The 144,179-nt window shown below is 46.2% G+C and overlaps 1 protein-coding gene and 2 long non-coding RNA genes across 3 annotated transcripts; 1 reads left to right on the plus strand and 2 right to left on the minus strand.

Annotated features, from left to right (window-relative positions):
* Nucleotides 1-34,864: 34,864 nt before the first annotated feature.
* LOC116969030 (gastrula zinc finger protein XlCGF8.2DB-like) lies at nucleotides 34,865-35,744 on the minus strand. Its single transcript, XM_033016002.1, has one exon. It carries the CDS (start codon nucleotides 35,714-35,716, stop codon nucleotides 34,865-34,867), a length of 852 nt encoding a protein of 283 aa, XP_032871893.1. The 5' UTR covers nucleotides 35,717-35,744.
* Nucleotides 35,745-54,370: 18,626 nt separating this feature from the next.
* LOC116969043 lies at nucleotides 54,371-79,299 on the minus strand. The gene is made up of 2 exons (XR_004410597.1): nucleotides 79,172-79,299; nucleotides 54,371-54,505 (listed from the first exon to the last, which is right to left on the minus strand). It is a non-coding gene; the product is annotated as an uncharacterized LOC116969043 (long non-coding RNA).
* A 235-nt stretch (nucleotides 79,300-79,534) lies between these two features.
* On the plus strand, nucleotides 79,535-87,842 carry LOC116969050. The gene is made up of 3 exons (XR_004410604.1): nucleotides 79,535-79,571; nucleotides 87,304-87,389; nucleotides 87,794-87,842. It is a non-coding gene; the product is annotated as an uncharacterized LOC116969050 (long non-coding RNA).
* Nucleotides 87,843-144,179: the final 56,337 nt, after the last annotated feature.

Below are 144,179 nucleotides of genomic sequence, written 5' to 3' on the forward strand. Positions count from 1 at the left end.
TTTGGTTTTGTGGGGACCAATGTGCAGAATTTGTAATCTGCTGTGCGGGCAGTAATGTCAGCTAGGGCTTTCCCCGGGAGACTTTGTTGTGGCCACTTGTATGGGCATTGCACTTAATAATGGCCAGTTAGACTGGGAGGGCTAAGGCGTGCAATAGCTGGTGCAGTAGCCAGCACTGTTTTTAAGTTGCGAAAGTCTTCTTGTTGGGGTGAGAGAGAATTGCTGTGGTGCCTTGGCAGAGACACCAGCAACAGTAGTTTAATGTATCCTTCGTTTCATAGATGCTGCCTCACCCGCTGAGTTTCTCCAGCATTTTTGTCTACCTTCCTTATTTACTGAGGTAAATCTCCACAAAAACTACACGTCTGCGGGTAAAACTGGTAAATAATGTTATAAACATCTCTCAGTGTCTGTCCCACCCCCCCCCCCCTCCTCTCTGTACATAATCAATACATTTCCACAAACTACAGGTCTGGGAGGAAAAACTGAGGTAAATAATGTTATAAACCTCTGAGTGGATATGAGGTAAATAATCAATAAACTCCCCTCTCCCCATCTCTATCTCCATCTCCATCCCACTCTTCCCCCTTCACGGCGTAGGGCGTGGGAACTTCATGGGGCAGGGCCGCCCCCTTACTTCCTCTCCCCACCCCCCTTCCTTCTCACCCTCTCTTCCACCACGCTCTCCCCTCACTCTCCTCCCTTCACCCCTTCCCCTCACTTCCACTGTTCTCATCCCCCTTGCCTCCTCACCACCTCTCCAGTGGGTCCCTCCTTCTGCTCACCCCCCTCTTCTCCATCCCCACCTCCCTGCCTCTCACCCCCTTGCCCTTCCCCCACTGCCCCTTCAAACACAAGTAATGTCCATGCATTAGTAATGTCGTGTTTGCCAGCTTGTTGACCCTCTGTGTTCCCCTCCTGCACGGTTTAGGAGCCTTTGCTGTGGGTGGAGAGACGGTGACGTGAGCGGCCATTGAGGCGGCCAGGGTGCCGGTGAGCTCCTCCATCTGATCGGTGTGTGGGCTGAGCTTCGAGGGGCTGAGCGTCGATGGAGGACCACATGGCGGGGCACAACAAGGAGAAGCGTTTTGAGTGCGACGTGTGTGGCAAGGCCTGCCAGAGCCCGAGCCACCTGGAGATCCACCGGCGGGTTCACACGGGCGAGAGGCCCTATGGCTGCTCCACCTGTGGCAAGAGCTTTGCCCAGTCGTCGGGGCTGTGGGCACACCAGCCGGCGCACAGCAGTGAGCGGCCCTTCACCTGCTCCGACTGCGGCAAAGGCTTCAAGTCATCCAAGCACCTGAAGAACCACAGGCACCTGCACACCGGGGAGCGGCCCTACACCTGCAGCGACTGCGGCAAGAGCTTCATCCGCTCCGTCAGCTTGCTGGAGCACCAGCACACCCACACTGGCGAGCACCCCTACACCTGTGTCCAGTGCGGCAAGGGCTTCACCCACTCCAGCAGCCTGGTGGTGCACCAGCGCACCCACACTGGCGAGTGTCCCTACACCTGTGTCCAGTGCGGCAAGGGCTTCACCCACTCCAGCAGCCTGGTGGTGCACCAGCGCATCCACACCGGTGAGCGTCCCTACACCTGTGTCCAGTGCGGCAAGGGCTTCACCCACTCCAGCAGCCTGCTGAGACACCAGCGCACCCACACCGGTGAGCGCCCCTACACCTGCTCCCAGTGCGGCAAGGGCTTCACCAGCTCCAGCAGCCTGCTGAAGCACCAGCGCACCCACACCAACAAGCGCCCCTACACCTGCGATCAGTGCGGCAAAGGCTTCACCAGCTCCAGCAGCCTGCTTGTGCACCAGCGCACCCACACCGGCGAGCGCCCCTACACCTGCGCCCAGTGCGATAAGGGCTTCACCAGCTCCAGCAACCTGCTGAAGCACCAGCGCACCCACACCGGTGAGCGTCCCTACACCTGCCCCCAGTGTGGCAAGTGCTTTACCCACTCAACCGGCCTGCTGAAACACCAGCGCACCCACACCGGCGTGCGCCCCTACACCTGCGCCCAGTGCGGCAAGTGCTTTAACCGCTCAACCGGCCTGCTGGAGCACCAGAGCACCCACACCGGCGTGTGCCCCTACACCTGCTCCCAGTGCGGCAAGGGCTTCACCCGCTCCAGCAACCTGCTGACGCACCAGCTCACCCACACCATCGAGCGTCCCTACAACCTGCCCCCAGTGCGGCAAGGGCTTCACCCGTTCATCCAGGCTGCTGTCCCACCAGCGATTGCACGCCGGCGACCGTCCCGTCCCCAGCCCGGTGTGTGGACAGCGCTTTGCCATGGCCTCGCAAGACCGGTCTCATCAGCACGTGCACACCAGTAGCCAACCCTAGGACTGCCCGTACTGTGGTGAGGCGTTTGACAGCTCGCGGGAGTTGCAGCAGCACCGGCGGACCCACAAGCAGCTGCTCCCACTGTGACAAGAGAGCATGGGGGCTGCGGGAGCACCAGCGGATACACACCAGAGAGAGACCCTTTGTGTGCGCTGAGTGTGGCAAGGGTTTCACCCGCATGTCGAGCCTGTGGCAGCACCGACGAGTCCACACCGGCCAGCGCCCCTTCACCTGCCCGCTCTGTGGCAAGGCCTTTGCCCGCTCCTCCAGTCTGAAGAAGGGGTTTGGCCTGAAACTTTGCCTATTTCCTTCGCTCCATAAATGCTGCTGCACCCGCTGAGTTTTTCCAGCATTTTTGTCTACCTTCGATTTTCCAGCATCTGCAGTTCCTTCTTAAATACCTTTCTATAACTGTTGGGATAGTCCCAGCCTCAATTTAGCAATGTTACAAAATTTTGAGATTTAAAAATTCAAGTCTGCAATTTATCCCATCAGATAAAGCATAAAAAGAAGTTTAATTTGACACTTTCATATCTTCAGTATTAAAAACGTTAAGGCCATTTTCATACTGTGAAATTAGGATCTTGTTCCCTATTGCTTTTCCATTGACTTAACTCAAAAGCTGTGATCGAGGACAGTCAAAAGCCCATAACTTCCTTTAAAATTAAGAGAACTGAATGACATTTTCAGTTAATATAGATTGAAGCATTCTGAAACATATATGAAACAATCTAACTTGGATGGTCTGAAATTAAAGCATAATTAGTGAGTTACCAAATTGTAGCTAATTATAAAATTCATAGATAGTATATTATTAGTTAATATTCTAGCCGTGGGTTTGTTATATAATAATTTTATCCATGCGATGAAGTTATCTCCCATTTGAAATTTTTGCAATACTTTAATCATATAATCCCATACTACTTGATCAAACGCTTTTTCTGCATCCAATGAAATGATAGATAACTCTTGTTCTTGAGGTTTGTGAGAGTGCATTATGTTAAGCAGACGTCTCAGGTTGTTAAATGAATGTCTCTTAGGTATAAATCCCGTTTGATCCTCATTTATTAATGTACTAACATATTGACTTAGTCTTCTAGCTAGTGTTTTCACTAATATTTATTGATCCGTATTTAACAAAGCAATAGGGAACAAGATATGAGCCTGGTTCTTCTATATCTTTATCTTTTTTAAGTATTAATATGATCGTTGATTCTGCTAGTGTTTCAGGTAAGATTTGTTCTTTAAAAGCGTATGTATACATTTTCTGTAGACGTGGTGTAACTATGTCGTAAAAACATTTATAAAATTCATTACTGAATCCGTCTGGTCCTAGTGTTTTTCCATTCTTAAGTGTGTTTATTGTGTCTTCTATTTCCTTAGATGTAATTTGTGCTCCCAGTTCCTTTTGTTCCTTCAGTTCTAGTTTTGGAAGGTTACAATTGTCCAAAAATTCTGAAACTTTATTATTGTCTATTAGCGTTTTGATGTGTATAAATTCTTGTAAAATTGAGCAAATCTTTTATTGAAGGTACACAAAATTGCTGGGGAAACTCAGCGGGTGCAGCAGCATCTATGGAGCGAAGGAAATAGGACACAAATTTTATTGATATCATTAGGTAGTGTTAATAATTCCCCTCTATCTGATTTAATCTTTGAAATTGCATGATCTTTTTCCCGTTTTTTCAGTTGGCGTGCCGAAAGTTTATGGGGTTGATCCCCAAATTCGAAATGTTCTTGTTTTGTAATTTGGAATAATCTTATAACCTCTGATAATAATTTATTTAGCTTAAATTTCAGTATTAAAATTTTATTATGTTTATCCATAGTTGGATCTTTAGCATTATCTATATCTAGTTGTCTGATTTGTTCTTCTAATTGTCTTTGTTCATTCTTATTCTTTTGTTTTGAAAAGCTTGATACGAGATAATGACCTCTAATAAATGCTTTGAAGGATTCCCATAATAAAGTGGGCGATATATCTGGTGTATCGTTTGTCTCAAAAAATAGGTCCATCTGTTTTTTTAGATATATATTCCCTTGTGGGTCTTTCAAAATTTGCAAGTTAAACCTCCAGAACGATTTGTTCGTAGACATTCCTTCTAATTTTAGAACGAAAGTTAGCAGGGAGTGATCTGAAATCGTATTGGTGTGATATTTAGGGTTCATAGTATAAGGGATTAGTTTTGTATCCACTGGGAAGTAGTCTATACGTGAGTATGTTCTGTGTACCATTGAATAAAACGAGTATTCCCTTCCAGTCGGATTCGCGATCCTCCAGACGTCTGCTATATTTGTACGAAATTCCAATTAACAAGGGGCAACAGACAAGGATGTTCATTATCACCGCTGTTATTCGCTCTGGTAATTGAACCTTTAGCTGAAAAAATTAGAACACACCCGGGTATTTACGGTTATAATACAAAATATTCAAATAACAAAATATCCTTATATGCAGACGATGTATTACTGTATATCACAAAACCCCAAATCAGTATACCAAACATATTAAATTTAATTGAGGACTTTGGATCTTTCTCAGGATACAGAATAAACTGGAACAAAAGTGAAATTATGTCGATAAAACCGAAAGACTCAACACATCTCTTGAAATTCCCCTTTAAAATAGCCACAGAAAAATTAAATATTTAGGAATTGAAATCACTAGAAACTATCACGCTATGTTTAACGCCAATTATAGCCCCTTACTTAAGAAACTAAATAATCTAATCAAATTCTGGAAAACGCTCCCGATGTCTTTAATAGGTCGAATAAATGCTATAAAAATGATCTTTTTACCACAAATCCTATATTTATTTCAATCAATTCCAATATATCTTCCAAAAAAGTTTTTCAAAAAACTAGACAGACATTACAAATTTTATATGGGATTATAAATCCCACAGAATACAAAGAGCACACCTTAGTAAACCAAAAGAGATGGGTGGTCTAGCGCTCCCTAACTTTATGTACTATAATTGGGCAGTAAATATTAAAAATATGATTCACCTGCTGGACAACTCTGCCCAGCAGGTGGACTGGATTGTAATGGAGAGAGAGGACTGCTATCCGGGTAATACAGGAGCGACTCCTCTCACCAATGAATCTGAATAACAAAAATTAAAATAAAAATCCAATGATACATAGCACAATTAGAACTTGGAAACAAATAAAACAGAATCTAAAATTAAGAAATCTATCTCTTTTAATGCCAATAGTTAATAACCCGTCGTTTAAACCTTCAATTATAGATAAATCATTTACACAATAGGAAAGAATGGGAATCAAAACGCTCGGAGACTTGTATGAATTAGGAAAATTATTATCATTTCAACAATTACAACTGAAATATAATTTGAAAAATAATCAATATTTTAAATATCTTCAAATCCGTGACTATCTGAAAAAATACACAAAAGACTATCATAACATGTCCCCAGACTTATTGGATGAAGCCATGAAGACAAAGGCTGAATCAGCAAATCTAATATCATACTTATACAACATTATTTTAAATATAGAAATACCTACAACCGATGGTATTAGAAGAGACTGGGAACAAGAACTAGCTATAAAAATTTCAAAAGAGAGCTGGGATAAACACTTACTATATGTGCATAAATGCTCGATCAACATACGACATACTCTAATTCAATACAAAACATTACATAGACTATTATTCAAAAACTAAAATAAATAAACTTTTCCCCAATGTCTCACCCATTTGTGATAAATGTCAGTCACAAGAAGCTACCATAGCGCACTCTTGTTTTTTGTATAAAAATACAAAAATTCTGGAACAAAATATTTGAAATCTTCACAAAATTATTTAAAATAAAACTTGTACCAAAAGCAGAATGGATCATTTTTGGAATATCGGAAGGTAACCCCGAATTAAACGTGTTTCAAAAGAATTTACTTAATTACGGGCTAATAATGGGAAAAAAGCTTATACTCAAATTTTGGAAAAATGCTCCAATACCAACAATAAAAATGTGGATTTCAAACATGTTCAAAACACTACACTTGGAAGAGATGAGACTCCTCCTAGCAGGCAAAGCAGACCACATCCAAAAGACGTGGTCTGCATTTATGGAACTATTACAAGTATAAGGTGCAATAGTAATTTAAAATATAAATGGTACCAGGATCTTGTAACGGGGGGTATAAAATAATATTTTTTTAAAAATAAATAAATAATACGGTTGGTATATCCTTTTTTGCGGAGTTTTGTTTTACAATAGAGCGATTTTTTTTCCTTTTTTTCTCTTACTTTCTAGGGTCTAATTTCCTTTCTTTACTTCCTTCTCTAACTTCTTCCCTAAGGGGCTTTCTTCTCCCAACACTTTCCTGCACCTTCACGATTCTTGCTCACTTTCCTTACTTCTTTTATTTCTATCTTTTTTAAAGCTCGAAAAACGAAGTGGTACAACAAATGTATTAAGATATATGTGATGTGTATTATTGTAATTTACTGTACTTCTAATAAAAATAAAATAAATAAAATAAAAAAAAAAAAATTATAAAATTCTATTACTAGATCTAAACACATATCCATTTCTTAAGAAAAGGATAACACTTTTAAAAAGCTTGTGTCCAAATAACATTCACAAAATAATTCACAATATAACATGATTTTTAAATCTCATTGTCATTAATTTATAGGCCAAATGGAAGGAATTTAATGTTTAATTCCCGTAAATTAAAGGGAATTTTAATCATCTTACGAGTGGGTTTTTGTGGAACGCGATCGATTGGAACGTTGCGGTTGCCGTGAATTTGAACCACATATCGGCAGGAAAAACACTGCCGGTTCGTCTGGGGCCAAAATCACATTATAGCAAAGGAAATTATGATTAACGTCATCCTAAGAAACAAGTTTATATGTAAAATACACGACTTGCCCCGTGTTTTGTCCTCTAGTTGAGATCCGTCCCGTTGTAGGCGTTGACGGCATTAGAAGTAGCTTTTTATTTTACCCCAGGGATTAAATTGTCCCGCTATTTTTATAAAAAACGGAGAACGGAAGTCGGATCGATTATTCTTCAGCATCTTAACAGCCTGAGGAAGTTCGACTCCAACAGGTAGGAGAAAATGGCATTTTAATCCGCCCCCCCCCCTCAAAGGCGCCAAAGTCGTGCACACGGCCAGTGGCAGAACTGCAGCGCCGCTGAAGGTAAATATTGTAACATCGCTACTCAATTCCCCCACTCTAGATTCTGTGCATCTAACTAAATTGTGCTCCATGCAAGATTCCAGCATCTGCAGTATCTTGTGCCTCCCTCACCTATATCCAACTATCACTTCAGAAGAAGGGTCTCAACCTGAAACATCACCCATTCCTTCTCTAGAGTTGCTGCCTATCCCGCTGAGTTACTCCAGCATTTTGTGTCCACCTATCACTTGCCAGGCTTTGTCCACCCCATCTTTATTTACCAGCTTCCTCCCCCCACCCTCTCCAATCAGTCTGAAGAAGGGTCCTGACTCAATACGTCGTCTGTCCATTCCCTCGAAAGCAATGGAGGAACGCAATGGGTCAGGTCGTATCTGTAGAGGGAAGGCCATCTATGGCGACCACTCCCACCTCTCCCTTCCAACTTTCTCCATCCCCCACACCAAGCAGTCTGAAGAAGGGTCCTGACCTAGAATGTTGCCTGTCCATGCTCTCCAGAGGTGCAAGTTACTCCAGGAGATTGTGTCTCTTTTTGTAAACCAGCATCTGCTGTTCCTTGTATCTAGACTAGGCGTGCATTTCACCCCACACTTGTGCTCGGTCTGCCAAGGCCTGCTGGATCTCCCGGTTGCCAACCATTTTAACTCCCCTTCCCACTCCCACACTGATCTTTCTGTCCTGGGCCTCCTCCATTGCCAGAGTGAGGTGACACGCAAACTGGAGGGACAGCACCTCATAACTTACAGCCCAATGACATGAACATTGAATTCTCCAAATTAAGGAGACATCCCCCATCGTGGGCCATCTCTTCATCATTCCTCTGTCTTCTTCTCGCTGGCGAAAGGCATCAGGATTAATCGGAGTCACCGCTTCCCATCCCCCGGCCCTCAACTCCGAACGTTCGAGTCTCGCTCTCCGCCCTTGGATGTCGGCAAGACTCCAGCTGCTGTAAACAAGGACTTTTGCTCGTCAACCCGCTGGAGCCAAGTTGTATTCCAATGAAATAAATGCCTCTTTTTGTGGAAGACAAAAAGCCTTGAGTACCTGAGCCTCGTGACTGAGTGACCTTCAAGATAAATAGCAGTCATTGCAGATTTAACATATCTTACTCGGTGGCGGATGTGTTTTACAGGACCTTACCTGGTCTCAAACATTACAATGGGAGAGGGATCTAGGAGGGGGGTGTGGGGGAGAGGGGATGGGAGGATGTCGGGGGTGCAGGGATGTCGGGGGAGTGGGTGAAGGGAGGGTGTGGGTGAGGATTGTGTGGAGGAGGGATGTGTGGGAGAATGATTAGTACGTCAGACGGATGGTTAATACAAGTTCATACAGTTTGAAGTTTGATCTTTATTTTATGAGGAGTTACGTTGAGGGACTACGTGAAGAGACCCCGTCCAGGCGCACACGCGTCAATCTTCAAAGCAGCGGTGTGAAATCACAGATGATAATTACCGAAGCATAATAGTAAGCTACGTGAGACAAACTTAAGTTACAGTTGATCTTTATGAGGGTGGGAGCGGAGGGCACGTAGTCCATCAACGTAACTCCTCATAAAATAAAGATCAAACTTCAAACTGGTAAGTTCTCGTTTAATCTTACTATTTTACTTCGGAGTCACGTGAGTGACTACGTGAAGATTTTAAAGCCTGTGATTTCATGCCATAGATTCAACCCAGGTGTCTCACTGCATTTGATTAACTCCAAATGAGTGAAAACAGTCAATAACATACAACCATAACATTAATGTAATCAGTTACTGGTTTTTATAAATCATAAAACATTTTTAGTCCCCTATTTTATCAATGGGGAACATTTAATACTGAATCCAAAACAGCACCACCAAATACACCAGGGTCTGTAATCGCTTTATGGTAATACTTGTGAAACATCCGTTCACTTGCCCATCCTGCGGCCGCGAGGATATGGTCTATTGGAACGTCCAAATTCTTGGCCGCCGATGTTGCTGCCGCCCTGGTGGAATGAGGTTTAAATTTGTCAGTATTAATCCCTGCATCCAACAGTACCTGCTTCAGCCACCTGGAAATAGTCTGTACTGACACTTTCTTATGTGTTTTTTTTCATGGCTGATAAACAATGCTGATTCTGCACCTCTTAAGTCCTTGGTGGCCTCAATGTAACATTTTAAGTGTGCCACTACACATAGTCTTGGATCCGTAGGATATGCTGCAAAGACCAATTTGCACCCCGTGACTCCTGGACTGCTCTGTTTGAGTAATTCATAGACATAGAATGTAATTACCTTTGTTGTCATTCCCATTCTGTCTGTACGCAATTTATGTAATGTCTGTACTCTTTGTGCTGAAACTAATGCCATTAGCATGACTACCTTCATGGTAATTTTGTCTAATGACAAATTTGAAATGGGACTCCATTCCCGAACTAACATGAGCACATCCCTCACATTCAAGATTTCTGTATATCTGGGTCTGGGAGGTTTGGCATTGAAGATTCCCTTCATGTACCTACAGACCAAGGGGTGTGATCCTAGAACCTGTTGTTCTGATGCTCTCCATTAATATGCAGAGAGGGCACTGCTTGCAGTATTGATCACACTATAACTTAAATTTACATCAAAATGTAGTGTTGACAAAAATTCTAAAACATCTGAGATGTCTGCAGTGTGGTATGAAATATTTTGTCTTGAGCAAAACGCCTCCCATTTCTTAATGTAAGAAATGCACTGCTTCTGGGTACTATCCCTCCAGGCTCCTGCAATTACATCCATAGTGCGACCTGATAGTCCTCTTCCGAGATATGGCCTTTATAGAATCTACAAATCAACAATTCAATACGATCATGTAAAGGATGAAAATCACCAGTTACAGGGTGCACAAGTAGGTTTTCTTGTCTTGGAACATGCATAAGAGGTTCTGTGACCATTTTTAGCACTAGTGTGTACCATGGTTGTGTAGGCCAATCTGGGACCAACAACAATCCTGAAGCATCATCCTGCTTGATCTTTTGCAGACACCTACTAATAAGACAAAAGGGAGGAAATGCATATAAAAACATTCCACCCCAATTTAGCGAGAATGCATCCACCGCTGTTGCACCTGGATCTGGTTACCATGAAACATATTGAGGCAATTGGTGGTTCAGTCTAGATGCAAACAAGTCAATTTCTGGCCTTCCAAATTTTTCAACAATGTTATAAAAAATGTCACGATTTAACATCCATTGTGTATTATCATAAATTTTCGTGACCTGGTGTCTGAAACTATATTGAATTTACCTGGTAGGTAAATTGCTGAAAGCCAAATGTTTCGAATAATACACCAATGCCAGATAACGTTTGCCAATCTGTCACAAGCTTCTGACTTGATTCCACCCAAATGATTGACATATCCTACTGCCGTAGTGTTGTTAATCTGAACCTGCACGTGCAGATTTTGCACATTAGAGCAATAAGCTTTAAGCCCATGAAATGTACGTAATAATTCTAGATAGTTAATTCCATGTGCTTCGAGCAAAGGTTCCTCTTCCACATTCCATCTACCTCCACAGCTGGTGATGGTATCAGTAGCGCCCCAACCTAGCGCACTTGCATCAGTCTGGAGAATACAACCAGAATTTTCCTGGAAGAATAGGAAATACTCTTAATCCACCATTGTATACCAGCAATTGCTGTTACCGATAGTTGCATGGGCCTATCAAAATGCCCCGAATGTCTTTTTAATGCTTATACCTTTGCTCGCTGCAGTTGCTGATAATGCAGTGGACCGAACTGCACAGCTGGAAATGAAGCAATATGTTTGCCAAGTAAGCTTGCCACTTGCCTAATTGATGGTTGATGCTCTGTAATGAGTTTGTTACAACCCTCAATTAACTGCATCTTTTTGTCCTTGGGTAAAATCACTGTCATGTGTTCTGAATTAATGGTGAACCCCAAGTAATCAATTGTTTTATTTGGAGACAGTCTAGATTTATCTGGATGTATTAAAAACCCCAACCTTTGAAATGTGAGCTTGACTTCTGATACTGATGCTTTTGTTGTAGCTTCAGTGTCACCCACAATTAAAATATCATCCAAATAAGCCATTACCAAATGGCCCTGGGCTCTTAACAATGCTAAGACTGGGTTTTAACAATTTTGTAAACAAAGGGGCTGAGGTTAACTCATTAGACAATGCTTTGAATTGCCATAATTGATTCATCCAGTTAAATTTCAAATATCTACGATCATTGTCATGCACAGCCACAGAGAAATATGCATCTTGCAGATCAATGCTGGCCATATAGGATTCTCTCGAAATTAGCTGCCTAGCATTAGTAAATGTCTCCATTTTGAAATATTTATACTGTTCAAAAGGGTTAAGACTTGTTAGATCAAGGGTAATTCTACAACCTCCATCCTTTTTTGCTCTAGAAAAAGTACTAGATATAAATTGGTCAAGGTCAAAGTTCAAAAACTTTATTTGCCATTTGTGCTGACACACATAGGAACTCTTGTGCGGTTGTTCAGAGAGTCAAGTCAAGTCAAATTAAAAAAGACACACAGAAAGACACATAATCTATAAAAACATATGCTTCTCTAGAAATAAAAAAAGAGAAAGTGCCTAAAACCCTATATAAAGGGGAAAGTGAGAGCATTGTAACTTGCACAAACCCTATATAAAAGTGTCGATTGCATTGTAAATTGCACAGGCCCAGGAGACAATATAATACAATACAATACAATACAATACCTTTTATTTGTCATTTGAACCTCACATGAGGTTCAAACGAAATTTGGTTTCTGCAGCCATACAAGAAAAGAACCAAGACACACACCAACACAATTTACACAAACATCCATCACAGTGAGTCTCCTCCTCACTGTGATGGAAGGCAAAGACTTGTCTCTCCCCTGCTCTCCATTCCTCTCCCGAAGTCGAGGTCAAAGCCCCCGGCGGGCGCTAGCAAGTCCGCGGCCACTCAAAGCCACGCTGGGCGATGTAGGGCCCAGCCCCGGGTCTTGATGTTGGAGCCCCCGGCGGGCGCTAGCAAGTCCGCGGCAATTTACAGCCGCGCCGGGCATTGTAAGGCCCCCCTCCAGGTCACTCTCAACCCCGCAATTCGGGCGGGAGAAGTCGCCGTTGCCGGTGCCCCGCAAAGCAGTCTCCCACCGGGGACCCGCGAGCTCCCGGTGTCACCATCCACCGGAGTCGAGTCGCAGCAGCTCGCCCCCGCAGCTCTCCACGCTCCGAAGCTGGCCAGCTCCACGGAGGTAGGTCCGTAGGTCCACAGCTCCACAGCTCCACAGAGGTAGGTCCACAGCTCCACAGGCTTCACAGCTCCACAGGCTCCACAGATGTAGGTCCACAGCTCCACAGGCTCCACAGCTCCACAGGCTCCACAGCTCCACAGAGGTAGGTCCACAGCTCCACAGCTCCTCAGGCTCCGTGACTTGAGCCCCCAGGTCGCTCCGGTTGGAGGCCGCTCCACGGCGCTAGGCCCCAACGGCAACGGAGACCCGACAGGGAAAAGGTCGGGTCTCCATGCAGGGAAGAGATTTAAAAGTTTCCCCCCCCCACCCCCCACACATACACATTTAAAACCCCATTACAAACTAAACCCTCAACAGGACAAAAAAATAAAAAATACACAGACAGACTGCAGAGGCCGCTGCGACGTCGGTCGCGCCGCCCACCCACTGTGATGCACCCACATAATATGATATAATATGATATACTATGAGGTAGGTCAGGACATCAGTTCATTTTGTTTTGGCCAAGAGTCTAACTGTGGCAGGGAAGAAGCTCTTAAAAAAGCGTGTTCTTTTTGTGGCGATTCTGTCCGCTCATCTGTGCCTGAGGTTGTATGTGCAGTTTTTGTGTTTGAGCAGGGAGTGAGCTGGATGTAGTGTGTCTCTGATGATTCTCTCTGCTCTTTTTTGACAGCGTTGTGTGTAGATTGTCTCCATGGAGGGGAGTTCCGTTCTGATAATCCTCTCTGCATTCTTTATGACTCTTTGCAGAGCCTTCCTCTCTGTCTGTGTGGTGTTTCCATACCACACCGTGATGCCTGTGGTGAGGATGCTCTCTATCAGTCCTTTGTAGACCTGGGTGAGAGGGCGACAGTGCAGACCAGCTTTTCTGAGCAGCCTGATGAAGTACAGTCTCTGCTGGGCTTTTTTCACTGTGGCTGCAGTGTTCAAAGTCCAGTTCAGATCTGATGTTACTTGTAACCCAGGTATCTGTAACTGTCAGCCCTCTCCACCGCAGTCCCCTTGATGATGAGGGGCTGCAGGGGGGGTGGATTTTTTCTGAAGTCCATTATTATTTCTCTTGTCTTGTCTGTGTTGAGGCTTAGGTCGTTCACCTCACCATAGGCAAGAATGTCGTTCACCAAACTCCTGTAGCCCGACTCGTCCCCCCCCCCCCCCTTGATGAGGCCCAGGATGGTGGTATCATCCGCATACTTAATAATGATGGTATTTTCCTGGGTGGAGACACAGTCGTGTGTGTACAGGGTGAAAATTTTGGGGCTGAGACAGCAGCCTTGTGGTGATCCTGTGCTGACGGTGAGCTCTGCAGACACCCTCCTTCCCATCCTCACCACCTGTGGTCTTTCAGTCAGGAAATCCAAGATCCAGTTGCAGGTGGGAGTCGGGACGCCGAGGTCTGTCAGCTTCTCAGTCAGCCTGCCCGGGCGAATGGTGTTAAAAGCCGAGCTGTAATCCAGGAATAGCGTTCTGACGTATGTTCCTCTGCTGTCCAGGTGTTGCAGGATGTGGTGTAGAGCAATGGCCACTGCGTCGTCCACTGAGCGGTTGGGGCGGTAGGCGAACTGGAGGGGGTCGATCGTGCCCGGGACCATGTGATTGATGTGTGTGAGAACCAGTTTTTCTAGACACTTCATGGCAACTGGCGTGAGTGGCACTGGCCTGAAGTCATTCAGGGTGGATGGGTTTGTTTTTTTTGGAACTGGTACAATGGTGGAAAATTTAAAAATACGGGGGAACACTGCTTGGTTTAAAGACAGATTGAAGATGTCTACATACACTCCAGTGAGTTGTTCTGCACAGGCCTTCAGAACTTTAGGAGGGACGCCATCTGGTCCCACAGCCTTGTGGGAGTTCACCTGCCTCAGAGCTTTCAGGACCTGTGTGGGTGTCACCTGAAAAACAGTGTCCGTGGGGTTGCAGGGGGCTTTTGAGGGGGTGTCTGTGTTCAGTCTGTCAAACCTGGTGTAGAAGGTATTAAGGCTGTCTGGGAGGGTGACATCCTGGGGGTCTATGGTTGGTACTGTTTTCTTGTAGTTTGTGACTGCTTGGATTCCCTGCCACATACTGCGTGTGTTGTTACTTAGGTAAAAGCTTTCAATTTTTTGGGAATAAGCCCTCTTTGCAGCTCTGATGGACTTCTGTAGCTCGTACCGGGCTTTCTTGTACTGCCTTTGATCTCCTGACTTAAAAGCTCAGTTTTTGTCTTTTCAATAACTCCTTTCCTACTTAATATGTCAAGTACTATTTGAATGTTTCTATTCTCTTCTTTAGAGAAAACATGCATTCGCTTTGGAACATGTTGAGTAGGAGGATTCAAATGTGGATAGAATTCAATTCTGAACCCCATAATACTGCACAGTATAAATGCATCAGATGTTATTTTTTTTGCCATTCTTTTAGGAAGAATTGTAACCTTCCCCCAATTTGCGAATGTGAAACATCTAATATGTTTCTTTCAGAACCAGACCCACTTACCTCACGGTTTGCTGGTGTCACATGTTGTACCTTGCCTCTTGTGGGAATGCCATGCCCTCCACGTCCTGGAGCAGTGTGCCAATAACGCGTATATGGGTACGAGCGACTTGTTCCTTCATCAGCTCCAGCCACCCTTCGGTATGGATATTGCCTTCGAACTGATCTGCCAAACATTGGTGGTTTAATCATCCCCACGGTTTTTGCTTCTTCGTTCAGGACTTTCACCCTTTTGGCTAGATCTTCTCCAAAGAGTGAGTTCGGCAATTGAATGTTTGATGGTTTACAGAGCCCTACAAACTTAGGATGTATGTTAGGTCTTGTAGCACTTTTACGAATGCAGTTTATTTCGAAGTGTGCATTACACATTAGTCCCAAAACATCCCGTTGTGACGGTGTCACATGTCCTTCCTCCAGGTCTCTGGCAAACGCCGTAATATTTGACCCCATTAATCTCAGCACCCGCTGTAACCTCATTTCTTGTGCACGTACTGCGGTGCCCAAATAGCCCCATATTACACTGTTTACTGCTGGGACTGCTAGCAGTGCGCAATTCTGCAGGATTTCATATTTATTGATAGTCTCATTCATCATTAGTTCTTCTAAGTGATGGGAAAGCAGGTAATTTATAGATGCTGCTATTTCTTCTGCCAATGGTTGTCCCTTCAGTCTGGGACTTGAGGATTTTGGGGCCAGATCTGGTACTTTGAGCTCTATTATTAGGCTCTGATCCTCATATTATTCATTATCAGAATCTTCTGGAAATTCCTCCTGATAGTGGGGTTCACCTGGTATTTCTTCTTCTTCAGGCGTTTCTTGCGCTGGCTCTCTTATAGGCCTACGCTTAGTAAACCCTTTTTTGGTTATCACAGGCTCTTCCATAGAACCATACTCTGGCAGCCCTTTACTGGTTGCTGCTAACGCTGGGTCTCCTGTAGACCAACACCTGTATTGTCTTTCTTCAGACATTTCTGGTGCTGGCTCTCTTGTAGGCCAACGTTTCCTAGCACCGCTCCTGGGTGTTCCATACGCTTGCTCTCCTGTAGGCCCGCGGTAAGTGTACTCCTTCTGGAGTGTGCCTTTGTAAATCATTTTCCCCATGTGGAATTCCAATTGTGAGACCCGATCTGACATGACCTCCGGGTCCGACTCATCCGAGTCTACTGGCCTGTTTGTTTTCTTTTTGGCCTTACACCCTTTAGGTGTTTCAACGGTACTTTTTTCTACCATTTTTGAAGTTGCTTGTTTTTCTACTGCAGACTTTTTAAGTTCAAGTTCAAGTTCAAGTTCAAGTGAGTTTATTGTCATGTGTCCCTGTATAGGACAATGAAATTCTTGCTTTGCTTAAGCACACAGAAAATAGTAGGCATTTACTACAAAACAGATAAATGTGTCCATATACCATGATATAAATATATACACACATGAATAAATAAACTGATAGTGCAAATAACAGAAAGTGGTTGGTAATAATCAGAGTTTTGTCCGAGCCAGGTTTAATAGCCTGATGGCTGAGGGGAAGTAACTATTCCTGAACCTGGTTGTTGCAGTCTTCAGGCTCCTGTACCTTCTACCTGAAGGTAGCAGGGAGATGAGTGTGTGGCCAGGATGGTGTGGGTCTTTCATGATACTGCCAGCCTTTTTGAGGCAGCGACTGCGATAGATCCCCTCGATGGAAGGAAGGTCAGAGCCGATGATGGACTGGGCAGTGTTTACTACTTTTTGTAGTCTTTTCCTTTCCAGGGCGCTCAAATTGCCGAACCAAGCCACGATGCAACCGGTCAGCATGCTCTCGACTGTGCACCTGTAGAAGTTAGAGAGAGTCTTCCTTGACAATCCGACTCTACGTAATCTTCTCAGGAAGTAGAGGCGCTGATGTGCTTTTTTGATGATTGCATTAGTGTTCTCGGACCAGGAAAGATCTTCAGAGATGTGCACGCCCAGGAATTTGAAGCTCTTGACCCTTTCAACCATCGACCCGTTGATATAAATGGGGCTGTGGGTCCCCCTCCTACTCCTTCCAAAGTCCACAATCAGTTCCTTGGTTTTGCTGGTGTTGAGGGCCAGGTTATTGCGCTGGCACCATATGGACAGTTGCTCGATCTCTCTTCTGTACTCTGACTCATCCCCATCAGTGATACGCCCCACAATAGTGGTGTCGTCAGCGAACTTGATGATGGAGTTCGCACTGTGGTTCGCTACGCAGTCATGGGCGCCCGCTACTCTCAGACAATCTGTCCTCTTGAGTTTTAGCTGTGGTGCGCTTCCCTTTACTTTTCCCACTTGTCTCCATGTTTTAGACTTGCCTGTTTTCCCAGCACAGAGTCTACACGGAAGAAAAATGGCCTGAAATGAAAGTAAAAGTACACACCTTCAGATTGTCTTTCACTCACCGCTTGGAGGGCTCTGCTCCTTCCAACGCGGTCGCAGTCGCTATGCGTCTAACGATATGACGCGTGTGCGCCTGGACGGGATCTTCTTCACGTAGTCACTCATGTAACTCCGAAGTAAAATTCTCTATTTTTCCATAACTGCCCAAAGTCATGTACAATCCCAAACGCATAGCAAGAATCGCTGTAGATATTAGCCCTTGTATCTTTTGCCAAAATGCAGGCACGAGTCAGGGCATCCAGCTCAGCTGCCTGAGTGGACGTTCTGGATGGTAAAGTGTACACCTCCAGCACTTGGTGTGGTGTGACCATTGCATATCCTGCCAATAATCTGTCATCGCTAGGTCAGTGTGAAGAGCCATCTGTAAATAGGACCAGATCAGGATTATCAATCGGATGACTGTAAGTCCAGCCGGGGAATGGCAGCGGCTTCTACAAGTAACAGACAATCATGGTCGCATTCTTCTTCTGGCAGTGGTACAAAGGTAGCTGGGTTTATAGCAGGTGATGGCTGATAAGTACAGTTCGGATGTGATAGGCATGAGATTTCTCCGTGGATTTTGAAATTCATATGTACGGATGCCAGCACGACCTTCAGCTGATTGAGGATGGTGGAGGAGAGTGGCGAGGTGATTTGCCAGTCCGCTGCCGTCCTTGCCGAGGGGCCGCGGGGTTGCCAGGGACTGCCAACTCCACCCACGCCTTCACCGGAGAGAAGTACCAGCCTATCACCTCCCACACAAAGGCTGCCGTCCAGCGGGCCGGATCTGGGTGCCATGGCCAGTGCCAAGCTGGTGGCCTTTGTGGGGGATTTGATAGACTCGGACCCCTGGCCACGGGCATCGTGGTGATTGCGGGCGCAGACCGGCTGCACCCTGACCTGCCTGTGCATCAACAGGTCCGACGACGACGAAGCCTTTGCCGCAGCCGGAGCAGATGAAGGGCCACTCACTGCTGTGCACCCCCGCCCCCACAACCAGGTAAAACTCTTGCCACAGGTGGAGCAGCCGAAGAGCTTCTCTCCCGTGTGTACTCGCCACTGCATCTTCAGCTCTTGCGTCGTCTTGAAGCTCTTGCCGCAGTCGGAGCAGCCAAAGGGCCTCTCGCCGGAGTGCTCACGGTTGTGCCGCAGCAGTCTATCGTAGCGGGTGAAGCTCTTGCCACATTCCAAGCAGTTGAAGGGGCGTTCTCCCGTGTGCACCCACCGGTGGATCTCCAGCTGGCTCGCCACACATGCCAGGCCTTGCCACACATGTCACACTCATCACACTTCTCCTTGGTGTGCCCCATCATGTGGTCCTCCACCGAAGCTCAGCCCCTCGAAGCTCAGCCCGCACACAGAGCCTGGTGGAGATAGTGAAGCCCTTGCCGCACTAGGTACAGGTGTAGGGGCGCTCGCCGATGTGGGTGCGCTGGTGCTGGTGAAGCGCTTGTCGCAGTCGCTGCAGGTGTAAGGTCGCTCCCCTGTGTGCAAGCGCCTGTGCACCTTCAGTTCCGATGACGACTTGAAGCCATTGCCGCAATCAGAGCAGGTGAAGGGCCTCCACGGAAGTTCAGCTCCTCAAAGCTCAGCCCGCACACTGAGCAGATGGGGGCTCACCGGCACTCTGGCCGCCCTCACGTCCCCGTCTCTCCGTCCACAGCAACGGCTCCTAAACTCTGCAGGAGGGGAACACAGAGGGTGAACAAGCTGGCAAACATGACATTACTAATGCGTGAACACTATTAGTGCTTCAAGGGGGGGGGGGGTGAGAGGGGAGCGGGGGGAGTGAGATGAAGGTGTGAGGGGGGGGGGGAAGGCAGGAAGTAGTGGAGAAGAGGTGAGGAGGCAAGTGGGGAAGGGGTATGAGGACGGTGGAAGAGAAGGGAGGGGGATGAGGGTGGGAAGGAGGGCAGGGGAGAAGTGGGGGTTCCGCACCGACCTGGGGGTGCAGAGCATCCGGGCACCACGTCGACCCGCCCGTCCATCAGCCAGCACGATGATCTTTGCTGTTCATGGCAGCTTATGTAAATGAGATCCAATTGTGACGTCATAGGAGCAAACTGCTAGAATCTGCCACAGCATATTGTTCTCAAAGTGGGGTTTTGTCATGTTTTAAATACCAATAACTTGTGAAACACAGGATTTGCAAGTGTGTTCATGGATACGTTAGTCTATGTGCCTTATTTGGTAGTGTAATAAAATACCTTGCTATACAGTTGCCTGAATCTGGTGGTTTATCGAACACAACACAAAGGAAATGTGATCTCAAATCATACCTTAGCTCTCTAGTCTATTCTCACATGGCTGATGTAAACCAACTTCACAAACTCCCACAAATTTGCTCAATATCTTAATAACCTTTTCCCCTGGGGAGAAATTTCAAAGTCTAGAACAGTGCTTCTTAACTATTTCAGTGTCATTCACCCACGAGTCTTTATCACTAAATTTCACTCACCCTCAACTAAATGTTCTTATGTTTTTGGTAGTTTTCGTCTAATTCTCCCTTGTGTATAAATATCTGAATAAATTAAGTCATTCACCCCTCTAGTTTCATTTACCCCAAAATAATTTAATTCACCAGTTTAAGAAGCACTAGTCCAGAGGGTATAGTTTGCAGGTGAGATGAGCAATGTTTGAAGATGTATATTCCTGCACCAACATTTCTTATGATCTTCTCAAGTATATCTTATCATGTATCTGTACACGGCAAATGACTTGATATATTGCGTTTTCGCTGACTGGTTAGCCCGCAACAAAAGCTTTATGCTGTAGTCGGTTCGAATCCCGCTTGGAGTGCATACTGTCGTTGTGTCCTTGGACAAGACACTTCACCCACCTTTGCCTGTGTGTGAATGTGTGTGAGTGATTGGTGGTGGTCGGAGGGGCCGTAGGCGCAGATTGGCAGCCACGCTTCCGTCAGTCTGCCACAGGGCAGCTGTGGCTACAGAAGTAGCTTACCACCACTGAGTGTGACTGAGGAGTGAATGAATAATGCGATGTAAAGCGCCTTGAGTATTAGAAAGGCGCTATATAAATCCCATCCATTATTATTATTATTATTACTTTGGTAAACGAGACAAAGTAAATGAAACTAAACTGACCCGCTCAGTTAGTCAAATGCTGGAGGAAACTCCGCGGGTGAGGCAGCAAATATTTCCTTTGCTCCATAGATGCTGCCTCACCTGCTGAGTTTCTCCAGCATTTTTGTCTACCTTCATATTTCCTTCGCTCCATAGATGCTGCCTCACCCACTGAGTTTCTCCAGCATTCTTGTCTACCTTCGATTTTCCAGCATCTGCAGCTCCTTCTTAAAAGCTGGGTTACTCCACCAGTTTGTAAATGAGATCCAATTTCCAGCATCTGAGCTCTTTCTTAAAAGCTGGGTTACTCCACCAGTTTGTAAATGAGATCCAATCCAATGAGATCCAATTTTTTGTGTGTATCAGCACCTGTCGTTCATTTTTTCTACACTCTAACCTGACATCCTGTCGGCACAGACATCGCGGGCCGAAGGGTCTACTACTGTCCTCTGAGGCAGAACAAAATTGTTCGTGGAATCAATGGCCACCTCCTTACCCACAATCCCAGCGCGCCAGAAACAGCTCTACCCTCCCACAGTGAGTGGCGCGCATGCGTCGTGCCCCGGGCCGGGGCGGGGCGGTGGCTCCAGGCGAGGCCCGGGATGGAGAGCGCGGACACGGAGCGCTGGGGGCGGACAGAGAGGGTGGGCATGTGGTTGTCCTAACGATTCCGGAGCTCCTACCCTTTCTCTTCCCGATATAAGGTGCGCTGCTTCCTTGGACTCAGGGTGCATTAACCTCCAGTCCCAGCGCTCTCCTACCTGCTGTCAGGCTGCTCGAAGATTCTGTGCCGAGGGGTGGGTGGTGCGCATCAAAGATATAAGATCTTTGGTGCGCATATTCGTGGCATCATTTCCGGTGTCTGGTACAGGAAGTAATCCCCCCCGGGCAGCTGAATGGAGAGTGGGGAGTAAAATAGATGCAAGTTCCTGCATCGACACAAAATGCTGGAGTAACTTAAAGGGACAGGCAGCTTTCACTGGATAGAAGGAATGGGTGAGGTTTCGGGTCAAGACCTTTCTTCAGACTGAATGCTCATTGAGCTATCATCATCAGGAACAAGAGTTTCTTCCACAGCTGGTTCCTGCATGTTTAGAGAGTGGTGAATCTCTGGAATTCTCTGCCACAGAAGGTAGTTGAGGCCAGTTCATTGGCTATATTTAAGAGGGAGTTAGATGTGGCCCTTGTGGCTAAAGGGATCAGGGAGTATGGAGATTAGGCAGGTACGGGATACTGAGTTGGATGATCAGCCATGATCATATTGAATGGCGGTGCAGGCTCGAAGGGCCGAATGGCCTACTCCTGCACCTAATTGCTATGTTTCTATGTTCTTCAAGGCATCACTTGCCCCACAACCGAATGGGAATGTGCCCAAATGCTGTCCCCACTTCAAAAGACACAAAGTGTTGGAGTAACTTAGCGGGTCAGGCAGCATCTCCGGAGAAATAAGATGTTGGTTTTACAATGAAAGATACAAAGTGCTGGAGTGATTTAACTGGTCAGGCATAATCTCTTCCACAAACGATTCCAGCATCTGCAGTTCCTTGTGTCTCTAATTAGTTTCTTGCTTATGTTGGACTGGTCATGTTTTTGTATATTAAGCACCAGACTCCTAAAACAGACACAGCTGAGCAATCAGTGACTGCTATGGGTGAGTGGTGGAATATTGCATTCAGGGACCAGCCCTCCCATGTGATGCCGCATGCCTCCACGCGTTGGGGGTCCCACTCGGTCCAATAAGTATATAAAATTATGAGAACCATAGATAGGGTATTCAGTCAGAATTTTTTCCCAGGGTGGAAATGTCCCAAACTAGAGGACATAGATATAAGCTGAAAGGGGTAAGTTTAATGGAATACTGCAGGGCACGTTATTTTACAACCACAGAACCAGCCAATTTACATCTACCAATACCCTCCTCCTGCTAGCAGAGCTGGTCCTTACCCTCAACAACTTCTCCTTTGACTCCTCCCACTTCCTCCAAATCCAAGGCGTAGCTATGGGCACTCGCATGGGCCCTAGCTATGCCTGGCTCTTTGTAAGGTCTGTTCAACAATCCCTGTTCCAGGCATACACTGGCCCTAACCCCCGAACTCTACCTCTGCTGTTCCAGACCCTGCTCCGTCCACTCGCTTTCTCACATGCTCTCTGGATCAACATCTGACCTGCTCCCGCCCCCTCGCATCTCGATTGGTTGGAGGACCGATCGGTCCTGCAGAGTAGCTGGGATCCAAGGCAGCTGGGATTTAAATCAAACCAATGGCGGGACAAAATCTGGTTGAACATTTTAAAGAGGAATAACCTGGTTCAGGATAAGTTTTAATTCGCGAGCTTCTTTCTCATCCGAGCGCACCATCGCTTTGCGTCTCCGTCTCCGTGCTTGAGTCTAAGGTTTTAAAGGTCACACACCTGCACCGTGCGTATGCGCACTGACCTAGTGTCGGGCGGGGTAACTGCTCTGCCATTTACCATAGATTTAGCCCGATGGGCAGCGTCGTGTGGAGATGCGATAGGTTTAGGTTCATGGCCGTCATGTAAACCGTGGTACACTGAAAAGCTTTGTTTTTTATACTATCCAGTCAATTAAATTATACAACGTAACACAGATAGACACAACATGCAGGATGAAGGGTTTGAGGTGAAGAGGGGTCCCCACCTTGCCGGACACCTGTGTATTTTCCCCAGAGATACAGCCTGTCTCGCTGAGTTACTCTAGCATTTTTTGTTAGGGGATGCAGGTGTAGAGTGACTGGACATTCATAGTAAAGATGAGGGAGTGGGGGCCTGGAAAACGAAAGTCATTGCGGAGACGAAGAGCATGTGAGGTGTCTTGGACATCGGTGGGCAGGGATTGGACTAGGGGGGATAGGATGAAGTCGACGTATGTGGAAATTAATTAGGTGGGACATGAACAAGCAGAATTTTACCAGCATCTGCAGTTCTTTCTTACTGGAACAGCAGATGCTGGTTTACTGAACAAAGGCACAACATATTTTAATCAATGGTACTTTATTTATCACATGCACCGAGGTACAATGCAATTCATTTTTGAATACAGTTCAGTGCAGGTATCACTATACTCTCCATAAGCACAGGTACACCTTAGATAACTTGGAGAGTGACATTTAGGGTGGGAATCCTTCTGATCATGTGTTCCAGAGATGCTGCCTGACCCACTGAGTACTTTTTACTCCAGTACTTTTATGTCTTTCCAGGGGTGTGGAGTCGGGTGACGTGTGCACTTTTCCCAAAGGAATGTTTAAATTATGTTGTTTTATTCTTAAATCACTTAAGGGTCTAAAAGGCACTGGGATTTGTACTGATAACATTTAACATTGGTTGAACTTTGATTGATTTAAAAATGCAGCACAGACACAGACTCTTCAGCCCACTCAGTCCAAATTGACCCGTTGACACTAATTCTGTTTTATTAGATGAGATTCCTGACCCGAAACATCACCTATCCATGTTCCCCTGGGATGCAGGACAGACACCAATCAGATCTAGTTCCTATCCTTCAGTTTTTGGTAAACGTGGCGGACAATTCAGAACAAAAAAACGTTTGACCCAGAAGATGGAAACAATGTGAAGTTGTCAAAGTGAACAGAAATGTGCAACTTTATATGTAGACACCAGATTTACAACTTATTTAAATATAAATGGATACTGATATCTTTAGTCACAAGTACCTTGGCTCTCACCTTTTCATATAGAATCTGCTTCTCTGTTGCCTGATTGCTTGTCAAATTTTTATATTTATTCGTTTTTCAGGATCGGCGCATTTATTGGGCCAGCATTTATTGCTCATCTCAACCCACTGCTGCCAAAATAGCTTTAGCCTTTAGAGAGACAGAGTTAGTTATTTCTTCAAATTTTACTAAACACTGTGCCAATGTGCCAGTGACAGACCCATGCCTACCAGCACAGTCCTCTCATACGAGATAGTAACGGATCTTGCCCTTGGGTACTGTATCCCCAGCGTTGTAATACAAACATTCCACAAGTATTGTAACCCATTGTTGGGAGTCATATAGTACAAGAACAGACTATTGGCCAACCGAACAGATTATTGGCCAACCGTGTCCAAGGCCACCAAGGCAACTCTCTGTGCTAATCCCTTTCCGTAGCCTTGCGAGCCATAACAATTCAAGTGCTTATCTGGATACTTCTTAAATGTAACTTAGCAGGTCAGGCAGCGCCTCTGGAGGACATGAATAGGAGACTGTTTGGATCAGGACATAGTATGACCTATCCATGTCCTCCAGAGATGCTGCCTGCCCCGTTGAGTCATTCCACCACTTTGTCTCTTGGTCAAATTTTTTTGAAAACCATTCTTGCCAGTAATATCTAGATACTTATTTTTGGTCGTGCAGGAATGAACTGCAGAAGCTGGTTTGAAGCAAAAGTAGACACAAAATGCTGGAGTATCTCAGCGGGAAAGGTAGCATCTCCGGAGAGAAGGAATGGACGGTGTTTCGGGTTGAGACCCTTCTTCACACTGATGTTTATTCAAAGGCAGACAGCCAGAAGTAATGAAATCAGAAATGGTGTGTGATATTAAGGCCCGGTGTTTGTCTGTGGGATCATGGGCAAGGATAAGTGGGAGGAAGTGTCTGAGTCATCACCAAGCCTCAGCCCAGTAGAGGTCAGCATGCCAGACTACCTTGTTGACAGGCTTGATTTTCAAGTTCGGGATTTCTGTAGAGTGAAAGGAGGGCTGTACGTTCGGGGGGGGGGGGGGGGGGGGGGGGAGACGTTAGAGTAGAGGGTAAATGAGAGTAATGGTTAAAGTCCAGGAGGAGGGGGACCGGTGGAGACGGGAGAAGGTGTCATCACTTGGTGGCAAGGACTCCTTCGTGTAGATAAAGGCACGGAGGCAGCGGAGACGCAACTCTGAAGGCAGAACAAGGGTAGGGGTTGGGGTCGGAGGAGTGCAGGTGAATATACAGAGGCCGAGGCGATGACAGGTGGGGGTGGGGTGGGTGTTCAGAGAGGAGAAGGACATGAGGACTGTTGTTTTGATGGAGAGTATCTGGTGTTAAAAGGGTAAGGGGAAGACCCAGAGATACAGAGAGTGGTGAGTCTGTGGAATTCTCTGCCTCAGAGGGCGGTGGAGACAGGTTCTCTGGATGCTTTCAAAAGAGAGCTAGATAGGGCTCTTGAAAATAGCGGTCAGGGGATATGGGGAAACGGCAGGAACGGGGTACTGATTGGGGATGATCAGCCACCATCACATTGAATGGCGGTGCTGGCTCGAAGGCCAAATGGCCTATAATAATAATAATAATAATAATAATAATAATAATAATAATAATAATAATATCTTTTATTGTCATTGCATGTCAGTGCAACGAGATTTAGTATGCAGCTCCAACCGATGAAAAAGTAAAGTAAAATAAATAAATAAGCTGTGTGTCGTGACCATCCGAGGGAGACAGTCCAGGGGGGGTGGGGGGCATTCAGCAGGACCGGTTCAGAGCCGCTATAGCTCTTGGAATAAAGCTGTTTCTGAGTCTGGAGGTACGGGCGTAGAAGGTCTTGTAACGTCTGCCGGAGGGAAGTAGTTCAAACAGTCCGTTACAGGGGTGTGATGAGTCTTTATGGATGCTGACGGCCTTCCTGAGGCACCGTGTGTGGTAGATGCCCTCCAAGGCTGGTAGCTCTGTCCCAATGATCCTCTGCGCTCTGTGGACGACGCGCTGAAGAGCTCTCCTCTCCGCCTCCGTGCAGCTGAGATACCACACAGAGATGCCATACGTTAATATGCTCTCTGTGGTGCAGCGGTAGAACGTTGTCAGCAGCTGTTGGGGCAGACCAGTCTTTTTTAATGTCCTCAGGAAGAACAGTCGTTGCTGTGCCTTCTTGAGCAGCGCAGCGGTGTTGGTGGACCATAAAGCTGGACACTCTCTCCACACTTACCCCGTAAATGGAGATTGGGGCGTATTCTCCATTATGGGACCTCCTGAAGTCAATAATCAGCTCCTTGGTCTTGGAGGTGTTTAGTGACAAGTTGTTACATGTGCACCAGTCCGCCAGGTTCTGCACCTCCGCCCTGTATTTTGTTTCATCACCGTTGGTGATCAGCCCAATCACTGTTGTGTCGTCTGCAAACTTCACGATGGTGTTGGTGTCGAATGCAGGAACACAGTCGTGAGTGAAGAGGGAGTAGAGCATGGGGCTTAGTACACAGCCCTGTGGTGTGCCGGTGCTCAGGGTGATAGTGGAGGACAGGTGCGGGCCCAGTCTCACTGCCTGCGGTCGCTCCGTCAGAAAGTTCAGGATCCAATCGCATATTGGTGAGCTGAGGCCTAGCTGGCGGAGTGTGGTGGTGAGCTTGGTGGGGATGACCTATTGAATGCAGAGCTATAGTCAACGAAGAGCACCCTCACGTACGTGCCCTGTCTGTCCAGGTGAGTCAGGACAGTGTGAAGAGCCAGAGAGATGGCTCCCTCTGTTGATCTATTTGCCCTGTATACAAATTGATGAGAGTCCAGTGAGGCAGGGATGCTGGATTTGATATGGGAGAGGACCAGCCTTTTTGAAGCACTTCATTGGGATTGGAGTTAGGGCAACCGGGCGGTAGTCGTTCAGGTTGGTGACTTTGGACTTTTTCGGCACCGGCACTATGGTGGCTGTTTTCAGGCACCTGGGGACCGTTGCCAGAGATAGAGTCATTTAGTACCCTTCCCTGGACTCCATCCGGGCCTGCAGCCTTGCATGGATTGATCCTACGCAGAGCGCACTGTACCTCCTGAGTGCTCAGTGTTAAGGCCTGTCCCTCCGCCATGGCCGGGGTTATTCCACTCCTGGTGGTGTTGCCAGTTTCGAACCGGGCAAAGAAGGTGTTCAGTTATGATTTTGCTGATGTGTTATCAGGGTAGTGGATTGCTTGATCTGTTTCCCGCAGTTAGAATACTGAAACGGTTCCATTTGCAGTAAGGGATAGGGGTTTTGAGCAGAAGAATAAAAAAGTGCACCACTTCTTTGATACTAAGCAAGTTTCTCCTCAATGTGATGCAACATATTTCTGCTGGGATAGCAAATTATTATTTTGCAAACGTCAACAACCTGTACTAATTTATCTCTTTGATTGGGGAAATGTTTGCAATTTCTTTAACTGCCAGCTCTGTAGTTTTTCTGATCAACTCATACCTGTAGCATACGAATCTCACTACCATGCTTATTGTGCTGATGTTTGAAATATTTTCCCAGCGGCAAAACAGGCAAACGTTTTCTCTTTCGACTGATGAACGGTGTGACTTTGTGAGAACTTGATGTGACGCTTGATTTGAAGTTTCCGTCTGGAACTCTTTTTCTTCTAATACCCTGTAAAAGTTGTTCACGCAAGTTATCACCAAGAACTTCAGAACAGATCAGTCTAGTAATTTCACTCACCTTTACGTTCATTCAGCTTTCCTTTAAACATATGGCGCAATTCTGCTGCTATGTCTTATGCTCTTATGAAGACATGTAACATCCTAAGTGGATTTAAGAGGGTGGATGGTATGAACTGATTCCTCTGGATGAGGCCCTGAACCGGAGACATTAAAGGCAATATAGGGAGAATAGATGTGGTATGATGGTCAGCTTGCCAAGAATATAAAGGATAGTAAAATCCTCTTTAGGTATGGGAAGAGGAAAAAATTAGTTAAGATCAAAGTTGAAGACTGAAAAGTGTGAATTTATTATGGGGAGCAAGGATATGGCAGATGAGTTGAACGGGCACTTTGGGTCCATCTTCATTAAGGAGGACACAAACAAGCTTCCTGATGTACTAGTGGCCAGAGGATCTGGGGTTATGGAGGAACTGAAGAAAATCCACATTAGACAGGAAATGGTGTTGGGTAGACTGATGGGACTGAAGGCTGATAAATCCCCAGGGCCTGATGGTCTGCATCCCAGGGTACTGAAGGAAGTGGCTCTGGAAATTGTGGACGCATCGGTGATCATTTTCCAATGTTCTATAGATTCAGGTTCAGTTCCTGTGGATTGGATGTTATCCCACTTGTTAAGAAAGGCGGGAGAGAGAAAACAGGGAGTTATAGACCAGTTGACAAGGAAGTATAGACCAAATTGTGGAAGTCGGGGTAAGTGTGAGAGACATGTACCCAACTTTAGAATTCCAAACGTGAAGCGAAATGAAATAAAAGAGAAGCGAGAGCTGAAGGGACAACAGCAGCTAAAGTGCTTGGTAAACATTGGCTGTGCAGATATCGGAATTGAAAATATCGGAATTATCACGTTTGCTCACTGCATTTCATCAACAGTAAGGCATTATTTGTGTTATCTAAAAAAGTCTCAGAAGTGATCAATCTGGCTGTAAAAATTTCTTCAGATGCGTTTTCATTTTGTATGTAAAAACCCACTTGAGAACCATGGGCGATTTAAAAAAAATTACAGCCAGATTTATCACTTCTGAAACTTTTTAGATGCCAAAGAAATCATGAAAAAACACAAATAATGCCTTAGTTGATGAAATGCAGTGAGCAAACGGCCAAATGTTCGCTAAACACTCTGTTGTTGTCCATTCAGTTCTCACTTCTATCCACCGTCATTTCTCATCACTTTTGGAATTCTGAAATAGGCTAAATGTCTCACACGGTTATCCCGATTTCCATAATTATTTACAGCGCAAAAATTGACAATTTCAGGGGGTTTTAACGGACCCGCTACGCTGGAAACAATGGTAAGTGCCTACCTGCAGGTCTATGCGTGTACTCCAGTTGGAGTAGCGTAGCAACAGTACGGGTCATGGGTCGAGACCCGACTGCCGTGAAACCTCCCTATAAAGTAAATTAAACTAAACGGACCCGCTGAGTTACTCCACCTTTTGTGTGTGTTCATTTTTTCTACAGTCTAACCTGACATCCTGTTCGGCACAGACATTGCGGGCCGAAGGGTCTACTACTGTCATATGATGCAGAACAAAGTTGTAAATGGAATCAATGGCCACCTCATTACCCACAATCCCAGCGCGCCAGAAACCGCTCTACAGTGACTTTGGCGCGCATGCGTCGTGCCCCGGGCCGGGGCGGGGCGGTGGCTCCAGGCGAGGCCCGGGATGGAGAGCGCGGACACGGAGCGCTGGGGGCGGAGAGAGAGGGTGGGCATGTGGTTGTCCTAACGATTCCGGAGCTCCTACCCTTTCTCTTCCCGAGATATCCATCTAGAGGTGTGCTGCTTCCTTGGACTCAGCGTGCACTAACCTCCAGCCCCAGCACTCTCTTACCTGCTGTCAGACTTCTCGAAGATTCTGTGCCGAGCGGTGGGGAGAAAAGATCCTCTAGCGGAGCTTTGCTGCAGGAACTTTGGTGTGTATCAAAGGTACTAGACGAGCTTTGGAGCGCATCTTTGTGGCATCATTTCCGGTGTGTGGTACAGGAAATAATCGGTCGTCCCCCCCCCCCCCCCGGCAGCTGATAGAGAGCGGGCAGTGAAATGAATGCCAGTTCCTGCATCGACACATTGATCAAATCCACTCTAGTGATTTCCCTACAATCCCTTTGAGGATGTGTGGGATAAAAATCCAACTTCAAAATGTGCCGAGGGATATTTTAAGATAGCACCTCATTTTGGAGGTACACAAAATTGCTGGAGAAACTCAGCGGGTGCAGCAGCATCTATGGAGCGAAGGAAATAGGCGACGTTTCGGGCCGAAACCCTTCTTCAGACGAGCTTTGGTGGTTCATTTTGGAGGCTTTTTCCGAGAGTGGTCCAATCCCTCAGTACTGTACTGGTGGATCAGAGTAGATTTGTGTGCTCAAATCTTTGGAATTGGATTTAAACACCTCACCTTTTGATTGAAAGGCAAGATTGCTCCAGATTAAGTACCAGAGATGTTAAAGTTTGTCTGGTATATGTTTCTTGCCTACTGCAGATTTTATAAACTCCTTTTACTGTTCTTTCAAAGTGGAGATTGGCGTACAGATGATCTTAAAGCCAACCACGTCAACTCACATGAATATGATTGCCGTTTGACCTTGGAAGGAGAAATGATTGACTCTTGCTTTCTGGGGAAAGTTCAAATCCCCTTTGTAACTGACAAGTGGACACACAAACACACACAGGATAGAGAGTATCCCAGAGCACTTACTGTGAAAAGAGCATTATCCATTTGAACAGGTGTCCCATTAGTCAGAGCTTGCAGAAATCAAACAGTGTGAGGTTTGGATCAACCGATCTGTGGACATATCATGTAAAATGTCTTCAATTCTCAGATATTTATGATAGGTTGAGATGTCAGTGCAGATGGTCGATAATCACTAAAACAATGAATTCTCTTGGGTATAAACGTGTGTTACAATAGGCAGCAATTTCACTTTCTGCATTTGAAAACCAATGCTTTAAAAATGTCTTAATATTTACCAGCAGTGGGATGAAACTCAGTGATCTGGAGATTCATTTAATAGTTCAACCAGTCTGCAGAGTTACTAAAGACTTCATTTGTGACTGCTGCGGTTGCAATTTATGGTTAATTTAGAGGGACATGGGGCAAACAGGACTGGCTCAATTGCGGCATCTTGATCAACATGGACAAGTTGGACCGAAAGGCCTGTTTCCATGCTGTATGATGCTGCATCCAAGATTGGATGAGGTTTGGTTCTTCAAATAATGATCCTAATGTCAGAGCTAGTGTGTAACATTCCGTCTGTCCACCGAATAAATCGATTTGCATTAAACATCCAGGTTGTTGATTGTTTGCAGTTTCTTTCAATATATGAAACGCAGGTGAAGTCAATGTGAGGCCATCACTTTCATGCTGTTTGTAGAACAATTCTATCAGTCTGACCTGCAATTTTTCCTGCAATTCAGCCAAATGTTCTTTTTTGAAAACCCAATCTTAATGTTTCTACCTCAAGACAATGAGTTCTAGTTCATAAACCGCTTTTTACATTAAAAAGGTTTTGTTCACTGTGCCTTTTGCCCGTGGAATGATCTCATGGTGCAACCAAGGGCGGCAGCGTAAGAGCCGCAGCGTCATAGTATCAGTTCCAGGATTCAATCCTGTCATAGGGTGCTGTGTCGATGTGCAGTTTGCACCTTCTCCCTGTGACTGCGTGGGTTTCCTCCGGGTGTTATGGTTTCTTCCCACATATCAAAGACGTGTGGGTTTGTAGATCAATTGGCCTCTGTAAACTGCCCTTGGTGCGGAAGGAGTGGGTGCGAAAGTGGGACAACATAGAACTAGTATGAAAGAATGATCGCTGGGCAAAGAAGGGCAAGTCTTTGATTATGTTGGCTCCTTTCTAAGGGAACTAGAATTATAGTTTAGATTAATTTAGAGGTACAGCTTGGAAACAGGCCATTCAGCCTACAAAGCCCTCATTGCTGAGCTCTCTCACCCTTACAGCCATCCCAGTTCACCTTTTCCTGGACATTTACACCCTAAAATGTGATGCCCAAAACTGGATGGAATACTTCAGCTGCGGCCAAATAAGTGTTCTATGGAGAGTCAACAAAAATCTCTTGAGGATTGGTACCCCATGCCTCTTTATGGATCCATAGGCTTTACCAACCAGAATCTCAACAAGTCCTGCAAGGACAGTGATTTCAATCTGATCTCTGTTTCTGTGTGTCCATTTGAATTCATAATCTGTGGTTTGCATACAAGATCCGGCAAAGTAAAGTGAAGAGCAGAAGACTCGTTAAGTTTTGCTGGGTGTGTTGTATGACATTTTAATCTTTTCTAAAACTCATGCTTGAGTAATTCAGCGGTCAGGCTGCATCTCTGGCCCACTGAGTTAATCTAGTACTTAGTTTCTTAAGATTCCAGAATCTGTAGTTCATATGTAGTTCCTCCAGATGGTACCAGCATATGCTTGGAATAAGGACTGCTTGATGTAAGCAACGAAAACACATCCATAGCTGGGGGCCATACGAGTTCCCCTGGCTACATCTTTAACTTGGATAAAGTGAGAGGAATCAAAAAGGAAGTTGTTGAGTGTGAGGACAAATTCCACCAGGCGAGGTGAGTTAGTAGAAATTAATTGGTTGGGTCTCTGTTCAAGGAATAACCAGAGGGCATTGAGACGTTCTTGGTGGCGGATAGAGGTGTAAAGGGAAAGATGAGGCAATGGGGGCCTGGATATTGAAAGTTGTTGAAGAGTAGGTGAGGCATCTTGGATGTAGGTCAGAAAGGACAGGACATGGGGGATTAGAATGGAATCAAAGTATTTGGAGACGAATTCAGTGAGGCAGGAGCAAGCAGAATCAATGGGTTTGCAGAGGAGGTTTACCAGAATGCTGCCTGGATTGGAAGGTTTCAGCTACAAGGAGAGGCTGGATACATTTTTATGGTTTTCTCTCAAACTTCACAGATTGAGGTGCGACTTTGATAAAAGTATATTATATTATGGGAATAGTCAGTCAAAACTTTTTCCCAGGGTGTAAATGTCCCAAATGAGAGGGCATAGATATACTTGCCAGGTGTGGTGGTAGCGGCAGATACGATAGTGGCGTTTAAGAGCCGTTTAGATAGGCACCTCCACCTCCAGTTTAAATTCCATTTGGAATATTTTGGAGGACCAAGTAACCAGGAAGAACCAAGTAGAAGAACCTGCAAGTTCAGGGAATAGAGGGATATGGTTCATGTACACGCAGATGAGATCAGTTTAACCTAGCAAACATCATGGGCCGAGGGGCCGGTTCCTGCGCTGTAGTTTTGTGTGCTATTGTAATAAAAAATAACCACACATGCTGGTTTATACCAAAAAATAGACACCAAAAATGTTGGAGTAACTCAGCGGGGCAGGTGGCATCTCTGGAGAAAATGCACAGGTGACCTGCCGGGTGGGGACCCTTCGTCAGACACTCTAGCATGTTGTGTCTATCTGTGGTTCGTTGTATTATTTCATCTGTCTGGATAGTATGAAAACAAAGCTTCCACTGTACCTCGGTTTACGTGACGACCAAAAACCTGATCCTATCGCGTCTCCACACGGTACTGGCCATCGGACTAAATCCAATGTAAAAAGCGACGCGGCCTCCGTCTTCATGCCCGAACACGCGGGCAGTGCGCATGCGCCCGAACTGGTGCACGCTTGAGAGCGGAATCGGAGGCGCGCAAGGCTGGAGAAGAAGCTCGCGAATTAAACCTTGTGTTCCCCTCCTGAACCCGGTGATTCCTCATAACAGATGTTTGTTTAGTCACAAGTACCTCAGCTCTCACCTTTTCATAGAGAATCTGCTTCTCCATTGCCTCCATGCTTGTCCCCATATTATTATATTTATGCGTTTTTCAGCCCAGCATTTATTGCCCATCGCTAGCCTCTGTTGACAAAAGTGGCTTTAGACTTTAGAGATACAAAGTTCCTTATTTCTTCAAAATTTACTCAACACTGCGCAAATGTGGTGCAACAGTGATGGAACGTGTTTGTATCTTCCCACAAAAAAACCCTGACGTTGCATTCAGAACCACTCAGACCTGCTCCCACCAACACTTTACCCAGTATTATCTGGTGCCAAACCCATGCCTTCCAACACAGCCCTCTGGTATTCAATAGTAACAGATTGTGCCATCCAGTACTGTATCCCTAGATAGACACACATAGCTGGAGTAACTCAGCGGGACAGGCAGCATCTCTGGAGAGAAATAATGTGTGGCGTTTCGGGTCGAGAGGGTCTATTGCAACCCATTGTTGACAGTCATATAGTACAAGAACAGACTATTGGCCAACCATGTCCAAGGCCACCAATTAGCAGCTATCTGTACTAATTCCTGTCCGTGACTTTGCGTGCCTTAACAATTCAACAATTATATGGATACTTTTTATATGGAACTTAGCAGGTCAGGCAACGTCTCTGGAGGACATGAATAGGAAACATTTCGGGTCAGCATGAAATGTCACATGTCAAGACCAGGTCGGAGCTCCACCACGGGGATCAGGCAGGAACTCCGCCGTGGAGACCAGGTCGGAGCTCTGCCGGGGAGACCACATGGGCATCAGTGGGCTTAAAGAATTGGTTACGTAAGTGCTCATTTATGTAAGTCGCCTATTACACGTCGGGGTGTGCCTGTATTAAACTGCGCAACCACAGGGGTTCTTAGCATCAACAGAAATAAACCCGAACTGTGCCCAATAACCAGGGATTAATTCTGGGCGTGATTAGCAGCAACAAGAATTGCAGAACATAACGAGTCTCGGCAACCACAATCTTTAAATAATATTAAAAAATATATCCCAGTTTTTTAAATCTTCTCCCCAGTGTGAATTTTCTGTTGTCTCAGCAGGTTGGAAGACAGAGCAAATCCTCTCCCACACTGGGAGCAGGTGAATGGCTTCTCCCCAGTGTGGACTCGCTGGTGCCTGGCAAGGGCCGATGACTGAGTGAACCCCTTCCCACACTCGGTGCAGATGAACGGCCTCTCTCCGGTGTGAATCCGCTGGTGTCTCAGCAAGTAAGAAGAATCTGGAAATCTTTTTCCGCACATGGAGCAGGTGAAGGGCCTCTCTCCGGTGTGAACTCGCTGGTGCATCATCAGGTTGGAGGATTGCGTGAATCTCTTCCCACATTCGCCGCAGGTGTACGGCTGCTCCCCTGTGTGAACCGGCTGGTGGGGCAATAAGCTGGTCGACTGAGTGAATCCCTTCGCGCACTCAGAACAAGTGAACGGCCTCTCACCAGTGTGGACCCGCTGGTGCGCCAATAAGCTAGTCGACCGAGTGAATCCCTTCCCGCACCCAGAACAAGTGAACGGCCTCTCCCCGGTGTGGATCCGCTGGTGCGTTATTAAGCTGGACGACTGAGTGAACCACTTCCCGCACTCAGTGCAGGTGAACGGCTTCTCCCCGGTGTGAACCTGCTGGTGCCTCATCAGATGGGACGATCGATTGAATTTCTTCCCGCCCTCGGAGCAGATAGACAGTCTCTCCCTGGTGTGAGCTTGAAGTTGCGTCGTCAGCTGAGACGAGCGAGTCAATCTTTTCCCATTCCCTGAGGAGGTGAATGGTCTCTCTGCGTTGTGATTCTGCTGATGTGTTATCAGGGTAGTGGATTGCTTGAACTGTTTCCCGCAGTTAGAATACTGAAACGGTTCCATTTGCAGTAACGGATAGGGGTTTTGAGCACAAGAATAAAAAAAAGTGCACCACTTCTTTGATACTAAGCAAGTTTCTCCTCAATGTGATGCAACATATTTCTGCTGGGATAGCAAATTATTATTTTGCAAACGTCAACAACTTGTACTAATTTATCTCTTTGATTGGGGAAATGTTTGCAATTTATTTAACTGCCAGCTCTGTAGTTTTTCTGATCAACTCATCAACATACCTGTAGCATGCGAATCTCACTACCCTGCTTATTGTGCTGATGCTTGAAATATTTTCCCTGCGGCAAAACAGGCAAACGTTTTCTCTTTCGACTGATGAACGGAGTGACTTTGTGAGAACTTGATGTGACGCTTGATTTGAAGTTTCCGTCTGGAACTCTTTTTCTTCTAATACCCTGTAAAAGTAGTTCACGCAAGTTATCACCAAGAACTTCAGAACAGATCAGTCTAGTAATTTCACTCGCCTTTACGTTCATTCAGCTTTCCTTTAAACATATGGCGCAATTCTGCTCCTATGTCTTATGCTCTTATGGAGACATATAACATCCTAAGTGGATTTAACAGGGTGGATGATATGAACTGGTTCCTCTGGATGAGGCCCTGAAACGGAGACATTAAAGGCAATATAGGGAGAATAGATGAGGTACAAAGGGCAGCTTGCCAAGAATATAAATGAGGATAGTAAAATCCTCTTTAGGTATGTGAAGAGGAAAAAATTAGTTAAGATCAAAGTTGGACCCTTGAAGGCGGAAAAGGGTGAATTCATTATGATGAACAAGGAAATGGCAGGTGAGTTGAACAGGTATTTTGGATCTGTCTTCATTAAGGACACAAACAATCTTCCTGATGTACTAGTGGCCAGAGGATCTGGGGTGACGGAGGAACGGAAGGAAATCCACATTAGATAGGAAATGGTGTTGGGTCGACTGATGGGACTGAGGGCTGATAAATCCCCAGGGCCTGATGGTCTGCATCCCAGGGTACTTAAGGAAGTGGCTCTGGAAATCGTGGATGCATCGGTGATTATTTTCCAAAGTTCTATAGATTCAGGATCAGTTTTTGTGGATTGGATGCTATCCCAGTTTTTAAGAAAAGCGGGAGAGAGAAAACAGGTAATTATAGACCAGTTAGCCTGACATCGGTGTTGGGGAAGATGCTGGAGACAATCATAAAAGATGAAATAGAGTCATATTTGGATAGAAGTAACAGGATCGGTCCGAGTCAGCATGGATTTACGAAGGGGAAATCATACTTGACTAATCTTCTGGAGTTTTTTGAGGATATAACTAGGAACATGGATAAGGGAGTGGATGTAGTGTACCTGGACTTTTATAAAGCATTTGATAAGGTCCCACATAGGAGATTAGTGGGCAAAACTAGTGCACATGGTATTGGGGGTAGAGTGCTGACATGGATAGAAAATTGGTTGGCAGACAGGAAACAGAGTAGGGATTAATGGGACCATTTCAGAATGGCAAGCAGTGACTAGTGGGGTACCGCAAGATTCGGTGCTGGAACCGCAGCTATTTACAATATATATTAATGATTTAGATGTAGGGATTACAAGTAACATTAGCAAATTTGAAGACGACACAAAGCTGGGTGGCTGTGTGAACTGTGAGGAGGATGCAATGGGGATGCAGGATGACTTGGACAGGTTGGGTTAGTGGGCAGATGCAGTTTAATGTGGATCAATGTGAGGTTATCCACTTTGGTAGCAAAAACAGGAAGGCAGATTATTATCTAAAGGGTGTCAAGTTGGGAAGAGGGGAAGTGCAACGGGATCTGGGGGTCCTTGGTCATCAGTCAATGAAAGTAAGCATGCAGATGTGGCAAGCAGTGAAGAAAGCGAAGCGTTGGCCTTCATAATAAGAGGAGTTGAGTATCGGAGCAAATACGTCCTTCTGCAGTTGTACAGGGACCTAGTGAGACCACACCTGGAGTATTGTGTGCAGTTTTGGTCTCCAAATTTGAGGAAGGATATTCTTGCTTTTGAGGGGTAGGTTCACAAGGATAATTCCCGGGATAGCGGGACTGTCATATACTGAGAGAATGGAGCGGCTGGGCTTGTATACACTGGAATTTAGAAGGATGAGAGGATATCTTATTGAAACATATAACATATAAACATACATGGTTGCTGATTAGGAAAAGGGGAGATGCAACGAGACCTGGGTGTCATGGTACACCAGTCATTGAAAGTAGGCATGCAGGTGCAGCAGGCAGTGAAGAAAGCGAATGGTCTGTTAGCATTCATAGCGAAATAATTTGAGTATAGGAGCAGGGAGGTTCTACTGCAGTTGTACAGGGTCTTGGTGAGACCACACCTGGAGTATTGCGTACAGTTTTGGATTCCAAATCTGAGGAAGGACATTATTGCCATAGAAGGAGTGCAGAGAAGGTTCACCAGACTGATTCCTGGGATGTCAGGACTTTCATATGAAGAAAGACTGGATAGACTTGGCTTGTACTCACTAGAATTTAGGAGATTGAAGGGGGATCTTATAGAAACTTACAAAATTCTTAAGGAGTTGGACAGGCTAGATGCAGGAAGATTGTTCCCGATGTTGGGGAAGTCCAGGACAAGGGGTCACAGCTCAAGGATAGAGGGGAAATCCTTTCGGACCGAGACGAGAAAAACATTTTTCACACAGAGAGTGGCGAATCTCTGGAACTCTCTGCCACAGAAGGTAGTTGAGGCCAGTTCATTGGCTATATTTAAGAGGGAATTAGATGTGGCCCTTGTGGCTAAAGGGATCAGGGGGTATGGAGAGAAGGCAGGTACGGGGTACTGAGTTGGATGATCAGCCATGATCATATTGAATGGCGGTGCAGGCTCGAAGGGCCGAATGGCCTACTCCTGCACCTGTTTTCTATGTTTCTATAAGATTATTAAGGGTTTGGACACGCTAGACACAGGAAACATGTTCCAGATGTTGGGGGAGTCCAGAACCAGGGGCCACGGTTTAAGAATAAGAGGTAAGCCATTTAGAACGGAGATGGGGAAACACTTTTTTACAAAACAGAGTTGTGAGTCTGGAATTCTCTGCCTCAGAGGGCGGTGAAGGCCGGTCCTCTGGATACTTTCAAGAGAAAGCTAGATAGGGCTCTTAAAGATAGCAGAGTCAGGGGATATTGGGAGAAGGCAGGAACGGGGTACTAATTGTGGATGATCAGCCATGATCACATTGAATGGTGGTGCTGGCTCAAAGGGCTGAATGGCCTACAACTGGCACCTAGTGTCTATCCCTGATTAAGGAATCTTAGAACAGAAAATGAGAGATTTCTGCAGAGATCTGAGACATTGGAATTCAATGCTCCATTCTCAAGAAAACCTGAACATGGGTGATCGATGGTCAGCGTGGACTAGGTGGGCTGAAAGGTCTGTTTCTCTAAATACTCAAAGGATTGATTTATAGTTTTCAAGATCAAACTAGGAAATGGCTTTAACACAGGATTATGTGATTTTGTTGAAACAGTGCGGACAACAAGCTAAGCGTGGCACGGCCTGATTGGACAGGCTAGTGATTTAGTCATGGGAGGGGGTATGGCACGGTCTGAATGGACGTGAAACACTAAAGTAGATCGTGTTGGGCACCAATCTAGAGCAGGAGAGTCCCCGGCCTTGGACTATGTCACGAAGGGTGCCTGGTGATCAACCACAGGTCACCACCTGGGGGCACGCTTTGCTGTGTACTCAGGGTTTGCAAGTGTGTTCACGGATGCGCAAGTCTATGTGCCTTATTTGGTAGTGTAATAAAATACCTTGCTATACAAACTCAGTTGCCTGAATCTGGTGATTTATCGAACACAAGACAAAGGAAATGTGATCTCAAATCATACCTTAGCTCTCTAGTCTATTTTCACATGGCTGATGTAAACCAACTTCACAAACTCCCTGTCACAATTTGCTCAATATCTTAATAACCTTTTCCACAGGGGAGAAATTTCAAAGTCTAGAGGGTATAGTTTGAAGATGAGAAGGGCAATGTTTGAAGGAGATGTATGGGGCGTTTTTTGTTTTTTTTACACAGCGAGTGCTGGGTGCCTGGAATGCGGTAGCGGATGCAGATACAACAGTAGAAACAAGAAACTGTGAATGGTGGTTTACAAAGAAGGACACAAAGTGCTAGAATAACTCAGCGTATCAGGCAACATCTCTAGAGAACATGGATAGGTGAGTTTTCAGGTTGGGACCCTTCTTCAGACTCAACAGATACAATACAGGTACTTAAGAGACTTTTAGATCGGCATGTGGATATGCAGGAAATGGAAGGATATGGATCACATTGGGCAGAGGAAATATGTTTAACCTGGCGTCCTAAGAAGACATGATGTGGTGGAGTAACACAGGGGGCCAGGCAGCATCTCTGGAAAAACCTGGATAGGTGAAGTTTCGCGTCAGTCTTAGTCTGTGAGGATCTTAACCCAAAACGTCACCTATCCATGTTCTTCAGAGACGCTGCCTGAAACTTAAATACCAAGATGGTGCCCAACCCATGCGACTATTTGTGTGCTGGTCACAAGACGGAATCTGCAATCACACATTACAATCGGTCAATAGCGGAGTTGCACGTAAGGTCACTGGCTCATCGGGCTTGACGCACGGAGCTGCTCAATCCATCTGGAGGACATCCGTTACTTCCAGTATATGTTATTAATGCAAGAAACGCGTACTTTCTTTTACCTGTTGAAAACCGCCAAAATGTTGAATTTTTACGCTGAAAAAAATTGTGTAAGTCGGGGTAAGTGTGAGAGACATGTACCCAACTTTAGAATTCCAAACGTGAAGCGAAATGAAGGTAAAGAGAAGCGAGAGCTGAAGGGACAACAGCAGCTAAAGTGCTTGGTAAACATTGGCTGTGCAGATATCGGAATTGAAACTATCGGAATTATCACGTTTGCTCACTGCATTTCATCAACAGTAAGGCATTATTTGTGTTTTTTCTTGATTCCTTTGGTATCTAAAAAGTCTCAGAAGTGATCAATCTGGCTGTAAATTTTTCTTCAGATGCGTTTTCATTATGTATGTAAAAACCCATTTGAGAACCATGGGCGATTTAAAAAATTTACAGCCAGATTTATCACTTCTGAAACTTTTTAGATGCCAAAGAAATCAAGAAAAAAACACAAATAATGCCTTAGTTGTTGAAATGCAGTGAGCAAACGGCCAATGAAGGGACAACAACAAGCACTTTTGGAATTCTGAAGTAGGCTAAATGTCTCACACGCTCATCCCGATTTCCATAATTATTTGCAGCGCATAAATTGACATTTTCGGCGGGTTTTAACGGGCCCGCTACGTTGGAAACAATGGTAAGTGCCTACCTGCAGTACCTGCAACTCTCTTTACACTGGCATCAGCCAATCTTCCCTGTCCCGCCTGCAACTGGTCCAAAACGCCGCAGCGAGACTCCTGACGGGCACCCGAAAAAGGGACCACATCACCCCAATCCTGGCCTCTCACCACTGGCACCCTGTGCGGTTCCGTATACATTTCAAGACCCTCCTCTTTGTCTACAAAGCCCTCAATGGGCTTGCCCCCTCCTACATTAAAAGTCTTCTCACCCACCACTCCACCTCCAGGTCCCTCAGATCGGCCGACTTGGGGCTGCTGAATATTCCGCGGTCTAGGCATAAGCTTAGGGGCGACCGCGCCTTTACGGTTGCAGCTCCTAGACTGTGGAACAGCATCCCCTTTCCCATCAGAACTGCCCCCTCCATCGACTCCTTTAAGTCAAGACTAAAATCGTATCTATACTCCCAAGCCGTTCCTGACGTCCACTGAGCGAGTGTTATATGTATATATGTATGTAGTTTGTTTGTTTATACCATTCTTATAACAAATGTAAAGCACTTTGGCCAACGAGAGTTGTTTTTTTAAATGTGCTATATAAATAAATGTGACTTGACTTGACATCGCGTGTACTCCATTTGGAGTAGCGTAGCAACAGTACAGGTCATGGGCCGTGACCCGACTGTCGTTAAACCTCCCTATAAAGTAAATTACACTAAACTGACCCGCTGAGTTACTCCACCAGTTGGTGCCCTTTTTTGTGTGTAAAATTGCCGTTCATTTTTTCTACAGTCTAACCTGACATCCTGTTCGGTGCATACATTGCGGGCCGAAGGGTCTACTACTGTCATATGATGCAGAACAAAGAGCCACCTCATTACCCGCAATCCCCGCGCGCCAGAAACCACTCTGTCCCACAGTCAAAGATCCTGGATCTATATTCTTTGCCCACAGTGACTTTGGCGCGCATGCCGGACCGGGGCGGTGGCTCCAGACGAGGCCCGGGATGGGGAGCGCGGACACGGAGCGTTGGGGAGAGAGAGAGAGACGGTGGGCATGTGGATTGTCCTAATGTTTCCGGAGCTCTTTCCCTTCCCGAGATATCCATCTAGAGGTGTGCTGCTTTCTTGGACTAGAAATTACACTAAACGTGCATTAACCTCCAGCCCCAGCACTCTCCTACCCAAAGATCATAGAGGAGCATATGTATTGAGTTCTGTAAGATCTAGGATGATGCGGCACCCTCCATCTTTTTTCTCTTTTGAGAATATATTGGATACAAATTGGTGAGGTTCCGAATTTGACCTCTCAATTACGTTTTTGTCAGATAGAGTTTGGATTTCTGCTTGTATATCCAAACTTTCTTGTGAGAAAACATATGTGCGATTTGGTGCACGTTGTGTGGGTGGTAATGAATCCAAAATGAACTCAATTTTGAACCCTTGTATACTGTGCAGTATAAACGGATCCGTTGTGACCCAACACCATTCATTCAATAAATATTTCAACCTTCCCCCCACTGGCACATGAGGCATGTCTAAAGTGTTCCCCAAGGAACTAGGTTGACTTACCTCCGATGTTACTGGTGGTGTGGCGGTGGTTTCCGCTCGCGAGGTTTGGAGGGTTGAGCTTGTGGTTTTCCTTTGTGCATTCTCGCTGTGGGCCGGCTGGGGCCTACCCCTAAAAAAGACCTTGATGCCTCTTGTGTAGGTCTTCCGCCAGTGCCGGCCCCCCCCCCGGTGTATATCGCCTGGAGCTATAAGGGTGCATCCGTTGTGATGAACCCTTTTGTGTGGTCTGGCCTTTAGTCATGAGGCGGATGGTCTTTGCCTCATCGTCCAGATCCCGTACCTGCTTTGGCAGATCTTCGCCAAATAGGAAGTTGGTTGGCTGGACGTTGCTGGCTTTGCATAGCACAGCAAACCTTGAATTTATTGCCGGTCTGATTGTGTTTTTACGCAGGCAATTGATTTCAAAATGGGCATTACAATGCCATGGTATCTTGTTCTCTGTCGCTCAGTAGCCCTCCATCTACTCCTCTTGCAAACGATGTAATGCCAGACGCCACTAGTTTGAGGACTTTCTGGAGTTTTATCTCCTGTGTCCAGACTCCTGGTCCAATCTGTCCCCAGATGGTGTGGTTCACAGCTTGTACATTGAGGGAGGCACAGTTTACAGGAGGGGGGTACCTGTTCATGGTCTCCTCCATAGCCAGGTCTTTCAACTGGTGAGCTGCCAAGCAATTTGTATTACTGGCCAGGTCTTCGTCCAGGGGTGCACCCAATGGTGTGGTTATCGCAAACCTGGATGATTGTAACGACACTTCTACTCCGCGCCCCTGGGAATGCTCCCCCACTGTGCTCTCGTATTCAGAGTCAGGATAATGTTGCCCCTATGTACTTCCCCCTTCTCTGGGAAAGACATTTTGCTACCCCATGTATGAGGCTTCTGGCACGGCCTGCTGTGGAGGAGACCCGTGCTGATACTGCTCCCTCCTATGGAACAGATCATTCTGGAGCAACTTCTCCATAAGTTGCTCCATATGGGTAAGTCACCCACGGACGCTTCCCGATAACGGAGGGAATCCCTCCTCTTCCGACTCATCTGAGTCTATTGGTCTTGCAGACTTGTGTGTGGCCTTGCGTCCCGCCAGGGACCGCCACGGTGCTTTGCTCAGGACCAGGTCTGCTCCTGCCGGCTCTGCTGCCGGCGGCAATGTCGGTGAAACAGACAGTCGCCCGCTACCTGGATTACCGCGGTCTTCGGTAGCCGACTTCCCCACAGACCGCATGTCTCTTCACTTTTGACATGCTGCGTCCACTCCGGAAAATACAAATATTTTCTGAACCCGCCAAACGACTGCAGAGTAAAAAACTTACCTGCTATAATTTAAACTGACTCCGAAGTAAAATCATCTTAGGAGTCGGTTTTTGTGGAACGCGATCGATTGGAACGTTGCGGTGCAGTGAAATTGAACCCCATATCGGCAGGAAAAGCACTGCCGGTTCATATGGGGCCAAAATCACATTATAGCCAAGGACATTTTGATTAAAGTCATCCTAAGAAACAAGTATATGTAAAATAGACGACTTGCCCCGTGTTTTGTCCCCTAGGTGAGATCCGTCCCGTTGTAGGCGTTGATGGCGTTAGAAGTAGCTTTTTATTTTACCCCAGGGATTAAATTGTCCCGCGATTTAAACAAAAAACTTCCGAGAACGGAAGTCGGATCGATTATTCTTCAGCATCTTAACAACCTGAGGAAGTTCGACTCAGACAGGTAGGAGAAAACGGCATTTTAATCCCTCCCCCCCCCCCCCCTCAAAGGCGCCAAAGTCGTGCACACGGCCAGTGGCAGAACTGCAGCGCCGCTGTAGGTAGATATTGTAACATCGCTACTCAATTCCCCCACTCTAGATTCTGTGCATCTAACTAAATTGTGTTCCATGCAAGATTCCAGCATCTGCAGTTTCTTGTGCCTCCCTCACCTATATCCAACAATCACTTCCGAAGAAGGGTCTCCACCTGAAACATCACCCATTCCTTCTCTCTAGAGTTGCTGCCTATCCCGCTGAGTTACTCCAGCATTTTGTGTCCACCTATCACTTGCCAGGATTTGTCCACCCCATCTCTCTTTACCAGCTTCCTCCCCCCACCCTCTCCAATCAGTCTGAAGAAGGGTCCTGACTCAATACGTTGTCTGTTCGTTCCCTCTAAAGCAGTGGAGGAACTCAGTGGGTCAGGCTGCATCTGTAGAGGTAAGGCCATCTATGGCGAGCACTCCCACCTCTCCCTTCCAACTTTCTCCATCCCTCACACCAAGCAGTCTGAAGAAGGGTCCTGACCTAGAATGTTGCCTGTCCATGCTCTCCAGAGGTGCAAGTTACTCCAGGAGACTGTGTCTCTTTTTGTAAACCAGCATCTGCTATTCCTTGTATCTTGACTAGGCGTGCATTTCACCCTATACTTGCGCTCCGTCCGCCAAGGCCTGCTGGATCTCCCGGTTGCCAAACATTTTAACCCCTTCCCATTCCCACACTGATCTTTCTGTCCTGGGCCTCCTCCATTGCCAGAGTGAGGTGACACACAAACTGGAGAAACAGCACCTCATAGCTTACAGCCCAATGACATGAACATTGAATTCTCCAAATTAAGGAGACATCCCTCATCGTGGGCCATCTCTTCATCATTCCTCTGTCTTCTCGCTTGCGAAAGGCGTCAGGATTAATCCGGAGTCACCGCTTCCCATCCCCCGGCCATTCCCCCTCAACTCCGAACGTTGTGAGCTTGCAGTCCGCCCTTGGAAGTCGGCAAGACTCCAGCTGCGGTGAACAAGGACTTTTGCTCGTCAACCTGCTGGAGCCAAGTTGTATTCCAATTAAATAAATGCCTCTTTCCGTGGAAGAAAAAAAGCCTCGAGTACCTGAGCCTCGTGACTAAGGTCAAGTGACCTTCAAGATAAATAACAGTCATAGCAGATTAAACATCTTACTCGGCGGCGGCCGTGTTTCACAGGACCTTACCTGGTCTCAAACATTACAGTGGAAGATGGGGATCTCGGAGGGAGGCGTGGTGGAGAGTGGTTGGGAGGATGTCGGAGGTGCGGGGGATTGGGTGAAGGGTGTGTGTGTGGAGGAGGGGTGTGTGGGAGAATGATTAATACGTCAGACAGATGGTTAATACAAGTTAAACACAATACAAGGGAATCTAGACATTATCCTATCATCACACCACCATCCCAATTCCAAGCCAATCATAGTCACAAGTCAAGTCACATTTATTTATATAGCACATTTAAAAAACAACTTTCGTTGGCCAAAGTGCCTTACATTTGTTATAAGAATAGCACAACAAACTACATACATATATACATGTAGCCCTCACTCAGAGGACGTCGGGAAAGGCTTGGGAGTATAGATAAGTCTTTAGTCTTGACTTAAAAGAGTCGATGGAGGGGGCAGTTCTGATGGGGAAGGGGATGCTGTTCCACAGTCTAGGGGCTGCAACCGCAAAGGCGCGGTCGCCCCTGAGCTTATGCCTGGACCGCGGGATATTCAGCAACCCCAAGTCGGCCGATCTGAGGGGCCTGGAGGTGGAGTGGTGGGTGAGAAGACTTTTTATGTAGGTGGGGGCAAGCCCATTGAGGGCTTTGTAGACATGGAGGAGAATATTGAAGTTTATACGGAACCGCACAGGGAGCCAGTGGAGAGAGGCCAGGATCGGGGTGATGTGGTCCCTTTTTCGGGTGCCCGTCAGGAGTCTCGCGGCGTTTTGGACCAGTTGCAGGTGGGACAGAAAAGATTGTCTGATGCCAGTGGAAAGGTAGTTGCAGTGATTTAGGCGGGAGGAGATGAATGTGTGGATTATCTTTTCCAGGTCATCAAACTGGAGGAATTTTTTTATTTTAGCTATCGTCCGAAGTTGAAAGAAGCTAGCTTTTACCATGTCATTGACTTGTTTGTCAAATTTCAGTGCTGAGTCAAATATCACGCCAAGGTTTTTGACGTGAGGTTTGAGTAGTGGGGTAAGGCTTCCAAGGCTGCCTGCTATTATTTTGATTTGAGTCCGAGGGGCCGAGATGGATGACCTAAGACTTACTCTCGTTAAGTTGGAGGAAGTTCTGGGCCATCCAATCATAAGCCTCCCATTTATTGCAACTTATCTACGCTACTAATGGTCGGGGGCGCGGGGGGTCCGCTGTAACTCCTCACAGAAGAGTAAACAAGCTTCGTTATCTGCTCTGCTATTTCATGTTTACATTTACCATCCACCGTTCACACATTCCCAGACAAGAGGTAATATGTCTAATCTTACTTTGTCGATTCCCACAACCTCTTCTGCAGCTGGTCAAGCGAGCGCTGCCAATTGTCCCATCCAATACAACCTTTCGTTACCTTGTTCAATTCCAATCAAAATTAAATAAGGAAGGATATTAATTTTTCTTCCACAGTTTCCTCCTTGTTGATCAACGCTTAGAGTAAGAAAGGATATTAATATTTTGTCTCATTAATCAGTTGCAAAAATGGAGCCATACAGGTCCGATTATAAATTTGGTTGGAGCAAGCAAAGAGACACCTCCTTGTGCATGCGAAGGAATATGGGCACAACCCCAACATTCTAATCTGATAAGGAAGCTGGTTTACTTCCAGCAGCGAGTTCAGTGTGTTCTGTGTGGAAGTTGTTCGTTGGATTACTAACTCCAACTTCTACCTTCCTCCTGTTTTGATGCCCATCTAGATACCTCACTTCACCATTGTTTTCTCTCTCATCCCACACAATGTTAGCATATTCATGTATTTTACACTACAAAGATAGTTGATAAGGAATATGTCGATATTTTAGGATCCTAATAAATTTAAGATCAGTTTATCACGCCTAATAGTCTTTCCTGTTCGTGTGATGAATCATCTATTTTTCCATAACTGCCTAAAGTCATGCAGCCGGGGAGTGGCAGCGGCTTCTACAAGCAACAGACAATCAATTGTCGCATTCTTTTTCTGGCAGTGGTACAAAGGTAGCTGGGTTTGTAGCAGGTGATGGCTGATAAGTACAGTTCGGATGTGATAGGCATGAGATTTCTCCGTGGATTTTGAAATTAATATGTATGGATGCCAGCACGACCTTCAGCTGATTGAGGATGGTGGAGGAGAGTGGCGAGGTGATGTGCCAGTCCGCTGCCGTCCTTGCCGAGGGTCCGCGGTGTTGCCAGGGACAGCCGCCTCCACCCACGCCCTCACCAGAGAGAAGTACCGGCCCATCACCTCCCACACAAAGGCTGCCGTCCAGCAGGCCGGATCTGGGTGCCATGGCCAGTGCCAAGCTGGTGGCCGTTGTGGGGGAGGTGATAGACTCGGACCCCTGGCCACGGGCATCGTGGTGATTGCGGGCGCAGACCGGCTGGTCCGTGACCTGCCTGTGCATCAACAGGTCCGACGACGACGAAGCCTTTGCCGCAGCCGGAGCAGATGAAGGGCCACTCACTGCTGTGCACCCGCCGCCCCCACAACCAGGCACAACTCTTGCCACAGGTGGAGCAGCCGAAGAGCTTCTCTCCCGTGTGTACTCGCCACTGCATCTTCAGCTCATGCGTCGTCTTGAAGCTCTTGCCGCAGTCGGAGCAGCCGAAGGGCCTCTCGCCGGAGTGCTCACGGTTGTTCCACAGCAGTCTATCGTAGCGGGTGAAGCTCTTGCCGCACTCCAAGCAGTCGAAGGGGCATTCTCCCGTGTGCACCCACCGGTGGATCTCCAGTTGGCTCGCCACACATGCCAGGCCTTGCCACACATGTCGCACTCATCATGCTTCTCCTTGGTGTGTCCCGTCATGTGGTCCTACACCGAAGCTCAGCCCCTCGATGCACAACCCGCACACTGAGCAGAGGGGGGGGGGGGGGGGGGGGGTGGGGGGGGGGGGGGGGGGGGGCTCACCGGCACCCTGGCCGCCCTCAATGGCCGCTCACGTTCCCGTCTCTCTGTCCACAGCAACGGATCCTAAACCCTGCAGGAGGGGAACACAGAAGGTCAACAAGCTGGCAAACAGGACATTACTAATGCATGAATATTACTAGTGCTTGAAGGGGAGCGGGAGAGGATGTGGGAGTCAGGGCGGTGGGGGCAGAAGGGGGAGTAAGGGGCGGGTGGGGTGAGGGGGGCAGGGGTTGATGGGGGGGGGGGGGGGTCACGACGAGCATCCAGGAACCGCATCGAGCTGACCACACATCGTCCCACCCTGCACCGTAACGTCAGTCAGGTCACAGTGCTGGAGCCACTCAACGGGTCAGGTGGCGTCTGCGGAGAGAAGGTATATGTGATGTTTCAGGGTCGAGACCCTTCTTCAATCTGATGGGATGTCCACAGATAAGGAAGTGTAAGGAGTGAAACCGGACAAAGGGAATGGAGTTCAATGAAAATGTAGAATAGATCATTGTTGGATAGATAAATGGGAGGCTACTGTAAAGGAGTGATAGCTGACACACTGTAACCTTTACTAGGAGTTTAATACAGCACATGGCACACACGTCCCAGCACTGACTGCATCCAGCCTTCAGGCGTACTGGGACCTAATGGGAGGAACAAAGGGAGGATACCACAGTTATACTAATATGATGGGGCGTGGTTAGTGGTGATGAGGTAGCTACATTAGAGGTTGCATGCATAAACCATCTACATCCTTCCCCTTACAATTTAAACAAGTTACAGCAACGGCAGGTTGGTTATACAGTGCCTGCAAAGCTAAGCAAACTCTCCGTATCGAGCCGGAGGTTTTACAATCCGACCCGAGCGAGTGCGCACAGCACCCTCACCCTCCCCACCCGAAAGAAGAGGAGGAGGGACAGGAACAGAAACAGGAGGGGGAGAGAAGGTGGGTGGAGAACCCAGCTTGGAGGGGGAACGGAGAGGCACAGGTGAGCCAGGTGAAACAGAAGGGGTAGAATGAGCAGAAGTTGGAGAAAGAGAAGACCTTGCAGGGGACAACAGAGCCTGGGGAGCAACACCGGGAAGAGCAGGGGGAGGTACCCGAGGCAAACGGACCGACCGGGGCATGCAGGGAGCAGAGGGTAAGTTAGTTGAGGAAGGCTCGACACGCGATGGGAGGGGGGGGGGGGGGGGGGGGGGGGGGGTATACGGAATCGCAGGAGGTGGTTTGGGCTCGTTGACCGCCAACAGGTGCTGGCGGCTGCGTCGGTATACAGTCCCCTCGAAATCCACCAGGTAGGACCGTGGCGCGCTGTCGAACCCGACGATGGTGGCTAGTCGGGAATAGCCGGTGGGCGTCTGCAAACGGACGACCTGTCCAGGCAGCAGTGGCGATAGGGGGCGGCAGGATTTGTCGTGCGAGCGGCGCTGGATTTCGTGCTTCTGGGCAATTCGTTGCTGGACATCAGCAGGCTGCAGGACTTTGGGCATCAGGGACTGCTGTGCGATAGGCATCGAAGGGCGAATAACTCGGGACATGAGTCGCTGGGCAGGGGATCGCATAGTACTGTCTCTGGAAATGTTCCGAAGGTTTAGGAGACCCTGATAGAAATCCCCGTTGGAGAGGCGGGATTGTTCAAGCAAGTGCTTGGCGCTGCGGACCGCCCGTTCAGCTAGTCCATTGCTCTGCGGGTACTCCGGGCTGCTGGTGAAATGATTAAAGTTCCACTTTGCAGCAAATGCTCGAAATTCGGCGCTAGTAAACTGGCGGCCGTTGTCTGTCTGCAGCCGAACAGGGGAACCAAACGTGGCAAAGTGACGTCGTAGTTTGCTGATCACCATCTCGGAGGTGATGGCGGGGAGGAGGTCCACCTCGAACCAATTTGAGTAAGAGTCCACTAGCACAAGGTACTGCTTCCCACGCCAGTCGAAAATATCGCAGCCAGTGAAGACCAGGGCATGTCAGGGACAGGCTGTTGTAAAAGCGGCTGTCTTTGCTGATGCGGGGCAAGAGAGTTACAGTCCGGACAGGAATCCACCCTGGCCTTGATGTACTTTGCCATGCCCGGCCAGTAGTACTGTACCTGGGCATGCGAGATAGTGGCATCTGCCCCGGGATGCCCCATGTGGGCGGCGTCGAAGTACAAACCATGCAGCGAGGCAGGGACGACCACTTTGTGTCCCTTGATAATAATGCCATCCCGGAGGACCAACTCGTCGCGGACCAAAAAACAGGGGTGGACGCTGGCAGGCAACGAAGTCCGTTTGGTGGGCCACCCGCGCTTGATGACAGCAGCAAGCTGTTGCAGGTCGGGGTCGTTAGCGGTATGTTCAACCAAGCACTGTAGTTGCTTAGAAGGGACGAAGTTAACGTTCAGTACCTGTAGGTCTGCCTGCTCGAAGGGGTGCTGGTCGCAGGAGGTCCGGGGGGCCCGGGACAGCGCATCAGCCACATGCATCTCGGTGCCCCTCTTATATATGATTTTAAAGTCAAAGCGCTGTAGCTGCAGCATCATCCGCTGTAGCCTGGCTGGAGCGCAGTGTATGGGCTTGTTCAGTATCGTCACCAGTGGCTGGTGATCCGTCTCCACGGTGAACCTGGTGCCAAATAGGAAGTCCTTAAACTTCGAACACGCGAAAACCACCGCCAGCAGCTCCTTCTCTATCTGCGCATAGCGCTGCTCTGTGTCCGTCATGGTCCTGGAGGCATAAGAGATGGGCAGCAGCGAGTCACCAGCGTGGGGTTGCAGGCAGGCAGCACCCAGTCCAAACCGAGAAGCGTCGCAAGTGACCACGATCGGACGCAGTAGATCAAAGAACTTCAGAGTAGGTGTGCTGACCAGCCTCGTCTTTAGCAGGTCAAACGCCTGCTGGTGGTGTGGAAACCATGCCCAGGCAATGTCCTTTTTAGTGAGTTGTCTCAGGGGTGCGCTCAACTCGCTGAGGTCGGGGATAAACTTTCCCAGGTAGTTCACCATACCCAGGAAACGCTGTAGACTGACAACGTCTGTCGGGGCGGGCAGCTCTGAGATGGCGCTGGTCTTTTGCGGGTCCGGCTTCAACCCTTGGGCCGTGAAAATGTGGCCAACATATGTGACCTCAGGCACCCGGAACTTGCATTTTGACCGATTAAGCTTCAAATTTATCTGCCGAGCACGGTCCAGAATCCGTCGGAGGTTGCGGTCATGTTCGGCCACATCCCTCCCATAGACCAGAATGTCGTCCACAATGATCGCGCAGGGCAGACCTGCAAACAACTGTTCCATTGAGCGCTGAAATACCTCGCTGGCGGAGTTGATGCCGAACGGCATCCGCAAAAACTTAAACCTGCCGAAGGGCGTGCTGAACGTGGTCAGGTCCGTGGAGCGTTTGTCCAGGGGTATCTGCCAAAACGAACTTCTGGCATCGAGGACGGAGAACACTGTGGCTTGTCCAACCTGGGCGGCAACATCTTCGACAGTCCTCATGGGGTAGTGGGGCCGTTTAATCGCCAGATTCAAGTCCTTGGGGTTGATGCATACCCGTATTTCATTTTTTCCTTTCTTCATCGTGGCGACCATGGTGGAGACCCATTCGGTTGGATCGCCGACAGCCTCCAGCACTCCCATGTTGACCATGTCTTTCAGCAAGCTCTCCACCTTGTCCTTCATGGCGAACGACACTCTATGGGGTGGACGGATCACAGGCACCACAGATGGGTCAGTCACGATTTTGTACACCAACGGCAGCTGCCCCAACTTGTCGTCAAACAGGTCCGGGTACTCGGATAGTGGATCCATCACAGCTCGCACCTCGTGGACCGTACGGTCAAAAGACACCAGCCCAATATCCTGGCAGGCCTAGTTGCTCAGCAACGTTACACAGTCGCAGTCCAGAATAAAGAAAGACAGGTCCTGGGAAGATTTCTGCAGCACGCAGTGGAAGGTCGCCCTCCCCACAGGTGTCAGTTCCTCTCCCCCATAGGCACGCAAAACAGAGCGATCTGCAGTCAGCAGCTCATTATTCCTTATCCTGTGGAACAGCTTTGTTGACATTACGTTCACTTTCGCCCCCGTGTCCAGCTTAGCAGAGAAGGACTTATTGTTTACAGTTATGTTCACAGAAGGATCGGGGAGGCGAGATCGGCTGTGGAGGAGAGTGTAAACACTTACGTCTCTCGTGGAATAGCTGTTCTCAGAGCTGGGGGCAGTGTCAACAGAGGACTGAGAATCCATCTCGCTATCAACTTGCAGAAGGTTGTTTAGGAGTTGTCTAGGAGCTGAGGGAACTTTCCCACGGGACCGACAGGCAGCTGCAAAATGGTTCATTCTCCTGCAGAAATTGCAGGTCATCTCGAGGGCTGGGCACTGTGACTCCGTGGAGTGCACATAATTGCAGTTTGGACACTTTTGAGATCGCGGGACCCGGGATGTACGAACGGGCCGCGGTGGAGGGCGAAAGTTGTCCTGCATACGTCGTTGTCCAGCAACACCAGTCAGATTTATGGCTCGGCTGTCAGATCCCCTCTGCCCATGCGGAGGGGTGACCACTTCGGCAATGCGGCACGCATGCATTGCCTGAGTCAGGGTTAGGTCAGGCCGTTGCAGTAGGTCGGCACGCAGTTTCTGGTCAATCATGCCAGTGACGAGAATGTCCCTGGTCAGCTGGTCGCGCATGGTCTCAAACCGGCACCGCTGGGCAAGGTGGCGCAGGTCAGCGATGAAACACTCAACAGGTTCATCCGGCTGTTTCTTGCGTGAGAAGAACCTGGCCCGCTCCAGTATACGGTTGGAGGGCAGGTCGCATATCTCCGCGAACTTGCGCAAAAGACATACCGGGTCGTCGGCCGATTCAGCTGGCTCGACCGGCTGGTCGTTGTCATCCAGGACTGCTGGTTCGTAGACAAAGGCTTGAGCTCTCTTCATTGCGTCGGGACCGGCCAGGTTGAGCAGGAGTGAGGCTTTGACCGCGGCTGGGTCGTTCCGGTGCGCGATATTGACGTAGTGAGTGTAGTCCATCACAAAAGTCGACCATCGCTCCGCAATGTCAGCGTCGAAGACAAGGGGAGATGGCTTTCGGCATGAGGATGCCATGTCAAAGGAAGCCCAACACTGGGCACTAACGGGGACAAATAAAATAAAACCGGTAAACGGGAAACGCGAGTTTAACTTTCTGACACCATGTAAAGGTGATAGCTGACACACTGTAACCTTTACTAGGAGTTTAATATAGCACATGGCACACACGTCCCAGCACTGACTGCGTCCAGCCTTCAGGCGTACTGGGACCTAGTGGGAGGAACAAAGGGAGGATACCACAGTTATACTAATATGATGGGGCGTGGTAAATGGCGATGAGGTAGCTACATTATAGGTTGCATGCATAAACCATCTACAGCTACCATCGACTCTACAGTGAAAAAGGCCCAACAGAGGATGTACTTGTGGCAGCTGAGAAAACACAATCTGCAACAGGCAATGCTGGTCCAGTTTTATACTGCCATCGTAGAGTCTGTCCTTACCTTCTCCATCACGGTCTGTGTGTCCGCTGGTGCTCCCGCAGCCCCCGATTGTCACAGTGGGAGCAGCCGCTCGCCGGCGTGGGCCCGCCGGTGCAGCCGCAACCCCAGTACGGGCAGTCGTAGGGCTGGCCACTGGTGTGCACGCGCTGATGAGACAGGACGTAGGAGACGATGGCAAAGCGCTCTCCACACACCGGGCTGGGGACGGGATGGTCGCCGTCTTGCACACGCTGATGGGACAGCAGCCTGGTGGAGCTGGTGAAGCCCTTGCCGAACTGGGTACAGGTGTAGGGGTGCTCGCCGGTGTGGGTGCGCTGGTGCGGGTGAAGCCCTTGCCGCAGTCGCTGCAGGTGTAAGGTCGCTCCCTTGTGCGCAAGCGCCTGTGCACCTTCAGTTCCGATGACGACTTGAAGCCTTTGCCACAGTCAGAGCAGGCGAAGGGCCTCCACGGAAGTTCAGCCCCTCGAAGCTCAGCCCACACACTGAGCAGATGGGGGCTCACCGGCACTCTGGCCGCCCTCAATGGCTGCCCTCACATCCCCGTCTCTCGGTCCACAGCAACGGCTCCTAAACTCTGCAGGAGTGGAACACAGAGGGTGAATAAGCTGGCAAACATGACATTACTAACACATGAACTCTATTAGTGCTTGAAGGGGTGTGGGGAGGGCGAGGGAAGGGGGGCGGGGGGTGAGAGGGTTGAGAGGGGAGAGGGGAGCGGGGGGAGTGAGATAAAGATGTGAGGGTGACATGCATCATGGGAAGAACGTCACAGAGTGCTGCAGTAACTCAGTACCAAGAGCAGTATAGGAGCAGGGAGGTTCTACTGCAGTTGTACAGGGTCTTGGTGAGACCACACCTGGAGTATTGCGTACAGTTTTGGTCTCCAACTCTGAGGAAAGACATTCTTGCCATAGAGGGAGTACAGAGAAGGCTCACCAGACTGATTCCTGGGATGGCAGGACTTTCACATGAAGAAAGACTGGATAGACTCGGCTAGTATTCGCTAGAATTTAGAAGATTGAGGGGGATCTTATAGAAACCTACAACATTCTTAAGGGGTTGAACAGGCTAGATGCTGGAAGATTGTTCCCGATGTTGGGGAAGTCCAGGACAAGGGGTCACAGTTTAAGGATTAAGGGTAATCTTTTAGGACCGGGATGAGAAAAACATTTTCACACAGAGACTGGTGAATCTGTGGAATTCTCTGCCACAGAAGGTAGTTGAGGCCAGTTCATTGGCTATATTTAAGAGGGAGTTAGATGTGGCCCTTGTGGCTAAAGGGATCAGGGAGTATGGAGATTAGGCAGGTACGGGATACTGAGTTGGATGATCAGCCATGATCATATTGAATGGCGGTGCAGGCTCGAAGGGCCGAATGGCCTACTCCTGCACCTAATTTCTATGTTTCTATGTTTCTGCGAGTTTGGTAACTAGCTTGGAGGGGATGATAGTATTTTTTGATTTTTTAATTTTTTATTTATTAGAAGTAAGTACAATACAGTGGTACATTTTTTCAGGTGCCGAATATATGTTGGCATGATACATATTCTGTACAACTTCATTTTATATATTTTTTTACGGAGAGAAATGAGAGAAAGATTGATAAAAATGTGTAGTGTGTATAAAAAAAGAAAGAGATAGTGAGTAAAAGAAGTAATAAAGAAGGAGCAAGACAGAGATTAACAGGCGATAGGAGATGAGTTCTTATATTGTTTTATATTTCACCCAGACCTGAAACAGTTGGTTTTTACGATACTATTGCACCACATGAATCCAAAAAGTCAATAAATGGAGCAACTCGTTAAGAATTGGTCTTGTTTATCTATTAGGAGGAGTCGCATTTCTTCCAGGTGTGCTGTGTCCAACATATTTCTAATCCACATTTTAAGAGTTGTATTTTTCCAAAATTTATGTATACGTTTTTTTGCTATTATTAACCAATAATGAAAAAATGAATTTTGGCATATGTTTAATTTATTCCCGTCTTCCATTACTCGGGGGGATGATAGTATTAAATGCCGAGCTGTAATCAATGAGTAACAGCCTGACATATGAGATTTTGTTGTCCAAGTGGTCCAGAGTGGAGTGGAGGGCCAGCAAGATAGCATCCACCGTTGATCTGTTGTGGCGGTAAGCGAACTGCAGTGGGTCCAGGTTTTTGTCGAGGTAGGAGTTGATTTGCGCCATGATCAACCTCTCGAAGCACTTCATCACCACAGGCGTTAGTGCCACTGGTCGATAGTCATTGAGACACGTCACCTTACTCTTCTTGGGCACTGGTATAATTGATGCCCTTTTGAAGCAGGTGGGAACCTCAGACCTCAGTAGTGAAAGGTTGAAAATGTCCTTAAAAACTCCAGCCAGTTGGTCCGCATAGATTTTTAGAACACAACCAGGTATACCATCAGGTCCAGGTGCTTTTCGAGGTTTACCCCTCTGAAGGATTTCCTGACATCGGCCTCTGTGACTGAGACTGAAATGCCATCACAGTGAATGGGGGATCGGGAAGGCACATCAGTATTATCCCTATCAAAGCATGCGTAAAACTCATTGAGCTCATCAGGGAGTGATGTTTCGCCGACATTCGAGCTGCCTCCTGATTTCGCCTTGTTGGAGGTGATTGCATTCAGGCCCCGCCACAGCTGCCGAACATCTGTCTAATCCTCTAGCTTGGAGCAGAAGTCCCTTTTGGCTTTTTTGATGGCCTTACCAAGGTCGTATCTGGACTTCTTGTAGGTCACTGTATCATCCGACGTGAATGCTCGGTGTCTGGACTTCAGAAGAGGGCGGATCTCAAAGTTCATCCAAGGTTTCTGATTGGGAAACACTCGGAAGGTTTTTGTTGGGATGCAGTCCTCCACACATTTCTTAATGAAGTCTGTAACGACTGTGGCGTATTCGTTCAAGTCTGCTGCCGAGTCCCTGAACATTTCCCAGTCTACAGACTACAAACAGTCCTGGAGTTGTTCCTCTGCCCCCCCCCCCCCACCGACCAGCTCTGTACTGTACTCACCTCTGCGCTCTTTAATTGCTGCCTGTAGGCAGGAAGAAGCAGCACCGCGGTATGATCGGATTTACCCAAGTGAGGGGGCGAGGGATAGAACGATAGGCATTCTTGATGTTGGTGTAGCAGTGGTCGAGTGTGTTTGGTCCTCTGGGGCAGCAGGAGACATGTTGGTGGAAGTTAGGGAGTGATTTCTTTAAGTTTGCCTTATTGAAGTCCCCAGCAATAGTGGCAAATGCCTCGGGGTAAGACGTCTGGTGTTTGTTGACCACGGCGTGCAGCTCCTCCAGTGCCAGACGGACGTCTGCATGGGGTGGGATGTAGACCGCGATCAGGATGATGGAGGTGAATTCCCTCAGGAGGTAGAAGGGACGGCACTTCACCGCCAGATGTTCGAGGTGTGGAGAGCAGGAGTTGGATAGGACTGCCACGTCGGAGCAGCACGCAGAGTTGACCATGAGGCAGACGCCCTCCCCTCTCCCTTTCCCAGATGCCTGCGTATGGTGCATACGGTGGATGGAGAACCCTTCAGGCTGGACCGCTGCGTCTGGTGAGCTGGGGGTGAGCCATGTCTCTGTGAAACAGAACACAGAGCATTCCCTCAGCTCCCTTTGATAAAGCAGTCTTGCCCTTAAGTCCTCCACTTTATTTTCAAGGGACTGTACATTGGCCAGTAGGATAGTAGGGAGAGGGGGCCGATGGCCCCTGCGCTTCATTCTGACCTGAAGTCCTGCCTGTCTGCCACATTTCCAGACACAATGGAGGCTTCCCCTTTGTTTCCAGGTACTGTGCTTGCTGTACCTGCTGTTTCTGCGAACCTGCGCTGGAACGGGGATTCCTTCACAGACGGCAGCTCCAGCTACATCAACGTAGGCAGCTGCAGCTCCTGCTTCATTGTTCCTGGAAGATCCAGCCCATCGGCTCTGGACGTCATCCCGGGGTTTCAAGGTACAGTACCTGTGATCCTCAGTCGGGTCGGGAGCTCCTCAGTCGCGTCTCCAATCCTGTGTTTGGTAGGCCTCACGGTTGTGTTGTAGGCACCGAGCCTGTGTTATAGGCTCCAGGCCTAGGTTCTGGGCTTCCAAGTCGGTGATGTGGGCCCCAGGCTTGTGTTAAGAGTCTCCGGGCCTATGTTGTGGGCTTTGGCGATAGATAGATAGATAGATAGATAGATAGATAGATAGATAGATAGATAGATAGATAGAGAGATAGAGAGATAGATAGATAGAGAGATAGAGAGATAGAGAGATAGATAGATAGATAGATAGATAGATAGATAGATAGATAGATAGATAGATAGATAGATAGATAATTTATTGCCACACAACCATGGGTGGTGGAAATTTGGGTTGTCAGCAGCAGTACAATAATAAAGAACACACAATACAACTGTAACACAAACATTTGGCCAGTCCTCCTCCATTTCCCCCCGTGTACAGGACCAGAGTCCAGTCAGTCCAGGATTGGCTCTTCCTCACCGGAGACCGCGGCTTTAGATTGTTGTAGGCCGCAGGCCGGCGGTCGAGATTTAAAGTCCCCGCCGCAGCCAGAAGCACCGTAGACTGCAGGGCCGGCGGTCGATGTTCCCCTCCAGGGGTGATGGTAAGTCCATGCCGGCCCCGCGGTAGAAGTTGGCCGCGGGCCGGCAGTGATGGCTTCTTCTTCCCCCGGGTCCCCCACGAGGGATCCCGGGCTGTAGACGCCGCACCAGCTGGAGCTCTGCAGACCGCGGCTTCAGACCGCGGCTTCAGGCTGCCGGCTGCCCCGGCCAGCGAAACGGAGCGCTCCCCTCCAGCGAGCCCCAGCGAGGGTCGCCCGCTCCACGCCGAGAGTCTACGCTGCGCCCGCCGCTGAAGCACCGGGCGCGTCTCCGGGAAAGGCCGCGTCGATCTTTGATGTCAGGCCACGGGGGAGGCGACCTGGAAAAAGTCGCCTCTCCATGGAGGAGGCGACCGAAGCGGTTTCCCCCTTACCCCTCCACACCACACAAAACACACGAAGAAACACAAAATACACACTTTAAAACATACTAAAAAAAAAAAAAAGCCCCATCTCTCTCTCCCTCCCTCTTCCCCTTCTCTCTTCCCCCTCTTTCTCACTCCCCCTCTCTATCTCCCTGCCCCCTCTCTTCCTGCCCCCTCTCTCCCTGCCCCCTCTCTCTCTCCCCTTCTCTCTCCCCCTTCTCTCTCTCTCCCCCTCTCTCTCCTCACGCTCCCCTCTTTCTCTCTCCCCTCTTTCTCACCCCTCTCTCTCTCTTCCCCCTCTCTCTCCATCCATTCATCCTGATCCGAAACGCCACCACAATGCCGGAGAAGATCACGATCATCAAGTTTATTCAGAGCTCCTGTGGATTTGGAAGCAACAGCAACAGCAACAGCGAGAAGCAGGAGAAAACACTGATTGGCTCTAGCCCGAGTGGGAGGAGAGTTAGAAGTGAGTCAGAGGGGGAAAGCAGTTGAAAAGGAGAGGCAAAGCACAGGCAGACTTTACTCAGAGCTCCTGTGGATTTGGAAGCAACAGCAACAAAGAGAAGCTGGAGAAAAGACTGATTGGCTCTAGCCCAAGTGGGAGGAGAGTTAGAAGTGAGTCAGATGGGGAAAACAGTTGAAAACTGAGGAATTTGGTTTGTAAATTAGGCAATTTATCAGTCAATATAAGCAAGACGGCTCTTAGGGAGCGGCAGTGAGGGAGCGGCCTTGTGAGGGAAGTGCCCTGAGAAAAAACAGTCAGTCTTTGGCTCGAGAGTCTTCGGTGAGGAGGCTACGCAAAACGCTGGAGAGGGAGAGACGAAAGAAGGAGATGTCAAGCAAGCTGATTCAGTGTGATGCTTGCAGTATGTGGGAGGTCAAGGACACTGCTAGTGCCTCTGGCTGCTACAAATGTGAGAAGTGCATCCAGATACAGCTCCTGAAGGACCGTGTTGGGGAACTGGAGAAGCAAGTGGATGACCTCAGGTTCGTCCGAGAAACTGAGTCGTTCCTCGTCAAGTCCTACAGTAAGATTGTTACACCTAAGGTGCTGGAAGAGAGAAGGTGGGTGATGGTGAGAAAGGGAGGGAACATGGAATACAAACGTCCCCGCGTGTTGTACCTCTTGTGAACAGGTTCACCCACTTAGAAGATGTCGGGACAGAATACGTTATCACACTGAGCGGCGGACTGGCTTGCGAAGCAAATGGGGTTGTTGAGCCAAAACCAAAGAGGCCAACGTCAGGCAACGCCATTGTAGTGGGAGACTCCATTGTGAGAGGTACGGACAGGGGTTTCTGCGGCAACAGACGGGATTCGAGGATAGTGTGCTGCCTTCCTGGTGCCAGAATCCAGGATGTCACGGACAGAGTGCAGAAAATCCTCAAGGGTGAAGGTGAACAGCCGGAAGTGGTAGTGCATGTCGGCACAAACGATGTCGGAAAGAAGGGGATGAATATTCTGCAGCGTGACTTTAGAGAACTCGGAAAAATGCTGAAAATCGGGGCCTCCAGGGTTGTTATCTCCGGTTTGCTTCCAGTTCCTCGTGCTGGCGAGAGCAGGAACAGGGAGATACGGGACCTGAATGTGTGGCTGAGGAACCGATGCACGGGGCAGGGATTTAGATTCTTAGATCACTGGGATCTGTTTTGGAGTAAGGGGGAACTGTACAAAAGGGACGGATTGCATCTTAACAGGAGGAGGACCAGCATTCTGGCAGGCAGGTTTGCCACTGCTACACGGGTGGTTTTAATCTGAATAAGGGGGCTGGGGTGTCAAATGGGATAGTCGAGGATGGAGTTAAAGGGAAAGAGTTTCTTAAATGTGTGAGCGGAGAGAGAGAGGGGTGTAAAATGAGGGTAGAAGCAATAGGTAGCAAGGTGAAAAGTAAAAGTGGAAGGCCGACAAATCCAGGGCAAAAATCATAAAGGGCCACTTTTCAACATAAGTGTATAAGGGGTAAGAGTGTTGTAAAAACAAGCCTGAAGGCTTTGTGTCTCAATGCAAGGAGCATTCGTAATAAGGTGGATGAGTTGAATGTGCAGATAGCTATTAATGACTATGATATAGTTGGGATCATGGAGACATGGCTCCAGGATGACCAAGGCTGGGAGCTGAACATCCAGGGATATTCAATATTCAGTCCAGCAGAGGAGGACAAAGGGCTTAATTAGGAAAGGGAAAATAGATTATGAAAGAAAACTGGCAGGGAACATAAAAACTGACAGCAAAAGTTTTTATAAATATGTGAATAGAAAAAGATTAGTTAAAACAAATGTAGGTCCCTTGCAGTCAGAAACAGGTAAATTGATCATGGGAAACAAGGACATGGCAGACCAATTGAATAACTACTTTGGTTCAGTCTTCACCAGGGAATATATAAATAATCTGCCGGAAATAGCAGGGGACCAGAGGTCAAATGAGATGGAGGAACTGAGTGAAATCCAGGTTAGCCGGGAAATGGTGTTAGGTAAATTGAATGGATTAAAGGCCGATAAATCCCCAGGGCCAGATAGGCTGCATCCTGAGTACTTAAGGAAGTAGCCCCAGAAATAGTGGATGCATCAGTGATAATTTTTCAATACTCTTTAGATTCTGGAGTAGTTCCTAAGGATTGGAGGGTAGCTAATGTAACCACACTGTTTTAAAAGGGAGGCAGAGAGGAAACGAGGAATTACAGACCAGGTAGTCTAACATCGGTAGTGGTGAAACTGCTAGTCAGTTATTAAAGATGGGATAGCAGCACATTTGGAAAGTGGTGAAATCATTGAACAAAGTCAGCATATGGAGTTATGAAAGGTAAATCATGTCAGACGAATCTTATAGAATTTTTCGAGGATGTAACTAGTAGAGTGGGTAAGGGAGAACCCAGTGGATGTGTTATATTTGGACTTTCAGAAGGCTTTCGACAAGGTCCCACACAAGAGATTAGTATACAAACTTAAAGCACACGGTATTTGGGGTTTAGTATTGATGTGGATAGAGAACTAGCTGGCAGACAGGAAGCAAGGAGTAGGAGTAATCGGGTCCTTTTCAGAATGGCAGACAGTGACCAGTGGGGTACCCCAAGGCTCTGTGCCGGGACCCCAGCTATTTACAATATATATTAATGATTTGGACGAGGGAATTGAATGCAACATCTCCAAGTTTGCGAATGACAGGAAGCTGGGGGGCAGAGTTAGCTGTGAGGAAGATGCTAGGAGGCTGCAAGGTGACTTGGATAGGTTAGGTGAGTGTGAAAATGCATGGCAGATGCAGTATAATGTGGATAAATTTGAGGTTATCCTCTTTGGTGGCAAATAAAGGAAAGTAGACTATTATATGAATGGTGGGCGATTAGGAAAAGGGGAGATGCAACAAGACCTGGGTGTCATGGTACACCAGTCATTGAAAGTAGGCATGCAGGTGCAGCAGGCAGTGAAGAAAGAGAATGGTATGTTAGCATTCATAGCAAAAGGATTTGAGTATAGGAGCAGGGAGGTTCTACTGCAGTTGTACAGGGCGTTGGTGAGACCACACTTGGAGTATTACGTGCAGTTTTGGTCTCCTAATCTGAGGAAATACATTCTTGCCACAGAGAAGGTTCACCAGACTGATTCCTGGGATGTCAGGACTTTCATATGAAGAAAGACTGGATAGACTCGGCTTGAACTCGCTAGAATTTAGAAGATTGAGGGGGGATCTTATAGAAACTTATAAAATTCTTAAGGGGTTGGACAGGTTAGATGCAGGAAGATTGTTCTCGATGTTGGGGAAGTCCAGAACAAGGAGTCACAGTTTAAGTATAAGGCGGAAATCTTTTTGGACCGAGATGAGAAAAACATTTTTTCACACTAAAATGGTGAATCTCTGGAATTCTCTGCCACAGAAGGTAGTTGAGGCCAGTTCATTGGCTATATTTAAGATGGAGTTAGATGTGGCCCTTGTGGCTAAAGGGATCAGGGGGTCTGGAGAGAAGGCAGGTACAGGATACTGAGTTGGATGATCAGCCATAATCATATTGAATGGCGGTGCAGGCTCGAAGGGCCGAATGGCCTACTCCTGCACCTAATTTCTATGTTTCTTCACTGTACCATTTCCAGTTTGATGACATATTTCCTATAACATGGTGCCCAGAACTGAACACAATACTCTGAATGCGGCCTCATCTTCTTATGCAACTGCAACATGACCTCCCAACTTCTATACTCGGCCTCACCCGCTGAGTTACCTAGCACTCTGTGAAACATCACAGAACAGGGCAAGATTAGCAGTGTTTGCTGATGATACAGAAGTGAGTGGTTTTGCAGATTGTGAAGATGGTTGTGAAAGATTGCAGCAGGATCTGGATCAATTAGCCAAGTGGGTAGAGGAATGGTTGATGGTTGCATGGTTTCTTGAAGGTCGAGTCGCAGGTACATCAGGTGGTCAAAATGTATTTTGGCACTTTGGCCTTCATCAGTCAGAGTATTGAGTATAGAAGTTGGGAGGTCATGTTGCAGTTGTATAAGACGTTCGTTAGACCGCATTTAGAATATTGTGTTCAGTTCTGGGCACCATATTATTGGAAAGATGTCAAACTGGAAAGAGTACAGAGATTTATGAGGATGTTGCCAGGACTAGGGGGTGTGAGCTATGGGGAGAGGTTGCGTAGGTTGGGACTCTATTACATGGAGCGCAGGAGGATGAGGGGAAATCTTATAGAGGTGTACAAAACCATGAGAGGAATCGATTGGGTAGATGCACAGTCTTTTGCCCAGAATAGGGGAATCGAGGACCAGAGAACATAGGTTTAAGGTGAAGGAGAAAAGATTTAATAGCAATCCGAGGGGTAACATTTTCACACAAAGGGTGGTGGGTGTATGTAACAAGCTGCCAAGAGGAGGTAGTTGAGGTTGGGGCTATCCCATCGTTTAAGACACAGTTAGGCAGGTACATGGATAGGACAGGTTTGGAGGGATATGGACCAAACGCAGGTAAGTGGAACTAGTGCAGCTGGGACATTGTTAGCCGGTGTGGGCAAGTTGGGCCAAAGGACCTGTTTCCACACTGTCACTCTATGACTCTATCCATGTTCTCCAGATATGCTGCCTGACCCGCTGTGGCAGATTGTGCTTCCTCAGCTGCCGTAGGAAGTACATCCTCTGTTGTGCCTTTTTGACTTTGGTCCCCTCCACAAGGTCATTTGAGATTATGGTTCCCAGCAACTAAAAAGACTCCACAGATGTGACTGTGGTGTTGTTGATGGTGAGTGGGGTGAGGGGAAGGGGAGCTCTCCTAAAGTCTACAATCAATTCCACTGTCTTACGAGCATTGTGCTCCAGGTTGTTGCGATGGCACCAGGACGCCAACTGTGACACTTGCTATCTGTAGGCAGATTGCTACCCATCCTGGATCAGTCCAATCAGGGTTGTGTCATCTGCAAACTCGAGAAGCTTGACAGAGGTGTCTGTGGAGGTACCGTCGTTGGTGTAGAGTAGAGGTGAGTACGCAACCCTGCGATGCTCCTATGCTGACGTTTGCGGATCTGAGATGTGCTTTCCCAGCCTCACATGCTGCTTCCTGTCTGTCAGGAAGATGGTGATCCACCGACAGAGGGGTTCAGGCACAGTTAACTCGGAAAGTTTGGAGTGTAGTAGTTCGGGCACAATGGTGTTGATTGCAGAGCTAATATAAACAAACAAAATCCTCGCAGAGGTCCCCTGGCGGTCTAGGTGCTGGAGGATGAAGTGCAGGCCCAGATTGACTGCATCATCCACCGATCTATTGGCCCAATATGGAAACTGCAGCGAGTCCAGCAGGGGGGTTGTGATATTTTTCAGCTTTGCCAGCACAAGCCTTTCAAGGGTCTTCGTGACTACAGAAGTCAGTGCGACAGGCCTGTAGTCATTAAGACAAGTAATCCTTGCCTTTTTGGGTATAGGGCCAACAGTGGAGAATTTGAAGCAGGTAGGGACAGTACATGTTTGCAGGGACTGGTTAAAAATGTCTGAGATTTCCGGCTATTCTGTCTTCTGAAAAGCCTCTCCACCACCTCTATTTTTATTGTTGATGAAGTGATGTTGTTCAGCAAGGAGGGTGTGGGTAATTGGATGTGAAGTGGTGATTGGAGTGGGGTGGGTGTAGAAGGGCCCAGTCTTTGCAGACTGAGGTCAGGCTGTGAGTGTGTGTGAAGTCTTGGCTGGGGTGGGAAAGGGTCCAGTCTTTTTATACTTTTCATAGTCTTGCCTGAAATAGGTGTGAAGTGGTGAATGGAAAGTAGAGGGTGCAGGGTCAATTCTTTGCAGACTGGGGTCTGTCTGTGTTTGTTGGGAGGGGATACCAGGGTTACGTTTCTGATATTCAAACCTGCAGTAAAACTCATTCAGGTTGTTGGTTCGCTGACGATTGTCCAAAGAGCAGGGGTCTTTCCTCTCATAGCTGGTAATTTCTTGCATGCCCTTCCAAACTGAAGAAGAGTCACTAGCTGAGAACTTGCTCCTCAACTTCTCAGATTACATTTCCTTGGCAACTGATTCCTCTTCTCAGCTCTTTATCGATTAGGCTACCTTTTAACTCTGTAAAGATGAGGCTATCGGCTTGACGCATATTTGCACCCCCCCCCCACGATCTCGAAATGGAAATGTTACATCTGTATATGATGATCCCATTAAAATGTATATTTATGTCACAAACTGGAATTCATATTTTTCGGTATTGTTATCAAGGAAAAGAAAGGAGTTCCATTTGTTTTATATTATTTGATATTGTTTAATATTATTCATATGGAGGATTGCGCTCCAGATTTTTTTTTCCTCGGGATTTTTTCTTACTGTGGGAAAGAAACCCCCTTTCTTGCACCCTCCGTGCAAGCGCATCAAACGCACCCCTCCTTCGGACGGCCATGCTCTTTCCCCCCCCCCCTCTCTCCCTCCCCTGCAGTCTCTTCCCCTCTCTTTCTCTCCCTCTCCATCCACTCAACCTGATCCGAAATGTCACCACAATTCCAGGGAAGATCACGAACATCAAGAGAAGACCGCATAATAAGGCAAGAAAGGCGATTTTTCGACGATGCGCGGCGGAAACGGCCAGTTTCTCGCCCTCCAATTTTTAAAATCAGAGATACAGCTCGGAAACATGCCCTTCGTCCCACCGAGTCTGTGCTGACTAGCGATCGCCCGTTCACACACTAGTTTAATTTGGAAAAACTGCGCGGAAACTCAACTAAATACATTTCCTGCCTAATGTGGATTTCCTTCAGTTCCTCCGTCACCCCAGAGTCTCTGGCCACTAGTACAGCAGGAAGATTGTTTGTGTCCTCCTTAGTGAAGATGGATCCAAAGTACCTGTTCATCTGCCATTTCCTTGTTCCCCATAATAAATTCCGTTAGCCCGAAGAACATAATCTTACTCTCTCTTGAAAACATCCAGTGAATTGGCCTTTACTGCCTTCTGTAGCAGAGAATTCCATTATTCTCCGAGTCGCGTCCTCGCCCCCCTCCTCGCAGCCTACCACCTGGATTTGGAGCGGCCTTTCCTGCCGGGGACCCGGACGAGAGGTTCAGCAGCGGTGGCGCAGCGCTGGATACATCACGGTGCGGGCGATTGCTTACCTGGATCGCCGTTGTAGCTCCGGAGTGCGGGCGCCGCTGACTTCAACATCGCGGGGACCTGGGGCCCTTTGCCGAGGGCCGCCAGCATTGAATATCCGACCGGCGCGGCCTGCTGACTTTGGGAGCCGCGGACTCCAGTAGGAGGTGGCCAATTCGGATGTCCAAGTCGCTGAGGATGTCCTCCAGTCCCGACGTGTGATTTCTATCACCCTGGCGAGCGGGCTTGAACATCGGGCCGCCCGTAGCGGAGACATAGGTTGTTTGGGAGCCCCACGACCACGGGAGGAAAACTGAGGAGGATGACTGAATTTTGGAGCCTTCCCTCACATTGGGAAACTTTGATCCCGCTGTGTGGGGATGTCTGTGTTAAAGATTATTGTGTTCTGTGCACTTTATTATTCGTATGGCTGTGTGGCGACCACACATTTCACTGGACCAATTGGTACAAGTGACAAATAAATGTATCTTGTATCTTGGCTATTCTGTTACGTCATTGGAGATATTGGAGAGATCACCGGGTGGGGGATGAGAGAGAGAGAGGGGGAGAGAGAGGGGGATGAGAGAGGGAGAGAGAGGGGGGAAGAGAAAGGGGGAGAGAGGGAGGGGAGAGAAGGCGAGAGCAGGAGAGAGAGAGGGGGACCGTAAGAGAGGGTAAGAGAGAGACAGAGTGGGAGAGAGAGAGGAAGACGAGAGAGAGGGGGAGAGCAAGAAAGGAGGGAGCGAGGGAGGGGAGAGAGGGAGGGAAGAGAAAGTGAGAAAGAGAGAGGGGGAGAGCAAGAGAGAGGGGGGGGGGACTGAGAGAGAGGGGAAGAGAGAGTGAGAAAGAGGGAGAGACAGAGAGAGAGAGAGGGGGAAAAGGGGGGGAGAGAGAGGGACATTTAACACAATCATGCTTTATTTTTGCTTTAATAATGCATTTCATCGTCTAATTGCCGATTTTTGACATAAAAAGCTTCACTCTAAAACATTTAGATGCAAGCTTAAATACACAAATATATTATATCTGTCGCTAAGCAACCACAAAAATATCTCACAATAATGCTCTTTGGTTCAGGCGTTTGGTATGTAGGTGTCGGCTCAGTGTTTTAGGTCCCAGGCCTGTGTTCCGGCCTTTGCCAGAATTACTGGGCTTCCAGGCCTGTGTTAAAGGGAAAGATAGTAAAGGGATGGTAAATTACTCCAGAATTAACGGGAAAGGAAGCTCACAAAGGGATAGGAGAGTATGGCCAAGTGTAATAGGGATCGATGTGAAAGGTGAGATGCGTAAGGAATTAAAAGTATTGTATATTAATTTCTCGAAGTATAAGAAGTAAAGTAGATGAGCTTGAGGCTCAGTTAGAGGTTGGAAGATATGTCATTGTGGGGATTACTGAGACATGGCTGCAGAAGGATCGGGCCTGGGAACTTAATATTCAGGGTTATACATCCTATAGAAAGGACAGGCAGGTGGGCAGAGGAGGGGGGTAGCTGTGCTGGTGAGGGATGGAATTCAGTCCCTTGCGAGGGAAGATATAGGGACTGACAAGGTGGAGTCACTGTGGATTGAGTTGAGGAATTGTAAAGGCAAGAAGACACTAATTGGTGTTATTTACTGACCCCCAAATAGTAGCCCGGATGTAGGGTGTAAGTTGCAGCAGGAGTTAAAACTGGCATGTAACAAAGGTAATGCCACTGTGGTGATGGGGGATTTCAATATGCAGGTAGACTGGGAAAATCAGGTTGGTTCAGGACCCCAAGAAAGAGAGTTTGTAGAATGCCTCCGAGATGGATTCTTAGAGCAGCTTGTAATGGAGCCGACCAGAGAAAAGGCAATTCTGGATTTAGTGTTGTGCAATGAACCAGATATGACAAGAGAACTCGAGGTAAAGGAACCGCTTGGACGTAGTGATCAAAATATGATTAGTTTTAATCTGCAATTTGAGAAGGAAAACGTTAAATTGGAAGTGTCAGTGATGAGTGGAACAAAGGGGAGTATAAAGGCATGAGAGGGGAGCTGGCCAATGTAGACTACAAAGGGATCCTAGCAGGAATGACTGTGGAACAGCAATGGCAGGAATTTCTGGGCATAATCCGGAAGACGCAGGATCACAATTCCAAAAAGGAAGAAAGATTCTACGGGGAGTAGGAGGGAACCGTGGCTGACAAGAGAAGTTAGGAATAGAATAAAACTAAAAGAAAAGATGTATAACACAGCAAAGAGTAGCCGGAAGCCGGAGGATTGGGAAACTTTCATAGGACAACAGAAGGAAACAAAACGGGCAATACGGGCTGAAAAGATGAAGTACGAAGGGAAGCTGGCCAGGAATATAAAGAAGGACAGTAAAAGGTTTTTTAGATATGATAAGGGAAAAAAGTAGCAAAGTCAAACGTGGGTCCCTTGAACGCAGACAATGGTGAAATTATTATGGGCAACAAGGAAATGGCAGAAGAGTTGAAAAGGTACTTCGGATCTGTCTTCACTAAGGAAGACACAAACAATCTCCCAGATGTACTGGAGGACAGAGGATCTAAGGGGGTAGAGGAACTGAAATAAATTTTCATTAGGCGAGAAATAGTATTGGGTAGGGTGATGGAACTGAAGGATGATAAATCCCCTGGGCCTGATGGTCTGCATCCCAGGATCCTCAGGGTGGTGGCTCTAGAAATAATGGACGCATTGGTGATCATTTTCCAATGTTCAATAGATTCAGGATCAGTTCCTGTGGATTGGAGGATAGCTTATGTTATCCCATTTTTCAAAAAAGGAGCGAGAGAGAAAATGGGGAATTACAGACCAGTTAGCCTGACTTCGGTGGTGGGAAAGATGCTGGAGTCAATTATTAAAGAGGTAATAATGGGGTATTTGGATAGCAGTAAAAGGATTAGTCCAAGTCAACATGGATTTATGAAAGGGAAATCATGCTTGACTAATCTTCTGGAATTTTTTGAGGATGTGACAAGTAAAATGGATGAAGGTGTGCCAGTGGATGTAGTGTACCTAGACTTTCAGAAAGCCTTTGATATGGTCCCGCACTGGGAGACTGGTGACTAAAATTAGAGCACATGGTATTGGGGGTAGGGTGTTGACATGGATAGAAAATTGGTTGGCAGACCGGAAGCAAAGAGTAGGAGTGAACTGTTCAAAAGGGAACTGCAGATGCTGGAATATCGAAGGTACACAAAATTGCTGGGGAAACTCAGCGGGTGCAGCAGCATCTATGGAGCTTTGCTCCATAGATGCTGCTGCACCCGCTGAGTTTCCCCAGCAATTTTGTGTACCTCCAGTAGGAGTGAACTGGTCCTTTTCAGAATGGCAGGCAGTGGCGAGTGGAGTGCCGCAATGCTCGGTGTTGGGGCTGCAACCGTTTACCATATATATTAATGATTTGGAAGAGGGAATTAGGAGCAACACCAGCAAGTTTGTGGATGACACAAAGCTGGGTGGCAGTGTGAACTGTGAAGAGGATGTTAGGAGGTTGCAGGGTGACCTGGACAGGTTGAGTGAGTGGGCAGATGCGTGGCAGATGCAATATAATATTGATAAATGTGAGGTTATCCACTTTGGCGGCAAAAACAAGGGGACAGATTATTATCTCAATGGGGTTAGGTTAGGTAAGGGGGAGGTACAGCGAGACCTGGGTGTCCTTGTACACCGGTCACTGAAAGTTGGTGTGCAGGTACAGCAAGAAAGCTAATGGAATGTTGGCCTTCATAACAAGAGGATTTCAGTATAGGAGTAAAGAGGTTCTTCTGCAGTTGTATAGGGCTCTGGTGAGACCACATCTGGAGTATTGTGCTCAGTTTTAGTCTCCTAATTTGAGGAAGGAAATCCTTGTGATTGAGGCACTGCAGCGTAGATTCACGAGATTGTTCCCTGGGATGGCGGGACTGTCAAATGAGGAAAGATTGAAAAGACTAGGCTTGTATTCATTGGAGTTTAGAAGGATGAGGGGGTTTCTTATAGAAACATATAAAATTATAAAAGGACTGGACAAGCTAGATGCAGGAAAAATGTTCCCAATGTTGGGCGAGTCCAGAACCAGGGGCCACAGTCTTAGAATAAAGGGGAGGTCATTTAAGGCTGAGGTGAGAAAAAACTTTTTCACCCAGAGAGTTGTGAATTTGTGGAATTCCCTGCCACTGAGGGCAGTGGAGGCCAAATCACTGGATGGATTTAAGAGAGTTAGATAGAGCTCTCGGGGCTAGTGGAGTCAAGGGATATGGGGAGAAGGCAGGCAAGGGTTATTGATAGGGAACGATCAGCCATGATCACCATGAAAGGCGGTGCTGGCTCAAAGGGCTGAATGGCCTGCTCCTGCACCTACTTTCTATGTTTCTATGTGTTTCGTAGGCATCAAGGCTGTTTTACGGACTCTGGGCCTGTTTTGTGGGCTCAGTCCTGTATTTTAGACCCCAGGCCTGTGTTGTGGGCTTTGGCCTGGAAATTCTGAGCCTGTGTTTCATAGGCCCCAGATCAGTATTATATGCTGCAGGCTTGTGTTTTATGCCTTGGCCGAACACGTGGTCTTTGGTTTACATTATGGGCCTCCAAGCCTGTTTGTAGGCCTCAGGGTTGTGTTGTATGCTCCAAGCCTGTGTTATAGGCTCCAGGCCTAAGCTTTGGGCTTTTTAGCCTGTGTTGTGGACTTTGGCCTATATTCTGGACCTCAGAGCCTGTGTTTTGTATGCCTCATGCAATGTTACAGGCCTGGGCCTAAGCTCTTGGATTTGGCCTAAATTATGGGCCTCAGAGCCTGGCATGTAAATGCCTATTGGACTCAGGGTCCTGTTGCTAGAGAAGGCCTAGTCTGTTGTCAAGGAATACCTACTGCCAACAGGCTTATCTTGCGAAGGAAGTTCTACTGACATCAGGCTCCCGTTGCTAACATGCACACCAACATCTTTTATATGGGCTTTAGGAGTATAAAGAATGTAGAAAGAATCTTAAGAAAGAAATTAGAAAAGCTAAAAGAAGATATGAGGTTGGTTTGGCAAGTAAGGTGAAAGTAAATCCAAAGGGTTTCTACAGCTATATTAATAGCAAAAGGATAACGAGGGATAAAATTGTTCCATTAGAGAGTCAGAGTGGACAGCTATCTGCAGAGCCAAAAGAGGTGGGGGAGATATTGAATTATTTATTTTCTTCGGTATTCACCAAGGAGAAGGATATTGAATTATGTGAGGTAAGGGAAACAAGTAGAGTAGCTATGGAAACTATGAGATTCAAAGAAGAGGAAGTACTGACACTTTTGAGAAATATAAAAGTGGATAAGTCTCCAGGTCCGGACAGGATATTCCCTAGGACATTGAGGGAAGTTAGTGTAGAAATAGCAGGGGCTATGACAGAAATATTTCAAATGTCATTAGAAACGGGAATAGTGCCGGAGGATTGGCGTACTGCGCATGTTGTTCCATTGTTTAAAAAGGGGTCTAAGAGTAAACCTAGCAATTATAGACCCGTTAGTTTGACGTCAGTGGTGGGCAAATTAATGGAAAAGATACTTAGAGATAATATATATAAGCATCTGGATAAACAGGGACTGATTAGGAACAGTCAACATGGATTTGTGCCTGGAAGGTCATGTTTGACTAATCTTCTTGAATTTTTTGAAGAGGTTACTCGGGAAATTGATGAGGGTAAAGCAGTGGATGTTGTATATGTGGACTTCAGTAAGGCCTTTGACAAGGTTCCTCATGGAATGTTGGTTAAGAAGGTTCAATGGTTGGGTATTAATGGTGGAGTGGCAAGATGGATTCAACAGTGGCTGAATGGGAGATGCCAGAGAGTAATGGTGGATGGTTGTTTGTCAGGTTGGAGGCCAGTGACTAGTGGGGTGCCACAGGGATCTGTGTTGGGTCCACTGTTGTTTGTCATGTACATCAATGATCTGGATGATGGTGTGGTGAATTGGATTAGTAAGTATGCAGATGATATTAAGATAGGTGGGGTTGTGGATAATGAAGTAGATTTTCAAAGTCTACAGAGATATTTATGCCAGTTGGAAGAGTAGGCTGAAAGATGGCAGATGGAGTTTAATGCTGATAAGTGTGAGGTGCTACATCTTGGCAGGACAAATCAAAATAGGACGTACATGGTAAATGGTAGGGAATTGAAGAATGCAGGTGAACAGAGGGATCTGAGAATAACTGTGCACAGTTCCCTGAAAGTGGAATCTCATGTAGATAGGGTGGTAAAGAAAGCTTTTGGTGTGCTGGCCTTTATAAATCAGAGCATTGAGTATAGAAGTTGGGATGTAATGTTAAAATTGTACAAGGCATTGGTGAGGCCAATTCTGGAGTATGGTGTACAATTTTGGTCGCCTAATTATAGGAAGGATGTCAACAAAATAGAGAGAGTACAGGGGAGATTTACTAGAATGTTGCCTGGGTTTCAGCAACTAAGTTATAGAGAAAGGTTGAACAAGTTAGGGCTTTATTCTTTAGAGCGCAGAAGGTTAAGGGGGGACTTGATAGAGGTCTTTAAAATGATGAGAGGGATAGACAGAGTTGACGTGGATAAGCTTTTCCCACTGAGAGTAGGGAAGATTCAAACAAGGGGACATGACTTGAGAATTAAGGGACTGAAGTTTAGGGGTAACATGAGGAGGAACTTATTTACTCAGAGAGTGGTGGCTGTGTGGAATGAGCTTCCAGTGAAGGTGGTGGAGGCAGGTTCGTTTTTATCATTTAAAAATAAATTGGATAGTTATATGGACGTGAAAGGAATGGAGGGTTATGGTCTGAGCGCAGGTATATGGGACTAGGGGAGAATACGTGTTCGGCACGGACTAGAAGGGTCGAGATGGCCTGTTTCCGTGCTGTAATTGTTATATGGTTATATGGTTATTTAGCAGCTCTAACATGATGCATGTCCCATCTAACTCTTGTACTCAATGCTCTGATTGATGATGAAGGTGAGCTAGTTTGACAAACTGCTGCTGCTGCTTCTTCATCACCCCATCTATCCGTCTATCTGTGTGTTAGCGCTTTCAGAGTATTATGCCCTCCCTCTCGGTAAGTTTGTAGACAGCAGCAGCAGGAGCAAAATTGGTGATGTACAGGACTTTAAAAGCAAGCGACTGACTTGCTCTCTGAAATTGCAGCCGGGTCCAGATTAACTGGAAATTTGGGCCAAGGAATAATGGCAGATTGAATTTAACTGGGACAAGAGTAATGGGGAGGTGCAGCGAGACCTGGACGTCCTTGTACACCGGTCACTGAAAGTTGGCTTACAGGTACAGCAAGCAGTGAAGAAAGCTAATGGAAAGTTGGCCTTCATAACAAGAGGATTTCAGTATAGGAGTAAAGAGGTTCTTCTGCAGTTGTATAGGGCTCTGCTGAGACCACATCTGGAGTATTGTGTACAGTTTTGGTCTCCTAATTTGAGGAAGGACATTCTTGTGATTGAGGCAGTGCAGCGTAGGTTCACTAGATTCATCCCTGGGATGGCGGGACTGTCGTATGAGGAAAGATTGAAAAGACTATGCTTGTATTCACTGGAGTTTAGAAGGATGAAGGGACATCTTATAGAAACATATAAAATTATTAAAGGACTGGTCGAGCTAGATGGAGGAAAAATGTTCCCAATGTTGGGCGAGTCCAGAACCAGGGGCCACAGGCATGGGTTATTGGTAGGGGATGATCAGGCATAATCACAATGAATGGCCTCCTCCTGCACCTATTTTCTACGTTTCTATGTAAGAGCAAAGTGGCAAGTTAAATCAGTGCAGCAGCAGCAGGACTTACACTGTAAATGGCAGCAGTGCCCCAGAGAATGTTGTAGGACACAGAGACTGCCAAATAGTACGAGTGCACGGTTGTCTGAAAGCGATAAACAGGGCGATGAAGAAGCAGTTTGTCAAGCTTGCCTTCATCAGTCAGAGCATTGAGTACAAGACTTGGGACAAGAGCTGTACAAAAAATGTCAGTACATTAAAAAAATACAACAAAAGGCTGAGGGGGCGAGAGAGAGAGATGGGAGTGAGGGAGAGGAGAGAGAAGGGGAGAGAATGAGAGAGAATGATTGCATACAAAAATTACATACAAAAGCAGAGTAAATTCTCTCACTCGACATGTGGAGGGAGATGAGGAGGGTTGAGGAAAGCAGATGCCCCCTCCCCCCCACTCTACCCCCTCCCGTTCTCTCTACCCCCCCTCCATCTCTGCCCCCTCCCTCTCTACCCCCTCCTCTCTACTCCCCTCCCTCTCTACCCCCTCCTCTCTACCCCCCTCCGTCTCTACCCCCCTCCATCTCTACCCCCCTCCGTCTCTACCCCCCTCCATCTCTAGCCCCCTCCCTCTCTACCCGCTCCCTCTCTAGGGATTGAAGAGGGAGTGTGAAGAGGACGAGGGGAGTGCTGGGGGATGAGGAGAAATTAGCCGCGTTTGCCTGCGCAGTTGGGGACTATGTGTGAGTGGTGCAATATTGCATTGGGGGAATGGGTGAGTGGTGGAATCTCGCAGCACTTAGCCTGCACAGTAATGCCTCCTTCTTCTACGTCAGAGCAGGAACCAGTCAGCCGCATCTGCGCAGTTGGGAGCTATGGGTGAGTGGTGGAATATTGCATTCGGGACCTTCCTGTGAGACACTGTGCCCCCATCTCCCCCCCCCCCCTCCCCCGCCACCGCGTTGGGGGACGGTACCCAAAGGGTCCCACTTGATGTATTAACCAGATAAAAGTTTCTGGCAGCGGAGATAAGCAATGTTCATCATTGAAGGCTGAAATGGCTTCAAATAATGAGGATTGTTGAAGAATAACCTGAAACAAAATGTAACATTGTTTGCGATCTAAAAAGTATGTTGTGCAATGTGTATAATAATTATCCATTTTCTTCTGCAACATCAGTGACGCTGCATTAGAAAAAGGTGAGTTTTCACTAGGATTTGGCCACAATTGAATCAATGGGTCTTATTTTGTACAGATAATCCATTATTTGTCAGTCATACCTTGCAGTACAAATCATCAGTCTCTTCGTAAAGGCAAGAGTGGGCATGTTGCTATAGAAACTCCTCAGTGGAAAGACCCTTGTAGGAATGGAAACATTTCCTAATCTAATCAAATCCACTTAAACAAATAAAATACAACAGCGGCCACACGATATTGCCAAGTGCAGGAACTATCTTTGAAGTAGTGGGGAGGTGTCCGACTGCCTTACGGCTACAGATATGCATGGAGGCAAGAATAATTTCTTATCATTTCTGGAGATGGTTGGGATTTTCTTTCATTATTGATAGCGCAACCTGTAGGTATGTTAAAATACTTACCTTCAGCGGCGCTGCAATTCTGACACTGGCAGTGTGCGCGATTTTGGTGCCTTTGAGGGGGGGGGGGGGGGGGGGGTTAAAATGGGGGTTTCTCCTACCTTGTCCTGGATTATATTTCGTTGGAGTGCAAGCTTTTGCTGAAGAATCATTCCGACGGGCGTTCTGTGTATTTTTTTTTTAAATCGCCCGACTCGTTCAGCGCTGGAGTAATTTTAAAATCAGCTTCTAAAGCCGTCAACGCCGACAACGGGGACGGATTTCAGGTACGGGACAGGTAAATGAAAGCCGTTTATTTTATGTATAAAAGTGCTCCTTAAGATGCCTTTGATTCACATTTTACATTGCGAAACGGTGATTTCCCCCCCCCCCCCCCCATACGAACCGGCAGTATTTTTCCTGCCGATATGGAGTTTAAATTCACCGCAACCGTAACGTTCCAAATGATCGCGTTCCAGAAAAACCCACTCGCAAGATGATTTAAATGTCCATTAATTTACAGGTATTTAACATTAAATTCCTTCGATTTGGCATATAAATCCATGACAATGAGATATAAAAATTATGTTGTATTGTGAATACTTGTGTGAATGTTATTTGGACACTTAGGCTATTTAAAAATGTTAATCTATTCTTAAGAAATTGATAGATGTTTAGATCTAGTAATTTGAATTTTGTAATTAGCTACAATTAGGTAACTAACTAATATGCTTTAATTTCAAGTCATCTAAGTAAGATTGTTTCATATTTGTTTAAGAATGCTTCAATCTATAACAACTGAAATTTTATTTTAGTTCTCTTAATTTTTAATAAAGTTATGGCCATTTGACTGTCGTCGATCACAACCTTTGTGTTAAGTCAATGGAAAAGCAATAGGGGGGTTGCACGTAAGGTCACTGGGTCATAGGGCTCGGCTCACGGAGCCGCTAAATCCAACTGGAAGACATCCGTCACTTCAGGTATATGTTATTAATGCTAGAAACGCGTACATTCATACTTGTTAAAAACCACCAAAATGTTGGATTTTTGCGCTGAAAAAAATTGTGGGAGTCGGGGTAAGTGTGAGAAACATGTACCCAACTTTAGAATTCCAAACGTGAAGTGAAATTAATGTATAGAGAAGCGAACTGAAGGGACAACAGCAGCTAATGTGCTTGGTAAACATTGAAAATATTGGGAATTATCGTGTTTGCTCACTGCATTTCATCAAGTAAGGCATTATTTGTGTTTTTTCTTGATTCCTTTGGTATCAAAAAATTCTCATACGTGATAAATCTGGTTGTAAATTTTTCTTCAGATGCGTTTTCATTTTGTATGTAAAAACCCACGAGTAGAGAGGGGGTAGAGAGGGAGGGGATTAGAGAGGAGGGGGTAGAGAGGGAGAGGGGCAGAGACGGATGTGTTCCAGTTGGATTTAGCGGCTCCGTGCGTCGAGCCCTATGAAACTTTTAGATGCCAAAGGAATCAAGAAAAAACACAAATAATGCCTTAGTTGATAAAATGCAGTGAGCAAACGTCCAATGTTCGCCAAGCACTCTGGCTGTTGTTGTCCCTTCAGCTCTTGTTTCTATCTACCGTCATTTCTCCTCAGTTTTGGAATTCTGAAGTAGGCTAAATGTCTCACACGCTTATCCTGATTTCCATAATTATTTACAGCGCAAAAATGGTCAATTTCAGCGGGTTTTAACGGGCCCGCTACGCTGGAAACATTGGTAAGTGCCTACCCGCAGTTCATCGCGTGTAATCCACTTGGCGTAGCATAGAAACAGTACGGGTCATGGGTCGTGACCCGACTGCCGTGAAACCTCCCTATAGGGTGATTTCACGAAAGGTCACTGGATCATAAATCCTCACCCACGTGGACGCAAAATTTAACTGGGGTACAAACGTCACTTCTGGTACATGTTATTGATGCTGGAAACGCGTACTTTCACACCCGTTAAAAACCGCGAAAATGGCCGATTTTTGAGCTGTAAATAACTGTGCCAGTCGGGGTGACCGCGAGGCACAGTTATCTTACTTTACAGTCCAGAAGTTAAAGAAAAACGAAGGTAAAGACAAGAGGGAGCTGAAGGGGCAACAACAGCGGAAGTGGTTAGCGGACATTCGCCGTGGAGATATAAAGATAGAAAATATCGGGAATTATCGCGTTTTCTCACTGCATTTCATCAAAAGTAAGGCATTATGTTTTATCTTTATTAATTTGTTATATAGAAAGTTTTAAAAGTGAAAAATCCATCATTAAAATTTCAAAATCTTCCATGGTTCTCGGGTGGGTTTTAACATGCAAAAAGAAAACGCTTCTGAAACTACATTTACCATTTAAATAATCGTAAACCATAAATGCGTTTTGAAATGAATTTTACTCAGATGCAAGCTAAGGAATGGGATAATTGTCAGCTGTTAATTGGATAATAATAATAAAATGGTGGAAGAGACTGACTGTGGTGCCTTCCCACACAGTGGGAAACTTTGATTCTGCCGTGTGGGGATGTTTTATGTCAAACCCTATAGTGAGTTGTGTCCCTTATTTTTATTGTATGGCTGTATGGGAATTTCATTTCACTGTGCCATCTGGCACATGTGATGAATAAATCTATCTTGTATGATGTCCTGATTTTGTCCAATTAACAGCTGACAATTATCCCAGCATCAATAGGGTGATTTCACGAAAGGTCACTGGAGCGTAAATCCCCACTCACGTGACCGAAAATGTTAACTGGGGGACAAGCGTCACTTCCGGTACATGTTAGTGGATGGGAAAACACGCACTTTCACACCCGTTAAAAACATCGAAAACGGCCAGTTTTTAAGCTGCAATTAAGTGAGCCAGTCAGGGTGACCGTGAGGAACAGCTACCTACATTTACAGTCCAAAAAAAAGATAGAAACTAAGGTAAATACAAGAGGGAGCTGAAGGGGCAAAATAAGCGGAAATGCTAGCGGACATTTTCCGTGGAGATTTAAAGTTCCAAAATATCGGGAATTATCGCGTTTGCTCGCCGCATTTCATCAAAAGTAGGGCATTATTGACTTTGTTATCTTTATTCATTTGTTAGATGAAAAGTATTAAAAGTTAGAAATCCGTCAGTAAAATTGCAAAATCGCCCATGGTTCTCGGGTGGGTTTTAACATGCAAAATAAACACGCATCTGAAGCTCCATTTAACATTTAAATAATCGTAAACTCTCAATGCGTTTGGAAATCAATTTTACTCAGATGCAAGCTAAGGAATGGGATAATTCTCAGTTGTTGGACAAAATCAGGAGATTTCATTATTTGCCAGAATATATTTCTCAATGTTTCTTGTTTAAAGCCTGCACAATCACCCAAACTACTTATTTATTTTTATATACTCACTTCACCCCTTTCACAACCTCCAGACTCTCTCTCGCCCCTCCCTCCCTCTGACCCTCTCCCCTTATTCCTGCCTCTCTCTCTCCCCCTCGTTCTCTCACCGTCCAGTGCGGGTCGGCTCCATCTTGGCCGTGACGTCATTTCCGGGCTGAGGCCGCCCCGCTGCTCGACCTGGCAACCTGCGGGGCAACGGCCGGGGCAGCGACTTCATTTCCGGGTTGATGCCCCTCTCTCCCCCTGCGTTGCGCGGTCTCTCTGCCTGCGGGGTAACGGGCCGGGGCCGTGGCGTCATTTCCGGGCTGAGGCCGCCCGCTGTCTGCGGGGCAACGGGCCGGGGCCGTGACGTCATTTCCGGGCTGAGCCCCTGCCCGCGCGGTCTCTCTGTCTCTCTGTCTCTGTCTCTGTCTCCGGGGCAACGGGCAGCGGGCGGGCGGATGAGCCGCGAGTGAGTGAGTGAGTGGGTGAGTGGGGACCCGGATGGGCCGGGCCGGGCCGGACGCGGTGAGAGGCTCCGGTGGATCAGGGCGGGCGGGGCGGGCGCGCTGGCTGGGGATTCGGTGCCGGGGGGTCCAGGCCGCGGCCTCGCACCCGGGAGACAGTGACTGGGCCTGGGGTTGGCGGAGCTCGGGGAGCCGGGCCTGGGCCTGGGGTCGGGTCCATCTCCATCTCTCTCTGTTCTGTCGAATAGTGAACAACGACTGCGGGATAATGTTCACAGACATCTCTCTCTCTCTCTCTATCTCTCTATCTCTCGCTGCCTTTATCTATCTCTATCTCTCCCTATCTATCGCTTTCTGTCTCTATCTCTTTCTCTTGCTACACGGGTGGTTTTAAACTGAATAAGGGGGGTGGGGTGTCGAATGGGCTAGTGGAGGATGGAGTTAAAGGGAAAGGGTTTCTTAAATGTGTGAGCGTAGAGACAGAGGGGTGTAAAATGAGGGTAGAAGCAATAGGTAGCAAGGTGAAAAGTAAAAGTGGCAGGCAGACAAAACCAGGGCAAAAATCAAAAAGGGCCACTTATCAACATAATTGTATAAGGGGTAAGAATGTTGTAAAAACAAGCCTGAAGGCTTTGTGTCTCAATGCAAGGAGCATTCGTAATAAGGTGGATGAGTTGAATGTGCAGATAGCTATTAATGATTATGATATAGTTGGGATCACGGAGACATGGCTCCAGGGTGACCAAGGCTGGGAGCTGAACATCCAGGGATATTCAATATTCAGGAGGGATAGAGAGAAAGGAAAAGGAGGTGGGGTAGCATTGCTGATTAGAGAGGAGATTAACGCAATGGGAAGGAAGGACATTAGCTTGGAAGATGTGGAATCGATATGGGTAGAGCTGCGAAACACTAAGGGGCAGAAAACACTAGTGGGAGTTGTATACAGGCCACCTAACAGTAGTAGTGGGGTTGGGGATGGCATCAAACAGGAAATTAGAAATGCGTGCGACAAAGGCAAAACCGTTATAATGGGTGACTTCAATCTACATATAGATTGGGTGAATCAAATTGGCAGGGGTGCTGAGGAAGAGGATTCATTGGAATGTATGCGGGATAGTTATCTAAATCAACATGTAGAGGAACCAACGAGAGAGCAGGCTATTTTAGACTGGGTATTGAGTAATGAGGAAGGGTTAGTTAGCAGTCTTGTTGTACGTGCCCCCTTGGGCAAGAGTGACCATAATATGGTTGAGTTCTTCATTAGGAAGGAGAGTGACATTGTTAATTCAGAAACAATGGTTCTGAACTTAAAGTAAGGTAACTTTGAGGGTATGAGACGTGAATTGGCCAAGATTGACTGGCAATTAATTCTAAAAGGGTTGACGGTGGATATGCAATCTCCTTCTTCTTATCGAGTCCACACACAAGATTAGAAGTCGTTCAGCCAGAGCTGAACACACTTCTCGGCATCTGCACAATGGTGTCTGTCTTGCGCTTCTTGTGCTTCTTGTGCGTGGTGGTGGAAAGATTGGTTGAAACAGGGCCGCGACGTGAACGCTCTTTCCTTGGCCCCGGATATGCAATGGAAGACATTTAAAGACTGCATGGATGAACTACAAAAATTGTTCATCCCAGTTTGGCAAAAGAATAAATTAGGGAAGGTAGTACATCCGTGGATAACAAGGGAAATCAGGGATAGTATCAAAGCGAAGGATGATGCGTACAAATTAGCCAGAAAAAGCAGCATACTGGGAGAAATTCAGAGACCAGCAGAGGAGGACAAAGGGCTTAATTAGGAAAGGAAAAATAGATTATGAAAGAAAACTGGCAGGGAACATAAAAACTGACTGCAAAAGTTTTTATAGATATGTGAAAAGAAAGAGATTAGTTAAAACAAATGTGGGTCCCTTGCAGTCAGAAACAGGTGAGTTGATCATGGGGAACAAGGATATGGCGGACCAATTGAATAACTACTTTGGTTCCGTCTTCACTAAGGAAGACATAAATAATCTGCCGGAAATAGCAGGGGATCACGGGTCAAAGGAGTTGGAGGAATTGAGTGAAATCCAGGTTAGCCGGGAAGTGGTGTTGGGTAAATTGAATGGATTAAAGGCCGATAAATCCCCAGGGCCAGATAGGCTGCATCCCAGAGTACTTAAGGAAGTAGCTCCAGAAATAGTGGATGCATTAGTAATAATCTTTCAATACTCTTTAGATTCTGGAGTAGTTCCTGAGGATTGGCGGGTAGCAAACGTAACCCCACTTTTTAAGAAGGGAGGGAGAGAGAAAACGGGGAATTACAGACCAGTTAGTCTAACATCGGTAGTGGGGAAACTGCTAGAGTCAGTTATTAAAGATGGGATAGCAGCACATTTGGAAAGTGGTGAAATCATTGGATAAAGTCAGAATGGATTTACAAAAGGTAAATCATGTCTGACGAATCTTATAGAATTTTTCGAGGATGTAACTAGTAGCGTGGATAGGGGAGAACCAGTGGATGTGGTGTATCTGGACTTCCAGAAGGCTTTCGACAAGGTCCCACATAAGAGATTAGTATACAAACTTAAAGCACACGGCATTGGGGGTTCAGTATTGATGTGGATAGAGAACTGGCTGGCAAACAGGAAGCAAAGAGTAGGAGTAAACGGGTCCTTTTCACAATGGCAGGCAGTGACTAGTGGGGTACTGCAAGGCTCAGTGCTGGGACCCCAGCTATTTACAATATATATTAATGATCTGGATGAGGGAATTGAAGGCAATATCTCCAAGTTTGCGGATGACACTAAGCTGGTGGGCAGTGTTAGCTGTGAGGAGGATGCTAGGAGACTGCAAGGTGACTTGGATAGGCTGGGTGAGTGGGCAAATGTTTGGCAGATGCAGTATAATGTGGATAAATGTGAGGTTATCCATTTTGGTGGCAAAAACAGGAAAGCAGACTATTATCTAAATGGTGGCCGACTAGGAAAAGGGGAGATGCAGCGAGACCTGGGTGTCATGGTACACCAGTCATTGAAAGTAGGCATGCAGGTGCAGCAGGCAGTGAAGAAAGCGAATGGTATGTTAGCTTTCATAGCAAAGGGATTTGAGTATAGGAGCATGGAGGTTCTACTGCAGTTGTACAGGGTCTTGGTGAGACCACACCTGGAGTATTGCGTTCAGTTTTGGTCTCCAAATCTGAGGAAGGACATTATTGCCATTGAGGGAGTGCAGAGAAGGTTCACCAGACTGATTCCTGGGATGTCAGGACTGTCTTATGAAGAAAGACTGGATAGACTTGGTTTATACTCTCTAGAATTTAGGAGATTGAGAGGGGATCTTATAGAAACGTATAAAATTCTTAAGGGGTTGGACAGGCTAGATGCAGGAAGATTGCTCCCGATGTTGGGGAAGTCCAGGACAAGGGGTCACAGCTTAAGGATAAGGGGGAAATCCTTTAAAACCGAGATGAGAAGAACTTTTTTCACACAGAGAGTGGTGAATCTCTGGAACTCTCTGCCACAGAGGGTAGTCGAGGCCAGTTCATTGGCTATATTTAAGAGGGAGTTAGATGTGGCCCTTGTGGCTAAGGGGATCAGAGGGTATGGAGAGAAGGCAGGTACGGGATACTGAGTTGGATGATCAGCCATGATCATATTGAATGGCGGTGCAGGCTCGAAGGGCCGAATGGCCTACTCCTGCACCTAATTTCTATGTTTCTATGTTTCTTTCTATTCAGCCCTTCGAGCCAGCACCGCCATTCAATGTGATCACGGCTGATCATCTCCAATCAGTATCTCAGTCCTGCCTTCTCCCCATATCTCCTGACTCCGCTATCTTTAAGAGCTCTATCTAGCTCTGTCTTGAAAGCATCCAGAGAACCGGCCTCCACCGCCCTCTGAGGCAGAGAATTCCACAGACTTACAACTCTCGGGGTGAAAACGTTTTTCCTAAACTCCAGAGTGCACAAGCCCACCTGCTCCATTCTCTCAGCATATGACAGTCCCGCCATCCCGGGAATTAACCTTGTAAACCTACGCTGCACTCCCTCAATAGCAACAATGTCCTTCCTCAAATTAGGGGACCAAAACTGGACACAATACTCCAGGTGTGGTCTCACTAGGACTCTGTACAACTGCAGAAGGACGTCTTTGCTCCTATTTTCGATTCCTCTTGTTATAAAGGCAAACATGCCATTCGCTTTCTTCACTGCCTGCCGTACCTTCATGCTTACTTTCATGGACTGATGTACAAGGACCCCCAGATCCATTTGTACTTCCCCTTTTCCCAACTTGACGCCATTCAGATAGTAATCTGCCTGCCTGTTTTTGCTACCAACGTGGATAACCTCACATTTATCCGCATTAAACTTCATCTGCCATGCATCTGCCCACTCACCCAACCTGTCCAAGTCACCCTGCATTCTCATAGCATCCTACTCGCAGTTCACACTGCCACCCAGCTTTGTGTCATCTGAAAATTTGCTAATGTTACCTTGAATCTCTTCATCCAAATCATTGATGTATATTGAAATAGCTGTGGTCTCAGCACCGAGCCTTGCGGTACCTCACTGCCTGCCATTCTGAAAGGGACCCGTTAATCCCTACTCTTTGTTTCATGTCTGCCAACCACTTCTCTATCCATGTTAGCACTCTACCCCCAATACCATGTGCCCTAATTTTGCCCACTAATCTCCTATGTGGGACCTTATAAAATGCTTTCTGAAAGTCCAGGTACACTACATCCACTGGCTCTCCCATGTCCATTTTCAAAAGTTACATCTCCAAAAATTCCAGAAGATTAGTCAAGCATTTATTTTATTTATTTATTTATTTATTTATTCCGAACAAGTAAAGACATTAACGACATTAATATTAACAAAATCGAAATTATCAAACAATTGGACATTACAATCAATATTTACAAAGCAATGAGAAGAACAAAATCAAAGTTCCAATGTCCAACTCTGTGTCTGTACAAGCTCGAAAAGGAATGATTTCCTTTTGCAAATTCCACGCTGACTCCGACCGATCCTGTTACTGCTATCCAAATGTGTGACTCCAGCATCTTCCCCACCACCTCAGGCTAACTGGTCTATAATTCCCCGTTTTCTTAAAAAGTGGGATAACATTAGCTACCCTCCAATCCACAGGAACTGATCCTGCGTCTATAGAACATTGGAAAATGATCACCAATGCATCCATGATTTCTAGAGCCACTTCCTTAGGTACCTGGGATGCAGACCATCTGGACCAGGGGATTTATCAGCCTTCAGTCCCATCAGTTTATCCAACACAATTTCCTGTATAAATGTGGATTTCCTTCAGTTCCTCTGTCACCCCAGATCCTCTGGCCACTACTATATTAGGACGATTGTTTCTGTCCTCCTTAGTGAAGACAGATCCAAGGTATCTGTTCAACTCATCTTCAACTTGCGCCCTATGTCCAGGCTACTGTTTGGGGCCTGTAGATTAGTCCCATTAGGGTATTTTTACCCTTACAATTTCTTAGTTCTATCCATACGGACACCACATCTCCTGTTTCAATGTCACCCCTAGCAAGGGACTGAATTTCATTCCTCACCAACAGGGCAACCCCACCCCTCTGCCCACCTGTCTGTCTTTTTGATATGAGGTATATCCTTGAATATTCAGTTCCCAGCCCTGGGCCTCTTGCAGCCATGTCTCAGCAATTCCCACAACATCATATTTGCCAGTTTCTAACTGAGCTTCAAGCTCGTTCACTTTATTCCTTATACTTCGCGCATTCATATACAGTACTTTGACCTCCGTATTCACTTCCCCCCCTCGCAATTGGCCCTGACCTTATTCTGTTGTTCATTCTCAAGCTTTCCTTCCCACTAATTCGAGAATCTTCTGTAATGTTTCCTGTAGCCACTTCCCCTTCAACTCCATCTTTATACTCCCAATTTGTCAATCCCTCCCCCCCCACTATTTAGTTTAAACCCAAACCCGCCTGCCAGAATGTCGGTCCCCCTCCAGTTAAGGTGTAACCCGTCCCTTTTGCACAGGTCACCCCTACTCCAGAAGAGATCCCAGTGGTCTATAAATCTAAATCCTTGCTCCCTGCACCAGCCCCTCAGCCACACATTCAGATCCCCTATCTCCCTGTTCCTGTCCTCACTAGCACATGGTACTGGAAGCAATCCAGAGATAACCACCCTAGAAGTCCGGCATTTCAGTCTTCTTCCCAACTCTCTGAAGAACCTCCTTCCTCTTCTTCCCGATGTCGTTTGTGCCCACGTGCACAACTACTGCCGGCTGTTCACCTTCTCTCTCTCGAACGTTCAGAATTTGGCTCGTGACATCCTGAACCTTGGCACCAGCGAGGCAACAGACCATCCTCGCATCTCGTCTGCCGCCACAGAATCTCCTGTCCGCTCCTCGGACAATGGAGTCAGCCACCACTAGGGCTCTGCCCGACGTCGGTCTCGCCGGTCGAATCCCATCTTCAGGATTGGAGCCACCGACGTGTCCGCCACTCGGACTGGAAACATTGTCTCCCCAGACAGTTCCCAAGTGGGCGTATCACTTTTCATTAGGCAAAGCCACCTGAGTCTTCTGCACTCCACGATTTCCATCCTTTCTCCCCGTCACACACCTTGGTTCGTCTCGTAACCTCGGCGTGACAACCTCACTAGGTTCTGTTCAGGAAACTCTCGTTTTCCCGGATGGCCCTGAGGTCATCCAGCTGCTTCTCCAGTGCCTCAACACGGTCCTTTAGGATCTGAAGCTGGACGCACTTGCCACAGTTGTAGCAGCCAGAGGCTCCATTCGTGTCCCTGGGCTCCCACATTCTGCAAGCCTCACACGATCTCATCTGCCCCGACATGTGTTCACCGCGTTACATCCTCTCACACTTCATGTGTAGCCTCCTCTCCTCAGCCGAAGACTCTCAAGCCAAATACTCACGAGCACTTCCCCCACAAGGCCGCTCCCTCAGAGCCGTCTTGCTTATATTGACTGATAAATTGCCCAATTTACAAACCAAATTCCTCAGTTTTCAACTGTTTTCCCCCTCTGACTCACTTCTAACTCTCCTCCCACTCGGGCTAGAGCCAATCAGTGCTTTTTCCTGCTTCTCTTTGTTGCTGTTGCTTCAAAATCCACGGGAGCTCTGAGTTAAGTCTGCCTGTGCTTTGCCTCTCCTTATCAACTGTTTCCCCCTCTGACTCACTTCTAACTCTCCTCCCACTCGGGAGCTCTGTTCCCTATATATATATTTTCTCCCTTTCCCCCTCCCCCTCTCTCTCACCCCCTCTCTCTCACCCCCTCTCTCTCACCCCCTCTCTCTCACCCCCTCTCCCTCTCTATCTCTCTCCGTCTCTCTCTCTGTCTCCCTCGCTCCCTCTCCCTCCCTTTCTCTCTGTCTCTCTCTCTGTCTCTCTCTCTGTCTCTCTCTCTGTCTCTCTCTCTCCCTCTCTCTGTCCCTCTGTCTCTCTGTCTGTCTGTCTCTGTCTCGCTCTGTCTCGCTCTGTCTCTCTCTGTCTCCCCCTCTCTCTGTCTCCCCCTCTCTCTGTCTCTCCCTCTCTCTGTCTCTCCCTCTCTCTGTCTCTCCCTCTCTCTGTCTCTCCCTCTCTCTGTCTCTCCCTCTCTCTGTCTCTGTCTCTCTCTCTCTCTCTATCTGTGGGATGTACACAGCTACATTGGACATTGAGGCAGGGCCAGTCTGTGGGGCTGGGGCTCCAGCAAGCTGCCTCGCTGTTCCAGCCAGTCTCTGAGGTCAGGTTCAAACCTGCTTCACTAAGATCCTCCATTCTGATTTTAAACTTATCACCCAAATTTTTCTTCTTGCAGATTAAGGCTTTGGCGACCACCTCCTGCACACGATCAGTTGGTTCACCTTCCAGGTCCACCTCATCCAGATTTTCCAGGCTGTTTTGGTAATTTTCAATCAAAATTTGTCGTGTTTGCTTTGCCCAGCTTTCAACATTAGAGGCCAATTTTTGTAATGTTTCCTGGGTGGGATTTGCCGCTTTTACAAAGTGTGTTAATATCTTTGCCTGCCTAGGCTCCGCTCTTGCAGAACCCTCAGATGGTGCAGAGTCTGGGCCATTTTATAAATAACTCTTAACAGCGACTGCAAAGGAATCTCTTGGTCTCGGTTGATTCCTGTGCTGGTCATTATTACTGTTGTTAAACATTCGCTCTATCCCCACTCCCCACTGCATGTTATTACTCATTTCTGGCTTAGTAGTAAACTATACTGCAATGCTAATGCATTAATTATCTCTAGCATAGTAGGGTTAACACCAAGGTGCTCACCATGTCGTTGTTTTTTTTCCAGCTTGCAGAGACCACTTGCCGAACTCCTCCCGACTGAGCAACGATTTTCCAGTATCGCTATCGCTGTCGCTTCATCAGGGAAAGAGATCTACTTCTAGCTGGTAAGGGGTTTTAAATGGTAGGTTGATGTCCCTCCCTTTCTGGGTTTACCCCACCCATGTGCTGAGTCCTAGTGTTAAGATTCAATTTGCTTCAAACGGATGACAACACAAGAGTTAGTAATACAGTAACGTCTTTATTTCGCCAAGTGGGTGTGGGAGCCAACTCTCACAGCATGTAAAATACAAACTAGAGTCTCTCTTCACACACAGAGGTAATGTTCAATCAGATATATTTATAGAAACATAGAAAATAGGTGCAGGAGGAAGCCAGGAGGACGACAGATGGCGCAGTGGGCTAAGTGTTCGGCTGGCAACCTGAAGGTGGCCGGTTCGAATCCTGCTTGGAGTGTGTACTGTCGTTGTGTCCTTGGGCAAGACACTTCACCTACCTTTGCCTGGGACTAGAGACGGACATTAGCTACTGATTGGCTACAATCTCGCATATTTACATGCAAATGTTCATTAATATGCACTGTCCCTATAAACAAATTATTATTATTATTATTATTCGGCCCTTCGAGCCAGCACCATTGTGATCATGGCTGATCATCCCCTATCAATAACCCGTGCCTGCCTTCTCCCCATTTCCCTTGACTCCACTAGCCTCTAGAGCTCTATCTAACTCTCTCTTAAATCCATCTAGTGACTTGGCCTCCACTGCCCTCTGTGGCAGGGAATTCCATAAATTCACAACTCTCTGGGTGAAAACGTTTTTTCTCACCAGTCTTAAATGACCTCCCCTTTATTCTAAGACTGTGGCCCCTGGTTCTCGACTCGCCCCACATTGGGAAAATATTTCCTGCGTCTTGCTTGTCCAGTCCTTTTATAATTATATATGTTTCTATAAGATTCCCCCTCATCTTTCTAAACTCCAGTGAATACAAGCCTAGTCTTTTCAATCTTTCCTCATATGACAGTCCCGCCATCCCAGGGATCAATCTCGTGAACCTACGCTGCGCTGCCTCAATCACAAGGATGTCCTTCCTCAAATTAGGAGACCAAAACTGTACACAATACTCCAGATGTGGTCTCACCAGAGCCCTATACAACTGCAGAAGAACCTCTTTACTCCAATACTGAAATCCTCTTGATATGAAGGCCAACATTCCATTAGCTTTCTTCACTGCCTGCTGTACCTGTAAGCCAACTTTCAGTGACCAGTGTACAATTACGCCCAGGTCTCGCTGCACCTCCCCCTTACCTAACCTAACCCCATTGAGATAATAATCTGCTCCCTTGTTTTTTGCCGTCAAAGTGGATAACCTCACATTTATCTATATTATACTGCATCTGCCACGCATCTGCCCACTCACTCAACCTGTCCAGGTCACCTTGCAACCTCCTAACATCCTCTTCACAGTTCACACTGCCACCCAGCTTTGTGTCATCTGCAAACTTGATAGTGTTGCTCCTAATTCCCACTTCCAAATCATTAATATATATGGGAAACAGTTGTGGCCCCAACACCGAGCCTTGCGGCACTCCACTCACCACTGCCAGCCATTCTGAAAAGGACCCGTTCACTCCTACCCTTTGCTTCCGGTCTGCCAACCAATTTTCTATACATATCAACACCCTACCGCCAATACCATGTGCTCTAATTTTAGTCACCAGTCTCCCGTGCGGGACCTTATAAAAGGCTTTCTGAAAGTCTAGATATACTACATCCACTGGCTCCCCTTCATCCATTTTACTTGTCACATCCTCAAAAAATTCCAGAAGATTAGCCAAGCATGATTTCACTTTCATAAATCTATGTTGACTTGGACTAATCCTTTTACTGCTATCCAAATGCCCCATTATTACCTTGTTAATAATTGACCAGTATCTTTCCCACCACCGAAGTCAGGCTAACTGGTCTGTAATTCCCCGTTTTCTCTCTCGCTCCTTTCTTGAAAAGTGGGATAACATTAGCTATCCTCCAATCCACAGGAACTGATCCTCAATCTATTGAACATTGTAAAATGATAACCAATGCGTCCACTATTTCCAGAGCCACCTCCCTGAGGACCCTGAGATGCAGACCATCAGGCCCAGGGGATTTATCATCCTTCAGTCCCATTAGCCTACCCAATGCTATTTCTCGCCAAATGAACATTTCTTTCAGTTCCTCTACCCCCTTAGATCCCCAGTCCTCCAGTACATCTGGGAGATTGTTTGTGTCTTCCTTAGTGAAGACAGATCCGAAGTACCTATTCAACTCTTCTGCCATTTCCTTGTTGCCCATAATAATTTCATCCGTGTCTGCCTTCAGGGGACCCACATTTGACTTTGCTACTCTTTTTCCGTTAACATATCTAAAGAAGCTTTTACTGTCCTTCTTTATATTCCTGGTCAGCTTCCCTTCGTACTTCATCTTTTCAGCCCGTATTGCCCGTTTTGTTTCCTTCTGTTGTCCTATGAAAGTTTCCCAATCCTCTGGCTTCCTGCTACTCTTTACTGTGTTATACATCTTTTCTTTTAGTTTTATTCTATCCCTAACTTCTCTTGTCAGCCACGGTTGCCTCATACACCCCTTAGAATCTTTGTTCCTTTTTGGAATGAAATGATCCTGCGTCTTCTGGATTATGCCCAGAAATTCCTGCCATTGCTGTTCCACCATCATTCCTGCTAGGATCCCTTTCGAGTCTACCTTGGCCAGCTCCCCTCTCATGCCTTCATAGTCCCCTTTGTTCAACTGCATCACTGACCCTTACGATTTAGCCTTCTCCTTCTCAAATTGCAGATTAAAACTAATCATATAATGATCACTACCTCCAAACGGTTCCTTTACTTCAAGTTCTCTTAATCATATCTGGTTCATTGGACAACACTAAATCCAGGATTGCCTATTTCTATGGTCGGCTCCATTACAAGCTGCTCTATGAATCCATCTCGGAGGCATTCTACAAACTCTCTTTCTTGGGGTCCTGAACAAATTGATTTTCCCAATCTACCTGCATATTGAAATCCCCCATCACCATAGTGGCATTACCTTTGTTACATGCCAGTTTTAACTCCTGCTGCAACTTACACCCTACATCCGGGCTACTATTTGGGGGTCTGTAGATAACACCAATTAGTGTCTTCTTGCCTTTACAATTCCTCAACTCAATCCACAGTGACTCCACCTTGTCAGTCCCTATGTCTTCCCTCACAAGGGACTGAATTCCATCCCTCACCAGCAGAGCAACCCCTTTCCTCTGCCCACCTGCCTGTCCTATCTATAGGTTGTATAACCCTGAATATTAAGTTTCCAGGCCCGATCCTCCTGCAGCCACGTCTCAGTAATCCCCACAATGTCATATCTACCAACCTGTAACTGAGCCTCAAGCTCATCCACTTTACTTCTTATACTTCGCGCATTCATATACAATACTTTAAATTCCTTACGCATCTCACCTTTCACATCGAGCCCTATTACACTTGGCCATACTCTCCTATCCCTTTGTGAGCTTCTTCCCGTTAATTCTGGAGTCATTAACTATCCCTTTACTCTCTTTCCCTTTAACTCCGTCCTCGACTAACCCATTTGACACCCCACGCCCCTTATTCAGTTTAAAACCACCCGTGTAGCAGTGGCAAACCTACCTTCCAGAATGCTGGTCCCCCACCTGTTAAGATGCAATCCGTACCTTTTGTACAGTTCCCCCTTACTCCAAAACAGATCCCAGTGATCTAAGAATATAAATCCCTGCCCCCTGCACCAGTTCCTCAGCCACACATTCAGGTCCCGTATCTTCCTGTTCCTGCTCTCGCCAGCACGAGGAACTGGAAGCAAACCGGAGATAACCACCCTGGGGTCCTGTTTTTCAGCATTTTTCCGAGCTCTCTAAAGTCACGCTGTAGAATATTCATCACCTTCTTTCCGACATTGTTTGTGCCGACTTTCCCTACCACTTCCAGCTGTTCACCTTCGCCTTTGAGGATTTTCTGCACTCTGTCTGTGATTTCCTGGATCCTGGCACCAGGAAGGCAGCAAAACATCCTCGAATCCCGTCTGTTCCTGCAGAAATCCCTGTCCGTACCTCTCACAATGAAGTCCCCAACTACAATGGCGTTGCCTGACATTGGCCTCTTTGGTTTTGGCTCAACAGCCCTTTTTGCTTCGCAAGCCAGTCCGCCGCTCAGTGTGATAACGTCTTCTGTCCCGACAGCTTCTAAGTGGGTGAACCTGTTCACAAGAGGTACAACACCCGGGGACGCTTGCATTCCATGTTTCCCTCCCTTTCTCGCCGTCACCCACCTTCTCTCTTCCAGTACCTTAGGTGTAACAATCTTACTGTAGGACTTGTTGAGGAACGACTCAGTTTCTCGGACGAACCTGAGGTCATCCACTTGCTTCTCCAGTTCCCCAACATGGTCCTATAGGAGCTGTACCTGGATGCACTTCTCACATTTATAGCAGCCAGAGGCACCAGCAGTGTCCTTGACCTCCCACATACTGCAAGCATCACACTGAAGCAGCTTGCTTGACATCTCCTTCTTTCGTCTCTCCCTCTCCAGCGTTTTGCGTAGCCTCCTCTCCTTAGCCTCCGCGCCGATGACTCTCGAGCCAAGGACTCGCACTTCCCTCACAAGGCCGCTCCCTGAGTGCCGTCCTGCTTATACTGACTGATAAATTGCCTAATTTACCAATTTACAAACCAAATTCCTCAGTTTTAAATTGTTTGCCCCCTCTGACTCACTTTCAACTCTCCTCCCACTCGGGCTAGTGCCAATCAGTGCTTTTTCCTGCTTCTCTTTGCTGCTGTTTCTTCAAAATCCACAGGAGCTCTGAGTTAAATCTGCCTGTGCTATGCCTCTCCTTTTAAACTGTTTTCCCCCTCTGACTCACTTCTAACTCTCCTTCCTATTATATCCTCCTTATTATACCCTAATTCAGCAATTCTTTATCTTACAGAGCATTGTACAGCCTCTTGTCTGTTCATATATGGTTAAAATCAGAGGATTGACTGGTTCTTCCGATAGAAGATAGGTTCGCCCATATGTAGTTATGTCTTTCTTACAGTTTGGCTTTCTTCCCAACCAATTGTTCAAGCGCTTTTGATTGCAACATGCGCCTTAATTTAGTTCAACAAAGAAACTGACAAGTTACTAAAGAGCTATTTTTGCAGATTCAAGCAGGCTTGTTTTTTGACCTTGTTGCTTAATTGTACATTACATTCTGTAGAGTAAAGGGTAACAACAAGTTGGCTGAACATCTTTCTGATCATTTATATTATAGAGCAAAAACAGTCATGTTATTGTGCTGTAATTTCACTAGTGTTGTAGAAGAAATGCAAAAACATTCATGTTATTGTGCTGCACTCTTGCTAGTGTTTGAGGAGAAAGGTTAAGCATTCATTTATTGCTTCTAAATCTACAACTGAATCCATTTTGTGACTTCTAAATCTTTAAGCTCTTTCATTCCTTCCTCTTTATCAGGAGACTGCAAGGTGACTTGGATAGGCTGGGTGAGTGGGCAAATGTTTGGCAGATGCAGTATAATGTGGATAAATGTGAGGTTACCGACTTTGGTGGCAAAAACAGGAAAGCAGACTATTATCTAAATGGTGGCCGATTAGGAAAAGGGGAGATGCAGCGAGACCTGGGTGTCATGGTACACCAGTCATTGAAAGTAGGCATGCAGGTGCAGCAGGCAGTGAAGAAAGCGAATGGTATGTTAGCTTTCATAGCAAAAGGATTTAAGTATAGGAGCAGGGAGGTTCTACTACAGTTGTACAGGGTCTTGGTGAGACCACACCTGGAGTATTGCGTACAGTTTTGGTCTCCAAATCTGAGGAAGGACATTATAGCCATAGAGGGAGTACAGAGAAGGTTCACCAGACTGATTCCTGGGATGTCAGGACTTTCTTATGAAGAAAGACTGGATAGACTTGGCTTATACTCGCTAGAATTTAGGAGATTGAGGGGGGATCTTATAGAAACTTACAAAATTCTTATGGGGTTGGACAGGCTAGATGCAGGAAGATTGTTCCCGATGTTGGGGAAGTCCAGGACAAGGGATCACAGCTTAAGGATAAGGGGGAAATCCTTTAGGACCGAGATGAGAAGAAACTTTTTCACACAGAGAGTAGTGAATCTCTGGAACTCTCTGCCACAGAGGGTAGTCGAGGCCAGTTCATTGGCTATATTTAAGAGGGAGTTAGATGTGGCCCTTGTGGCTAAAGGGATCAGGGGGTATGGAGAGAAGACAGGTACGGGATACTGAGTTGGATGATCAGCCATGATCATATTGAATGGCCGTGCAGTCTCGAAGGGCCGAATGGCCTAATCCTGCACCTAATTTCTATGTTTCTATGATAACATTCACAGTCCTCAGTAGGTACACAATGGTCGCAAGCATTGAACAATAAAAATCAGAGCAATGATTAAGAAAAAGATAGAGCCTTACTGCAACACAGTACCCCAGAGTCCAGCAAACCAATTGAATGGCCAGCAGCTCCCATTTCCTTCATTGTACCCATGCATGTTACTGCCAATCTTGCGGATCTTTTCAATTTCTTGGGAAATATCGGTAGCAAGGTCAGTGATATTGGATGATTCATCAGGGATTATAGGAGCCACACTCTCATCATATTATAGCACAGGTGCCTCCTTGTTGATCTTGCTAGGGAAAAGTAATCAGGAACTGGCTGTCTTTTATGCAGGGGTATGGAGATAAAGGCTGAACATAGGTCAATTACTGGAAAGTTGTCGGTTTCTGCCGGAATAGATGACAGAAGACTATTGGTGTCAGGTACTAAAGGAGCAATAGGAATCACTATTTTTAATAGCTCTCAGGTCTTAGACAACACATCATTTATTACATCTTCCCACTTTCTGGATTGGCAGAATAGGAGTATTACAGGACTTTGCTTTTCACTAATACTCCTTGTTGTAATAAAGATACTATGACCATAGCTATCCGTTCTTCAACCTCCGGGGCCAGTCAATATTGTTTTAAACATGGCAATGCGGCACCCTTTTTTAAAGTCACTTTATGTTCAAGGGCTGAATGTAGTCATCCCACATGATTCTTATGCTTTGCCCATAGTTCAGAGGGTACTTGGACCAGAGCCATTGGTAACCTTGGCAGCTGTTGCTTTTCAAAAATAATGTCCCATTCCTTTCTGACCCATGTGAACTTTCCTTCTGTTTGTCCTTCACCATTTTCTCATTATTCCTATTTATTTTGCTGTTGCTGGAGGTCTAGTAGCTACAGTTAAGTGTGACTCAGGCGTGTCGCCCATCTCAAATCGGTCCTTTTGGTTTTTAGAGAGGTAGACCATTAATCCTAATCCCGGGACCCCAAAGAACAAATAAGGGGTCACTTTTAATGGGTCAAGTTTATTCAACCAGGGGTATCCGGGATTAGAGAGGCATGTATATTATTCAGTGCAAGGCGTTTGCTCATTGTGGGAGATTTCAATTTTCCACACATAGACTGGGAAACACATTCTGTAAAAGGGCTGGTACACAAAAAAGCTGGAGAAACTCAGCGGGTGCAGCAGCATCTATGGAGCGAAGGAAAAAGGCAACGTTTCGGGCCGAAACCCTTCTTCAGACTATAAAAGGGCTGGATGGTTTGGAGTTTGTAAAATGTGTGCAGGATAGTTCTTTGCAGCAATACATAGAGATACATACTAGAGAAGGGGCAGTGCTGGACCTCCTGTTAGGAAATGAGACAGGTCAGGTGGCGGAGGTATGTGTTGGAGAGCACTTCGGGTCCAGTGATCACAATAACATTAGTTTTAATATAATTATGGAGAGGATCAGAACTGGACCTAGGGTTGAGATTTTTGATTGGAGAAAGGCTAACTTTGAGGAGATGCGAAAGGATTTAAAAGGAGTGAATTGGGACATTTTGTTTTATGGGAAAGATGTGGAAGAGAAATGGAGGACATTTAAAGGTGACATTTTAACAGTACCAAATCTTTATGTCACTCTTCGGTTGAAAGGAAATAGTAAAAATTGGAAAGAGCCATGGTTTTCAAGGGAAATTGGACACTTGGTTCGGAAAAATAGAGAGATCTACAATAATTATAGGCAACATGGAGTAAATGAGGTGCTTGAGGAGTATAAAGAATGTAAAAAGAATCTTAAGAAATAAATTAGAAAAGCTAAAAGAAGATATGAGGTTGCTTTGGCAAGTAGGGTGAAAGTAAATCCAAAGGGTTTCTACAGCTATATTAATAGCAAAAGGATAACGAGGGATAAAATTGGTAGCTGTATTTGGTGTTACAGATAAAAACCTTGGGTTTAAATACAACCCAGTCTGATATCATTACATTTACATTTACATCAGACTGTAAAAGGGCTGGATGGTTTGGAGTTTGTAAAATGTGTACAGGATAGTTTTTTGCAGCAATACATAGAGGTACCTACTAGAGAAGGGGCGGTGCTGGACCACCTGTTAGGAAATGAGACGGGTCAAGTGGCAGAGGTATGAGTTGGGGAACAGTTCGGGTCCAGTGATCACAATACCATTAGTTTCAATATAATTATGGAGAAGGTCAGAACTGGACCAAGGGTTGAGATTTTTGATTGGAGAAAGGCTAACTTTGAGGAGATGCGAAAGGATTTAAAATGAGTGAATTGGGACATTTTGTTTTATGGGAAGGACGTAGAAGAGAAATGGAGGACATTTAAAGGTGAAATTTTAAGAGTACAGAATCTTCAAGGGAAAATGGACACGGTTCGGAAAAAGAGAGAGATCTACAATAATTATAGGCAGCATGGAGTAAATGAGGTGCTTGAGGAGTATAAAGAATGTAAAAAGAATCTTAAAGAAATTAGAAAAGCTAAAAGAAGATATGAGGTTGCTTTGGCAAGTAAGGTGAAAGTAAATCCAAAGGGTTTCTACAGCTATATTAATAACAAAAGGATAACGAGGGATAAAATTGGTCCATTAGAGAGTCAGAGTGGACTCAGAGCCAAAATAGATGGGGGAGATATTGAACCATTTCTTTTCCTCGGTATTCACCAAGGGGAAGGATATTGAATTATGTGAGGTAAGGGAAACAAGTAGAGTAGTTATGGAAACTATGAGATTCAAAGAAGAGGAAGTACTGACACTTTTGAAAAATATAAAAGTGGATAATTCTCCAGGTCCTGACAGAATATTCCCTAGGACATTGAGGGAAGTTAGTGTAGAAATAGCAGGGGCTATGACAGAAATATTTCAAATGTCATTTGAAACGGGAATGGTGCCTGAGGATTGGCGTACTGCGCATGTTGTTCCATTGTTTAAAAAGGATTCTAAGAGTAAACCTAGCAATTATAGACCTGTTAGTTTGATGTCAGTGGTGGGCAAATTAATAGAAAGGATACTTAGAGATAATATATATAAGCATCTGGATAAACAGGGTCTGATTAGGAACAGTCAACATGGATTTGTGCCTGGAAGGTCAAATTTGACTAATCTTCTTGAATTTTTTAGGAGAGGTTATTAGGGAAATTAATGAGGGTAAAGCGGTAGATGTTGTCTATATGGACTTCAGTAAGGCCTTTGACAAGGTTCCTCATGGAAGGTTGGTTAAGAAGGTTCAATTGTTGGTTATTAATGGTGGAATAGCAAGATGGATTCAACAGTGGGAGATGCCAGAGAGTAATGGTGGATGGCTGTTTGTCAGGTTGGATGCCGGTGACTAGTGGGGTGCCTCAGGGATCTGTGTTGGGTCCACTGTTGTTTGTCATATACATCAATTATGTGGATGATGGTGTGGTAAATTGGATTAGTAAGTATGCAGATGATACTAAGATAGGTGGCGTTGTGGATAATGAAGTAGATTTTCAAAGTTTACAGAGAGACAGGCCATTTGGAAGAGTGGGCTGAAAGATGGCAGATGGAGTTTAATGCTGATAAGTGTGAGGTGCTACATCTTGGCAGGACAAATCAAAATAAGACGTACATGGTAAATGATAGCGAATTGAGGAATGCAGTTGAACAGAGGGATCTAGGAATAACTGTGCATAGTTCCCTGAAGGTGGAATCTCATGTAGATAGGGTGAAAAAGAAAGCTTTTGGTGTGCTGGCCTTTATAAATCAGAGCATTGAGTATAGAAGTTAGGATGTAATGTTAAAATTGTACAAGCCATTGGCGAGTCCAATTCTGGAGTATGGTGTACAATTTTGGTCGAAAATTATTGGAAAGATGTCAACAAAATAGAGAGAGTACAGAGAAGATGTACTAGAATGTTGCCTGGGTTTCAGCAACTAAGTTACAGAGAAAGGTTGAACAAGTTAGGTCTTTATTCTATGGAGCGCAGAAGGTTAAGGGGGGACTTGATAGAGGTCTTTAAAATTATGAGAGGGATAGACAGAGTTGACGTGGATAAGCTTTTTCCATTCAGAGTCGGGAAGATTCAAACATGATTTAGAGGACATGATTTGAGAATTAAGGGACAGAAGTTTAGGGGTAACATGAGGGGGAACATCTTTACTCAGAGAGTGGTAGCTGTGTGGAATGAGCTTCCAGTGGAAGTGGTGGAGGCAGGTTCGATTTTATCATTTAAAAATAAATTGGATCGGTATATGTACGGGAAAGGAATGGAGGGTTATGGTCTGAGTGCAGGTAGACGGGACTAGGGGAGAATAAGTGTTCAGCACGGACTAGCAGGGCCGAGATGGCCTGTTTCCGTGGTGTAATTGTTATATGGTAATATGGTTGTCAGTTCGTGATCTCCTGGTTGTAAGGATTCGCTATGGTTAGTTGATAGTGGTTTCTGCATTTCTGTGGTTCAGTGATTTCTGTAAGATTGACAAGGTTTGGGTCAATTGCTGTGCATATGTAATTAATTAATCACTAATTCATTACCTGTCCAGTCTCAGTCAAGGCTTTACTTAAACTCTTTAACTACTTACAAGCCAGACCCTTTAAAAATAGGTCATAACAAGAACAATTTAAATTAACAGATTTTTTCCTGAGATAAGGGCATTGCCAATTCTCATCCAACACCTCAATCTGAATACCACATGTCCAGTGTGCAATTCGGATCTCTCTTGAATTCAATTAAAAAAGGTAAGAAATAGGAAGAAATCAAACTTAAAATACCGACAAGATTACCAATCCTAATGCCAGGGTACACAGCGAAGAAAATGAACAGTCTTTTTGCTGAGCCACATCCGCTGTTTAATAAACGTTGAGAAGATAGAGAATAAACAGTTAATTTCCACATAGATCGCCAATGCATTTCCGAAGAGCAAAGGAAAATATAATATCTGTGCGGCTCCACCCCCACACAACTGCAACTTCTTAGAGACACTACCTTTTAAACCACATGAGTCTCTACAAAGATTTATCATGTAAATGAGCAAGCTCATTCAATGACATCCTATTTCATCTGAATTATAGGATTAATTCAACATTCATCCAGAACCGGTTCCACAAATAAGTAACAGTCTTTAAACTCACTCACTCTGCACCCTCTTTTATATCGAAGTCACGTGAGTGACTACATGAAGAGCCCGCCAGCCCGTATGCGAGTCAATACGCCTAACTCATGGCGCGCGTGCCGGAGCAGTTCGAACTGCTCTAGCAGGTGTCAAATTTATTTCCAACGGGCCGCTCCGATCATGGGCCCGAAGTAGCTATGGAGGCGGCCGGGGTTTGGGCCGCCGTGGAAGCTCCTTAATGAGCTAGAGTATAATTTTGCAGTTTCCATCGATCGACTTCCGCACGCGAGCAGGCGGCCGAATTTGGAGACCGCTGTGGGGCTCCACATGTGCTGGGATGACGGCTGCCGGCATCAGCTCCGAATGTGAGCAGGCAGCCAGATTTGCAGGCACCTGTGGGGTTCCGTAAGTAGCCAGAATTTCATTATTTGCGGCAGGAAAGCTCTGGTAAGCTCAGCTGCCGTAGCACCGAGCAATTTTAACATAGTTGCTGCTAACTGTGGAGTTCAGCTATGCTACAGCAGCATATAATGTATGTTTATTTTGGGCAGCTATAAATAGAGTTGGCATCAATAGCGGGTGCCACTCGGTCACGTTTGTGACTATTGTAGTCTATAGCATTCAAAGGTCATGTTTAATTCTTTGGCAGTATGAAGATATATCTTATGCCAATAAAGTTTATAGTAAATGATAATTACAAAGGACATTTTTTATCACATCCACCAAAGGGGTAGTGAAATTCGTCTTGCCATTGCAGTCCATGGCTCCTGGCTTAAAGCGCTTTTTCACGGGGCGACTTGACGCAAGATGTAACCAGAGTGAAGTGGTCGTGGTCTAGCACGATATCACACGATATAACGGGGGATAGATAAAGAGTTCCCACGGTACTCGGCATTTCTGTTATTTGTGCGAGTGACTTGTCCGTCTCCCGAGCTTTCCCGTTAAATCTTGAAAGTGTTGTTAAATCATCACGTGGCACAAATGATGTCACTTTTTTTTCACACACTATAAATATCCTCCCTTGGTTGAATTGGCTCATTTGGAGACATGTTTTACTGTGTATGTGGGAGACACAGATGGACTGAGCACAGTACCTCGGTCTTACTGTGTGTGGGAGAGGGGGAGAAAGAGACGTACACTCACAGAGGCAGAATCTCTCAGCCTGTGTAAGAGGGAGGGAGGGAGAGAGAGAGAGAGGCACACACAAGGTGGATGTGAAATCTCACCTGCCTGTTTCAGTGACAGACACCCGCCGCCAGTAAATGAAGACTGTAAAACTGGGACCCTGGTTCTGGACACCCCCAACATCGGGAACATTCTTCCTGCATCTAGCCTGTCCAATCCCGTAGATACTGATTAGACCGGTATCTATTTATTTACTTTATTAATGATTTCAATTAAATATTGGGAACATCAGGCCGCAAACGTTATTTCTTGAGTGTTAGTGCTGGACTTTGACTCGACCTTCCTAGTTAGCCGGCGCCTGAGACTGAGCCAAGCAATGTCCAGACCTGACTTCAACACAAAGTGATGGAGGAACTCAAAGGGTCAGGCTCGTCCAACGCTCTGTGTTTTGCTCGTGATTCCTGCGTCTGCAGTTCCTCGTGTCCACAAACCAGAGTTGCCACTTGACTCCGAGATGACCATCACAGAGCATACGGAAGATAGACACGAAATGCTGGAGTAACACAGCGGGACGGGCAGCATCTCTGGAGAGAAGGAATGTGTGACGTTTCGGTTCGAGACCCTTCTTCAGAGTCTCGTCCCGAAACGTTACCCATTCCTTTTATCCAGATGCTGCCCGTCCAGTATTTTATGTCTGTCTCCAGTATTACTGTGTCTATCATCGGCGCAAACCAACATCTACAGTTCTTTCCGACACATTAGAGGATACCGTCTAGCCATCACTCGGATTAACCGCTTCATTTCCATAACGTTGCCACCTCTCTTTACTTTGCTTACTGAAGCCTGATCCTTGTCACACCCAGTGCTCTATCGCCCAGCCTCTCATCTTTCAATCGGGTTCGGCCAGGAAGGAACTGCAGATGCTGGATTAAAACGAAGATAGACACAACATGTAGCTCAGCGGGACAGGCAGCATATCAGAAGGGTCTCGACCCGAAATGTCACCCATTCCTTCTCCCCAGAGATGCTGCCTGTTGCGCTGAGTTCCTCCATTTTGTGTCTACCTTGGGTTTATCCAGGATCTCCCCGTTGATGTCCTAACTGGCTTTGGTTTGTCCTTATTGTCTCATATCGAGAACCAGCAGATACAGGTTTAGGTTCGGGGGGAATGATTTAATGAGAGCCTAAGGGGTAACTATTTTACGCAAAGGGTGGTGGGTATATGGAATGAGCTATCCGTTAAGGTAGTTGAGGCAGGTCCTGTCGCAATGTTTAAGACGCATTAGACTGAAGCATGGATGGGATAGGTTTAGATGGTTATGGGCCAAACGCGGGCAAGTGGGACTAGTGTAGACGGGACATATTGGTCGGTGTGGGCAAGTTGGGTCGAAGGGCCTGTTTCTACGCTGTATGATTCTATGCAGGGAATAAACTTTTGTTTGCGTGCTATACAATCATATCAGATAATGCTATACATGAATATAACCAAGCCACGTACAGTCTGAAGAAGGGCCTCGACCCGAAACGTCACCCGTTCCTTCTCTTTAGAGATGATGCATGTCCCGTTGAGTTACTCCAGCATTTTGAACCGTCGAGTTACTCCAGCATTCTCTTTAAACCGGCATCTGCTGTTCCTTCCGACACATGCACAGGAACACCAGGTAGAGCGAAGAGGAAAATACCAGAGTTCAGAATATATGTTTTCAGGACAGTTCCAGGGGGAAAATGTCCAATGTCCGCATTGAGGTAGGTTGGTAGGTCGGGTCAGTGCCCAAACGAATGGAAGGAAGAACCGTTCTGAAGCCCGATAAGAATAGGTGGTCGGCGCAGACTCGGTGGGCCGAAGGGCCTGTTTCCGCGCTATATCTCTAAAATCTGGTTAGGTAATGTCTAAAGGAACTGCAGATGCTGGTTAATACGCACAAAAGGACACAAAATGTTGGTGTAACTCAGCAGGTAAGTCAGATCTGGGAAGAAAAACATAAAAAGCTGGAGTAAGTCAGCGGGTCAGGCAGCATCTCTGGAGAAAAAGAATAGGTGGCGATTCGAATCGGAACCCTTCTTCAGACATCCTAATCGGAATTGAGTCTGAAGATGTGTCTCGTCCCGAAACATCACCTATTTTTCTCGAGAGATCCTGCATGACTCGCTGAGTTACTCCAGCTTTTTGTGTCTGTCTTCGGTTTAAACCAGCATGTGCAGTTCACTGGAGTCTCTGGAGAACATTGATTGGTAGCGTTCCGGACCCTGCTTCGGAAAGGCATCGATCGCTAGTCGGCAAGGACTCCGAGCTGTATCTCTCAAAGAAGTACATGTGAAAAATTTCTCACGGACCATAAAAATGCGGGACCTTTCAGTAAAGTCCCTTTTAAAGTCCCTTTTAAAGATTATAGTTATTTTCTTGAATCTCATTAACATAACTCATGAATAAGTTGATGTCCATATGCGGATGCAAATCTTTATTTTTTAAATTCAATCCCACAGAAGACAATTTTTACTCACCTTCTGTCCCCTCTGTCCAGCTCCCGGGTTCACCGTTCGCAAGAGTTCCCACGGTAACCGCAAGAGTTATTACGGATATCGCACGGATATCGCACTGGCCACTACGTTCATATAATGTTGCAATGCTCAACCACAAGTGTACAAGTCACTCTTGGAGAAATTCAAACTTGCTTGAATTTTCTCCCGAGTCACCAAGTTACACGATTATCTGCCGTTAGCGCCACGGTGGTCCACGGTGGTCCACAAATGCCGTACTGTTATCGCACGAGGTTCCCACGATGTTAAACTCTGGTTAACTCTTGCGTCAAGTCGCCCCGTGAAAAAGGCCTATTAGGAAGTCTTTTTTGAGCTGTGCCCATCAGAGACCTGTGGGAGCTACACCTGGTAGCGTCATGGTAATTTCCGCTCACTAGAGGGGACTGTTGGAGATTCTTTCATAAGAGATTCCAACTATCTGCATATCGATAAAGTAGTCGAATCTCTGATTTAATGGGGATATGCTTCTTTTAATCATATGAACAAAATTGCCTATGACAACACCTGGCAGGGTTGCAGTATTTCTCCCAATCTGTCTCGCGGACTATCGGGAAGAGGTGACTCCGATTATAACGGCGGCTCATCCGAGTCATATGGGGGCCAGAGGCGCTCCAGTCCTTCCCTGTAATATTCCGTTGGGGCTCCAGAAGGGAGTAAGGACCTGGAGTCACTAGTAGGTGCAATCTGTCTGGTAAGTATAAAGATGATACCAACAGAGCACCGATCTGCACAGCTTGTCCCGGTCGGCTGCTGAAGCGAGCAGCCTGACAACCCCGAGTCGGGGCAAAGTCAAAGCCACGTCTGTGGGATAAGTCTTGTTGGATGTTTTGGGACATCTAAGGCAGATATGATTGGGTGTTTGTCTCGATTAGAACATCTGATGTATCAGATGGTGGCACAAGAAATGCTCCATGTTACGAAGGTATGTCAGGCAGCAGCTCCTGGTTCAGGGTTGCAATATTTCTCCCACTCGGATGTAAGGAATTGTGGAGATGGTGCCAAAGTATATGCACATATGCCTGAAGCAACTCCTGGATCAGGGTTGCAATATTCCTCCCACTCGGATGAACGGAGTGATGGAGATGGTGCTAAAGTATATGCACACATGCCGGAGGCAGCTCTTGGGTCAGGGTTGCATAAGTCCTCCCACTCGGATGAATGAAATGATGGCACCTGAAAGACTATCGGAGATGGTGTCACAAAATATGCTCTGAGTTATGGAAGCATGCACAGGCAGTCCGAGGTATACGCATGTGGCACCGCCTGGTTCGGGGTGCATTATTTCTCCCACTCTAAGAGAGTGTCAGAGATCAGTATGGATCTGACTCCGAACATAATAATAATAATAATAAACTTTATTTATGGGCGCCTTTCAAGAGTCTCAAGGACACCTTACAAAAATTTAGCAGGTAGATGAAAAACATGTAAGGGGAATGAAATAAATAGTAGAGACATGACTAGTACACAAAGTAAAGACAGAATTCAAGTTCAAGTTCAAGTGAGTTTATTGTCATGTGTCCCTGTATAGGACAATGAAATTCTTGCTTTGCTTAAGCACACAGAAAATAGTAGGCATTTACTACAAAACAGATAAATGTGTCCATATACCATGATATAAATATATACACACATGAATAAATAAACTGGTAGTGCAAATAACATAAAGTGGTTGCTAATAATCAGAGTTTTGTCCGAGCCAGGTTTAATAGCCTGATGGCTGAGGGGAAGTAGCTATTCCTGAACCTGGTTGTTGCAGTCTTCAGGCTCCTGTACCTTCTACCTGAAGGTAGCAGGGAGATGAGTGTGTGGCCAGGATGGTGTGGGTCTTTGATGATACTGCCAGCCTTTTTGAGGCATCGACTGCGATAAATCCCCTCGATGGAAGGAAGGTCAGAGCCGATGATGGACTGGGCAGTGTTTACTACTTTTTGTAGTCTTTTCCTCTCCAGGGCGCTCAAATTGCCGAACCAAGCCACGATGCAACCGGTCAGCATGCTCTCGACTGTGCACCTGTAGAAGTTAGAGAGAGTTTTCCTTGACAATCCGATTCTCCGTAATCCCCAAAACACAGTATGAGGCAATTAATGCACAGATGAAAAGGGAGGGGGACGTGGGGCTAAGGATAGGCAGAGGTGAAGAGATGGGTCTTGAGGCGGGACTGGAAGATGGTGAGGGACACGGAATTGCAGATCAGCTGTGGGAGGGAGTTCCAGAGCCTGGGAGCTGCCCTGGAGAAGGCTCTGTCCCCAAAACTGCGGAGGTTGGACTTGTGGATGGAGAGGAGACCGGCTGATGTGGATCTGAGGGACCGTGAGGGTTGGTAGGGGGAGAGGAGGTCAGTGAAATATGGGGGGGCCAGATGGTGGAGGGCTTTGTAGGTGAGGATCAGGATTTTGTAGGTGATCCGGTGGTAGATGGGAAGCCAGTGAAGTTGTTTGAGGACTGGAGTGATGTGATGCCAGGATTTGGTGTGGGTGATGAGTCGGGCGGCTGCGTTCTGGAAGCAGTTTGAGTCGGTTGATGTAGGTGGAGCTGATGCCAAGGAGAAGTGAGTTGCAATAGTCCAGTCGGGAGGAGATGAAGGCATGGATGAGTCTTTCAGCAGCGGGCGGTGTGACAGAGGGTCTGAGTTTGGCGATGCTGCGGAGATGAAAGAAGGAGGTTTTAATGACATGGCGGATGTGAGGCTCAAGGGAGAGGGTGGAATCAAAGATCACGCCAAGGTTGCGGGCCTGGGGAGAGTGGGGTTATTGATTTAGCTGAGTGTGGCTTTGGAGCCTTTGAGGAGGAATTCTGTCTTATCGCTGTTGAGTTTGACTAAATTATGTTGCATCCAGGTTTTTATAGCTGACAAACAGGAGTTGATATGGGAGAGGGGGGGTGGGTTGTGGGGGGATTTGGTGCCAAGGTAGATCTGGGTGTCATCAGCGTAACAGTGGAAGTCCAGGTTAAAGTGGCGGAGTATCTGACCAAGGGGGAGGATGTAGATGATGAAGAGGAGGGGGCCGAGTACGGAGCCTTGGGGAACGCCTTGAGTGACTGTGGCTGTAGCAGAGGTGTGGTTGTGGAGAGAGATGTAGTGGGATCTGTTGGAAAGGTAGGAACGGAGCCAGCTGAGTGCAGAGCCTTCAATGCAGAGGTCTTTGAGTCTGGTGAGCAGGATGTTATGGTTCACTGTATCGAAGGCTGCGCTCAGGTCGAGGAGGATGAGGATGTTGAGGGAACCAGTGTCAGCAGAGGTGAGGAGGTCGTTGAGGACTTTGAGGCGAGCAGTTTCTGTGCTATGGAGGGGGCGAAAGCCAGATTGGAGGGGTTCAAGTAGGTTATACGCAAGGAGGTGGGAATGAAGTTGCGACGCAACGATACGCTCCAGGGTTTTTGAAAGAAAGGAGAGGTTTGAGATTGGGCGGTAGTTAATGAGAGAGGAGGGATCAAGACCATGTTTCTTTAAGATTGGTGTAACAGCAGCAGTTTTGAAAGCGGAGGGGACAATTCCTTGGGACAATGAGGAGTTGAAGAGATTAGTGAGGTAGGGGCAGAGAACGGGGAGGCAGGACTTCAGGGGAGTGGGGAGAGGGTCGAGGGAGCAGGTAGTGGGTTTGGAAGAGCTGATGAGTTTGGAGATTTCAATAGGGGTGACCAGGTCAAACTGGGAGAGGAAGCAGTGTGGAGGAGGGGTAAGGAGGTCAGTGGAGATGTTGAAAGGAGGGGCCTTGGTAGGTGGTGGAGTAGATGCTGGGGAGTCGGGTACAGGGGATAAAGATTGATAGATGGTGCTGATTTTATCAGCGAAAAAGTGGAGGAATGAGTTGCAGAGAACCGGAGTAGAGGTAGGGAGAGTGTTGGCTCGAGGCTTGAGGAGGTTGCCCACTGTGGAGAAGAGGGTTCTGTGGTTTAGGCAGGGATCGGTGAATAAGGAAGAGAGGTAGGCAGATTTTGCAGCAATGAGGGCATCTTTGTAGTCAGTGAGGTGGAGTTTGTAAGCTTCAAGGTGGATTGTGAGAGATGATTTCTTTGTAAGTCGTTCGAGTCGGCGACCAGTCTATTTCAGTTTACGAAGTGCAGGTGTGTACCAGGGTGAAGATGTGTTGAAAGTTACGGTTCTTGTTTTGAGGGGGGCCAGAGTGTTGAGGGAGGTAGACAAGGTGGAGTTGAAATGGTTTGTGAGATCATCAGGTGAGATGGGGGTTAAGTCCAGGGGGAGAGTGGTGGAGAGCAGGTCAGAGAGATGGTGGGGATCAATGGATTTTAGATTACGGAAGGTGATTTCTCGGAGGAAGCGGGGGCGAGGTGTCAGAGAAGGTATGGTGAACCGTATAAGCTTATGATCAAAGAGGGGGAAGAGGCAAGGATGGAGGTCGAGTACCGGTTGATTTGTGGAGCAGACCAGGTCAAGGATGTGACCTTTGTCATGGGTGGGAAAGGTGACGTTCTGAGTGAGAGAGAAGTTGTCAAGTACATGTCAAGAACATGAGAGAAGTTGTCAAGTACATGTCAAGAACATGACCCTGAACATGACTGTGTGCCTGAATCCCATGCTTTAATGCATGATGTGCGAGAATCGCATAAGGAAGAGTTGCCTGCTCTTGCCTCTAAACTTGCTGTTCCTTCGGGGACGGACAAACGACTACAAGAGGAGTTGGCCAGCGACATCAGCTATCTAACAGATATGACAAGCATGACAGACAAGGTCTGCTAATGGAACCTCGCTGAAGCTCCAACGAGCAAATCAACCCGTGATCAGAGACGCTGGTAAGTTATGTCTCGTTATTAACCTCCGTAAACTCCGAAAAGGAGCAGTCTGTCGGCCCAGGTTGGGTTTACTGGCAGCATGGGCTGCCTAGTGGTTTCTATGTCTCTGGGATAGATCAGGTTGATGTAGAGACATTGGCAGAGTGACTTGCATAGTACCCTCTGTAATTTCCAAGTAGGAACAGTTTGGTTACCCTGGTCAGGGTAGACCATCATGGAACTGGCTGGCCATCGGGGTCACAGTGACCAGGGAAGCACTGCCTCAGCATCTGTGATTGAGGTTATCAGACTCCTCAGTAGAATGAAGTAGCTATAATCTTCCTCAACATATGGTTTATTTCTCCTCAGTTAGGAGAGTTGCCGGTTCTTTGGAACCATCATTACCATCCTTTCTGGGATAGGTAATTACCAGCAGGAAGCTGGTCTGGCATATAATATATTTTTATCTAACCTGCAGGTTCATGTTGTGAATCAACAATGTATTGATAATAATCCACAAGCTCTCGATACCAGTATTCCTGATTGAGTGGTGGGTCGAAGAAATTGTGTTGAGCACTCTGGCGACTTAGACATGTGGTTTCAGTCAAAGGACTGCGAGGTAATTCCTGATTCAGCCTTGCATTATACTGATTTCTACTCTGAGGGAAAACGCTGAGTATTCGTGGTGACTCTTAGTCATGAGTTGACAGGGAACTCATATTCCCATATCAAAGGGAGACTGTGGTTTCAGCTCTAGTCGTTAGGTTCTGATTATATGTTATCAGCGAAATGTATGAATAACTAGATAATGCATCTTCCGCAGGTCGAAAAGCCAAAAAATTTCTGTCTGTTGGATCAATAGAGGACCAGGGGCTCCGAGTGTAATCAGTGACAGCTCATCCAAGGACGAGTGGTCTGGCCAAGGACTAAAAGGGTATATTTCTGATACTTCTCAAGATTACAGGAGTATGGTGCAGGCCGAATTGGGTTAGCATTTGGCTAATCGGATTATGGGTTTACTTACCCAGTTTAAGATGGATGACTGGGTTTCTGCAATTTAACTGATTCAGAGAATCGATCTTGTAGTTGCATACTCTGCCATATCTATACACATGAGGCACAGATTCGGCTGTTTTGATAACTAGCTAGTGCTGCCCTACTCAGATTAAAGGGCATTGTGTCATCGGGTTTTAGGCAATATGCAAATTTGCAGCTGATAAAACTTATGGGTTATCGGTAGATACCTTTTGCGATATTACAAATGAGGCAACAGGAAATTGAACAGTGCTAATTTGCCTATTCATTGCATGTGCTGCTTTGTCATTTTCTGTAGTACCATAAGTGGGACAATAAATGATTGGTTATTCACCCACTGTTCACTAACGTTATGCAGGGTGTCTTTTATTTGACCACTCTAATAACCTACACTCATTGTAGTGTGCGATGTATATCAATAAATGATTATGTAAATATTCTTCCTTTTTTCTTCCTAATGGGACCAATTTTTAAGATGATTATTATGCTTTCAGCAACTGATCTCAGCATAAAGAACACAGCCTTTACTCAATCTCTGGCTTGGTCTCTACGTCATAACTGACATTAGGGTAGCTTGTTATGGGAATGATCTCATAAGCAAATAAGCAGAATTGCGTACATTTGAAGTTGACAACATACCCACCAGCGCAGAGACTGGGGATGTCATTAGGTATACAAGTGCACTCAGTTTGCTAGTACCTATGAAATGGAAGATAGTTCTTTGGTTATTCAATAATCTCAAGATATTGCGAATGGATCATTAGCAGCCAATAGAACGTTTTTTCCCTTTCATCACACAGCATGAGGCTTACATAGTGCAGGTTAATAAATTATAAAATTTGGTTAAATTTGCCTGGGTATTTGCAGATAGAATTCTGCACAGTGTTGCATGAGTTATTGTCTAAACTCAACAGTCTATTGGGACTACGGTCCGGTTAAGAATAATGGCCATGTATGCAAGTTAAGCATCATGATATTAATAACTCATGTTTTTTCCTACCATTAATGGTTTATCTGTTTAAGTGTTCCCACACAGATTGGGTCACTGCATGAAACCACAGAGCTTTGAAGTCTTCACGTAGTCACTCATGTGACTTTGATATAAAATAGAAAGATTAAATGAGCACTTACCGTTTGAAGTTTGATCTTTATTTTATGAGAAGTTAAAGTGAGGGATTATGTGCCCTCCACTCCCAACCCTACTTCTCACAAAGATCATTCGGTAGTTCTAATCTCCTATAGCTTAGGTCAGCAACTATTCTGTGGTTTCATACAGCTGCTTTGAAGATTGATGCGCATGCGGGCTGGCGGGCTCTTCACGTAATCCCTCACTTTAACTTCTCATAAAATAAAGATCAAACTTCAAACGGTAAGTTCTCGTTTAACCTTTCTATTTTCTGTGACATTCACTCACAAATTTCTACACCTTACGCAATATGCCGAATCTCAGATATTCACACACTTTAAAGCAATAAAATTCTAATTCAAGACTAAAACACAGTTATACACACCTCAAGGACATGGAAAACTCTTAAAACTTAGATACACCCCAAAATGTCCATACTTTGTTCTTAAATACAGCACATACTGAAGAACAATCTCAACCCTAAACACATTTACACATCCCTTTTATCCCACTCTACTCCCTCTCTCTCTCCACCTCTCCCCCTCCACCTCCCTCTCCACCTCCCTCTCCACCTCCTTCTCCATCCCTCTCCCTCTGCCTCTCCCTCTCCCTCTCCCTCTCCGACACAGATCATATCATAAAAGTTTCAAAGTGTAAGCTACATTCCACATTCCCTTTCCTTCTTATCAGCATGTGTAAGGAAGTGTATATAGTGGAAAAGAACGGGCATAAAAACATCGGGTACACAAATTTGTCCGAGAGCGGTGAGCCCTCGTTTCCAACGTGGCACCCTCGTTTCCAAACATCTATTTATGTGGCAAAACATTACATTAATTAACTTTACATTCCCAGAGCCGTTCTGCCTTTGGTTCTGTGGGGATCAATGTTTGGTTCTGTGGGGATCAATGTACAGAAATTGTAATCTGCTGTGCGGGAAGTAATGTCAGCTAGGAGACTTTGTTGTGGCCACTTGTATGGGCATTGCACTTAATAATGGCCAGTTGGACTGGGAGGGCTAAGGCGTGCAGTAGCCAGCGCTGTTTTTAAGTTGCAAAAGTCTTCTTGTTGGAGTGAGAGAGAATTGCTGCGTGCCTTGACAGAGACACCAGCAACAGTAGTTTAATGTACCCTTCGTTTCATAGATGCTGCCTCACCCGCTGAGTTTCTCCAGCATTTTTGTCTACCTTCCTTATTTACTGAGGTAAATCTCCACATAAACTACATGTCTGGGGGTAAAACTGGGGTAAATAATGTTATAAACATCTCTCAGTGTCTGCCTCCCCCCACCTCCTCCCTCTCTGTAAATAATCATTAAATCTCCACATAAACTACAGGTCTGTGAGGAAAAATGGGTAAATAATGTTATAAACCCCTATCTGAGTGGAAATGCAAGGTAAATCTTATATCATATATCATATCATATATCTATTAAAACTGTGTGTGTGTGTGTCATTTTGCTTTTGAAACGTATCCTCGAAAACCAGAGGCCAAAATGGGGCCATTTTTACATATTTCAGTAGAGATTGTACTTGTGATTTTACATTCCTCTGTACATTTGATACATTATTTCCCGACTTTTTAATTTAAATTGTTGACCAATCTGCCCTTTTTTTAAAATCTGACCGCTGCCCAGCTGCTGACGTTACAATAACAGTGACATTTTTACATCTTCTGGTAGAAATTTTCCTTATGATTTCAAAAATCCAATCCTCTATAAATTTGGTCAATTATTTACCGAGATATTTACTAAAATTTATAACCAAACGGACATTAAAAAAAAAATATGGTTGCCCAGCTGCTGACCTCACAATGCCTTTCCTCGTGGCCCCGCCTCCTCCGTCACCTATGGCCGTCATCTTTGGCCACCTTCCTCAGAGCCCCCCTCCGCCGCATGTGTGCCGAGGATGTTCCCCGTCGATTAACCATAGAAACATAGAAAATAGGTGCAGGAGTAGGCCATTCGGCCCTTCAAGCCTGCACTGCCATTCAATATTATCATGACTGATCATCCAACTCAGTATCGTGTACCTGCCTTCTCGCCATACCCTCTGATCCCTTTAGCCACAAGGACCACATCTAACTCCCTCTTAAATATAGCCAATGAACTGACCTCAACTACCTTCTGTGACAGAGTTCCACAGATTCACCACTGTGTGAAAAATGTTTTTCTCATCTCGGTCCTAAAAGACTTCCCCCTTATCCTTATACTGTGACCCCTTGTTCTGGACTTCCCCAACATCGGGAACAATCTTCCTGCTTCTGGCCTGTCCAACCCCTTAAGAATTTTGTAAGTTTATATGATCCCCCCTCAATTCTAGCGAATACAAGCCAAAATCCTTTTGCTATGAATGCTAACATACCATTCGCTTTCTTCACTGCCTGCTGCACCTGCATGCCTACTTTCAATGACTGGTGTGCCATGACACCCAGGTCTCGTTGCATCTCCCCTTTTCCTAATCGGCCACCATCAGTCTACTTTCCTGTTCTTGCCACCAAAGTGGATAACCTCCCATTTATCCACCTTCTACTGCATCTGCCATGCATTTTCCCACTCGCCCAACCTATCCAAGTCACCTATCCAAGTCACCTTGCAGCCTCCTAGCATCCTCCTCACATCGAACACTGCCCCCCAGCTTCGTGTCATTCGCAAACTTGGAGATGTTGCATTCAATTCCCTCATCCAGATCATTAATATATATTGTAAATAGTTGGGGTCCCAGCACCGAGCCTTGTGGTACCCCGCTAGTCACTGCCTGCCATTCTGAAAAGGACCCGTTTACTCCTACTTTTTGCTTCCTGTCTGCCAGCCAGTTCTCTATCCACATCAATGAACCCCCAATACCGTGCGCTTTAAGTTTGCATACTAATCTCTTATGTGGGACCTTGTCGAAAGCCTTCTGAAAGTCCAGATATAACACATCCACTAGTTCTCCCTTATCCACTCTACTAGTTACATCCTCAAAAAATTCTAGAAGATTCGTCAGACATGATTTACCTTTCATAAATCCATGCTGACTATGTCCAATGATTTCACCACTTTCCAAATGTGCTGCTATCCCATCTTTAATAACTGACTCTAGTATTTTCCCCACTACCGATGTTAGACTAACTGGTCTGTAATTCCCAGTTTTCTCTCTCCCTCCCTTTTTAAAAAGTGGGGTTACATTAGCTACCCTCCAATCCTCAGGAACTACTCCAGAATCTAAAGAGTTTTGAAAAATGCAACCACTATTTCTGGGTCTACTTCCTTAAGTCCTCTGGGATGCAGCCTATCTGGCCCTGGGGATTTATCAGCCTTTAATCCATTCAATTTACCTAACATCACCTCCTGACTCCCCTGCTATTTCCGGCAGATTATTTATGTCTTCCTTAGTGATGACAGAACTAAAGTAGTTATTCAATTGGTCTGCCATGTCCTTGTACCCCATGATCTGTTTCTGACTGCAAGGGACCTACATTTGTTTTAACTAATCTTTTTCTTTTCACATATCTATAAAAACTTTTGCAGTCAGTTTTTATATTCCCTGCCAGTTTTCTTTCATAATCTATTTTATCTTTCCTGATTAAGCCCTTTGTCCTCCTCTGCTGGTCTCTGAATTTCTCCCAGTCCTCTGGTAGGCTGCTTTTTCTGGCCAATTTGCATGCTTCATCTTTTGTTTTGCACAGGGCCGCCTCACTTCTTTCTCACCCCAACCCCTCCTCTCCATTCCTCATCACCCCCTCCCCTCCCCACGCTCGCCCCCCTGCCCTTCCCCCCTCCCTTTTCCTCCTCACCCTCTCCTCTCCATCCACCTTCACCCCCTCCTTTCCACCCGCTCCCCTCCCCTTCCCCACTCACCCACTGCCCTTCCGCCCTACCCCTTCAATCACTAGTAATGTGCACGAGTTAGTAATGTCCTGTTGCCAGCTTGTTGACCCTCTGTGTTCACCTCCTGCAGGGTTTAGGAGCCGTTGCTGCGGACGGAGAGATAGAGACGTGAGCGGCCATTGAGGGCGGCCAGGGTGCCGTTGAGCCCCACATCTGCTCGGTGTGTGGGCTAAGCTTGGAGGGGCTGCGCTTCGATGGAGGACCACACGGGGCACAACAAGAAGAAGCGTTATGAGTGCGAAGTATGTGGCAATGCCTGCTGGAGGCAGAGCCAGCTGGAGATCCACCGGCGGGTCCACACGGGCGAGAAGCCCTATTGCTGCTCCACCTGCGGCAAGAGCTTTACCCGGTTGTCGGGGCTGCGGGAACACCAGCGGGTGCACAGCAGTGAGCGGCCCTTCACCTGCTCCGACTGCGGCAAAGGCTTCAAGTCGTCCAAGCACCTGAAGGTGCACAGGCGCCTGCACACCGGAGAGCGGCCCTACACCTGCAGCGACTGCGGCAACGGCTTTACCCGCTCCGACAGCCTGCTGGTGCACCAGCGCATCCACGCCGTCAAGCGCCCCTACCCCTGCAGCGACTGCGGCAAGGGATTCACCCGCTCTGACGTCCTGCTGGAGCACCAGCGCACGCACACCGGCGAGCGTCCTTACATCTGTGCCCAGTGTGGCAATGGCTTCTCCCACCCCAGCAGCCTGCTAAAGCATCAGCGCATCCACTCCAGCGAGCGTCCCTACACCTGTGTCCAGTGCGGCAAGGGCTTCACCCACTCCAGCAGCCTGCTAGAGCACCAGCGCACCCACACCGGCGAGCGGCCCTACACCTGTGCCCAGTGCGGCAAGGGCTTCACCCACTCCAGCAACCTGCTGAAGCACCAGCGCACCCACAAGGGCTTCTACTGCTCCTCCAGGCTGTTGTCCCACCAGCGAGTGCACGCCGGCGACCATCCATTCCCCAGCCTGGTGCATGGAGAGCACTTTGCCATGACCTCCCATGCCCTTTCTCACCAGCACGTGCACACCAGTGGCCAGTCCTACGACTGCCCGTACTGTGGTGACGCATTTGACAGCATGCGGGGGTTGCGGCAGCACCGGCGGGCCCACGCGTGCAAGTAGCTGCTCCCACTGTGACAAGAGAGCATGGGGGCTGCGGGGGCACCAGCGGATGCACACCAGAGAGAGACCCTTTGTGTGCGCTGAGTGTGGCAAGGGTTTCACCCGCATGTCCAGCCTGTGGCAGCACCGGCGTTCCCACAGCGGTGAGCGTCCCTTCCCCTGTCCGTCCTGTGGTAAGGGCTTCACCCGCCTTGACCACCTGCTGGAGCACCAGCGAGTCCACACCGGCCAGCACCCACTCACCTGCCCGCTCTGTAGCAAGGCCTTTGCTCGCTTCTCTAGCCTGCTGGCACACCGCCACGTGGATAGACGCTGTTTAGGTAGATACAGAACGCTGGAATGAGTGGGTAATGTTTCTGGCCGAGCCCCTCCTCAGTCTCCACCCGAAATGTCACCCATTCCTTCTCTCCAGAGATGCTGCCTGTCCCGCTGAGTTACTCCAGCATCTTGTGTCCTTTTTTGTAAACCAGCATCTGCAGTTCCTTGTCTTTAAACCAATCTTGTTAACCATCTCTGCACCTTCCCCAAAGCCTCCACATCAGTCCTGTAATGGAGTGACCAGAACTGTATGCAATACTCCAAATGCTACCTGACCGATGTCCCTTAAAGCTGCACATATACATTCCTCTCTCCTTATCTCACATCCTTTTATCTCCTTATTTTCTCTCGCTTCTGTCACTTAACTCAACTGCCGATCACCCCCTCATCTGTTAACGTAGTGTCAGTCTGAAGAAGGGTTATGATCCGAAATGTCTCCTAACCATGTTCTCCACAGATGCTGCCTGATCTGCTGAGTTACTCCAGCACTCTGTGAAACATCACCTATCCATGTTCTCCAGAGATGCTGCCTGACCCGCCGAGTTACTGCAGCACTTTGTGTTAGTCACAGAGTGATACAGTGTGGAAACAGGACCTTCGGCCCAACTTGCCCACACCGACCAACAAATCCTGGCAACACTAGTCCTGCCTGCCTGCTTTTTGTCCAAATCCCTCCAAACTTGTCCTATCCATGGACCTGTCTATAACTGTTTCTTAAACGTTGGGATAGTCCCAACCTCAAGTTCAAGTTCAAGTGAGTTTATTGTCATGTGTCCCTGATAGGACAATGAAATTCTTGCTTTGCTTCAGCACAACAACATAGTAAGCATTGACTACAAAACAGATCAATGTGTCCATATCTTCTATCTATCTATATTACTAAAACTCTGTTCTTGACCGGTTTGGCGATCTGTGCTGCGATTTCCGAGAGAACGCCGCCACCTATGGCCGTCATCTTTGGCCACCTTCCTCAGAGCCCCCCTCCGCCGCATGTGTGCCGAGGATGTTCCTCGTCGATTACAAATGACAGAGATATTAATGTTTTTACAAAATTCCCCATTCTCTCTGCTGCCCCCGCTGGCGGCAGGGGGGAGGGACTATAAAACCAGGAAGTGGTGTGCCTCAATCAGTGTCTGCAGGCTGGAGGAAGGCAGAGGGTCACGTTTCTCTGAGCTGTGAATAACACTGAACACATGTCAACTCAAATGTAAGTGCCCTTAGTGGTTCTAAAATGCTTGCAGAATGTGTCTATTGGTTCTAAAGCTTGCAAAAAAATGTCTATTGTTTCTAAAGCTTGCAAAAAAATGTCTATTGGTTCTAAAGCTTGCAAAAAAATGTCTTGGTTCTAAAGCTTGCAAAAAATGTCTATTGGTTCTAAAGCTTGCAAAAAAATGTCTATTGGTTCTAAAGCTTGCAAAAAAATGTCCATTGGTTCTAAAGCTTGCAAAAAAATGTCCATTGGTTCTAAAGCTTGCAAAAAAATGTCTATTGGTTCTAAAGCTTGCAAAAAAGTGTCGCTATTGGTTCAAAAGCTTGCAAAAAGTGTCTATTGGTTCTGAAGCGCAAAAAATGTCTTGGTTCTAAAGCTTGCAAAAAAATGTCTCTATTGGTTCTAAAGCTTGCAAAAAAATGTCCATTGGTTCTAAAGCTTGCAAAAAAATGGTTTGGCTTGAAGTTGAAAGGCACTAACTGCAAATGGTGGCTTGGGTGTGGCTTGAAGTTGAAAGACACCACTTACTGCAAATGGTGGCATGAAGTTGAAAGGCACTACTTACTGCAAATGGTGGCGGGAGCTTTGGCTTGAAGTTGAAAGGCACTACTTCCTGCAAATTGTGGTTTGAAGTTGAAAGGCACTACTTACTGCAAATGGTGGCTTGGGTGCTTTGGCATTACGTTGAAAGGCACTGCAAATAGTGGCATGAAGTTGAAAGGCACTACTTACTGCAAATGGTGGCTTGGGAGCTTTGACTTGAAGTTGAAAGGCACCTCTTACTGCTAATGGTGGATTGGGTGTGGCTTGAAGTGGAATGGCACTACTTACTGCAAATTGTGGCTTGGTTGAAAGGCACTACTTACTGCAAATGGTGGCATGCAGTTGAAAGACACTACTTACTGCAAATTGTGGCTTGGGTGCTTTGGCTTGCAGTTGAAATACAGTACTTACTGCAAATGGTGGCTTGGGTGCAATGGCTTGAAGTTGAAAGGCACTACTTACTGCAAATGGTGGCATGAAGTTGAAAGGCACTACTTACTGCAAATGATGGCTTGAGTGTGGCTTGTAGTTCAAAGACATCACTTACTGCAAATGGTGGCTTGGGAGCTATGACTTGAAGTTGAAAGGCACTACTTCCAGCAAATGATGGCTTGGGTGTGGCTTGAAGTTGAAAGGCATTACTTACTGCAAATGGGGGGCGTGGGTGCATTGGCTTGAAGTTGAAAGACACCACTTACTGCAAATGGTGGCATGAAGTTGAAAGGCACTACTTACTGCAAATGGTGGCTTGGGAGCTTTGGCTTCAAGTTGAAAGGCACTACTTACTGCAAATTGTGGTTTGAAGTTGAAAGGCACTACTTACTGCAAATGGTGGCTTGGGTGCTTTGGCATTAAGTTGAAAGGCATTACTTACTGCAAATTGTAGCTTGGGTGCTTTGGCATTAAATTGAAAGGCACTGCAAATGGTGGCATGAAGTTGAAAGGCACTACTTACTGCAAATGGTGGCTTGGGAGCTTTGACTTGAAGTTGAAAGGCACCTCTTACTGCTAATGGTGGCTTGGGTGTGGCTTGAAGTTGAATGGCACTACTTACTGCAAATTGTGGCTTGCAGTTGAAAGGCACTACTTACTGCAAATGGTGGCATGAAGTTGAAAGACACTACTTACTGCAAATGGTGGCTTGGGTGCTTTGGCTTGCAGTTGAAAGACAGTACTTACTGCAAATGGTGGCTTGGGTGCAATGGCTTGAAGTTGAAAGGCATTACTTACTGCAAATGGTAGCATGAAGTTGAAAGGCACTACTTACTGCAAATGATGGCTTGGGTGTGGCTTGAAGTTCAAAAACACCACTTACTGCAAATGGTGGCTTGGGAGCTTTGACGAAGTTGAAAGACACTACTTCCTGCAAATGATGGCAAATGATGGCTTGGGTGTGGCTTGAAGTTGAAAGGCACTATTTACTGCAAATGGGGGGCGTGGGTGCAGGCTTGAAGTTGAAAGGCATTACTTACTGCAAATGGTGGCATGAAGTTGAAAGCACTACTTAATGCAAATGGTGGCTTGGGAGCTTTGGCTTGAAGTTGAAAGGCACTATTACTGCAAATGGTGGCTTGGTTGCTTTGGCTTGAAGTTGAAAGGCACTACTTACTGCAAATGGTAGCTTGGGTGTGGCTTGAAGTTGAAAGACACCACTTACTGCAAATGGTGGCTTGGGAGCTTTGAAGTTGAAAGGCACTACTTACTGCAAATGATGGCTTGGGTGTGGCTTGAAGTTGAAAGACACCACTTACTGCAAATAATAATAATAATAATGGATGGGATTTATATAGCACCTTTCTAATACTCAAGGCGCTTTACATCGCATTATTCATTCACTCCTCAGTCACACTCGGTGGTGGTAAGCTACTTATGTAGCCACAGCTGCCCTGGGGCAGACTGACGGAACCGTGGCTGCCAATCTGCGCCTACGGCCCCTCCGACCACCACCAATCGCTTACACACATTCACACACATTCACACACAGGCAAAGGTGGGTGAAGTGTCTTGCCCAAGGACACAACGACAGTATGCACTCCAAGCGGGATTCGAACCGGCTACCTTCCGGTAGCCAGCCGAACACTTAGCCCATTGTGCCATCTGTCATCCCAAATGGTAGCTTGGGTGTGGCTTGAAGTTGAAAGGCACTACTTACTGCAAATGGTAGCTTGGGTGTGGCTTGAAGTTGATAGACACCACTTACTGCAAATGGTGGCATGCAGTTGAAAGGCACTACTTACTGCAAATGGTGGCTTGGTTGCTTTGGCTTGAAGTTGAAAGGCACTACTTACTGCAAATGATGGTTTGGCTGTGGCTTGAAGTTGAAAGACACCACTTACTGCAAATGGTGGCTTGGGTGTGGCTTGAAGTTGAAAGGCACTTCTTACTGCAGATGGTGGCTTGGGTGCAATGGCTTGAAGTTAAAATGCATTACTTACTGCAAATGGGGGCGTGGGTGCATTGGCTTGAAGTTGAAAGGCACCACTTACTGCAAATGGAGGCTTGGGAGCATTGAAGTTGAAAGGCACTACTTACTGCAAATGGTGGCTTCGGTGCTTTGACTTGAAGTTAAAAGGCACTACTGTAAATGCACTTACTTCCTGTTTGCACTGTATATTGATTTTAGATAAAACGCTACCACTTACGGCTGTGATTTTTGGCCATCTTACTCAGTCCCCCTCCGCTGAGCAGATGCAGAGCATTCTTCCCATCAATGAAAAATAAAAGTGTTATTAGTTTTTTTTTTAATGTTGAGAATCTCTCTCCTGTCAATCAGTCCATGATAGCCACACCTTTTCCAGTGGGGGGGGAGGGGTTATAAAACCCGGAAATGTGGGTGTGGCTCAGTCTGCAAGTTGGAGGAGGGAGAGGTCACGACTCGCTGTCTTTAGTGGCTTTGCACCCTACTTTAAATGGCTTGAAACTGCACTTGAATTTGGTGGCCTTGCACCCTGCTAGAAGTGGTAAGAAACTGCACTTGAATTTGGTGGCCTTATACCCTGCTTGAAATAGAATTTCAAGGATTAGCCGTGAGTTAACTACCAGCCCACCAGCCGTGAGTGAGTGAGTTGCCAGCAGAACAGGCTTGATTGACTGTGACGCCAGCCCAAGAATCCATTTGGCGCACAATTTGCATACTAGCCCTCTGGAAACCAGTCCCTTCAGCCCAATAACACCCATACTAGAGCTCCAGAAAGCCCCCCCCCCCCCCCCAACTGGCCACCAATATTATAATTGGTGGAGAGGTGGAATATTGCGTTGGATGACCAGCCCTCCTATGTGATGCTGGGACCCAACGGGTCCCACTTAGTCTAGTACCATTATATAAATATACTAGACCAAATGCAGACCCGTTGGGTCTGTTCCCGCAACGTGCGGTTGTGGGGTGGGGGGGGAGGAGGCGGCATGCAGCGTCAAACATACTAACTGTCCCCCCCCGCACTCACGCTAATTACCCCCCTTGATATTATATTAATATTATTTGCTCCTTTTACCCCATAACCACCCTATCTACTGACGCATAGCCCCCAACTTGCAGTCACATCTAGAGGGGGGGGGGGTAGAGAGTGAGGGCAGAGAGAGAGACACAGAGAGAGGGGCAAGAGGGAGAGGCGGGTGGAGAGGAGGAGAAGAGGGAGGGTGGGTGAGGGGGGAGAGGAGGTGAGAGGTTGAGAGGGGAAGAGGGTGTTGAGAGGGGGTGAGGTGGGGAGCAGGGAGGGGGAGGGAAGAGGGTAGGGGGTGTGGAGGAGAGGGGGAGAGGAGATGGGGGGGGGGGGAGGAGGCAGGCAGTGCTTTTACTTCAAACAAACCATATTTTCATTTTCAAACCACATTAAGGGTACTTACAGTTGTGTAGACATTTGTTCAGTCATTCAGAGCTCAGAGTGACCTCCATCTTGCAGACTGATTGAGGCACACCACTTCCTGGTTTTATAGTCCCTCCTCCCTCCAGCAGGGGCAGCAGAGAGAATGGTGAATTTTTAAAAAACATTAATTTCTCTCTGATTTTTCCTCGATGGGAAATATACTCTGGTCCAGGAAGGCAGACGTGGGCTCTGATCGAGGTGGCTAAAAATGACGGCCGTAGGTGGCGGCGTTCCCCAGTCGTCCCATTCTTTCATTGTATGTCAGTCACGTCATCCCGCGAATTAATCTGGTGAATCTAGGCTGCACTCCCTCAATAGCATGTATGTCCTTCCTGAAACGAGATCTATGGACTTGTCGACCCATTCTTTAATTGTAACTCGACTACTGGCGATAACTCAGTAAAAGTTACAGTTGCTGATTTGGCTATTCTGTTATGTCGTTGGAAATTTTGGAGAGATCACCATTGGCGGAGAGCCTGAGGGGAGAGAGACGGGGTGGGAAGAGAGAGGGGGGGGGCAGAAGGAGAGAGGGGGGCAAGAGAAGGGGTGAGAGGGAGGGGAGAGAGGGAGGGAGTGAGAGAGTGGGGGAGAGAAGGAAGAGCTCAGAGCTGTGGTTTTGGAAGCAACAGCAACAGCAACAAAGAGAAGCAGGAGAAAACACTGATTGTCTCTAGCCCAGGGGGAGGAGAGTTAGAAGTGAGTCAGAGGGTGAAAACAGTTGAAAAGGAGAGGCAAAGCACAGGCAGACTTTACTCAGAGCTCCTGTGGATTTGGAAGCAACAGCAACAAAGAGAAGCAGGAGAAAACACTGATTGGCTCTAGCCCAAGTGGGAGGAGAGTTAGAAGTGAGTCAGAGGGGGAAAACAGTTGAAAACTGAGGAATTTGGTTTGTAAATTGGTAAATTAGGCAATTTATCAGTCAATATAAGCAAGACGGCTCTTAGGGAGCGGCAGTGAGTGGAGTGCCCTGTGAGGAAAGTGTGAGTCTTTGGCTCGAGAGCCTTCGGCGAGGAGGCTGAGGAGAGGAGGCTACGCAAAACGCTGGAGAGGGAGAGACAAAAGAAGGAGATGTCATGCAAGCTGATTCAGTGTGATGCTTACAGTATGTGGGAGGTCAAGGACACTGCTGGCAAATGTGAGAAGTGCATCCAGGTACAGCTCCTGTAGGACCATGTTGGGGAACTGGAGAAGCAAGTGGATGGCCTCAGGTTTGTCCGAGAAACTGAGTCGTTCCTCGACAAGTCCTACAGTAAGATCGTTACACCTAAGGTACTGGAATAGAGAAGGTGGGTGACGGTGAGAAAGGGAGGGAAGCATGGAATGTAAACGTCCCTGGGTGCTGTACCTCTTGTGAACAGGTTTACCCACTTAGAAGCTGTCTGGACACAAGACGTTATTACACTGAGCGGCGGACTGGCTTGCGAAGAAAATAGGGCTGTTGAGCCAAAACCAAATAGGCCAACATCAGGCAACGCCATTGTAGTGGGAAACACCATTGTGCGACGTACGGACATGGGGTTTCTGCGGCAACAGACGGGATTCGAGGATGGTATGCTGCCTTCCTGGTGCCAGGATCCAGGATGTCATGGACAGAGTGCAGAAAATCCTCAAGGCCGAAGGTGAACAGCCGGAAGTGGTAGTGCATGTCGGCACAAACGATGTCGGAAAGAAGGGGATGAATATTCTGCAGCGTGACATTAGAGAGCTCGGAAAAATGCTGAAAAGCAGGACCTCCAGGGTTGTTATCTCCGGTTTGCTTCCAGTTCCTCGTGCTGGCGAGAGCAGGAACAGGGAGATACGGGACCTGAATGTGTGGCTGAGGAACTGGTGTTGGGGGCAGGGATTTAGATTCTTAGATCACTGGGACCTGTTTTGGAGTAAGGGGGAACTGTACAAAAGGGACAGATTGCATCTTAACAGGTTGGGGACCAGCATTCTGGCAGGCAGGTTTGCCACTGCTACACGGGTGGTTTTAAACTGAATTAAGGGGGTGGGGGGTGTCAAATGGGAGAGTCGAGGATGGAGTTAAAGGGAAAGGGTTTCTTAAATGTGTGAGCGGTGAGCCAGAGAGGTCCAAAATGAGGGTAGTAGGTAGCAAGGTGAAAAGTAAAAGTGGCAGGCAAACAAATCCTGGAAAAAAATAAAAAAGAGCCACTTTTCAACATAATTTTATAAGGGGTGAGAGTGTTGTAAAAACAAGCCTGAAGGCTTTGTGTCTCAATGCAAGGAGCATTCGTAATAAGATGGACGAGTTGAATGTGTAGATAGCTACTAATGCCTATGATATAGTTGGGCTTACGGAGACATGGCTCCACATTGACCAAGGCTGGGAGCTGAACATCCAGAGATATTCAATATTCAGGAGGGATAGACAGAAAGGAAAAGGAGATGGGGTAGCGTTGCTGGTTAGAGAGGAGATTAACGCAATAGAAAGGAAGGACATTAGCTTGGAGGATGTGGAGTCGATATGGGTAGAGATGCGAAACACTAAGGGGCAGGAAACGCTAGTGGGAGTTGTGTACAGGCCACCTAACAGTAGCAGTGGAGATGGGGATGGCATCAAACAGGAAATTAGAAATGCGTGCAGCAAAGGTAATGGGTGACTTCAACCTACATATAGATTGGGTGAATCAAATTGGCAGGGGTGCTGAGGAAGAGGATTTCTTGGAATGTATGCAGGATGGTTTTCTAAACCAACATGTAGAGGAACCAACGAGAGAGCAGGCTATTCTAGACTGGGTATTGAGTAATGAGGAAGGGTTAGTTGGCAGTCATGTGCGTGGCCCCTTGGGCAAGAGTGAACATAATATGGTTGCGTTCTTCATTAGGATGGAGAGTGACATAATTAATTGAGAAACAAGGGTCCTGGACTTAAAGAAAGGTAACTTTGAGGGTATGAGATGTGAATTGGCCAAGATAGACTGGCAATTGATTCTTAAAGGGTTGACGGTGGATATGCAATGGAAGGCATTTAAAGATTGCATGGATGAACTACAACAATTGTTCGTTTGGCAAAAGAATAAATCAGGGAAGGTAGTGCATCCGTGGATAACAAGGTAAATCAGGGATAGTATCAAAACAAAGTATGAAGCATACAAATTAGCCAGAAAATGCAGCCATTCAGAGTCCAGCAGAGGAGGACAAAGGGCTTCATTAGGCAAGGGAAATTGATTATGAAAGTAAAATGGCTGGGAACATAAAAACTGACTGCAAATGTTTTTTATAAATATGTGAAGAGAAAAAGATTAGTTAAAACAAATGTAGGTCCCTTGCAGTCAGAAACAGGCGAATTGATCATGGGGTACAAGGGCATGGCAGACCAATTGAATAACTACTTTGGTTCTGTCTTCACTAAGGAAGACATATATAATCTGCCGGAAATAGCGGGGGACCGGGGGTCAAATGAGATGGAGGAACTGAGTGAAATCCATGTTAGCCGGGAAGTGGTGTTTGGTAAATTGAATGGATTAAAGGCCGATAAATCCCCAGGGCCAGATAGGCTGCATCCCAGAGTACTTAACGAAGTAGCCCCAGAAATAGTGAATGCATTAGTGATAATTTTTCAAAACTCTAGATTCTGGATTCAGTTCCTGAGGATTGGAGAGTAGCTAATGTAACCCACCATTTTAAAAACGGAGGGAGAGAGAAAACGGGGAATTACAGACCAGTTAGTCTAACATCGGTAGTGGGGAAACTGCTAGTCATTTATTAAAGATGGGATAGCAGCACATTTGGAAAGTGGTGAAAACATTGGACAAAGTCAGCATGGATTTATGAAAGGTAAATCATGTCTGACGAATCTTATAGAATGTTTTGGAGTATGTAACTAGTAGAGTGGATAAGGGAGAACCAGTGGATGTGTTATATCTGGACTTTCAGAAGGCTTTCGACAAGGTCCCACCTTGTTTATTGAGATTAATATACAAACTTAAAGCATACGGTATTGGGGGTTCCGTAATGATCTGGATAGAGAACTGACTGGCAGACCGGAAGCAAAGAGTAGAAGTAAACGGGTCTTTTTCACAATGGCAGGCAGTGACTAGTGGGGTACCGCAAGGCTCAGTGCTGGGACCCCAGCTATTTACAATATATATTAATGATATGGACGAGGGAATTGAATGCAACATCTCCTAGTTTGCGGATGACACGAAGCTGGGGGCAGTGTCAGCTGTGAGGAGGATGCTAGGAGGCTGCAAGGTGACTTGGATAGGTTGGGTGAGTGGGAAAATGCATGGCAGATGCAGTATAATATGGATGAATGTGAGGTTATCCACTTTGGTGGCAAAAAAAGGAAAGTAGACTATTATCTGAATGGTGGCAGATTAGGAAAAGGGGAGATGCAACGAGACCTGGGTGTCATGGCACACCAGTCATTGAAAGTGGTGCAGCAGGCAGTTAAGAAAGCGAATGGTATGTTAGCATTCATAGCAAAAGGATTTGAGTATAGGAGCAGGGAGGTTCTACTGCAGTTGTACAGAGTCTTGGTGAGACCACGCCTGAAGTATTGCGTACAGTTTTGGACTCTTAATTTGAGGAAGGACCTTCTTGCAATAGAGGGAGTACACAGAAGGTTCACCAGACTGATTCCTGGGATGTCAGGACTTTCATATGAAGAAAGACTGGATAGACTCGGCTTGTACTCTCTAGAATTTAGATGATTGGGGGGGTATCTTATAAAAACTTACAAAATCCTTAAGGGGTTGGACAGGCTAAACGCAGGAAGATTGTTCCCGATGTTGGGGAAGTCCAGAACAAGGGGTCACAGTTTAAGGATAAAGGGGAAATATTTTAGGACAGAGATGAGAAAAACATTTTTCACACAGAGAGTGGTGAATCTCTGGAACTCTCTGCCACAGAATGTAGTTGAGGCCAGTTCATTGGCTATATTTAGGAGTTAGATGTGGCCCTTGTGGCTAGAGGTATCAGGGGGTATGGAGAGAAGGCAGGTACAGCATACTGAGTTGGATGATCAGCCATTATCATATTGAACGGCTCGAACTCCTGCACCTATTTTCTATGTTTCTCCACGGATGCTGCCTGACCCACTGAGTTACTCCAGCACTTTGTGTCTTTTTTCCCTTAACCCATCTGCCCAACCCCGCCCTCCCCCTCATTTCCTATATTCCTCTCCACCCATAAACCTCTCGCTGCCTTTGCATTTCACTCCTCTTTCAAATCTGCTCTACTTATCTACATGCATTTTTCTTCTTAACTTTTTAGTCGCTTTTCGTGTCCTGAAATGTCATCGCTTTATGTGCCATGAAATTTCGCCATTTTTCTCGTCCTGAATTTATGTTACTTTTGGCGTTTCGAATTTTCATCGCCTTCCACGTCCTGAATTTTGTCACCGTGTGCTGAATTTTCGTCGCTTTTCTCGTGCTGAAATTTTGTCGATTTTCACATCCTGAAATGTCTCTTTTCGCATCCTGAATTACGTCGCTTTTCGCCTCCTCAAGTTACATCAGTTTTTGCATCCTGAATTTTTTTCAATATTTCCGTGCGGATTTTCTCATCCTAAATTTTGGTCCCTTTTCCCGTCCTGAATATTCATCCCTTTTCGTGTCCAAAATCTTCATCCTTTTTCGCATCCTGAATTTTTGTACATTTTCGCTTCCTAAATGTTTGCACCTTTCCGCGTCCGGAATTTTCGTTCCTTTCAGCATCCTGAATTTTAGTTTAGTTTCGCATCCTAAATTTTCGTCGCGTTTCTCATCCTGAATATTTTTCACATATCGCATCCGGAATTTTCTTGAATCATCCTGAATCAAATTTTCAAAAAGTTGCTTTTTGCGTCCTGAATTTTCGTCACTTTTCACGTCCTGAATTACGTCGCTTTTTGCCTAGACAATTGACGACGCTCTATGCGTCCTGAATTTTCGTCGCTCTTCAAGTCCTGAATTTTCGTCGCTCTTTTAATGAACTCGTCGACTATTGTCGGCTTATCTGAATGGTGGCCGATTAGGAAAAGGGGAGATGCAACGAGACCTGGGTGTCATGGTACACCAGTCATTGAAAGTAGGCATGCAGGTGCAGCTGGCAGTGAAGAAAGCGAATGGTATGTTAGCATTCGTAGCAAAACGATTTGAGTATAAGAGCAGGGAGGTTCGACTGCAGTTGTACAGGGTCTTGGTGAGACCACAGCTGGAGTTTTGCGTACAGTTTTGGTCACCTAATCTGAGGAAATACATTCTTGCCATAGAGGGAGTACAGAGAAGGTTCACCAGACTGATTCCTGTGATGGCAGGACTTTCATATGAAGAAAGACTGGATGGACTCGGCTTGTACTCGCTAGAATTTAGAAGATTGAGGGGAGAACTTATTGAAACTTACAAAATCTTATGGGGTTGGACAGGCTAGATGCAGGAAGATTATTCCCGATGTTGGGGAAGTCCAGAACAAGGGGTCACAATTTAAGGATAAGGGGGAAGTCTTTTCAGACCGAGATGAGAAAAACATGTTTTACACAGAGAGTGGTGAATCTGTGGAATTCTCTGCCATAGAAGGTAGTTGAGGCCAGTTCATTCGCAATATTTAAGTGGAAGATGTGGCCCTTGTGGCTAAAGGGATCAGAGGGTATGGAGAGTAGGCAGGTACAGGATACTGATTTGAATGATCAGCCATGATCATATTGAATGGCAGTGCAGGCTCGAACAGCCGAATGGCCTACTCCTACACCTATTTTCTATGTTTGTATGTTTCTTCACGTCCTGCATTTTCGTCGCTTTTCGCGTGCTGAATTTTCATCGCTTTCCACCTGCTGAATTATCGTCGCATGCTGAATTTTTGTCACTTTTGCATCCTGGTTTGTCGCTTTTCATGTGCTGAAATTTCGTTGCTTTTCTCGTGCTGAAATTTTGTCGCTTTTCTCATCCTGAAATGTCGCTTTTCGCATAGTGACAATTTACTTTGCTTTTCGCATGCTGAATTTTTATTCCCTTTCCCGTCCTGAATTTCCGTCCCTTTTCACATGCAAAATTTTCATCCCTTTTCGTGTCCTGAATTTTCGTACGTTTGCATCCTGAATTTTCGTACCTTTCTACGTCCTAAATTTTCGTCCCTTTCTGCGTGCTGAATTTTCGTCCCATTTCGCATCCTGAATTTTCGTCACTTTTTGCCTCCTGAATTTTCGTAGCATTTCACATCCAGAAATTACATGTTTTGAATTTTCGTCACTTTCGTGTGCAACATTTTCATCGCTTTTCGCGTGCTGAATTTTCATTGCTTTTCGCGTGCTGAATTTTCATCGCTTTTCGCATGCTGAATTTTCGTCACTTTCGCGTGCTGAATTTTTGTCACTTTTTGCATCCTGAACAATCGCCGCTTTTCGCGTGCTGAATTTTCATAGCTTTCAGTGTGCTGAAATTTCATCGCTTTTCGCATCGAATTTTTGTTGCTTTACGTGTACTGAAATTTTTGCGTTTTTCTCGTCCTGAATTTATCTTGCTTTTTGCGTTTTTAATTTTCGTCAACTTTCGAGTCCTGAATTTTTGTCACTTTTCTCATGCTGAATTTTTGTCGCTTTTCATGTGCAGAATTTTCGTCACTTTTTGCATGCTGAATTTTCGTCGCTTTTGGTGTCCTGAAGGTTTGTTGCTTTTCGCATGCTGAATTTTCATTGCTTGTCACGTGCTGAAATTTCGTCGCTTTTCACATCCCGAAATGTTGTTGCTTTTCACGTCCTGAATTACGATGCTTTTCATGTGCTGAATTTTTGTCGTTTTTGCCTGTTGAATTTATGTTGCTTTTGCTGTTTTGAATTTTCATCGCCTTTCGCGTCCTCAATTTATGTCGCTTTTTCGTCGTGAATTTTCGTCACTTTTCACGTCCTGAATTTTCGTTGCTTATTTCGTACTGAATTTTTGTCCCTTTTACCATCCTGAATTTCAGTCCCTTTTCGAGTCCAAAAATGTCATCCCTTTTCGCGTCCTGAATTTTCGTACCTGTTTGCATCCTGAATTTTTGTACCTTTCCACGTCCTGAATTTTCGTCCCTTTCTGCGTGCTGAATTTTCGTCCCTTTCTGCGTGCTGAATTTTCGTCCCTTTCTGCGTGCTGAATTTTCGTCCCATTTCACGTCCTGAATTGTCGTTGCTTTTCACGTCCAGAATTTTCATTTCTTATCTCGTCCTGAATTTTCGTCCCTTTTGCTGACCTGAATTTCGGTCCCATTTCACGTCCAAAATTTCCATCCATTTTCACGTCCTGAATTTTTGTCCCAGTTTGCATCCTGAATTTTTGTACCTTTCCACGTGCTGAATTTTCGTCGCATTTCACTTGATGAATTTTCATCGCATTTCTCCTTCTGAATTTACATTCCTTTTCTCGTCCTGAATTTTCGTCCCGTTTCCCGTCCTCAATTTTCGTTCCTTTTCATGACCAACATTTTCATCCCATTTCGCATCTTGAATTTTCGCACCTTTCCACGTCCTGTAGGTTCGTCATTTTCAACGTCCTAAATTTAATCCCGTTTCACGTCCTCAATTTTCGTGTGCTGAATTTTCGGCGCTGTTTGCATGCCGAATTTCCATCGCTTTACTAATGCTGAATTTTCATCGCTTTCGCGTGCTGAATGTTTGTCTATTTTCGCGTCCTGAAAGTTCGTCGCTTTTCGCATCCTGAATTTTCGTCGCTTTTTTACATGCTGCATTTTCGGCGTTTTTCGTTTGCTCAAATTTCATCACTTTTCGCATCTTAAAATTAAGTCGCTTTTAGGGTGGTGTATTTTCGTCACTTTTCATGTGCTGAAATTACATCGGTTTTCACGTCCTGAAATTTCGTCGCTTTATGAATCCTGAAATTTCATCACTTTTCTTGTCCTGAATTTTCGTCGCTTTTCACCTGCTGAATTTCCGTCACTTTTCGCTTGTTTTTCCCGTCCTGAATTTTCGTTGCTTATCTCTTCGTGAATTTTCGTCCCTTATCCCATCCTGAATTTTCGTCCCTTTTCCAGTCCTGAATTTTCGTCCATTTTCCAGTCCTGAATTTTCGTCCCTTATTGCGTCCAAAATTTTCATCCCTTTTCGCATCCAAAATTTTCATCCCTTTTCGCGTCCTGAATTTTCGTGCCTTTCCATGTCCTGAATTTTCGTCCCTTTCTGCATGTTGAATTTTCGACCCATTTCGTGTCTTAAATTTTCGTCACTTTTCACCTCCTAAATTTTCGTCGCATTTCACGTCCTGAATTCATGTCACTTTTCGCATTTTGAATTTTTGTTGCTTTTCGCATCCTGAAGTTTCGTACCTTTTCGTGTGCTGCATTTTCATTGCTTTTTGCATGCTTAATTTTCTTCGCTTTCGCGTGCTGAATATTTGCCCCTTTTTGCATCCTGAATGATCGTCGCTTTTCGCGTGCCGAATTTTCGTTGCTTTTCTCGTGCTTATTTTTCGTCGCTTTACGTGTGCTGAATTTTTGTCACTTTTCCTGTGCTTAAATCTTTTTATTTGAATTTTGAATTTAACAGCAATTTGCATACATACAATGATAACAGACAGTGATAATCAGGACATAATTGTACAACAGTATGTAAACGACCCTCAAAACCCTTACCCTTACCCTTACCCACCCTCGCCACCCGGGAACAAACAACACTCACATACGTACACATCCACACAAATACGATAACAAAAAATAAAAAAATAAATAAAAAAAATAAAAAAAAGATAAAAAAAATAAATTAAAAAAAAAAAAATTGAGGGGGGGGGGGGGAGGGGTTGAGGGGATAGCAGCTGCAATAAGACAGAGCTGTGATAGAGGGCACTCAGTCCTCTTCCGAGTCCGGAAACAAGTTAAGAGAGTTAACAAGTTCCCGGAAAGGGTTCCATGTATCTAGGAATGTCTTGGTAGAGCCTTTGAGAGAGAACCTAGTTTTTCAAGCTTTAAGTTGTAGAGCACCTCCTTGATCCAGCGGGCGTGTGTCGGGGGACAGGTAAGTCTCCAGTTAAGCAAAATCAGTCTCCGGGCTAACAGGGTTGTAAAAGCCAGGACCCGCTTCAACGCAACAGAGAGGTTGGTGTTAGGGGGAATACAAAAAATAGCTGACAGTGGGTTTGGAGGAATAGTCTGGCCATAGGCTCTGCTTAGCACGTCGAAAGCACTCCTCCAAAAGGTTGCTAGCTTAGGCCAAGACCAAAACATATGACTATGGTTGGCAGGGGATTGATTGCATCTGTTGCAGGTGTCTTTAACAGCGGGGTATATTCTAGATAATCTTGCATTTGTGTAGTGGACTTTGTGAAGGACTTTGCATTGGATTAGGCCATGACGGGCACATATGGAGGAAGAATGGATCAAATCCAAGGCCGAGTCCCATTGCTGGTCTGTTAGTTTCGGATTCAGCTCGCCCTCGCACGCAGTTTTTAATGAGGTATAAGGTTTCAATATAACCGACCCCAACAAGTTGTACAAAAAAGATGCATTTCTTCCGGTTGGGATCTAGAGCTAGGATGGAATCAGTCAGGGTTTCAGGGGGACGATTTGGGAAATGGGGGAATATCTTCTTCACAAAATTCATAATCTGGAAAAAACGAAAAAGGTGTGAGTTTGGGAGGCTATAGTTGTACGAAAGCTCCGCAAAAGACGAAAAAATACCACCCTTGTATAGGTTTTTGATACTACTGAAGCCATTACTATGCCAGGTTTTGAATGCGGAGTCTGTACTTGAAGGTTTAAAGATGTGATTTTTAAGCAGTGGGGTCAAGATGGAAGGGCCTTGTAAACCAAAGTTTTTCCTAAATTGACTCCATATCTTGAGCGAGAGGGACGCAATTGGGCCTGCACCCGCAGATGTTATAGAAAGGGGGAGTTGAGAGCATAGGACAGACCGCAACGGGAGATGTGAACTCGCCTTTTCCATGTGTACCCAGATCGGTAGGTGGTCGCAATCATCATTCATCCAGTACAGGGTTTTTTGCAAGTTAGCAGTCTAGTAGTATCGCCTAAAGTCAGGAAGTGCCAAACCGCCGTCACTCTTAGGAGACTGTAGTAGCATCTTTCGAATTCTGGCCGGTTTGCTACCCCATAAAAATTTAGATATTCTCCTTTCTAATTTATCAAAAAAAGATTTAGTGATAAATATAGGAACATGCTGGAAAAGGTACAGGAATTTGGGTAGGACGACCATCTTGACCAGATTTATCCGGGCCGCGAGGGATAACGGTAAGACTGACCAGCGGTCAAAGTCCCTTTCAGCTTTCTCAACCAGAGGCAGGAAGTTTGTGCGGAACATATCAAATATAGGTATTGCTCGTGTATGGAGGGGTTTACAGGCGTTTAGAGATGTTTACAGGGGTTTAGAGAGTGTAGAGGCGTTCCGAGTGTGTTTGGAGCTGTTTAGAGGGGTGAGAGGGGCTACCAGGGATTTACAGAGTTTTACAAGGGGTTTAGAGTGGTTTAATGGTCTTTATATAGGTTAACAGGGGTTTGGTTCAGAGGTGTCCAGACGGGTTTAGAGGTGTTTTCGGGAATTTAGAGGGGTTCAGATGTATTTAGAGGCGTTTAGGGGTGATTTACCGTGGGTTTAGAGGGGCTTAAAGGGGGTTTAGACGGGTTTACAGAGGGGTTAGAGGGGTTTACAGGGGGGTTAGAGGGGTTTACAGGGGGGTTAGAGGGGTTTACAGGTGTTTACATAGGTTTGCAGGTGTTTAGAGGGGATTACAGGTATTTAGTGGGGTTTACGGGGGGTTAGAAGGGTTTACAGGGGGTTAGAGGGATTTAGATTGGTTTACAGGAGGTTTAAATGTGTTTAGAGGGGTTTAGATGGGGCTAATGGTGTTTAGAGGGGTTTAGAGTTATGTAGATGGGGTTAGAGGGGTCTTGAGGGGTTAGAAGGATTTAGAGTGGTTTACAAGGGGTTTATGTGGGTTTAGAGGGTTTACAGCGGTTCGCAGGGGATTGGAATGGTCTAGAGGGGAGTAAGTAAGTAAGGGGTTAGAGTGGTTTACAGAGGGTTTAGGGGTGTTCAGAGCGATTTAGAGGGCATTGGAGGGGTTTACAGTGGTGAACATCCAGGGATATTCAATATTCAAGAGGGATAGACAGAAAGGAAAAAGAGGCGGGGTAGCGTTGCTGGTTAGAGAGGAGATTAACGCAATAGAAAGGAAGGACATTAGCTTGGGGGATGTGGAATCGATATGGGTAGAGCTGCGAACCACTAAGGGGCAGAAAACGCGAGTGGGAGTTGTGTACCGGCCACCTAACAGTAGTAGTGGAGTTGGGGATGGCATCAAACAGGAAATTAGAAATGCGTGCAACAAAGGTAAAACAATTATAACGGGTGACTTCAATCTACATATAGATTGGGTGAATCAAATTGGCAGCGGTGCTGAGGAAGATGATTTCTTGGAATGTATGCGGGATAGTTTTCTAAACCGTTCAGTGGTATACATAGAAGACACGGGTAAGTAAGTAAGTGGGTAAGTAAGTAAGTAAGTAAGTAAGTAAGTAAGTAAGTAAGTAAGTAAGTAAGTAAGTAAGTAAGTGAGTGCCTTGGTGCTCCGGCCGCAAGTAATACCATGCCATACAGTGACAGTTACGAATGACTCAGAAAACAAAAAACATTAATAATAATAAAACATGAATGATAAAACACCATTGATCAAGCATGTGAACCAAAAAATTACAGATTTAGGCTGTTGATAGAGCAACTATACGTGGATAAAAACTGTTTTATGTCTGGCTGTGGCAGATTTGACAGTCCGGAGTCGCCTTCCAGAGGGAAGTGATTCAAAGAGTTTGTGGCCAGGGTGAGAGGGGCCAGAGGTGATCTTGCCCGCTCGCTTCCTGGCCCTTGCAGTGTAAAGTTCATCAATGGAGGGAAGGTTGCAGCCAATGACCTTCTCTACTGATCGGATGATTGGCTGCAGCCTCCAGATTTCGTGCTTGGTGGCTGAGCCAAACCAGTCCATGATGGAGAAGGTGAGAACAGACTCTACGATGACTGTGTAGAATTGGACCATCATTACCTGTGGCAGATTGTGCTTCCTCAGATCCCGTAAGAAGTACATCCTCTGTTGTGCCTTTTTGACTGTGGAGTCGATGGTAGCCTCCCATTTAAGGTCCTTGGAGATGATGGTTCCCAGGAACTTAAAATACTCTACAGATGTAACTGTGGTGTTGTTGGTGAGTGGGGTGAGGAGAGGGGGAGCTCTCCTAAAGTCTACAGTCAATTTCACTGTCTTAAGAGCATTGAGCTCCTGGATAATGTAATAGATTTTCAAAGTCTATTGAGAGATTTAGGCCATTTGGAAAATTGGGCTGAAAGATGGTAGATGGGGTTTAATGCTGATAAGTGTGAGGTGCTACATCTTGGCAGGACAAATCAAAATATGACGTACATGGTAAATGGTAGGGAATTGAGGAATGCAGTTGAACAGAGGGAACTAGGAATAACTGTGCATAGTTCCCTGAAGGTGGAATCTCATGTCGATAGGATGGTAAATAAAGCTGTTGGTGTGCTGGCCTTTATAAATCAGAGCATTGAGTATAGAAGTTGGGATGCAATGTTAAAATTGTACAAGGCATTGGTGAGGCCAAATCTGGAGTATGGTGTACAATTTTGGTCTCCAAATTATAGGAAAGATGTCAACAAAGTAGAGAGAGTACAGAGGAGGTTTACTCGAATGTTGTCTGGGTTTCAGCACCTAAGTTACAGAGAAAGGTTGAACAAGTTAGGTCTTTATTCTTTGGAGCGCAGAAGTTTAAGGGGGGTCTTTAAAATTATGAGAGGGATAGACAGAGTTGACGTGGATAAGCCTTTTCCATAGAGGGTAGGGAAGATTCAAACAAGAGGACATGGTTTGATAATTAAGGGACAAAAGTTTAGGGGTAACATGATGGGGAACTTCTTTACTCAGAGAGTGGTAGCTGTGTGGAACGAGCTTCCAGTGGAAGTGGTGGAGGCAGGTTCGATTTTATCATTTAAAATTAATTGGACAGGTATATGGACGGGAAATGAATGGAGGGTTATGGTCTGAGTGCAGGTATATGGGACTAGGTGATAGTACGTGTTCGGCACGGACTAGAATGGCCTAGATGGCCTTTTCCCGTGCTGTAATTGTTATATTGTTATATGGTTATATCAGATTTTTGATTCTACATCCTGGGTAAAAGACTGTATTCATCCTATCTATTCGTCTCATGATTTTACACTCCTCCATATCATCACCCCTCAGCTTCCTTCGCTCCAGGGAATAAAGTCCTCACCTCTCTCTACAGCTGGGACACACAAGGAAATGGCAGCACAGTCCTGCTATAACTACTGACGGTGATACCACATGTGGAGAAGCATGCGGATACTGGGCTAACTGTCATGGTCACATGGCATAGAAACAGACCCAGTAACTCTCTGTGTCCATGCTATCCAATTACTGAATCACATTTACTAGCAACTGGTCCACAGAATATTATGCCCTGGCCCTCTCTCTTTTAAAGAAGGTGATACTTACCTTTGAAGCAGTGTAGATTCAGAAGTCGAGATATATCCCGATCATAAAGTGTCTGTGAGCCGACCAACAATCAATTTGATCCTCTACGGTGTACGGTTGCTAAGAGCAGCAAGTGCATTTATTGACATTGATTAAACACGAGAAGGTGTTTAATGGCGGTTAACCCGAAATGAACTGTTGGACAAATGCGAAGACAAGGTGACGAGTGGGCACGGCTGGAAGAACACAGTCAAACACCCGATACCGTATCGTGGACCGTATTCATTGCCGGACAATTGCAATACAACATGAAACATAATATATTCTCAGAAGACTCAGAAAACTCATATGTAATGTTAGAAGTAAATTATCTTACCTAAGTGTATCCCTTATACCCAGCACCATCTTTGTGTCAAGTCTTCCCCTCAGGTTCCTTGTAAATCTTGCCTCTCTCACCTTAAACCTATAATATCAGATTTTAGATTCTCCATCCTGGATAAAAGACTGTATTCATCCTATCTATTCGCCTCATGATTTTACACACCTTCATATCATCACCCCTCAGCTTCCTTCGCCCCAGGGAATAAAGTCATCGCCTCTCCCTACAGCTGGGACACACAAGGAAATGGCAGTACAGTCCTGCTATTACTACTGACGGTGATACCACATGTGGAGAAACATGCAGAGACTGGTCTAAGACTCATTGTCACATGGCAGAGAAAGAGACCCAGTAACTCTCTGCATCCATGCTATCCAATTATTGAATCACACTTACTAGCAATTGGTCCATAGGATATTATGTCCTGGCTCTCACTCTTTTAAAGAAAGTGATACTTACCTTTGAAGCAGTGTAGAATCAGAAGACGAGATTTATCCAGAGCATAAAGTGACTGTGAGTGAGAAACATAGAAACATAGAAAATATGTGCAGGAAGAGGCCATTCACTGTGTTCATGGCTGATCATCCCCTATCAATAACCCGTGACTGCCTTCTCCCCATAACCCTTAACTCCACTAGACCCTAGAGCTCTATCTAACTATCTCTTAAATTCATCCAGTGACTTGGCCTCCACTGACCTCTGTGGCAGGGAATTCCATAAATTCACAACTCTCTGGGTGAAAAAGGTTTTTCTCACCTCAGTCTTAAATGACCTCCCCTTTATTCTAAGACTGTGGCCCCTGGTTCTGTACTCACCCAACATTGGGAACATTTTTCCTGCATCTAGCTCTCCCAGTCCTTTTATAATTTTATATGTTTCTATAAAATCACCCCCATCCTTCTAAACTCCAGTGAATACAAGCCTAGTCTTTTCAATCGTTCCTCATATGACAGTCCCGCCATCCCAAGGATCAATCTCGTGACCTACGCTGCACTGCTTCAATCACAAGGATGTCCTTCCTCAAATTAGGAGACCAAAGCTGTACACAATACTCCAGATGTGGTCTCACCAGAGCCCTATACAACTGCAGAAGAACCTCTTTACTCCTATACTGAAATCCTCTTGTTATGAAGACCAACATTCCATTGGTTTTCTTCACTGCCTGCTGTAACTGCACGCCAACTTTCATTGACCGGTGTACAAGGACACCCAGGTCTCGCTGTACCTCCCCCTTACCTAACCTAACCCCATTGAGAAAATAATCTGACCCCTTGTTTTTGCGGCCAAAGTGGATAACCTCACATTTATCTATATTATACTGCATCTGCCACGCAACTGCCCACTCACTCAACCTGTCCAGGTCACCGTGGAACCCCCTAACACCCTCTTCACAGTTCACTCTGCCACCCAGCTTTGTGTCATCCGCAAATTTGCTAGTGTTGCTCCTAATTCCCTCTTCCAAATCATTAATATATATGGTAAACAGTTGCGGCCCCAACACCGGGCCTTGCGGCACTCCACTCGCCACTGCCTGCCATTCTGAAAAGGACCCGTTCACTCCTACTCTTTGCTTCCGGTCTGCCAACCAATTTTCGATAAATGTCAACACCCTACCCCCAATACCATGTGCTCCAATTTTAGTCACCGGTCTCTCGTCCGGGATCCTATCAAATGTTTTCTGAAAGTCTAGAAACACTACGTCCCCTAGCACCCCTTCATCCATTTTACTTGTCATATCCTCAAAACAATCCAGAAGATTAGTCAAGCATGATTTCCCTTTCATAAATCCATGTTGACTTGGACTAATCCTTTTTACTGCTATCCAAATTCTATCGCACAGAAATCAGGCTAACTGGGCTGTAATTCCCCGTTTCCTATTTCGCTCCTTTCTTGAATCGTGGGATAACATTAGCTATCCTCCAATCGACAGGAACTGATCCTGAATCTATTGAACATTGGAAAATGATAACCAATGCGTCCACTATTTCTAGAGCCACCTCCCTGAGGACCCTTTGATGCAGACCATCAGGCCCAGCGGTTTTATCATCCTTCAGTCCCATTAGCCTACCCAATACTATTTCTCGCCTAATGAAACATTATTTCAGTTCCTCTACCCCATTAGATCCTCTGTCCTCCAGTACATCTGGAAGATTGATTGTATCTTCCTTAGTGAAGACAGATCCGAAGTACGAATTCAACTCTTCTGCCATTTCCTTGTTGCCCTTAATAATTTCACCCGTGTCTGCCATCAAGGGACCCACATTTGAATTTGCTACTCTTTTTCCCTAAACATATTTAAATAAGATTTTACTCTCCTTCCTTATATTCCTGGCCAGCTTCCCCGCGTACTTCATCTTTTCAGCCCGTATTTCCCGTTTTGTTTCCTTCTGTTGTCCAATGAAAGTATTCAATCCCCTGGCTTCCGGCTACTCTTTGCTGTGTTTTACATCTTTTCTTTTAGTTTTATTCTATCCCTAACTTCTCTTGTCAGCCACGGTTGCCGTCTACTTCATTAGAATCGTTCTTCCTTTTTGGAATGAAATGATCCTGCGCCTCCCGGATTATGCCCAGAAATTCCTGCCATTGCTGTTCCACCGTAATTCCTGCTAGGATTCCCTTCCAGTCTACTCTGGCCAGCTCCCCTCTCATGCCTTTATAGTCCCCTTTGTTCAACAGCACCACTGACACTTCCGATTTAACGTTCTTCTTCTCAAATTGCAGATTAAAACTAATCATATTATAATCACTACCTCCAAGCGGTTCCTTTACCTCGAGTTCTCTTATCATATCTGGTTCATTGGACAACACTAAATCCAGAATTGCGTTTTCTCTGGTCGGCTCTTTACAAGCTGCTCTAAGAATCCATCTCGGAGGCTTTCTACAAACGTTCTTTCTTGGGGTCCTGAACCAACCTGATTGTCCCAGTCTTCCTGCATATTGAAATCCCCCATCACCACAGTGGCATTACCTTTGTTACATGCCAGTTTTAACTGCTGCTGTAACTTACACACTGCATCCTGGCTACTATTTGGGGGGGTCTGTAAATAATATCAATTAGTGTCTTCTTGCCTTTACAATTCCTCAACTCAATCCACAGTGACTCTACCTCGTCAGTCCCTATATCTTCCCTCGCAAGGGACGGAATTCCATCCCTCACCAGCAGAGCTACCGCCCCTCCTCTGCCCACCTGCCTGTCCTTTCTATAGGATGCATAACCCTGAATATTAAGTTCCCAGGCCCGATCCTCCTGCAGCCACGTCTCAGTAATCCCCACAATGTCATATTTACCAACTTCTAACTGAGCCTCAAGCTCATCTACTTATACTTCGCGCATTCATATACAATATTTTTAATTCCTTATGCATCTCACCTTTCACATCGATCCCTATTACACTTGGCCATGCTCTCCTATCCATTTGTAAGCTTCCTTTCCCGTTAATTCTGGGGTCATTAACCATCCCTTTACTCTCTTTCCCTTTAACTCCATCCTTAACTATCCCATTCCCCCACCCCTTTATTCAGTTTAAAACCACCCGTGTAGCAGTGGCAAACCTGCCTGCTAGAATGCTGGTGCCCCACCTGTTAAGATGCAACCCGTCTTTTGTACAGTTCCCCCTTACTCCAAAACAGATGCCAGTGGTCTAAGAATCCCTGCCACCTGCACCAGGTCCTCAGTTACACATTCAGGTCCCGTATCTCCCTGTTCCTGCTCTCGCCAGCACGAGGAACAGGAAGCAATCCGGAGATAACAACCTTGGAGGTCCTGCTTTTCAGCATTTTACCGAGCTCTCTAAAGTCATGTTGCAGAATATTAATCCCCTTCTTTCCGACATCGTTTGTGCCGACATGCACTACCACTTCCGGCTGTTCACCTTCGCCCCTAAGGATTTTCTGCAATCTGTCCGTGACATCCTGGATCCTGGCACCAGGAAGGCAGCACACCATCCTCGCATCCCGTCTGTTGCCGCAGAAACCCCTGTCCGTAGCTCTCACAATGGAGTCTCCCACTGCAATGGCGTTGCCTGACGTTGGCCTCTATGGTTTTGGTTCAACAGCCCTTTTTTGCTTCGCAAGCCATTCCGCCGCTCAGTGTGATAACGTCTTCTGTCCCGACAGTTTCTAAGTGGGTGAACCTGTTCAGAAGAGGTACAACAGCCGGGGACGTTTGCAATCCATGTTTCCCTCCCGTTTTCTCACCGTCACCCACCTTCTCTCTTCCAGTACCTTACGTGTAACAATCTTACTGTAGGACTTTTCGATACTTATCTTCGACTCGGGGCAGAGACAGAATTCGAGACGTTTACGTCGCGTCAAGTGGCTCTCAAAGGTGAACAATTGATCAGCTCATCCATTCTGTGCAGTTCGTAAGAACAACAAATGAATATATTGACCCCGACATCGAGACACCTGTGAATCCTTTGCAGGATAGATTTTGAGAGAATTACAGCGCGCATGTGGATGATCACATTAGGTTCATCGTTCAGAATACGAATTCACCTTGGAGTGACTGAAGTTAGATGTAAAATATTCTCGCAGATATGTCTGAATCTACAGTATTATCTACCCCAGAAAACAAGAATGACAATTTAAGAAATGCAAACGGGGTTGGGGCGAAGATATTTGTGGCAAATAGGGAAATCAACACTGTTGAAACCTGAATGGAAATATATATGAAATCAAAAACAGTTTGCAATTATGATATTGAATTGTCAAATAGACCTGAGCTCTGTTATCTCCTAACGACTGGTCCTCGGAATCTGCTCGTCCTCTGTCACTGCTTCCAAGGCTCAAATGCCCCCGTACCCCAGTCAGCGAGGATAGGGGACAGCATCTCCTCCATAATAACTCCCCACATTGGTGCCCTGCCAGGATGCGTTCTTAGCCTCCAACTATACTTCCTTTACTCTCGTGACTTTAGGGACACATTTGGCTTTAATTACATCTACAGGTTTGCTCACAACACTATTGTGATGGGTCAAATCTAGAATAATAACAATATGGAGTACAGGTGGTAGATAGAGAACTAAGATACATGATGTCAGGCCAATGATCTTCCCCTCAATGTCAGCAAGACGAATACGCTAGTTATTGACTTTAGGAACCATGGTGCAGGTGGAAATGGTTGACGACTTCCCCTTTGTGTTAACACGATCAAAGGTCTGTCGTGGAACATATGTGCAACAATCCAGAAGGCGCATTAACCCCTTTATATCCCGTTGTGACAGATAAATCTCGGCATGTCTCCAGTGACTGTTCCAAGCTTCGATAGATGCACCAAGGACAACATAATATAGGGCTGTCTGTTTGAGAAAAGCGCTGCCGAAGAGCGCAATAAATTGGGAAGATTTGTAGATGTAATCCAGTCCATCACACAGACCAGACTTCTCACCACTGATACAATCTGCAATTTACTCTGCCTCGAAAAAGCGGCCAATGCAACCAATGACCCGTTTCACCCCGACCATTCCTTCTTCTGCCTGCTCCAGTCGGCAGAAAGTACACACGCGGTAAAGCGGGTACCACCTGCAGCTTCTTCGCAAACGTTATCGGGCATCTTAAGGGCCATTCTATAAGCTATTATGCTGGTTGGTTCACATTTCCGATTTGAGGACATTGGACTTTTCTCTGGAGCTGATACGCTGCATTGTATTGTGCTCACTGGATCTTCTCCTTTCCTCTATCTGTTATACGTGAGTTTGAAATGATTGTACACATGCACGGAATATCTGGTCGCCTGGATAACATGCACAACACAAGTTATTCACTGTACCTCGGTATATTTCACAATAATGATCCTAATCCTAAACCTGTAGCTGAAACCTAATGTGCCTCGCATCTTAATTGTTTACAACTCCGCCAAGCCAGTGGGACGTAGCAAAGGTGAGATAAGTATTGTATCATCTGTCGCTCTAGCTGTGTACTTCAGAACAGTTAAATAAGAATGTCTGCATCTGCTTCAATGAATCTTTTGTATTTTTACAAAAAGCTCGAATTCTACAACTGTGAATGTCCGTTTCTTGGGACAAAGATAGACCAGAATTATACAATGCGGTTTGCGCAGATGTTGTTCATTCTTACAAATTTACGGATAAATCTGGGTTTTGATGGGAATAAAGAACGATATTCAGCATGATATTCCATATCATGAACTATAGTTTACATTCTATATCTTCGTCTTTGCTATATATGTTATACAAGTTTGAATTGTTTGCATTACATATGATGTATCTGAACATTTTGAATAACATGCAAAACAATGATTTCCACAGTACTCCAGTACCCATGACAGTAATAGACCTTACGTAAGATAACCAAACCTAATAATCTGCGGCTAGTAAGAACCGCCAAGAGAGGCAATGTTCGTACTAAGATGGAGACAGGAGACGATGAAGATTGGAGACGATGTTGATGTATAAGAGAAGGTGATTAATGGTTGTTAACAATGAATTAATTGTTGGACAAGTGCAAAGAAAAGGCGCCAAGAGGGGATAGGATGTATCATCGACGCTAGATCCATCTACCAGATTACGCAAATATGCTTCTAAACCAAATCAATTGATGTATCTGCCTAAATGTTTATTATACAGTGCGATAGCACCTGCCTCATCTCCCTCCTGCAACAGCTCGATCCAAACACCTACCATGCTTTGTTTAAACAATTTGCCGCTCGGGTTCCGACAAATCTCTCACCCCTCGCCTTGAACTATGTCCCATAGTTCTCGAATCCCCTACTCTGGTTAAACGTTTGTGTATTTAAACTATATTTAACGGTGGATGCGATATCGCTGGCCCTCCACTCCACTCTGGACCACTTGGACAACAGAAACTAATTTGTCAGGCTGTTATTCATCGATTACTGCTCGGCATTTAACACAATCATCCCCTCCAAGCTGGTTACCAAACTCTCAGGACTGAGTCTCTGCTCATCCCTCTGCAATTGGATCCTCGACTTCCTCAATCACAGACCACAGTCTGTTCGTATTGGTGGAAATGTGTCAGCCTCGATAACTATCAGCACGGGAGCACCTCAAGGCTGCGTGCTCAGCCCCCTGCTGTACTCACTCTATATTCATGACTGCGTAGCGAGTCACAGTGCGAATTTCATCATCAAGTTCACTGATGTATCACTGATGGGGATGAGTCAGAGTATAGAAGAGAGATCGAGCAACTGTCCATATGGTGCCAGAGCAATAAGATGGCCCTCAACACCAGCAAAACCAAGGAACTGATTGTGGACTTTGGAAGTAGGAGGTGAACCCACAGCCCCATTTATATCAACGGGTCGATGGTTGAAAGCGTCAAGAGCTTCAAATTCCTGGGCGTGCACATCTCTGAAGATATTTCCTGGTCCGAGAACACTAATGCAATTATCAAGAAAGCTCATCAGCGACTCTACTTCCTGAGAAGATTACGGAGAGTCGGTCTGTCAAGGAATACTCTCTATAACTTCTACAGATGCACAGTCGAGAGCATGCTGACCGGTTGCATCGTGGCTTGGTTCGGCAATTTGAGCGCCCTGGAGAGAAAAAGACTACAAAAAGTAGTAAACATTGCCCAGTCCATCATCGACTCTGACCTTCCTTCCATCGAGGGTATTTATCGCAGTCCCTGCCTCAAAAAGGCTGGCAGTATCATCTAAGACCCACACCATCGTGGCCACACACTCATCTCCCTGCTACCTACAGGAGCCTGAAGACTGCAACAACCAGGTTCAGGAAAAGCTACTTCCCCACAGCCATCAGGCTATTAAACCTGGCTCGGACAAAACTCTGATTATTAATAACCCATTTTCTGTTATTTGCACGTTATCGGTTTATTTATTCATGTGTGTATATATTTATATTATGGTATATGGACACACTTATCTGTTTTGTAGTAAATGCCTACTATGTTCTGTGTGCTGAAGCAAAGCAAGAATTTCAATGTCCTATACAGGGACACATGACAATAAACTCACTTGAACTTGAACTTGAACTATTTCCCTCTCATGATTGTGTATACACGTGACCCTGGGCTCTAACAAATAAAGTCTAGCCTCCTAAACTTCTCCCTTTTGCTCACTCACTCAAGTCCTGGCGACATCCCAGTAAATATCTTCTGTACCCTGTCCAGCTTAACACCATGTTTTCACTAACAGGGTGACCAAAACTGGACTCAACACCCTGTGAGGCATCATCAATGTCTTGTGCACGTGTAATATGACCTGGCAACGTCTATATTCAAAACTATGATTGATGATGGCTCATGTGCCAAAAGCCTTCTTGACCGCCCTATCTACTTGTGACGCCACTTTCAAGGAGCTACAGCATGTGCCTGTAATGTTGGATACCACTTCACTAAAACACTGCCCTGAGTCCTACAATTCACTGTGTAAGTCCTGCGCTGATTTGACTTCCCAAAATGCAAAACTTGACAATTATTAGCATTAAACTCCAACACAACTCCTGTCCTCAACAAGGTCCTGCTGTCATTCTTAACAACCATCTTCGTCATCGCCAATGCTACCAACCTTGGAGACATCGGCAAACTTATTAATTATGCCATCCAAATCTTTTATATAGATGACAAATATTGGTGACAATCATTGGTGACATGCCAAATTTCCTCAGATTCCTTTTGATGTGCTTTTCTGGCTAACGCTTGAATATGGTCGGTG

Source organism: Amblyraja radiata, assembly GCF_010909765.2.
Source record: "Amblyraja radiata isolate CabotCenter1 chromosome 42 unlocalized genomic scaffold, sAmbRad1.1.pri SUPER_42_unloc_2, whole genome shotgun sequence".
NCBI classification, from domain to species: Eukaryota; Metazoa; Chordata; class Chondrichthyes; order Rajiformes; family Rajidae; genus Amblyraja; species Amblyraja radiata.

What these genes read in the sequence shown, in the direction of transcription:
- LOC116969030 (XM_033016002.1), bottom strand. Translation starts at nt 35,716, where the DNA reads ATGGAACCGTTTCAGTATTCTAACTGCGGGAAACAGTTCAAGCAATCC.